The 144,179-nt window shown below is 42.6% G+C and overlaps 1 protein-coding gene across 2 annotated transcripts; it reads left to right on the forward strand.

Moving 5' to 3' along the window:
• Positions 1-3,542: 3,542 nt before the first annotated feature.
• MBOAT1 (membrane bound O-acyltransferase domain containing 1) lies at positions 3,543-61,908 on the forward strand. Of its 2 annotated transcripts, none has more exons than XM_063159852.1 (13): positions 3,543-3,637; positions 27,176-27,321; positions 27,845-27,922; positions 32,181-32,276; positions 42,613-42,668; positions 45,263-45,317; positions 48,000-48,183; positions 49,802-49,994; positions 52,683-52,786; positions 55,524-55,588; positions 56,916-57,048; positions 58,193-58,344; positions 60,075-61,908. In XM_063159852.1, the coding sequence occupies exons 1-13, from the start codon at positions 3,548-3,550 to the stop codon at positions 60,205-60,207; spliced, it is 1,485 nt and encodes a 494-aa protein (XP_063015922.1). In that variant the 5' UTR covers positions 3,543-3,547; the 3' UTR covers positions 60,208-61,908. The 2 variants fall into 2 exon arrangements, with proteins under 2 accessions (XP_063015922.1, XP_063015933.1); XM_063159863.1 differs by lacking the exon at positions 3,543-3,637 and adding an exon at positions 24,735-24,876.
• Positions 61,909-144,179: the final 82,271 nt, after the last annotated feature.

Consider the following 144,179-nt stretch of genomic DNA (forward strand, 5'->3'; position numbering starts at 1 on the left):
ACTAGAATTTAGTGTAAGATTTTAAAGTACTCTTATTAATGGCTGTGAGTCTTTTAAGCATGGAAGACGCACAGAAAACCATGGTATAATGGGAAAACTATAGTCATTGTACAGAAGTTATACATCACAAATCTATTAGTGTCCTCTAAACACCAAGAGTGATCCTGTCAACAAAGTATATTTGTATTTCCAGATACAAGAAAGGGGTAAGGTTTCACACCCAAAAACTTTAAACAATCACAGAATCACAGGAAATACTTCCTCTGGGCTTACTAGCTGTTTAAAAGAAAATAAATAAAGGATGAGAATAAATTGGAAGTTAATACAAATAAATCTGTCCCGTTGAACACTCTAAGGTTTTGGAAAGGGAGATAAGATGACCAAGTTAGCAAGGATATGAAGTAGTTCAGCATATTCAGAGCTTTGTTATTGAGCTGAAACAGATTTAACAATGTTGTATGTGGTGCAATTTTTAATAGTGTTAGCATTTAATACTGGTAAATGTAAGCAGGAAAGAGCAAATCTTGACTACACATACACATTAGGCTGTAAATTACCTACTACCTCTGAGAAAATAGACTTTGAAGTCACTGGGGATGATATCAGAGGTTCTTGGTAAAGGAATGTAGAACAACATAGTTCATTGCCACAAAACTTCAGTCTCCTCCTTTCAAAGAAAACAGAATAGGGTGAAAAGGAAGGACAAAGATACTAATAACTTCCATGTAGTAGGAGATTAACTGGAGTCCTCGGTGAGGACAAGAGGCAGCTCGGGGTATATGAAGTTATGACAAGCATGGGGGAGGTGATTAAGCAATGATTACTTGTTTATTTCTCAGAGCACAAGAGCAAGACAGCCCTCAATGAAATTACAAGGCAGCTGCTTTAAAGCAAACCAAGGGAAGTACTTTTTCATGCAGCACATAATTAAACAGCAGAACCCACGGGATCCTGTGGAGGTCAAAAAGATAAGCTAATTCAAAATATATTAGAAATGTAAGCTAGGCCTATGGGTGGCTATTAAACATGATATCCACGATGAAATTTCCATCTTGGAAGTCCTGATGGCGACAGTACAAGGTAAAAGGATTGCTCTGTTCCATTGTATCTGTAGCCAGCTCTGCTCAGTTCCCTTCACCGAGCTTCTTGTGCTAACCCACTTCAGAGCTGCCATCTCCTTCCTCCTTGTGCTCTTGTGCCTGACTTTCTCCATCTGTCTTTCCCTCCTTCCAGCTGTTTTCTGGATCAGCTGTTTCCACCACCGCACAAAGCCCAGATGGCTGAGCCCTGAGCACAGAGAGACACGCAGCTCCTGTGCCTGGAGCTGGGGGATATCCCGTCCTGCTCCTCTAGTGGCAGAAATAGGTGGAGTCCAGTCACACACAGGAAATGTGAAGGGAAGAAGAATGCCTATGGCCTTCAGAAATATTATGTGCTGAGCCCTGAGTATCCACATGGATTGTCTGTGGCTTTCCTCCCAGAACTCTGGCTGCTGATGGCTCTTGGGCAGTTTCACAAACACAGTGAAAGGCATTTCCTTGATTCAAAAAAAACCTACCATGTCTAAACTTGAAGTCACCCTCCCAGAGGTACTAGATTTCCACAGTGCAAAAAAAGCTTTGATATTATCAGTACTGTGTGTGTCATAAATCACTTTTATTCTGTTCCCAAAAGCAGATCAATGTTTTTAGCCAAGGCTCAACAAGCAGCCTGCTTGCAGCAGACACAGCCCATGGAAAGTTCCATCCAGAGAGTTTCAGGCTGGCAAATTTTAAACTGGAAAGAGCAACTTATAATGGAAAACGTTAAGAACTCTCATGCACGGCTATCCAGTTCTTCCAAACCTCTTACTTTTTCCACATGAAGTATGTGTGTGCATGTGTATATTTTCACATGCATTCAAAGTGGCACCACTAAAATGCTACTAAGAGAATGTTACTTCTGTAAATCTCCTTCCCCACCGAACAGCCTTTGCTTGGGTTTTCCCTTGCACAGCACAAGCAGGGCATTTCAGCACGGCACAATACCATTTTAAGCCACTGCCACAGTTTCAGCTACCACAGTTGGCAATTGCTTGGAGAAAAGAAAACGACCGGCCTATTGAAGAGTGTGTAACCGAGCCCACAAGGACCCTTTGGGATATTCCAGGTTGTGAGCGCGCCAGCAGCTGTGAGCCGAGCAGAGAGCTCGCAGAGCTGACCGAGCTCTCCTTGCAACACAACCCCACATTGTCCAGGCAGGCGTAAGAACACTCCTCCTGCAGATAAGACGAGCTTTCTTGAATTTTCCAAATTCTCTCCACTTCCTTATGAGCTGCACAGTTCCCAGTTGATTTTAGGCCACTTTTTCCATTTTACTACAAGGCTTCAAGAATTCTGAGCTGGGTTCAGCAAAGCACCAGTGTTCACATAGCATAGGAAGATAGAGCTCCCTTCTCATGAGGTTATTACTAGATTTAGGTATATTTTCTTGTGAAATTATAGCAAATTTCAGCTACAACCAATAATATTTTCCATTCACTAATATTATAAGAAGATTAAACTATTAATATACGCATGGATTGTGTGTGCAGTGTGTGTGTGAGCACACAGCAAATGCCTGCAGTTTCAGCACTCACACACATCTGTAAATTGATGGATACAAAGGTGCATACATAGAATATTCTACAGAGAGCTGGTGGCTCCAGTGTCTATTGCCATGTCTGCAGCACTTCTTTTAATCAAAACTTGGATTGAAGGCTGTCAGTGACCTAGAACAAAACCTCCTTGAGTGCATCCCATTCAGTCATTTTGACTGCAACTACTTAGTAAACACACCCTTCCTGAAGACACTTCACTTGGTGTTTACATTTATGTTGTTTTAATGTACATTTGGGGTAATCGACCAAAACACCCAAGCAATAACCTTCTCCCTATATCTTTTTTAACGGCCGTATTTTGCTTGCGATGTAAACTCATCGCTTAAAGCTTACTGCTCATTTTTTTCCATTTTTTTTCTTTCCCTCGCGAAGGGCCTCTGTATAAATAAATAAATAAATAAATAAATAAATAGATAAATAAATAAATAAATAAATAAAAAAAAATAAATAAATAAATAAATAAATAAGTTTGTTTGTTTGTTTGTTTGTTTATTCCTAGGACTGTTTTGGCTGTGACACCCCAAAGATCGGGGGGGAAGCTGCGAGTTCTGCCGGGTGCCGGAGAAGCAAGCTTGTGCTTTCGGCAGGAGCCTGGGGCCGGGACACCCCGTTCACGGCTCTCCTTGCGCGCCCGGCCGCACCGAGCCGGGACTCTGCACAGGGACACCGGGACACCGCACCGGGGCACCGCGCCCGCCCTGGGGCGGCGGCCGGCGGCAGATGCGGCCCCGGGCGCGGCGAGCGCTCCCCGCTGCCCGCCCCGGAGCCCGCCCCGCCCCGCCCCGGCCGTCGGCGGCGGCCCCGCCCCGCGGAGGGCCCCGGGCGGGCGGGCGCGGAGCGGCGGGAGCGGCGGGAGCGGGAGCGCGCAGGTGGCGGCGGGGCCGTGCGGCCGCCCGGGGGGGATGCGGCATGGCCGAGGCGCCCGGAGCCCCGCACCGCACCACCGGCTCCACCCTGCTGCACCCGCTGAGCGCGCTGCTGGGCATCCCGCTGGACCAGGTGAGGAGCGGGAATGCCGCGGGCCCGGCGGCATCCTCGGCCGGCAGGGAGGGACGGCGGGTCCGTGGCTGTCGCGCCGTGCCCGCCCGAGGGCCTCGCAGCAGCGGTAGGAAGGAGCGGCGTTGGGCGGGCGTCGGGCTGCTGTCACCGGGGAAGCGTTTCGTTTTTCCCGGCAATGCCTGGCGCTTCTCCTGCTCTCGCACGAAGTCGCTGCTGGATGCTGCTGGATGCTGTCAGTCACGGTGCTGGCTGACTGGGGCAGAGTTTGGAGTGCTTCGGGAGCTCGGGTGCTGGTCCAGCCCTGGGAACCGCGTGGGGAGATGCGGGGTGCCCTGTAGGGAATCCTTACGTTCCAGCACTGCTTTCGTGGCTACGGGACTGTAGAAGGGAAGCTGAAAGCCGCTTCCAGCCTAGTCCAAGTGCCTGATGGAATCGCGAAGTGCATATATGGAGATAGGCAGAGCACACAGACACACAAGTGGTCTTCTGGGAGGGCAAGTTTGCATTAAATCCTTCACAGCATCATAAATTTTAGGCTGTGGTGGTGCTTTCTAATTTTTAATAGTCTCCTAGTTAACTTTATCCTTAACAGGCAGAAAAACGTTGCTCTCCCCTACCCCCTGCCTTTTATTGTCCCTGTGCCTGCATGCACCTGCTGCCTTCCTGCATTCTTTCAGCGACAAGGAAGTTCAGTCTGGAAGTTTGTGCTGGCCCGAAAAAGACTCCACCAAGCTACTAGGAAGCTGACCTGTGCTCTAAGAAACCAGGGCAGCAGAGGTGTGCTTGGTAAAATATCAACAGAAGATTGAGATTTATTTGCTTTCTTCTGTTTGCAGAGTGAGTGGTGCTATGTGTCATTTTTTACTACTGTTTGTTTCTAAAGCTGAGTAAGGAATATGTCATTTTGTAGATTAAACTCCTTCATCTAACCATGCCAGTTTTCCCTTTTTTGTCAGAAAACAGGTTTTGATGCAAGAAGAGAGATATGTTGCTCAACACTAAAACAGTCAAACAATAAAGGCCTGTAATTATCTGTGAGCCATTAGATTAGGAGAAGGCACATGAATAGTGATAGCTTTTATTTCGAGGTATTCCATGCCATGATTGATGCATACAGGAGCACCAAAGAAGCCAGGAGCAGCAAACATTTACTGTTCCAGCTTGTTTGTGGTGCCACAGTGTTCGTACAGAGTTAGGCTGACTCAGTTCCCAAACAATGAAGTCTTGACAGGCTGCAGTTTTTTCTTTCTAAGCTTTGAAAATCTTGCCCTTCCATTCAGCTGAGGTGACACAAAGATGGTGTTGTCTGTGGAGAAGATTCTTCTCATGCTCTTCTGGGCCTGAGGACGCCTCACTGCGTCTGGTTATGTGCTGTGTTTGTCCCTGGGCTCTGGTCTCATGGGTGCTGGTGCTGGGCACTTCTGTGTTGGCTGGTTTGTGTCTGAAGCCCACAGCAGAAAGCAGGGACCACTGCTCTGGGCTCAGCAGTGTGCCTGGGCTATGTGAGTGTGCCTGGGTGTGTAAGTGTGGCACAGGGCTGTGTCAGTGTGCCTGGGCTGTGTCAGTGTGTGTGCAGATGTCCCTGAGCTGTGTCAGTGTGCCTGGGCTGTGTGACAGTGTGTGCAGGTGTGAGAGTGCCTGGGCTGTGTCAGTGTGTGTGTGCAGGTGTGCCTGGGCTGTGTCAGTGTGTGTGCAGGTGTGAGTGTGCCTGGGCTGTGTCAGTGTGTGTGCAGGTGTGAGTGTGCCTGGGCTGTGTCAGTGTGTGTGCAGGTGTGGCTGCTGTCCCTGCCATGATCCTGCTGCCTCAGGTGGCACAGGGCAGTGATGGATCAGGAGGAACCCCCCTTTTCTGGTCTTCATCACAGAACTGCAGCATAGCTGCACTGAAATAGAACTTTCCTCACCTGAAAATCCCCCTCTTTTATTGTCCCTGTGAGATTACGCCATCAATACTTTTGAAAATTTCCTCCACTCCTCCTGCCCCGCTGCAGTATGCTGCTCCATGCCAAGCATCAGGGACTTCTGCTGTCCTGGGACAGGATATACCCACATTGTGGGTATGTGTGGGAGCACTGTGCCACCACTGTTCCCTCAAATCACATGAGTCTCAACTCTGACCTGCAGTGCTAAGGCCCTCAGAAGCAAAATACAATCTTTTTTACATGACTCTTCTGCCAGGTAGATTGCTTCCCTTCCTCACAAGAATGAGAGAGTGTATTGCTGAGGAGGGGAGAAGTTTGGTTACTTGCTCCTCTGCACAGAATGGAGCTCTGTATATGAAAGACAACTTTGCCAGATCTGAATCCATGTGGAGCAGGGGCTGGTTTTACAGGAGCCCCTTGGTGCAGTGCTGGTGGGCTCTCTGTGCCTTCTGCTCAGTGCCCAAGCAGGGGAGGCATCTCTGCTTTGCCACTCTGTGTCTGCATCCTTGTGCTTAGCCTGTTGGAGGGTGACAGCCCCAATCTCCCTCTGCTCCCTGCAGCTGGCAGCTCCCTGTAGCTGGCCCTGAACCTTCAAAAATGCCAGGATGTGCCTGGACAGCAAGAGGTAGAGGTGGAGTTTAGACCCTCCAGATCACTGTGATATGTGAAAGCCATATGTTTCTGTGTTAAATGGACAGAGGACTTGTCCCTTCTTTTATACAGATGATTTTCCATGAAAACTGTGCTATGAGAGAGATTTCACTCTATGTAAAAGACCAGAAAAAGTGTTGAGCTGAAGGTCTGAGAAATGAAGGTTGTAATGGTTATCCTTTCATGGCTGGGGCAGAAAAGCTGTGGGAATGGTACTTGGAAAATGTTTTGTCATCTCAGAGGCAGCTGTTGTGTCACTCAATATGGGAAGCATGGATGACTGTGAAAATGTTGTTTTCCACATTGGTGGTTTTCTTAGGCAAAAAATTGAGACTTGGTTTTAAAAGCAGCCCAGAATTACAAAGGATGGAGCTCCTCTCTGCACTGTGTACCTGGCAGACTGCTCACATTTTGTTTAGGAGACAGCACTGCACAAGGACATAAAGGTGCTTTCTGCTTTAGATGCTGAAACAATCCTGATGTGTCAGCATGTATTTGCACATCTCTTCAATGGATGATTGATCTTTGAATTTAGCATTGAAATATTATTTTTAAAGAAGTGCTATATGTGGTAACAAGATTAATGATCTTGAAAGAGGATGAAAAGCCTCTCTGTGTTCAATTAATTCTCATATCTCAGGAAAGCAGACTTTGAAGTTTAGCTGATTTGTGTTCTAAAAATACCTGTCTAGGTCAATGATATACCTTCAGCAGCATTTGCAAAAGAATTTTGGGGTGCATTATTTTCCATAGCATGTATTCCCCAAATCATTGATGCTGGAATATCATCCCTCCCATTTCCTTATACAATGACTTTTGGCAAAGTATATACTTTTTTGTTATACATGCCCAAAATCCCCAATTTCAGAATATAGTCCTATACCAAAAGTCAGTGAGATATGGGAAGTTAAACATTAAACTTTTAATACTGAAATTTATGTAAACAGAGTGTGTGCATGTAAAAATACTGTGAAGAAATAAATATACTGTTTCAAGCCACATTTAAAGTAAATTTAATGGCATTGTTTATTCATATGTAGTTTTACCGTGCCTTCCTAAGCTCTAGGTATCTTTAGAAGTAGTTCAGGCTCAGAGGGTTAAGACACATAATTAAAAAGTTTCGCTTCCCAAGGTTATTTTGTAGTACCCTTCATTTGCAGGTTATTATTGCTTTAGAAGTAGCAACCCTAGTGCAAATGATCAACTGCTGTATAACAAACCTTACATTTAAACAGGTCTTGTTACCCTGACCTGTTGTCAGACAGTACCAAGGCTGTTAACTTTGACAGAAATAAGTTCAGAGGAAATTCCCTCAAAAAAAACTGTATGAGCATCTTCTCATGTTTATATCAGAGGAATTTTAATTTTGGTGTTTTCATTGATGAGGCTAGCCATGTTTCCCCAAAGAGGAAAAATAAAAAAGTCCACTTGAACTTAATTTTGGCTTTGTCTGCTGGTGGGAATGAAAAATTTTTCATTTTAATTCTTTCATTGTAGGTCATTTGCATATTTATATTTTGGCAGCAGTTTAAATAAAAAAAAACTAACTGTGGAGGGATTCTGGGACATGTCTGAATCTTGGGATAGTTGGAGTATGAAAAACGTCTTCACCATTCCTTAAGTTTGAAAAACTCTCTGCACAAAGCATGCTGGTAAACTGGTTTAAAAAGGAGAAAGAAGAAAAAAAGTATATATATATATTTTAACTTTTACAAAAATCAGGGATGGTTTTATTAACCTTTTTTTTTTTTTTTTCCTTTTCTGTCTGGATTTAGTTTTACTTCTCTGCTTTCTGATTAACTAGTCAGAAGATCTGTTAGCCCCAAGCCTCTTGGCATGACTTTTCTTATCCAGTTTTTGGGCAGTGTAAAGTCAAATAAAAAACTGACTTTCCAGGAACTTAACAGACTTTAGTCTGTGAACTTTGAGGATCCTTTAATGGCTGTCAATAGAGACATCAGAAAATGTAATGCTGAGGAAAGAAAGGTAATTTGTTACAGACCAACGCGAGATAACTGAAGATGGAAGTTCATTAAAGATTTAAGTGGGATTAGCATCAGGTTTTTAACTGAAAAAAGCTGCTCTGAAGCTCTGGAAAAAACTGTCATGGTTGGTATGAACTATGCTGCATTGCGATTTCCTAATGTTATCATTTTACAGTTCAAAATTCTACATTTCCATTTTGAATTGCAGCAGTATTTGTTACATTAAATCCCTCCCTGCCTAACACATTCAACTGCAAAAAAAAAAAAAAAAAAAAAAAAAACCAAACAAAAACAAAACAAAAAAACCCCCCAAAAAACCATGTAAATCTTAGTTATTTGAGGAGCAAAAAGAAAAAATGAAATTTGAATTCAACACATTAATAGAAAAATATTACTTGCATTGCCAAAACCAACTTTAATTTTGAGCCTTTCTGACTTTTGAATACTTAGGTTTTATAAAACTGTTTTCCTTAAAAGAAATCATTAGCTTCGTATTATAATGCCATGAAGGAGAAGGCATGATGTAAAAAACAGAGGAAGAAACTTGCTGATTCTCATTTGGGTCCCCAGTTAAACAAGTGCTTGTGAACAGGGCAGTTCATAGTGCATTTGCAGTAAATCCAGTCTCTTGTTTCAGTCCCTTGTGCAAGGTCCAGGAGTCTGTATTCTCCTGGGACAGAGGTGTGATGCTTTCTTCCAAAGTTTAATGCCGTCTCCAAAGCATTTTTTTTCTGTTCAGGTCAACCATCACTAACAATTGCAATAAATACATATTCTCTGCTTTGGAAATGTGTGCTGCCTTTTCCAACATGTTCTCGCTGTGTTTGGCACTGTAGTCTTGAACCTTGTGGCTGATGTCTTGATACTACGAGTGTAAATATTTCCATATCCCTCATGCCTTGAAAACAAAGCCTGTCCTATTAAGTTTTTTAATTTGGCAAGGGACAAAAGTGCAACTGGAATCAGCTGCTTACAATTTTCCCCTTTTTAAGCACTTTCCTTCTCATCTGTGTTAAACACGATCTGGAAAAATAAACGTTGGAGGGCTGCATGAAGCTCCCTGAAACCTTCCCTTCGCATTAATCACGCCAGCGCTGATTTAGTGGAGCTCTCCAGCTATTTTGGGAAAATCTCAAGTAGTGATGAAGACTCTTGGGCTCCAGCCTAGGGGAGCACAGAGCTGGCTCTGTGTTTTCGAGGGAGCCCCTGATGCCTAGGGATTGGCTGTGCATTTGCCAGCCTGGCATGGTGTTTAATCCTCTGGCTGCTCCTTGGCTCCTGTTCCAGTTCCCAAGGACGGGCAGCGCTGGAGGCGGCCTTGCCAAACTGCAAAGTGCTGCTGCTGGGCCCTGGGCAGGGCAGGCTGCAGCACTGGGCTCGGCATTGCTGCAGGAATCCAACCTTTTCTACTTGTCCAAAATCAAGGAACAGGTAACATGATTTTTAAAACGTGTCAGTGGGCCATATTTTGCTTTGGAGTGAAAAAAAAATCCCCTCTCTGTGTTTCTCAGTAGTTACAGTTAACCTTGAGGGTACCAAACCTCATCTCCTGGATGCTTGGATAGTCTAGTGAGGGTCATTAAGGAGATCTTCCAGAAACTCAGGCCTGCTCTTAAAAGTACAGCCTGATGCAAAAGTTTCTACAGTTAGTTCATTAATAGTGGTGAGAGTGTTTATGTTAATATACAGCTCGGACCAGGAGTGTGCTTTGGGAAGGAATCCCTTTGCTGTCCTCACTGGGCACACTTTGGACACAGAGTGTCCCTGGAGCACCTACACAGGGTTCCTTTTGGGAATGTGAGGCCAGAGGGTGCTGCCCAGGGACCTGCAGTGTCTCAGCTGCTGAGGGGCACACAGCCCTCGGGTCCAGCTCCTCTGACCTCAGGCCCTGCAGACCCTCTGACCTCAGGCCCTGCAGACCATGAGTCACATGGAGAAGGCACCTCGCCCTCAGCTGCTTTGCTCTTCAGAGCTGTTTTTGCTCCACCTCAGCACGTGCAGAGATGGACAAGGTGGAATTGTCTGACCTTCATCCGGTGGTTCCTTCAGCGAGGAGCACTGGTCAGGCTTGTTTGGTCACTGCTGAATGGGTGGAATCCAGCCCGTCCTGCACAGGGCTCGGCCAGGGCAGCCTCTGCCAACAGAGAGAGAGCAGCCCCTGGAGAGAAACAGCCCAGGGAAAGCCTTTGGGTGGTCCTTTCCCAAGTTTGTATCATCTCCCTTCTTATGACCTTGATTGGGAATGTTTATCTTCACCAGTCCTTTTTCCCCCACCCCGGCTTAAAGCATTTTACACAGCTTTTGCAAAATCACAGGTGAGCACAGATGCACAGCCAAAAGCACACATTCTGACATAAATAGGTTTTTTTGAAGGTTTTTGGATGGGGTCTACTTACAGTATGTTGTACCCTTAATGGATTTGGGTGGAAATATTATTTCTCTTGTGTTTTTGGCTTCCCTCACGATAAGAAAATTCCAGGCTTTAAAAGACCAATCTTAATAGTGTGAGGAGAAAAACCCTTGTAAACATATTTTTGAATAAAATATGTTGAATCATTTACAAATTTCCAAAGAATTTGTTCTCAATCATTCCTCTGAATGTTAGTAAAATACCCAAATAGAAGACCATTTTAAAAACCCAAATCCTAGGTATTAACTAGACAGTTTTCCAGCCAGGAATTATTTTTATTTTCTACTTTAACAGGAAATGGTACTCATTGTTCTGAAATTTTTTTATAAAGTTAATCAATCAGTCTGTAGCATAAGTGTTGCCATGCTATCTGGTCTGAGGCAAAACAAATACTAAACTTAAGACCAATCCTTCATTTCTCTATTTATGGTTGCTTTGTCCTTGTAAGATTTGGTGCTTACCAGGTGACAGACTGGCTGGATAATGGGAGTTTTGCCTGTGCCCTCATGTCACACCCTGCAATGTAGTGGGTGGGAAGCTGTCTCAAAGCATGTGAGCTGCCTGCCTAGAGGACTTCAGCAAAAAGCAAATAGACCTGAGTGTGTCTGCTGCTGCTAAATCCCAGACAAAGAGCTGGCAACCCGATGGAATAGCAAGTTTTAAATTTTTGATCAGCGAGAGATTATATTATGTGGTCTTCAAGTTCAGTGAGTGTGTCGGGTTGGGGACATCTGGGATGGAAAAGGGAGGCAAGAAAATTCTCTTTTAAATAATTTATTTGGATTACATGCAGAATACTAGAAAAACTAAATAACCATTTCAGGCCAAGAAACAGACTTCAAAGGCTGACTGTCATGAACTGGGTGAGTGTTTGCTGCTTCCATAGGCCCTGGTCTTGTGACAAAGCAATTTCTTCATTTGTGGTTTCTTGCTCAAGTGCAATTTGGCCCTGGTATGCAGATAGGGCAGGAATGGGGAAGGCAAAATGACAAGGCAAAACCTAAAACAGTTGAGGACCCCCTGCTTTCAGTATTTCTTAAATAACTCCTGTGCTTATTTTCATGCTCATGTATTGGTTTTAAGTAAAACCTCTTATTTTTAAAGGATCACTGAGTAGAAAAGTTTTAATTTTTAACTCTTACATCTGGCTCAGATGATATTATAAACTGGTGAAAGTAGGTTGTTTTTTTTTCCCTTTTACCAGTGTGAGGTAGTGTTAAAGAGAGTACAGCAGTGGCTGTTCATCTCATGTGCACACACACAGAGGGCAGATTCAAATCCCTGGCTCCTAGGCTTTGCACTAAGTATTTATACCAGCAAATTCCAGCTGATGGATCACTAATTTATCTGTTTTAGAGAGAGTTTTATAATTACTCTGCTCACCCACAAGTGGAGTTTAAGTAGTCTGACATTTACACTTCTCATGTGTCAGGGTTTCTCAGGATATTTTGCCAACTATGCTGTGTTGAAATTGGAAACAAAGTGTAGACAAATGGAGACAGTGACTGAGAAGTTAAAGTTCATTTTTTAAAAATTAAATTCAGTTTTTGATGGCAGCATTAGGCATCTACAGTGAGTTGCAGGCACTGTTAGGACCCACAGTTGTCTTTGCCTCAGTGTGTATGTTTGTGTTTATGCTAATTCTCTAGAGGCAAAAAATTGTGGTCTGTAGTTGCCACAGCAACAATAACACTGCACTCAGAGTATGGGTGGGTTTCCCCTACTTTGTACAAGAATGCTGAAAGTGTAGGCATATTGCTGTGAGACACTGTGAAACATGATAGACTCTTGAGAGAGAAAACACTTGTTTGGTTTTGGTTCAGAGAATATGATTTTAATTTTGTGTTATCTTTATTGCCACTTCTCTGATAGGGTGTTATTTCCCAATTTGCAAACCTAACATTGCAGAGAGAAAAATGGACTCAGCTGTTTGGAAAAAGAAAGTTTCAGAGGTGTTCTGCTGATGCTAATCAGTAAATAAGATGAGGATTAGAACAAAGAATGCTCAGGGCAGAGTGACATAACTATATTTCTGTTCCATTGTGGTCAGTTTTGTCAATGAGAAGATGACTGTAGCTGTTCTTTGCCATGAACCAGGATGAAAACTGGAACTAGATAAAAGAGAAAAAAATACAGGGTAAGCTTATTTTCTTAAACCTGCTAAAGCAAAGTGAAGGGACAGAGAGGTTTGCTTTAGAAATGTGACTTTTAAGAGGGATCATGGTGGAAGTGTTTTGAGCGGCATGAAAGAAATGGATCTAGGCCTTAGAGTAATAGAATATGTTGAAAGATCATTTAGCTTCAACCCTTATGCCAGGGAACTTCCACTAGGCCATGTTACTCAGAGCCCCAGGTGGCCTTGAACACCTCCAGGGACGGGGAGCTCACAACCTTTCTGGTCAAACAAAGAAAGGACGTACTCCTTTCTGTCTCCCAGTGTTTCTTCATGTTGAGAGAGACATGTGGTAGGCTGCAGATTCAACAGTGATTAAAATTGGGGTGTTTTTCATGTGGTCCAGACCTGGCTGTGAAACCCTTTCAACAGGAGGCTGCGAAGGCCAAGAACTTGGCTAGGGCCAGAGTGGACTTTGATGTTTACATGACTGATATGAATTTGTAGGGTAAGCTTAAAAGAAAAAGCTTTTGGAGGAACCTGTTCTTTTGCTGGCTCCTCTCAGGGCTTGTTCCCCCTCCAGGCACTGGTTTCTGTCAGCCCTGCCTCTGGTGTTGCTGATGCCTTTGGGATCCCAAACCACTGCTGACAGTCCAAACATGGCTACTTCCATTATGGATGGCTGGCTCTGCTAGAGTCATCATCCCCTCCCAGACCTTGACTCATGCTGGATTTATTCCTTGAGTTTCTTCACATGGTGATAATATAGCAGGAAGCAGCAGATCTCTGCAGGGAAGATTAGCCAACACCCAGGAGAGGTCACTTCTCTCACATCCCACTTTCAGGCAGCCCCAGCTGCAGCTGTCCTTCTGTTTATTAGTTTATATAAAAAGTAACTGGCTCCTTATATGTTTTGAAATGTATTCCCCTGTTGGGTTATCCTCTTACTTTTCTGTTCTGATTTTTAACTGCTGGGGGATTTTTGTCCTTAGGCTGAGCACTTCCCCTCTGTTCAGTTCATGCTGCATATCTTTAATGCTGTATTTGATAGTTTCGTGATCTGCATATATTCTTTGAATAGATTATGCCAGCAGGTGTCTGGTGAAGTCTGCCTTCATCCTTTGATAGGGTTCTGACATCCTGATCTGTAGTCTGTTATCTCTCTGTTTATCAGTCATACATTTTTATGTGCACCATTACCTCAGTCACCTAGGGGCCTCAGTCTTGTTTATTTTTTTGCCTAGATGGAGTTGAGTTAGTGTTTAAATGATTGTCAGGAGAAAAGAGATTCTGTATCTGCCTTCTCTCTTTCCTTTTCCTTTGGCACTTCAGTGTTTGAGCATAGTCCCTATTAAAGATGAGATACTTGCCCAGTTTTAGAAGACCCTAAATGGCAAGTGTGCCTGTTTGCTGTGTCTAGGATTGTGTTTTTGCAATGGCTTGGAGAATTTCTGTCTATGAGACGAGGGCCTCATTTATTTGCTGACAGGTGAAACTAGTGGCTTGTGGCCTGGAGAAGCTTCAGGTGGTCTTTGGGGACCCAAAGGGGTCTCTGGTCACCTCCAGCTCCTGGATCTCCTCTCCCTCATCCCATATAAACTCCGTGCTGCTCATTGCTCCCAGCACCAGAGAAACTGAAACCCTCCCCACATCCGAATCTGCACCTTAGTGCTACAGCAGCAGTGGGAAGAACACCATGTGCATTTTGAGATAATGAAGTTTGCTAAAAATCAGACCTGAAATGCTTTCTCAATGTGCCTCTGAGATACCCAGATGTTAGGGGTATAAAACCTTGTGATAGAGAAGTGGAAATACATTTTGTAAGCCAGCTGGGCACATCGTGCAATGTCCTAGTTCCTTCACAGCATGTTTTTTTAGGCTTTATGTGTAAAGCACTTGCTTGAAAGGGAAATTATAATTGTTTATGCAACTTAAAGGATTGTTGAATTTCTTTTCCCTGGCTATGTTCAAATTCTTATGGTATTTTGAGAAGAGTTCACTTGGAGTTTTTGGAATTTTGTTGTTGTACTTTGTTTCTTGGATAATAAGTTGCCTGTCACTGCACAGTAGCATCATCACTGCAATAATTTTAAAATGTAAGGACATTCTTCTCTTTTTTCCCTAACTCTTGAAGAGGAAAAAGTGAGACTTATTCCTGTTGCCTAAGAAAAGCAAGTTAAGTTTCTGCTATTGCTGACTCATAAGCATGGCAAGAATACAAAAATACCACGGTTAGGTAAAGGTGAGTGAGTTTTTTCCTCCTCATATCGCAGTTATCTTTGGAAAATATCAATGTTATAAACCAAAGCTCTGCTGCACTGCATGCAAATAGAACTACAGCGCTCCAGTGGGGGGATATGTAAAGAAGGCTTTAATGAGGCCAGGAAATTAAATATTTTTTTCTCAAATATAGTATAATGCAAATAAAATTAATTTATAGCAAAAGCCAAATGTCTCTTTTTTGTTTGTTTGTTTGCATTTCTTTATTCACCAACTGATGCTTGATCATGCTGTGTGTTTTCCTGTTAGTTTTTGTTTTGATTTGGTTGCTAAGTTTGAAAACTAGGAAATGTGGGGTTTTTTTGGTTATCATTATTTGTTTGTTTCATTTGAGGGGGCAACCCCTCAAATTCCTTCAGAGCATGCCTTTTTTGAAAGGTACTGATGATTTCCAAATATGTTAGTTTAGTGGTGGTTGAGATGCTTGACTTGTGCCAAGTCCTGAGCTCTTGTCATCTCCAAGTAACTTGTTTTCAGTAGTGTCTGAAGCTGAGTGCCTAAAATTAGACATGCTCCTAAGTTCAGCTTTCAGAGACACTTGCTGTAGATGTAAGGTGCTTGTAACAGGCACAATTAAACAGCTGGGGTTATGTTCTTGTCTTTTTGCATGGTTCACCATCCAAAATAAATGGCCATGGAGCAAGAAGCATGCTGCAAATTCTGAGCAGAAATAAGGAAGGAGGAAAAAAGCCACAACAGGATATTGTCACTGTGCACATTTCGTTGGTGTCTTCTTGTCCTGCCATGGTTCTGAAGGGATTAAAAATATATCTGCAGCCCACATAAATGAAGGCTAGACAAACACGTCATATATTGAAAAAAAGGGCAATAATTTTACTTTTAAACTGTAGAACCATAGGAAGGACCAGTATTTTGTGGTTGTGAAAGTGAATATCTAGAGCTGCCAGTTAACAGAGGCTTGCAGATTCCACATGGTCACTGTAATAGCAAAGGAATTAAAGGAAGATAATTGTGTTTGAATTAGTAAAAAAAAGAAAAAAAAGCAGCACATACAAAGTTCTTTGGAAATAGGCTAAAAATGAAGAAAATAGCTGTCTAGAAAATCTGCTGGCCAGCAGAATCAAGTGCCTTGGGGGAAATGTGTGACTCGGCAAGCTGCTGGAAAATATAGTTTTCATTGTTTTTGGAAGCAAAAAGAGTGAGTTTTACTATCTCTTATGTTTGCAAATATAATTGTCTAAGTATAAACTGAGTTTCCCAATTAAATGTTCTGACTAAGGTTAACTGCCAAAAAATGTGATTGTGCATGTATTTCCTGCCCTTGTGCCATGCTTCTTTTTTACCCCATGTGAAAAACCTCTCTAAAGTGCATCAGGTTGAGGTGACTGAAAATTAATTCTAAAGGAAAAAAAAAATCTCTGCAGATTCACTGCACATTTTCCCTGGCCCTCCCTGCTGGTTTCCCAAAAGTTTTGTGTGTCCTCTTCTGCCCGTGGAAGGTAGCTGGGAATACTTTCTGTACCTCTTCCACCAAATTCTGTTGGCTGCATTGCTGGAGAGGGTATGGTCTCCCTTTATTTTGCTAGGTTGGAGCATAAGACAGCAACATAGATCTTCACCTTTCCGTGTTGATGTACCCCAATATTGTGCTTGTGTGCTTGTCTGAAGCATTTGCTTTGCTCTTCACTCCCTCTGTAAGGGCTGTTCCTGTGCATTTCTGAGACAGAAAACTGCTTAGGCAAGGAAGAGGACATGAAGAAGTGAGGTTGTAGCACCTGCTTGGGGAAGCAGGAAACGGAATGTGTTTGACTACACCCATTGTGTGGGAGCATTGTTACCCCAAAACTCTTCCACACATATCTAGCACTAGATATGCTAGTTTGCTTTTCTCCTCGCTGGCCCATTTTGTAATTTTTGGGTTTTTTTGGCTCATTTGGTTTTAGGTTTGTGTTTTGTTTTGTTTTGTTTTACCCCAGTTCTGTTTCAGGGACTTGAAATTAGTGTAGAATACCAACTTCTGGAATACAAAACCTTTTTTATGGTGTCTTCAAGTGTTAAACCAAAAATTGAAGCATGAGAAGCTATGGGTCATTTTTGAAAACTTCATTTCTTACAACTAAATGTAGTCCAGTTTCACAGTCCAGGGATTTCTTTTTGCTTCTGGTAAAGTGAGTGTGTGTAGTATAAATACTGTTTATAAATCTGCACTGTACATTTCTGCATCTAAACTTACTAAACTTAAAGTACTTTTACAGTAGAAGTACCTGTTTTAGAGTTATGCTTCAGAATTTGATGAATTCCAACCTAGAATTGCCTTTTTTCCTCATTGGAATGAAAAGAAATTTAGATGGACAAGCTCTGCTATCGAGATGAGTGTAAGGACAGATAAAATCTATCCTTTTCTCTAGCAAAGTCCATGCATAAACTTTTTAAGCACATCCTAATAGGCTAATTTTACAGCGCCCTTGTTTTAAGTTCCAATGAACATGACTTGGTATTTAAAGACAGGATGTTCCAGATTTTCTGTGTTTAAGGGCCTAATAAAGGGTTACATAATACCATTGCAATGTCTGAAAAGTTTAGTCTTTGATCAAGCCACTAATTCCAAGGATAATGTGCTTAAATTTAGCACAGTGCTGACAGTTTCTACAGTGGGGAAAAAAACCAACTTTCTTTTGGCATAAAATAACCTGTCAAGTTGGCACTTTTTTCCCCTTACTGATATTTGTTTCTTTCTGTTGTGTGCACTTACTGGGACATCACTGGGCGAATGAGAACAAAACTGCTCTGTTTGTATTGGTTTGTTTTTTTAAAGACCACTGACATTTTTCTATAGAAAAGGAACTGAAAATAGAATTGCACAGACATTGCAGCAGCAAGAATGGGGCAAGTTATTTTAGATGTGCCAGTTCCAATTCTACTGACGGATTGCACTTTAAGCGTACTGTTTTATTTTTAAATTGATGAATATGTGCAGGCTCAATGCTTTTATCTGGCCTGAAAGTTAAGTGTGTTGCTGAACTGGGACTTTACAAACACTGCTATAAGGATCCTGCCATCTCTGCATTCAGGCAAGCCCCGTTGGTATTTTGGGGAAGATAATTTACATTGAAGTCACAGAAGAGTGGTTGGGTAGACAAACATTTGTCTGTATGCCTTCTTTGTGTTTTGAATAAATCAGCTGTGTCCTTATCAGTTACACAGACAAAATGAAAAGGTGCTTGGCTTACTGTGTTTTGTTCTAAGTTTTTAAAAACTAAACATTTAAATGTCATGGGAGATAAATCAGGTCTGTGTTGATGCTGTTCTTAGTGCTGCTTCTTTGAAGTTGCCTACTCAAGAATGCACATGTAGAAACTGGGCTGAAATCTCAGGATCAGTGCTTGAGGCTGGTGAGCTGAATCATGTCTAATGAGACCTGTCTTGGTCCTGCTTCCTTTCTGGTGCTGTGGTGTCCATCCCTTGTCTGTGGTGGATGAAGGGACACCGTGTTGTGGATTGGGAGCTCAGCAGTGCTCTTGAGAGGAGGTGTGGAAATACCTGTTTGGGATTTGGGGCATTCTTCACTTCTGAAAAGACTAGCTGGGGTCAGTATCTGTTACCCAAGAATTCCTCTGTGAGAAAAAGGTGGGGAAGTGGTGTGTTTAATGATTATGGAAGGATCCAAGTTCCAGATAGGTGCTGAGCCCTGCAGGTGGCTTAGAAAGAGAGGGGGGAAGCAGTGCTGTGGCGCTCCCCCCCGGGAACTTCTTAGAGTTCTAGGGACTTTCAGAGAAGGCTTTGCAGGACTCAGGTGTCTGCTTTTTTGTATCTTAGTCTCCTGTAGGTGTTTTCTATGTTTCTGTTAGTTTTCACTTAAGCATCTCTCTCCTAACTTTACATATGTTTAAGTGGGGCCTTCTGAGCATACCTGACAGAAGAGCTGGAGTGATGGAGTGATGTGGTGATAGAGGGCAGATGGTACAAGATGCCATCTTTCCTATCAAAAGTTCTTGATCCAAGGGACTCTTTTGTGAAGAAGCAAGGCTGGTAGTTCTGGTATTGGGTTTTTTTGCTTGCTAATTTTGTTGGGATTTTTTTTTTTGGTGTGCCAAACTTCTTATTTGGATAACAACACTTCAATCCTCTTTTCCTTTTCTTATTAAATTATTCTCTATACTCTTGACCTTCTAGCTGTAGTTCTGCTTTTAGACATGTCTGACACGTAATACTGTGAAATACCCCACCTGCAAAGAAGTATGCAAAATTATTCTTTTTAAGTATTTTTGGACTTAAGGTACTGTAATTAGTGTGCTGCCTCTCTGCTGAGCAGTCTGAAGAAGCAAGACAGATCTTCTAATAACCTAGAGGCATTCTGGTTTAAAAGAACCACCAGGATGACTTAAGGCTCCAGATTGTTTGATTTTCCTGCTGTTCCTATTACAGGTAGGAATTAGTGCTGACTATCTTAGATACAAGGGAATTTCATCATTTGGCATCACTTGCTGAGAGAGCAGTAATTAATGAGGTACAGGTAGTGGCAGAACGTTGCTGCACAGAAATGATCATTGCTTAAACATCTGCTCAACATACAGAGTCATTACAGCTCAATGTGAGAGCTGTTGACAATGAGCTAAAGCTGTTTTTGGATCAGGTCCACGTATTAAATTTATCAAAGATAAGAGTATGGGAGTGTGACTTAGCATTATGATGTAGATTTGACTTCTCAAGCTTACTTTTGACTTAAATGTTTTTCCTTTAAAATTTTTGATGACTCAGGGTTTAATCTTTAATTATATTTTGTGTCCTGCTAGTGATTATTCTGCTAGTGGTTTCATAGAGGTAATCCAGAAAGAACATCTGTTTTGAGTTTGCAGTCTAAATCATGGAAGGATATTTGACCCTGTAAGTAGGGAAACAGAATTTACCCAGGAAAACAGCACAACAAGCCAAAATACTGTCAGTTTTGTATATTCGACTTCACCAACTCCATTTTCTTCATGCAACTGCACAAAAAATGCCAAGGCTGTGACAACTTAGTGCTGCTTCTGAAGAGGACAATAATCTTTAATTAGTCATGCATACATGCCTTTTTTCTGTCTCTGTCTCTCCCATGACAGAAATTCTGTTTTCAAGCCTTTGCTTCTGCCCCCCAAAAATCTTCCATAGGACTCCTACAACACAAAGCCAGAGAAATAAGCTGTTTCTGTATAGTTCTGGAGATGTGACATGTCAGCAGTGGAATCAGTATTCCCCCAATGTAAGTTAATTTTTCTCCCCTCTGATCCATGCTGATTGCAGTCTGCAGTGCCTGGCTATGAACAGAAGATACAGCATCCTGCAAGTGACAGTCAGTTCTGCTTCCTTTACAAATAAAAGCCTCTTTGTGCTGGCTCCCAGTGCACTGAGCTCTGTGCAAAGCAATACCACTGTGGGCAGTAAGGGGAACTGCATGGACTGTGTTACACAAATCCTTTTCCTCCATGGAAGCCTGGGTCAGAACTCTAGCAGTGGGAAACTTGACATGGTCTCTATGGTATTGCCCTCCTTTTTGGAGGTGCTTGTCCCCTCCCTGTGTAGAGCTGAATGATCTCTGCAGAGGATATTTGTCCTTATAGTTCATAAAAATAGTCTGGAAGATCAAAATATTTTGAGAAATTTCAGCAAGTATCAGATATCTTTGAGATCTGATTAAAGACTGTTCCATCTCTCATTCTTAACACGCCCCTTCTAAATATCACACTTTTGATGTTATGAAATGCTCTAATAACAGCAGGTCTGTTTTTCAACATCAAAGTAGAAATGTCTCCTGCAAAGTGAACTTAAATATGTTGTTTGCCAGGTGTCTTTGGTTATATGTGCAAAATAATCTTTTAAACATGGAAAACAAGTTACTGCATTTCTGTAGCTCTTGCTTTATTCTTTGGAAGAAAGGCATCACCCTGGAAGACGGGCCTGATCTCTGGCAGAGTGGAATGCTTTGTAATGGCATTCCCTTTCCAAAATACTACCCAAGCACTGTTGTACTCCACAGACAGTGGTTTGACTTGAGCTGCTACTGCTGGCAGTAGTTTCTGTTAGCAAGGTTCTTTATGCTTTTCCAAATACTGAAAAGAGATGTCTGGTTGTCTGTGCTAAGTCTGTGAATAGAGGAGAAAGTCTAATTTATGATAAAAACCTTGTAGCAGTCTTCTAAAGTAGTGCTTAGAAGCTCATTAGTACATGGCAACAGAGGATCTTCACCATGAGATGTAACTTCATCTTTATACTGAACCACCATGAGAGGCCTCTGCTCTCACACTTCTGTTCAGCAAATGAAATGCAGATTTAAACCTTTATTCTCTCATTTGGCTGGTAAATCCAAGGTCTGGAATAAATTAGAGGCATCTTCTGCCATATCTCTAACCCGACTGCATCATCTGCTACATGTAGAAGTGGACATGGACCTGGATGCTGGCTGGGAATATTCTGACAGCCTAGCTGTGCTCAAACACACTTGTACCTCTCTCTGGGAATGTGTAAATGTGCAATATGCCTATTTTTTATCCACAGACTATGCCCTTGAGGACACATCAGCACCTTGTCATCAACAAGGGGCAAGTTAGCAGTGTGACTGCTTGTAGTGATTGCCAGAGTAACAGCATTAACAGGAGTTTTGCTTACAGAGGATGGTCTGATTTGGGTAATGGACTTAATTGGCATTTGGAGTTTGGAGAGAAATATGTGGTCAATTTGTTATATCCTCCTAGATTTCTGGAAAGTGAGATCAAATTTTCTGCAAGCCTAAGGGAGGAAAAATGTAATAGAGGGAAAAGAAAGTATTTTTGTGGTCATAACTGAATGCAGGATATTTCCTTCTGATACTTAACTGTAAGGAAAAGGTTAAAAGCCCTAAAATAAGAGGCTATGTGTTTGTACTTAACTATCTCTTCCTAGAGTGTGATCTAGTAACTCTCAACTGTGTATTGCCACTTTTTCAAACAGGGAGATTTGCAGATGCAAGGCTTATGGGGTGAGCAGAACTGAAACTTCCTGAAATGGGTTATCAGTAGCCTACCTTCAACTACAAGAAGCAGTGACCAAAACTCTTGGTAATGATTTGGTATAAAGGTGTATAGTCAGATTTTGTCTCCTCTCATATTTTCTGTTTCCTATCTCAAGAATTTCTAGCTAGGAAAGGCACTTTCTCTTTTCTCCTTTTCAGATTTTTGTGGGATTTTTTCTCAGTAATTTTTCAGTGTACTAAGCAACACTTTACCTCTCTCTTTGGAAATCCTCTATGGCTCCATGGCTTTCCTGTTATAGGGATTTGACAAGTTACTACTTTTGTTTGAGGTTTTTTTTCCTCCTTTCCAGCCTTCACCATGAAGCCAGTTTGCCCCCAACACAAAAAGTGATAATTGCTCCTATTCAGTGTTATCAACATCAGGCTTATGTCCTGCAAAGAGTGAAATTTTTAGATGCACCTATTTAACTCCAGGTATTTGGAACCTTTATTTTGTGATTCGCCAGCTGGCATTTGCCCTTAGAAGTGCCCACTTGCATATAGTTAATTGGATCAAATAAAATACTGAGCAAAAAACTGTATGGATTTCCTCTGAGAGTGGTTAGGAAGTTGAGGAGATGACTTGCTATGTGAAAGGCCCTGCCTGTTGATGGAGATGACTGCAAAGGTGGCTCCAAATCCCTAGGAGTTAGTGCTTCCCCTTCACACAGCACCAGTCCAGTGTTTGCCAGGTTTCATCCTGTTAAAAATGGGAGAAGATACAAAGGCTCAGGACAGATGGGACTGACCTTTTATGTGCTTTGAGGGATTGGATTACAGCACAGTCCAATAGGGGGATCTTGAAACCACCGTGTTTGGCTATTCTTGCATCAACATCATGGGTGCTTGGTGGGTTGGTTTGACCTGATTGCTAACTTTGTGTAAAACTCAGATTTGCTATCTAAACATCACTGCTGAGTTATTGCTACTACAGAATTTGAAAGAATATGGGGAGGAACTACAGTTTATTTTTTTCCTTTGTTGTTCATACCTGCTCTGGATCCATCAAGCCTTTTAAAGTTGAGACTAATAAAGAATTAAAGGATTAATTAAGCAGACAACAATAACGATCGACTCGGTTGCGCTGGAGCTGTTCCAGATTTTCTCTCTCTCCAGAAGTGCGGATATCTTGTTTCTGTATTGCAAGGCTGTCTCCAGCTGGCTGTGACTCAGACACAAGTCTTCCAGATGTCATTGCAGAATACTGTGATGAGACTGCCTTTCTGTCTTCCAGTGTTTAATCATGGAAAATGAAAGGAAGATACTGTCTTCTTTTGGCACCATATCATGTGCCCTGATTCCTAATTTTATTACTTCTTATTCTCTAGAGCATGGAAGAAAGTGACTGTAAAAAGCAAAGGTGTTTCCTTTCTGCTAGCAATCTTGAAAGCAGATGTGCAAAATTTTGGTGGCAACACCAAAGAGATGTGGCTAGCTAAAAACATGTGTCAAATGAATTGCAATGCTGTAAAAGGTTAATTGGCATATAATTTTTATTTCCATGTTGTTTTTGCCTGGACACCATTCATCAGTGTTCAGAAGCCCTGAATTTTCTGTTTATAAAGTGTTTTTAGCAACAGTGGAAATAACCAAAAGGGAATAGTATATCCTTTTCTCTTTGGAAAGGGAAAGGAAGGAAAGTGTGACTTAGTTCACTTGTGATGCAGCACAACATTTGTAAATTCTTAGGGATCTGTTTACTTGGATGCCTTAAGTATGTAGAATGAAGGATAAAACTAATGTCAAATGGAATGCAGTAAAGTCACTGTCAGATGAACTGTCAGCCTTTGTGTGAATGCATGTGAACACTGCATGTGTTTAAAATGGTACCTAGAAATAACTAAGTAGAGGAGGTTATATGAAAAGCTGTTGCATCCCTCTATTCCCTTGTGTAGTACTGGTGAACTATGAATAGCACACTCTGAAGGTACATATCTATAAGTAACCTGAACAGAAAGAGAGATAATAATTGTTTTCATTCTTCCTCTGTAAGTTTCCCAGGCCTGAAGCTGGGGAGAATTCTCTTCAACTGAACTGAGAATCTCCACAGTGTAGAACAGAGCAAGTCTGGTCCATTGCAAGATTATTGCTTGCTGAGTGCATTGGGCCTGTGATGTTTGGCTGCTGTGCAGGAACAACCCTTAGAAACCAAAAACTCATTGAAACATGAGGGTGATGTTTTGGCCTGGTACAAGGCTTTGCACTGACCCTTGCAGAAAGAGCACGGAGTCTCGGTTAATTGTCTTGGTTCATTTGCACAACAAAATGCAGGTGTGACAGTGGCATGGTTGGTAGCGCAGGTAACACATACTCAAAGGCCAAGGCAAGCAGGAGCACGTGTATGTGAGGGTGCTGAGCTGCTTGTGATTAAGTCTCTGCCACATTATCTGCTGCTGCTGCCACTGTCATTCCCTGCCTTAGCTGTTTAAATAATGCTACAAGTGTGTCTGCTCTGGGTTCTTGCACTTTCCTTATGCTGTGTGTGTGTGAGCCTCTGAGATCCCAGCATCCTTAACATCTCAAACTGGGCTTACAAGGGCTGAGTGAAAGTAAAAAGCAAATGCCTGCTTATCATGATGGCTTTTCCTGGTGTAAAGTTTCTGTGAGTGGTGCTGCACAGAGGGAGTATTGTCTTTCAAACAACCAACCACATCAGTTTCTGTGAGTCTTTGCACTTTCCTTCTTTACTCCAGATCAGAGAAGCTCTGCATGCCACAGAGTTGAGCTGCACTGGATGTGCCAGTGTGACCCCAAGCTGGAGCAGGATGGGGGGATTAAGGTTCACTGAATTGTTACTGATGAGTTGGCACCCATCAGTCTTCTCCCTCTGAGGGAGAATCATGACACTTTCTACCCTCTTTGGAATATACTTTGCTGTCATCTGCTTTGGGTGGTGAATATTTAGTCACCATTTAGACAAGACTTGGGTAAAAATAATTTTAAACTTCACATCAGCTCTTTTGGATTACATCTTTTTAATCTGAAGGCTCTTCCACTTGCTTGGAAAGGATGCAATCAGAGCAGCCCTGTAGGGGCTTCAGCATTTTCTGCTGCACCCCTGTCTGTGGAAGGGTGGGAGCAAGGTTAGCATTTTGAATGTAACTCTATGGCAACAGACAAGTTCAGGATTTCTACTACAGCATCTGGATTTTGTGAGACCTGTGCAATTTGTTCTTTTGTTCTTTTTGTTCTCCGGACCTTGCACTAAAAATGAAAAGTACTTGCTTTGGTTATAATTCTGTGATACTGTTTATTATAAATGCTGCTTGCTTGCATGAGCAAGAAATAAATTGATATTGTCTCTGCTCCAAACAACTAGAATTCAACATACCTAAATATTTAAATTATTGCATTATTCTATTGCATGCCTGCCTGCATCACTGAAATAGAGCAACTGCACCAATGGAGCCAACAAACCTTTAATGGAAGCATTTTCATGAACAGCCAACACCACATTGGACGTGGTCCACCAGAATAAAAGCACTTTGGGGCTATAGTATCTTGTTAAACACATTGTAAATGTTTTTGACAAGAAGCCTGGCAGAATCCAACCAGCCCTGGACAGCCAGCATGTCAGAGCATTTCCGAGTGAGATGTATTATCCTGTCCTGGACTGATAGCTTCGGATAATCCTCTAATCCAAGTGATTGCTTAAATGTTGCAGCCTGCTTAGTTTTGCTTGGTCTGGAATGACTTGCTGCTGAAGAGCTCAGGGTGAATTAAAAAAAACCCCAAAAGATTAAAAAGAAGAAGAAAAAAAAAAGAACTGTGACACTGTGACTGAATAAATGAATTTACCTCCAGCCGTCCAGGGTCCAGGCTGGACTTAAGGATGTTGTATCCCAGTGGTGTATTTGCTCTGTTAGAGACAGCTCCTGGCTCTGTTTTGACTGTGACTTTGATCTGTTTTTCCTCTGACTTCTGGGATTTTTGCTGAGGGCATCAAAGAGAAGGTGACTTGAAGAAGGCAGCGTGATGTCAGTTTTGCTCGGGAGGACACTGAGGCTTTTGCTTGTCCTTGTGTCTGACAAGAGCAGCCTCTACTCCTGTCCTGTTTGCCCTCTGCATGTCTTGTGCTCCCGCTGCCATCCATGCCTCCTTGCAGCGAGGCCAGACTGATTTTCACATGCAGTAATCAAAGAACATTTGAGAAGCATATTCCTTTAGGTGTTTGCTGGATGGCAGAGCAAAGTTGTTTGCACTCAAACCACAAAACAATGGGGAATTGGAAGGCCTGTGTGGAAGATGCTGTGGAATGGAGGAATTCAGCTAGGGCGGCTGCCCTGTTCTCACTGCTAGTGAGCAGTGTCACATCAGCATTGTTGCTTTTGCCCTTGTGTTGGGGTGGGGGACAGTCAGGTGCTGGGGTAATATTTCAGTCCCAGACTGCTTCCTGGCCCTTGCCCCTCGCCAAGAGGATTGAGAAAGGGAGTGATGTGCCCTGCACCTGGGCCAGGCTGGCAGCAGAGCGGAGCCTTGCTCCGAGGAGAGCGAGAACCACCAGAGCCCAGCTGTACCCTGGGGCAGCTGGAGCCTGACCTTCCTCATCTGCTTCAGGCTGTGTGCCTGTTGTATTCAAATTGTTGTTATCATATTTCTAGAGTCCCATACCTTCTGGGTGGTTTTCTCACAGCAGTGCTGTTCCTGCTTCTTCATCAGGGCTCCTCCAAGGCTCTCCCTGACCCACCAGCCCACCCCCTTTTATCCCAGTTATCTTCATTAGCCACAGCTGCCACCCAATGAAGGACATCACAGCTGCAGCCCATTTAGAACAACTAGGATCGGGGCAAGGCCACTTATACAATACAGATATTTTACTAGGACTCCTACTATATTTCCCCCTTTTCTTTTTACTTACAGATATTCAAGTACTGTACAGATATTCAAGTACAATACATACATTTCCCCATGACTCAAAGGCCATGTACAACACCCACAGCTCCTTGCTCAAAGGCCATGTTTCTCACAGCTCTTGGCTGTCACATGTGCCTGTTTAATCCCTTCTGTCACTGGCCGAGGAAAGTTACCACATGAGTTCACAAGTGAGAATGCTGAGAAGGGAAAGATTCCTAGCTCTGATGATGTCCCCCCCTTTTCTTACCTCTGCTCTTAATTGTTCTGAGAACAGAGAGAATCCTCCCTCTCCTCCTCCAAGAATCAAAACAGTTTTTTGTTTTGCCTGTCTCTTACAGATCAATTTTGTGGCCTGTCAACTGTTTGCACTTTTGGCTGCGTTTTGGTTTCGTATTTACTTGAGTCCCAGTCATGCCAGCTCTGCTGTTCGCCACGCATTTGCCACCCTCTTTGGAATATACTTTGCTGTTTTCTGCTTTGGATGGTGAGTATTCAGTCACCATTTAGACAAGACTTGGGTAAAAATAATTTTAAACTTCACATCAGCTTTTTTGGATTACATCTTTTTAATCTGAAGGCTCTTAATGCTACCTTAAAAAAATATCCTAACCAACATAACCATTCCAAACCCTCAAAGTAAAGTGACTCATAAAAGTATTTTTAAGTGAAGTATTTAATTTAATTTGTGATGTTTGTTCTGGAAGTTAAGGACACACCAGTCTGCTGTGAAGATACCTCTTCTGGAAAAGATGTATCCAACTTGAATGTGCACTTTGAGCCAGGCTACTCTTTCAGTTAAACATAAGGATAATATCTTTTTAATAAGTATCAGTCCGTGTTGGATAGTCAGGCTATAAAGATGCCCTATGGTAATCCAGGTTCACTGGTAGCCTGATATGACATCACATCAATGTCATTTGCATGGAAAAAATATTCTCTTGCTCTGAACTGCCAGCACTTCCAGGTAAAATACAAATTATCTAAATACTCATTTTTTTGTCTTCAAGGTATTCCATTCATCTTTTTGTCCTGGTGATGATGAACTATGGCATTATGAACATGGCGAGTATTCCCAACATCCACAGGTGAGCTGATGTGGCTGCAAGTCTACAGCTGCCCCTCTGATAACTTCTCTGCTTTCAGGGAGAATCATGAGGAGTTTTTAGAACCACTTTTCTTCTTTCCTTCCCTTCTTGTCTTTCCCAGTTACTTGCAGAAGCTTTGTTCATGGAGTTACAGAAGCAGCTGTAATCTCAGTTTGTGGGTTTTTGGGTTGATGTATTGCATTTTCCTATGAAATTGCTGGCCTCAAAATTTGACTTTTGCAAGCATAATAATTTATGGACAAACCTTTGATTTTTTAAACATAATGAAGTCATGTTCTCCTTGGTCTTGTATTCTTCCAGATTGCAATTTATAATCCTTTTTAATGTGTTTTCCCCATTGCTGTTTGGCCTTTAGATATTTTCCACTTATTCTTGAGTTAGGTTGTTCAAGTAAGGTCACTGAGGCAGCTTAGCTTAGTGATCCACAAAATGAGGTCTTGCTTTTGGTACTGGGCTTTGTGAAAAAGTAGAAAATACCAGAACTGTTATTGCTTAAAGCAGAAGCTTATGGTTTGGGTGTGTGACAGGTGTTTTCTGTCTCTGCACTGTCTGGCTGTCTCTGCAGCTGCTCCTGAATGCTCAGAATCCACATAAATCTGGGCTGGGGAATGGAAACCCTTTCTACACTTGCCTTCAAGGCCAGGGCTGTCTGAGAATCTGATGGTCTGATAATCCTCTCATCCTCCTTTTTTTCCTGAAGAGACCCCTCTCTAATATCTAAATGGGAACCCTACTTATGATTTTTCTAATATTATTCGGAAATGTGAACTATAAAAAGCAATTCTGTCTACAGCAGTTACTTGCATTTTGCACCAGCAAGATAGGGCATTAATGAGGTATTTTTTTCTACCCTCTCACACAGTGTAAAGCCCAGAAGTCTAGAGATAATTAATAATGTCATAAAAAAAAAGGCAATTGGACAATGTTTGTTAAAGAAATGCCATCCAGAGAGCAAAATAAAAAGGTGTTACAAACTTGTATTATGGTTTCGTGGTCATTGTCCCTGCCTGTCATTGGGGGAAATGCAGGAGTTAGTGGCTGTAGATCAGAAGAACCAAGTGTACAAAGGAATCATCCACTAGTTATTTACATCTTCCCAGACAAGGTGGAGTGGTGATAAGGAAAAGGACACAGCTTCCATGGGAAACCCCTTGGAAACAAAACAGCTTTATACTGAAACACAGATCAAGCCAGTTCATATAACGTCACTCGCTGCTGCAAGACAGTCAAGTGTTGATTTGAGTCAATGTGAAACGTCCATCCAACATACTGAAAAACCTCAGGAGTTCTGAGGGAGGACTGGGTTAGGACTTTTCTGTTGTGGTCTACTAGCCATAGCAGTGTAATTCAAAGTGCACCCACATTGTTAATTTTGGCAAAGTAACAACATATTCAAACCAGCTGAGAGTAAGCTTGAACAAGGGCACTTGAAGGTCTGGACCTGTTCATACATGGAAACAGATCCCTCAGAGTGGGGCTTCAAGACTTGGCTCTTTATTCTTCCCATAAAAACACAGTGGAAGAGAACAAATTAAATCAACTGCATAATTTAACTTTCATTCTCTTTTCCATGGTTATTTTTTGCTAGTTTGCTCTCTGGTGAAGCTGCTAGCCTTCAAGGCCTATAAATGGATGAATTAATCCAGCATCAGAAATGCTCCCAGCTGCAGCAGCAGCTCAGTGCATCTCTCCCTGCTTGCCCCCTGTTTCAGTCTAAGTGCTTTGCACCTCAGCATGGGGGCTTATTTTAGATCCTTCATCTTGTCTCTCGCTGTTACATGTCTGACTTGCCTTTGGATGGATGCTTGCCATTCTCCCTTGATGAGAGGGGAACCCAAGGACCTTGCTGAGGCAGGACTGGATGCCTGACCCAGATAAAATACCATAAATTCTACTCTGAATCTCCTAAAGAACCTGTCATATCCCTTCAGTCTGCCTTTCATCCAGCTGTTTGCTGTGGGCCACATGACCTGCAGGTTGCCTTGTGATCCATCACTGTCACTCACGCTGCAGCTTATTAGCCCCCAGGGAGGAAAAACTCATTTCTTTTAAAACCAGCCATAATTTGACAAAGGCCTGGCTCTTTTTCAGTTGTCTGCGGTCTCCTCTTGTCTGATTTCACCTTTAGTTCTCCCCTGTGGTGGGTGCCATGAGTCTGTGGAGGATACTTCTTGGCAATGTGTGCTGACCAGCCCCCGAGGCTCAGCCCTACCAGGCACGCAGGATGTGCCATCTCCTTCTGCAGTCTGTTGGTCTTTGCCTCTTCTGCCCTGCATGGATACCACAGAACAATAACCTCAGCTATGGAGGACACCAGCAGACCTGGTCGTGGCCTGTCCCTGTGGTGCCAGCCTTTCATTCCGGTGTCCCATCTCTCTATTGCATGGTGTAATTTGCTTTATGTGTCAGTCTGTCTCCAAGCATCCATCCAGTTCCTTCCTCCCCAGAATCCTCTTCCTGGCTCATGTAAATACAGGCAGCAGTTACTTATATGAAAGGCTGCATCTGCCCATGCAGACACTGCAATATTTTCAGTCTTCAGACTGTTCAGCTATTAAGGTAGAACCATGCTACTGCCCTGCCCAACAGAAGTGTGCTACCATCTTGAAACACAGAATGAATTTATCACATCCTACCTAAGGAATGCTTCTGAAGTGATCATCTGCTGTTATCATATTGTTGTTATATTTCTAGAGTCCCACACCTCCTGGGTGGTTTTCTCACAAGCAGCTCTTCACAGCTGTGTTGTTCCTGCTTCTTCATCAGGGCTCCTCCAAGACTCTCCCTGACTGGCCAACTCACTCCCTTTTATCCCAGTTATCTTCATCAGCCACAGCTGCCACCCAATTAAGGACATCACAGCTGCAGCCCATTTAGAACAACCGGGACCTACCAGGGCAAGGCCTATATACAGATATTCAAGTACTATATTTCCCCTTTTCCTTTTACTTACAGATATTCAAGTACAATACAGATACTTTACTAGGACTCAAAGGCCACCTCTACTACATTTCCCCCTCTTCATTTACTTACAGGAACAGATTTTAGATATCCTACAATACATATCTTTCACTGTGACTCAAAGGCTACTTATATTTCCCCAACTCAATATATATACTTTACTTATGATTCAAAGGACACATTACCATACATGCATTTCCCCATGACTCAAAGGCCACATACCACACACACAGCTCCTTGCTCAAAGGCCATATTCTCACAGCTCTTGGCTATCACAGCTCCTCAAGTCAAAGGCTATGCTCTCCTACAGCTCTTGGCTGTCTTATCCACAGCTCCTGACTCAAAGGCCATGCTTCTTCATAGCTCTTGGCTGTCCTATCTTCCACAGCTCTCAGCTGCATGTCTCTATCACGTTGGGGTCACCACTGGTTGTTATCATGTGGCTGTTATCATATTTCTAGAGTCCCATACCTCCTGGGTGGTTTTCTCACAAGCAGCTCTTCACAGCAGTGTTACTCTTGCTTCTACATCAGGGCTCCTCCAAGGTTCTCCCTGACCCACCAGCCCACCCCCTTTTATCCCAGTTATCTTCATTAGCCACAGCTGCCACCCAATGAAGGACATCACAGCTACAGCCCATTTAGAACAACCGCGACCTACCGGGGCAAGGCCTATATACAGATATTCAAGTGCTGTAATCTTCTAGGTCCTTTCCAGACTATCTGATTCTATGATTTTTCTGGAAGATGGTGTGCTTCAGTATGGAGAGCTGAAAAGATTGAGCTATGTGCCATCATCTGCCTTTATATGAAATTATGAGAGAGAGAATGCCTTAAGCTTGAAATATTTCAGTCTTTGCTAGGTCTGAGGAAGAGTTGTAAATAAAGAACGTTTACAGACCAAAATGCAGTGGATAACTTCAGTGAATGACATACAGTATCATCTGGTTTCAAATACTTAAGTTGGACCAGAAATTTCAAAATAATATGTGAAGATGGGAACTTTGAAAATTCAATTTTGCAACTTGAATTGATCCTATTTCTTCTTCCATTTTTTCTCTACGCCCTGAATGAGGAGACACCTCTGTAAGGTTTCAGCTGAGTACACAAAACCATCAGCCCCCTTTGAGAATTTCTCCCAGGTCTTGTAGCATAGCTCCAGACTTTTTAACAATCTGATTTGAAAAAATCGAAACAAGCTCAACCCAATTTGAGTGATTCTAGTTCTTGTTGGTACTTGTGTTGGTAACTGTGTGTTCTGTGTGTTCTGTTTTTAGGTACTCCTTTGTCGTAGCCATGGGATATCTCACACTGTGCCACATAAGCCGAATATACATTTTTCATTATGGCATTCTCACTACAGACTTTTCCGGGTGAGTGACTCTGCAAACTCGTTCCCTTGTCAATGAGTATTAGTTGATTTCAATAATTGTAAGAATAATTTTTATCTTATCTGTGGAGCACCTGCAATTTTGTTTCCCTTAAGCTTTTTCTGAGGCTTTTGTTGTGTTCTTTGGGGTTTTGCTGGGGTTTGTTTTGTTTTGTTTTGGGTTTTTTGTTTGTTGCTTTGGGTTTTGGTTTTGTTTTTTAAAAAAGGAATAAGCACTGTATGATTTTTGCACTGATTCATTGTTTCTGCACTGTATGATTTTTGCACTGATTCATTGTTTCTGCTGTTCTCTTGCTGGAAGGTGTACAGCTGGGAAGGTAGAGCTTAGTTAGCTAGCTAGGTTTCCCTGCAGAGCATCCTGGGAGGGCAGGTTGGGCAGTCTCTCCCTGGAGCTGTAGGAGTGACTTGTGTGGATGATGGTGGTCTGCCCTGAGGGGGTGGGTGGGCTGCTCTCCTTCCAGCTTCCTAGGCACAGCTGTCAGCTCTGTGTCTCCTCTCCCCCCATTCTGATTTACCTTGAAGCCCCAGCTGGGGAGGTGTTTCCCAGCCCAGGCTCTCCAGGGTGTGAGGGCAGGATTTGGGCAGGGGTGAGATGCTGGAGGAGCTGGGGAGTAACCCAGGCACAGAGACAAGAGATCAGCTCAGGTTGTCAGCACTGGTTCTCTCATGGAGCCAGCTTGTGGCTGCTGCTTAAACAGCACAACTTTTTGCATGCTGTGATATGCGTGAAACGGTTTTCATACACACTGTGGTCTCTGATTTCACTCAGAGAAGCAGTGGAGGATGCTTTGCAAAGATAAAGACAGCTAACCAACCCTGTGTGCTTTGTTTGTGGGAGGAAGGTGTGCTTTTGTGTGATTTGAAACCAGCGTGCTAATCTGTATTCCACTTGTTTAATTGAATGTCTGAAGGCACAGTAATTAGTAACATACCAGGAAAAATTTCTGTAAACTTGCACAGAAACTTTTACATGACTCTTCCAAGTCTCTTTCATCTTGCAGGCACAGAGTAGGAGAATGAAGGTTTTTGCTGTCCTTGTGCGTGTGTCTCTCTCTTTGAGGTGATGGGTTTCAGCATTTAATTAAACTTCAGGTGGCAGAGGGGATGTTTCTCTCAAACTCCTGAGGTTTTTTTACTAAGGAGACTTCAGTAATGGGAACTTATATGTTTAAAGAAATTTAGTTCTGTAATTTTTTCTGCAGTTCTTTAAATACACAAAAGCATATCCTCAAAGAGCATGACACACCAAGAAGGCTATAAATGGGATTGGAATGCTATAGTTCAGTGTGTGTAAGAGACAGAGAGATAAATGTGAGAGATCATGCTTTTCTGAATGCTGTGCTCAGAAATGCACTGTCAGGCATATTAGCTCTCTCTCTCTCTGAATACATTTAATAAAGAGCCAGCTGAGACTGGGGGTGAAACAAGAGGAATGGTGGTTGTTTGTTATGGATTAGGTAATGTTCTCTGCTCCCTTAATGGAAAAGTAACTACTCTTATTTAATGATGAGCTTGGGGATAATAATGGTACTGGAAAAATAATGCTTGAACTTCCTCTGTTATTTGATTTTAACTTGGTGTTCAAGATACACACCAATTCCTAAACTTCAGTCAGAAGTAAAACCTACCAAGTAGTAAACAAGTGGAAAATGTACTATGGATATGAATTGCACCTTCATGGTATATTTTAAAAGCTAAGAATAAATAAAAATACTGTAGTGGTATCAATAAAAACTTGCAATCCAAAGTGTTGAAACCCAGATCACCCTCATAAATCTATCTTAAAACCTGTTTTCTTCAGCTGTCAATATGTGCCCATTGAAGTTTTTGCACATACCTGAAGAGATGTGATGATCCAGAGAGGCAAAATATACTCCCTGGACACAGTTTTACCATGTATGAGCAGCAACTGAGCCTCTTCTTGCTCGTTCTCCCATATTTGATGGTTCCTCATCTGTTGCATGTGGCAATAGGGAATCATTAGGACAGGGTGTGGCTGGGAGGATGGCACTGAAGTTCTCCCTCAGCGTTTCAGAAATGAGTGAGACAGAGCCATGGAGCTGTGCCCATCTCCCTCTGGCCTCCCACAGTTTTGGGTGAGTGTGGTTGGGGATATATATTGAGAAGGCAAGACACTGGACTTGGGGGAATCTTTAAGGTGCAACAAAAGCCCATCAGCTGCTGGCTTGCATTTTGAGGTTTCAATACCCCATGAGTCTGGTGATATCTGGTTGCAAGGAGGAAGTTTTAATCCACATCAAATAGGCACGTAACCAGTTCTATTGCCATCAGCAATAGAAGTGTCCCTGAAGTGACAAGCCAGATGATCATGGAGTGTTTCCCAGTAGCAGTGCTGAAAGCCAGCATTCCTCATTTGCTCCCTTGGCCTGTCTTGTGCACTTAATAACTTGCATGCATAACCCTTTTGAAGTGTGCTTGCAAATACATTTTTGGGGTGTTTTAACTATTGGTTGTGCTATTTGTTTGGAGCCCTTCCATTTTGAGAACAGAGCTTATAAAATGCAGGTAGAGATGGAGAGAACAAAGTAACTTCTGAGTCATATCTTAAGCAAACTGGAAAATGAAAGATCAAGCTATGGCATATCACTTCCAGGTTACAGAATAAGAAATAAGGGACTTCTTACCTGCTGGTGACTAGTGAATTCTTAACTCCTGCAAAGGGAAGGTCACTGAGTCTCACTGTCAAAACTGTATTCAACCTGCTTGCAGCTATTTCTTGATTTAGGAGTTTTTCATGTATTGTGTATTGCATAGTACTTAAGGAAAAACTATTTTTGTTTTAAGAGTTTACTTAAGGAAAAACTGTTTGTTTTTCTTTAAACTACTGCCAGGTTTTAAGGAAAACAATTTCCAGCTTGCTGCACTTCCATTTTAATTACTTTTAAAAATATGTATATATGTTATCAAATTTCTTTCAGTTATAGTATTTCTCAAATAAGTGATGATGTAATTTAGGAATTTTCTCTTTAGCACTTCCTCAAAAATCCTATTTGTTTTGAATGCTAATTATACAATAACTGAATCCTGCGCTTCCTCCTTAATTCAAATCAATCTTTGAGAGAAACATGCGTGTTTTATTTTACTTGGTTTGCCATGACATTTGTACATTGTACCTGGAAAAACTAAATCCTAACTCTTTCTCTCTCTTATTTCTTCTTCTTTATGCTAAGAGGATTATGCTGGTAAGTTGCCTGCCTATATAACTTTATAAAAACTGTAATAATATCATACAGTTTGTGTTTTTGCCCTTTGTATCACAGGCTCAGCTTGAGTATAGCAATATGATAGCTTTAAGGAAAACTAATTTAAAATAATGAATCTTGATTCTGATTTTTTGCAAGTAGTAATAGAGTTTCAGTGTAGCAACCTTCATGACCAAATACCATATGCACACGATCATCCAGATAAAATTCAGAAGGTATGGAACTTGTGTCTGTTTCAATCCTTTGCTTGATTAGGGTCATAGAGCTTTTTAGCTTCCTCTTTGAATTCTTCAAGTGTCTGAGCAAAATTCCCTAATATTGCAGGTTATTCAGTGAAATGTCAGAGAATGATTGTGCATATGGGAGTTTCTTTCACATATGAGTAGTGGCTGAGAGATCTGGGGTTGTTTAGACTGGAGAACAGGAGGGGCCTTATCAGTCTTTATAACTGCTTGAAAGGAGGTTGTAGCACGGCAGGGGTAAGTTGCTTCTTCCATATAACAAGAGACAGGACAAGAGGAGATGGCCTCAGGTTATGTCAGGAGAGGTTTGGACTGGATTTTAGGAAGAGTTTCTTCATGGAAAGCGTTTCCAAGCATTGGAACAAGCTGCTCAGGGAAGTGGTGGAGTCATCATCCCTGAAGTGTTCAAAAAAGATGCAGTTATGGCACCTGGGGACATAGTTTAGTGGGGAAGATGGCAGTGCTGGGTTAACAGTTGGACTCAATGATCCTAGAGGTCTTTTCTAGACTTAATGATTCTATGATTCTTGCTGCCATTCCTTATGGAAGAGAAATTCAGTTTGTGAAGATCCCCACAACACACAGTGGCACTGTTTTCAATCTTCTGTTGGTCTTAGAGAGACCCTAGCTGAAGTACCTGGGAGACTTGAGCAGTTTTCCTCCCCACGTGTCAAATCTGTAGCTCTTACACAAGTGCTTTGCTGGACATCACTCCCCAGACACCACCTTTGTGTTCACCCTCTCCCAAAGGCAGAGCAGCAGCGGCATTCTCAGCAAACCCCCTAGAAAGGGATGATTGTTAAGAGAGCCCTCAAAAAGCCATATATATAAGCAGATGCTTCAGTAACAAGTGTCACTTCAGGCAGTGAATTTTTGCTGGGTGGTTAGCGCTTTGTTGCTGGCTTTTCCTCTCTCAGTGGCTTCTTGTTTCAACCACAAAAGGAAGGAATAAAAGCACAGCAGCCGTTTTTCACAAAGGAAATACATTTGCTGATGAAAGCAAAGATAGATGTTACCATGTGAAAACACAGAGCAGAAATATTGTCTGGTCCTGCAATTTCAGCTGGTTATTTTTATTTTCTTGTCTTCTAAATGTATGACATGCAGTACATCGCTCAGTGTCTGTTCCTGCAGCGCTGGGGAACCTTGGTGTGCAGCTGGTCCCCAGAGGCAGTGCAGCGGTGCAGGGTGAGTAAGGCAGGGTCAGTCTGTTTTCCATGCCTGCTTTGCTGCTTGGCTGCCTGGCTGGGTGCTTGTGCACTGAAACAGCCCTGAGGTCACTTACCACTGGAGTCACAGGAGCCCTGCAAGAGCTGCTCTGTGGGAACTAGGCAGAATTCAAGCAGGCAATCACTACTAGAGAGCTCCACACATCTAGTATATGCCTGGACACTTCTCCAGAAGTAAACACTCTTTTAAGTGAAATGCTTCTACCATGAAGCCTTAAGAAATACTGCTTGGGAGCTCTCACACGCAGACACACACAGAGGCAGTGCATCACATGAAGGAAATTGTAAGTTGCTTTGGAGGTGGCAAGTGTGTTTAGTGAAGTGGTTTTCCTCTGATGTACTTCAGTACCTCTTCCTTTTACTGTTGAAAGCAAAAGTAGGAGCTCACTGCCAGCTTGGCCATCCCCTTGTCAGCAATGGTTACTGTCACAGCAGGGTGTGACTGTGTGAACTGCTTGTCATGGCTTCAGAGCTGCAGAGGTAACCCTGAAATACATGTTTGCTGTTCTGGACTCTTGTCTGCTATGAGCCTTTTGACTCCACCTCCTCTCTTAGTGAAATCAGGTCAGTGGAAACTATTTCTAGCAAGCGTGTGCCAGACTTCTCCACGGGATTACCTAAGGTCAAGCAGACTGTGCTTGGAAAACGTCTTTTCTCTCGTAAGCATTGAAACTTGCTCCGTGCAGAAGCCAGCCTGTGATGCAGTGAGGACCCCCACAGTGGCCTACAAACAAAACATCTGTACTTCCACTGGCCTGTGCTTCTGGCAAATTTATTGTCTTGGGGCAAGCTGGATTTAAAAATTATATTCACTGATATGTTTTCATTTGGAAGGTTTATTTAGGGGAGTAAACCCCTCTGTTGAGCATTCTCTGTAAACAGTTCCATCTTAGTCTTGTTATTTTTCAAGGCATCTAATGTGAGGTAAACAAAACCCCAAAGCCGTCTTCACCTTATGTTAGATGCCTTGAAAAATAAAATTGTCCCTGCGTCAATTTCTTGATTTCTTTTTTTTAAATTAAAAGTTGACCACTATGGTTTGTGTGTAGGAGGTACTGCACAGCTACAACCTAAGATTAAACTCATAGCCAATACATAAAACATGGGAAGGGAGGGGAAATCACACCACACATAAATCAGATTCAGTGTTTCTGTGGTAGTTTGTAACTGTAGTGCTTAATAGGACAGGTGGAGAGGGTATGGAATCACCGCTCAGCGTGTGGCTGCAAAGCAATCAGTAGGTGTTCAAATGTGATGGATTGCAAGTTGCTTAGGCTTCTAAATGTGTTTTATTTCAAATGCTTCCTTCCTAGGGATAAGTCTTTGTGCTTCATCTGCAAGTGCAAGTGTAGTAGGCAGATTTTCTTTTTGAATTCAACCTAATTGCTCCTCTCCAAAAACCTGTGCATCATAAAATTTGGGAGTAAGAAAAGACATTGGGAGTTTTATAGTTTTGTTAACTTCCCTTCTTATTTTTAGCACTACTGGCTTTTTCCAGTAGAGTCTAAGGGTTGAAATAGTACCATGTTGGAAACAGTTGACTATATGTGATATGGTGCTGTATTTAATGTATTAACTTCTGTTAATATAAACATGTATATAAACTCAATGTTTTATTGCTGTTTTAAGTTACAGCTTGCCTGAGAGGCTGAATAGAAATGGCAATTCGATACTCTGGTATTTCAAAGTTTTAATAATGAAAACTCACATGTTTAGGAATTTATGATTCTTCCCTCCCCACTCCCTGCCCTTAAGAGAGAGTTCCAATAATGTCATTATTTTGTTGTGCTCTGCCTTTTGCTGCAGCATAGACATGGGCCCCCTGAGATCAAGTAAGAGGGGAATGGTGGGCAGGAGGACAGGAGGGAGAAAGATGTTCCTTGTTCGCCTGGAACATTGCTTACCTTTTGTGTGAAGTGCTGGCTGGTACCTGACACTATCTCGTGAAAGATTTAGTGTGTGTCATCTCATTGCCACTCTACAGCAGTTTTCCACCTTCCTGAATAGGGTAAAAAAGAGATCACAGAATCATTTAGATTGAAAAAGACCTCTGAGATTGTCAAATCCAACTTATGACCACTACCATATCAACTAGACCTAGTGCCACATCCAGTCCTTCTTTAAACACCTCCAGCAACAGTGACTCCAACACCTCCTTGGGAAGTCCATTCCAATGTCTAATCACTCTTTCTGTAAAAAATTTCCTTGGATGTCTAACCTAAACCTCACCTAACCTGGTGCAGCTCAAGAGAAGAGACCGACTTCCACCTGGCTACACCCTCAGGCAGTGTAGAGAGTGATAAGGTCCCCTCAAGGCTCTTTTCACCAGACTTAACAATCCCAGCTCCCCCAGTCACACATCATTGGACTTGTGCTTCAGACCCTTCCACAGCTCCATTGCCCTTCTCTGGACATGCTGCAGCCCCTCAGTGTCCTCTGAATTGCACAGGATTGGAGGTGCGGCCTCACCAGTGCTGAGTACATGGGGACAATCCCTGCCCTGCTCCTGCTGGCCATGCTATTGCTGACACAGGCCAGGATGCCATGGGGCTTCTTGGCCACCTGGGCACTGCTGGCTCTTGTTCAGCTGGCTGCTGAGCAGCACCCCCCAGGTCCTTTTCTGCTGGGCCACTTTCCAGCCACTCTGGAAAATGCGTATGTCATGTAATATGATGATGTCAGGAGGGAGAACAGGAGGTGTCTAATGATGCCTCCTTCCCACTCACCCTGGCAGACATGTCACTTTTGTTATCCCTTGTCTCCTCTGGAGCTGGGAGATTTGAGGGAGAAAGACTGTCCATCTTTTCTGATGAAAGTACAGGAAAGGCTGACTTGTTCTGTTGGCTTACAATGTGCCATCAATGAGGCAATGACTTCCTAATATAGATGAGGAGAGCCTCTCTCCTCTGTGTTTATATGCAGTATGACTTCAGTGCAGGCTTTACTCCTGCTGCCCTCGGATTGTTTGCATTTTGGCTCTCTCTGGTTTACCATGGGGGCCTTGTCTAAGACAAGTGTCTAAATTTAGACACTTGAAGTCATACGGTTTTGGCTCAGAGCCCGAGGTTTAAAATTACCCACTTCAATGTTGGCGTGAAGTCCTTGCCATAAGAAACATATGCAACAAATTGAAGCAATTTGAAACGAGTGGTAATGTTCCCCCATAAAGCTAAAATGGTCAAACACTTTAAAAAAAAAAATTGTGTTTATTGCAGTAAAACTGCTTCATTCAGTGACAGCCTCTGTGTCTCTTAAGGATTAAAAAAATCTGCCTTTTCATATGCTTAAAGGATTAGGATTTATGTATCTTTGAAAGCAAAGCTAAATTTTGTCTGGGAAAATCTACTTTGAGAAACAGGATGTTGAAGAAAATGGTAAAAACAGCTTATAAATCACTTTTCTTGAAAGCTTAATTGGAATAAAGTTTAGAATGACTGTTTACAATATTGCTGGAAGGTGAAAATCATTGTTGAATTTGTCCATTCCTTAGCTACTATCAGTAGTCTAGGTGACCCAAGAAAAGCTGCTTACAAACTCCTCCATTACAATTGTATTCAAGTTCTGTGTATATTTAAGCCTATTCTGAATTTTTTGTGCAAACTTTTTTTCATTAGCAGTTCAAGTAGGTACTTCTGAAATGATAAAAGCAGTTTCTGATTAAGTAATTGGCTGATATCGCATGTTCTGGTTTTGGGTAGAAAATGCAATTTACCCACACAGAATTACTTGTGGACTCTTGGAAAAGATCAACCATATTAAGTGTTAAAAAAAAGACCACTTAAAATGAAAGAGTGTCTTTTGCCAATATTTGTGTGTTTACCATGCTCAATCTATGAATTATCTTGAGAATCTGTTTGATTTATATTAGTGGGATAATCAGGTTGTAAACAGTTTATCTTAGCCATTGGGTTTACATTTGATTGTAACCAGTAGGTTGATTTAAATTAAGGATGGTCCAGAATCTCTTGAAAATGTCTGTAGAACATAATATTTGACTGTTATTTTAGACAGAGACTTCACAGAATGTAAGTTCCACTTTTTTTGTTTTACCTTGAGAAATCTGTGAGACAAACGCAGTTCTTGAATTAAAAAAAAAAAAAACAACCAAAAAACAAAAAACCCTCAACTTTTTTCTTTAATTGTGTTCCAGAAAATATATTACAGTAGTTAAAATGAACTGCTGTAATGTTTGGCACAATCATCTATGTCTCTTTAAAAAGTTTCATATACTGGTCAAACTGTGTAAATAGTTAAATAAATGTGTACAAACTCAAGTTTTCATTTCCAGGTTGAAGACATCATTTGTGTTCAAACAGAAACCTCCATCTGGTTAAAGTTGTTAATTTATTCTCAAATGGAGAAACAACCCATTGTATTAATCCTCAGTGAAGACAGATGTCTTTTGTGGGACTGGTTTTACATACATTCATCACAACCAGGGCTTTTAAAGTAGTGGTGTGTCCTCATCACCCATTCCCATCTTGTGGCTATTGTGGTTGTGAGAGATCTGGGCACCCTGTGCTGCTGTCTCCCGTGGCAGGGAGATGGGGAGCAGCAGTGTGAGGGGGTGCTCATCCCTTGCTTTGCCTGCCATGGGTCCTTCCAGATTGCAGATGTTCAGTGCCAGGTTTTGTGTTTAGGGTGCCACCATTGATGGAGGAACTGGTCAGTTGTCTCCATGGTTTTCCTCCCATCTTTCCTCTTACCTTCCTCCAAATACACTTGTCCGTGTCCTTTATCCTTGTGGGAACCAACTCCTGATGCCACCAAGCTGAGTTTAGTCTTTTTCCCCGTTCCTTAGCTGCAGCAGCTCACATCTGCCTTCAGTGCAAGAAGCTCTGTAAAGCTGGCTATGGGAAGTATGAGTGGCCCTACTTGGAGTAGTGGCTATTTCTATGTGGCATGTTTAGCTGGCACCAGAGCTGCTGGGTGGCTGCAAGCCTGGCTCAGGTACAAGCAGCTCCTTTTTCCAGGGGCTCCAGATCCCACATGCCCATACACTCCCAGTTGGATGGTGTAGCTTCTACAGGCTGTTCACAACACAGATGCATGGTCAATAACCAAGTGGGAAACTGCTGTGCTGACAGCTATTCTGGTATTTGCACACAGTCCTAATTGATAGAGCTATTCATGTGGGGAAATAGGCATCTGTATCTGCAGAGTCAACATTTTTTTAGGGCACTGAGGAGACAGACAATAGGAGAGTAACAAACAGTAAGAAGAGCCAGAGTTGGGTTACAGCAGCACTGCTCTATTCTACTTGCATTGTATGGGGCTTCAGTTTGGTCTTTGCCTGAAAAGAAGCTCAGTGGGCTGCAGAAGCTGGTGCTTCCTGGTGGTGTGATTTCTTCTGAACTACAATTTGCATTGCTGCATGATAGGGAGATATAAAATAAGGCTTTGTGTGCACTTAGCAATTAAAAATTCCAGTGCAAGTTACTGTGGGGTTGTTTTGAACCCAGGCAATTGTCTTATGCCTGAGTGCCTCCTTCAGCTTTAATTGGATGTTTTCCACTTGTTGCTAATACAGTTATGCCTTTTAAAGGCATAAAGACATTCAGTGAGAAAATTGGGAATAATTTGTATTACAAGACATGTAACTGTTGTTTCTGTCTTTGTTATAGTCCGCTGATGATAATTACACAGAAGATCACAACACTTGCATGCCAGCTACATGATGGTAAGAAAAGGAATCTCTGTCCTGAAGACAGCCTTTATATACCAGTGAATTCTATGGTTGATTTATGGAGTGAATGAATGCAGTGCAGTAAATTGTTCCAAGTGAAGAAGAAAAATGCCTTATGGAGGAAAAATTAGAAACTTGAAGTTTTGATCAGTTTCTAGGATCAAACTGTCTTTGCAATATCAGAGACAACTGTTTTCCCCTTTGGATATTCTACTTCCTTGGGGCCTAATTTGGATTTTAGCTAGTGCCAATATCTCCTGTTTAGATGCTACAGTGCATCTCCATTAAGTTCTCTGAAGCTGTTACAGATTCTCAGAAGTCAAGAGCTGATAATACATACACTCAGTCATTAATGTTAATTTAGCAAAAAATACGCTGGCACTGATATATACAGTGGTAATATACTCCATGAGTTGTGAGAGATAGAATTCAGTAGCTTTTCCCCAGTGCAGAGAGAAGCACAGTTGCAAGCAAAATAACATTGTCTTCAGTCTTGTGCTGTGCTGTGACAAAGAGCACTATTATTTCCCAGTAAAACGCCTGTGTCTACTACAGTGCAAAGGCTAAAAATGCCACTTGTCATCAGTAGCATTATTGCTTGTGCCTACTGATGTTGCAATGTGAATTTCTGATGGTCTGAGGCCCACTGCCTTACCAGTTATGGGTTGTGACAGTGTTCACAGGGGTCTTAGGGTGAGGGAAGAGACGAGGATCTGACTCCATGTTTCAGAAGGCTTGATTTATTATTTTATGATATATATTATATTAAAACTATATTAAAAGACTAGAAGAAAGGATTTCATCAGAAGGCTAGCTAAGAATAGCAAAAGAAGGAATGATAACAAAAGCTTCTGTCTCAGAGAGAGAGTCCAAGCCAGCTGACTGTGATTGGCCATTAATTAGAAACAACCAACATGGGCCAATCACAGATCCACCTGCTGCATTCCACAGCAGCAGATAATCATTATTTACATTTTCTTCCCGAGACCTTTCAACTTCTCAGGAGGAAAAATCCTAAGGAAAGGATTTTTCATAAAAGATGTCTGTGACAGTGGGTGACTGAATAAGTGCCTTGCTATAGAGTTGTTGCGAACAAGGATTTAGGTGATGGCACACGGGGGTCTGACATTGTTTGCAAGCCAGGTTTGCACAAGTGAATCTAATGCTTTTATCTGGGTATAATAGATACAGCTGGAAGCTTGGCTGATTGACCATGTTGTGTGCATTCATGTTGCTGAGGCTTATCTGCTTCTGGAAGTTGAGTCAGCTCAGGTATTGCTGCAGTTCCACAGCAATGTGCAGCCAAGGTGCACAGCTAGGATGTTGCAGGTAAACGACCAGACAGAAAGGAAAAAGACAGCAGCAGAGGCAGAAGCATTCTAAACAGACCAGAATTCCTAGAGATTAATGATGGTGGAAAAGGCTCATTACATTGCAAACATCCATATATGGAGCAGTTGATCAAATGAAGGCAGCTTGCAGTTCAAGCATCAGTGGCAAATTTGTATTTGTAAAAATTTAACACAGCTGTCCGTAAATGGAAACAGACAAGCAAAATACCCAGTCCTTTAAGTAATTAGGTGCTAATTGTTTCTCTGAAATTCAGGCCCTCCCAGTATTTACAAACTGAAACAGTGGAGAGAGAATGGAAATGAGCAGCTTATCAGCAGCCGTTTTAGGATGTGGGTCCTGTGTCTCTATTGGCAATTATGGCTAGTATGTTTAGAACAGTAGTGTCAATTGGTGCCAAGCCCCGGATCTGCTGGGGCTGTGCACACGGAGCTGTGCACATGCTGCACACCAAGTGCTGAGACTCATCCCGTGTAGTTCTGCTGAAGCCAGTGGGATTCCTTGCAGTATGTGCAGCTAAAGCTCTAGGCTGAAGGGTTTGAGGTATGTGCTATAAACAGTATTTGTTTACCACTGGCCATGACTCAAGATTTTTCCATCGTTTTCCTGGGACATTGAGTCTGTGTTACCTCTGGCCCCAAAGGTCTTGTGCACTCAACAGGAGGTCACCCTTCCAGTCTGGACCTGGACAATTCCAGATTATTGCTGATGTGGATGTTTAGGCTTGCTCCAGCAGCAGGCATCTCGGCTGCTCATTCACACCAGTGGAGCTTCTGTTCCCTGAGTGCCTGTTTGCCTTCCCCTGCCCACTCCTCCTGCTGTGAAATGCTCCATTTCTCACCAAGGAGCCAGCGGGAGGCTCGTGCTTAAATGAGCCAGCAGCTTCTGGCAACAGAGGTTTTTCTAGCCCAGCGCAGTTTGTAGAGGCTGTTGGGGGTCGCAGCCAGTTGGTGGCATTGCCACTTCCATTGTGTGTGTGGGAGTGCTACGGCTGCTCTTCCTGACAGTGTAGCCAGGGTGAGAAAGGGGGAATGAGTTAGAGAACTGGGTAGAGAGGTACAGTAGAACTTGACATAGAAGTTAGGGATTGAGATGTATTAAAACCATCTGTGACAAAAAAAAAAAAAAAAATTGAAATTATGGCCTTAGAAATTTATTTTGGGGTGCAAGCATAAGGCTTTGGGAATAGCTTTTACTGTCTGTCTTTTGGAAAGATCTAATGTGTCTTTTCTTTCCAGGCATAGGGCGACAAGCTGAGGAACTCACTGCTGAGCAAAATCGGCTTGCTGTAAAGTAAGGATGTAATTATCTGAGTGATTTGTGTCAATTTATGCCAAAGAAGTTGACTGTTTAGGTTGTTTGTTATTTGTTATTTTGTTTGGGTTTCTTTTTTTTTTTTTTTTCCATTACAGTGTCAGGGACAACATAGTGGCCCAGCCATGGAAATGTTTCCTGCTACTTTCCAGTCCATGAGATACCAAAAGTCCTACATGCTTTTTCTATTTGCTTGAGAAATTTTTTCTTTGTAATGCTGCTGTCATTACCCTCCTTAAAACAAACATACCTTCTCTCTTATATTCCTTTTTTCTTCTGTTCAGGACCTCTGCCTTTATCATCTGTGCTGGTCAGTAAAGCACTGAAGTACTTGGCAATGTCTCATAAATATACTTAAATATATATTCCATGTGCAACAGAACAAGTATTTGCTGTATTAACTCTTCTAAATTCAGGCTAAGACTATACTATACAGACTTGTTGGCTGTTATCTTCATCTGATCTGTGATGTGCTATTTTTCCAAGTAATTACTCCTCCCCTGTGAACAATCCACTGCATAGTAAAAATCCATTTTGGTTTGAGTCTGACAAATCAAGTGCCGCTTTTCTTTGCCATAGTTTCTGAATGCTGGATTTTATTTTTTTTGGTCCCTCTCCATAATGTTAATACTCCTAGGTCTCTGCATTATGTAACTTCTCATTTTTCATATGGAGAGAGCACTTCTTTGAGCACCCTTTTTTTCCTAGTTTGTCTCTCAATTGAAATGCTACATGGAGTTGAATTTGTAAGTGGTTTGTTGTTGTTGGTTTTTTTTTTTTTTTTTTAATGAAGAATTAATGTTACAGAATTACTCTTAGAACCATAACTACTTTTCACCATGATATGCTTGTTATGGCTAAGGAAATTATTTCCTTAATTTCCAAGGTAGAAGATTCAGCCATCAGAAAATCTGCCTATGTACTTCAGAAAGTAAGGGAGTCATTTCTTGAAAAGCAAAACTCTTGTAGGTAGTTGTGACCCCATAGTGTCTATTTTTAAAGCTCACAGCATAATTTCTAATTGCACTTGGCCCTTAATTCTAGTCAAATTCTCACTAAACAGGCTTTGTTTTTTTTTCTTGTACAGTAGATGAGTTCATAATAGAAAAGAAGATGCCAATAGTTAGTGTCAGTGGCAGACAAGTCATAACTGAAGAGTTTTAAATCCCCTTTGGTAATACAGCCTTTTGTCCTCCCTCCTGTCCTTGGTCTGTTTTTGTTTCTCACTCATCCTCTGTACATTCCTTTGTGCATTGCTCATGTCTCCCCACCCACCCATGTGCAGAACCCAAGTTGAGACGAATGACTTTATTTTTAATCTTACTGTAGGGCTAGGAAGCCCACACCATGGACCTGTTTTTGCAGGACAGAAAGATGACTCTTACCCCAGTTGTTTGCTCCATCTTTCTGTGAAATGCTTTCACCAGAGAACATACCATTCAGGCACTAACATCTACAATAACCAGTAGGGTGAATGCAGAAAATCCTTGCTAATCTAACTGTTTATTCAAACTAATTCCACTTCAGAATAGAAGTAGGCAACAGAAAATGTTTAACTGTTGCTTAGTTTTTCAGCTAGAAATTTATTTTAGTCTTAAAGAATTTTAAGTGTGTTTTGGTTATGCGTGTCCATCTGTGTCTTGGGCAGGAGAGCCCTCAAGCACTGTGCCCAAGTTTGTGTTCTCATCTGAGGCCTCCATGTTTACTTGAACGGTAACAATTAAGACATTTGTGGAGAGCACTCACTCTAATGCAGTGCAGAACACAGTGCACAGTTTGGATGTTGGCATTTTCTGCCACATAAAAACCCCAAGCCTAACAACTTACAAATTACACTGCTGCTGAGAGGCCTTTGCATTGTAATGATCTGTAGCAAAGGTTGTGGATCTTCTTAATTATACATCAAATGCACAGCACCAGAAGGAACTTGTGGGGTATGCACTTGCAAAATGGAAAAAAATTACTATGACTTTCATCTTCAGCCATCTTTCAATACATATGTTTCCTCCCCCCCCCTTTACTTCCTTTTCCTGTTCATGATGCAATACAGGCAATTACTTCCTTTATTTGAACAGTAGGAGAGAGTGCTTATTCATTCTCTTCCTGTATGTCTCACGTGACACTTCCCATTTTTGAAAGGCTGAACTGAAGGGAGGGTGAGAGCTCCTCCCAGGACTGAGAGCCCTGGTTTCAGAGACTCCCTGCCCTGTGGTTTGTACAACAAGGCAGTATGGTCCCTGACATCCTGGACAGATGTCCAAAACCAATAACCAGCTTCTCACTCCTGGTACTGCTGATCTGTCCAAAATGGACAAATTTATTTCTGTTTTTTAGCTAAGAAGTTTCTAAGATTACAACTTTTCAAATCACTAGCATTAGCTCACCTGTAGTTTAAACACTTTGATGTTACCTTTGCTCTGACTGCCATCTACCAGACATCACCAGAATATGACAGGCTGTGTTTTATCTTCCCCAGAACAGATCTAGAGAGCTTTCAGTTGGGGGAAAATGGGTAGGAGGGTGAGGACTGAGGCAGACAGTGCAACAAAAAATGTTGGTGAAAGCCTTTGATATGCTTTACCTTGTTTTGTTTTTGTCTTTTTTTTTTTTTTTTTTTTTTTTTTTTAATTTGTTCTGTTGTGTGTGGCTGTTTTTTCACAGGTCAAGACCTTCTTTACTGGAGTATTTAAGTTATCTCCTCAATTTTATGAGCATCATAGCAGGGCCTTGCAGCAATTACAAGGACTATATCGCCTTCATTGAAGGCAGGCATGTGCACATGAAACTGTTAGAAGTGAACTGGAAGCAGAAGGGTTATGACAGACTTCCTGATCCTTCTCCAACTGTAAGTTTTAAAATGACAAAGATTGATTGCAGGGGGCAGGAAAGTACAGCTTTGTACACCATTCTCATAATTAAAAGCTAAGAAGAAAAACCAGTTTTGGGTTATCTTGCCAGTAAAGGTTACAGTGAGTTTTTTCTGCCAGTGGCTGCTGTTTTTATCACAAGGTCAGGGGTGAAGGGGCTGGCAAATTTGCCAAATGGGTTTGGCATGCAAAAAGGGTCAGCTGTTAATGGGTGTCCTTTGTGCAGCAATGGGAATGGGCTGCAGGTTCTGACAGTGACAAGTTGCAGTTCAGCTCCAGATAGAAGAGGAAATGTCAGAAAAACAAAAAAAAAAAAAGTCAAATCTCCCCCACAGTGCAGGAGATGTTAGAAGTACATGAATCACTGCTAATCAGAAACTGTAGTCTGGCAAGGTGCGTTGCAAGAGTACACTTTACACACTTTAAGATGACTCAAGAGGTGATTTTTTCACATAGTTTTAACACTAATCTAGTTTTATATTTTTTAATATTGCTTAAAATGTTCTTGGAAAATAGCCTTTCTGTAAAGCAGTATAGTTTAGCATGAGGTTCAGATTTCTCTCTCTTATCTTAAGGTGACACTGAAAGTGTAACTTTGTGAATGTGTGCAAAATGTCTCCTCTGAAGTTGAGCATGTACTTTTGTGTAATGAATCCTGTTGCACACAGTTGTCTTTCTACTGACCCTAGTGGTGCTAGTTCTGATTTACATTACTTTTACTGAGGTCAGAAGAAGGCCTATATTGTGGAGGATGCAAATCAGGAGAGAGTATTAAAATCTGCATAAAAAATAATTTCACATTACTTTATTGCAGAATTTGGAGAATAAATAAAAATAGATCAAAAGTCAAAAGGTAAAAAAATATACGGTAGTTTTAATACTACATTTCATTTTTATTAGCCTTTTGAGAACGAGTCAATTTTCACATGGTATCCAAGTGCCAGATTACTTTTTAATTATAGCTGGATCAAGAAGGGTTTACCCATGGTGTGTATTTGCAAACAAGCTTTGAAGTACTGCAGTGATTGTCAATAATGGTGTGTAGGAAGCTAGGGAACTGGAATAGAAAACGTGTGGCAGAGCACATACCCTGTATCGTGGGTACAATGTGCTGAAACAACACAATGCTTTTTGGACAAGTGATTTTTTAGCAAGACTTCTGGGCGGTAGCTGTGTAGTACCTACTGTTGCACAGAATATCAGTGATTTTTGCTTTCAGGAGGAATCCAGTCTTTAGTTCCAGGAGGGGACAGTACATTTAGAGAAGATTTCTGCTTTCCACTGTAGGGCTTGGTTTGCTTTCTTTCCCATTTTAGAATCTTTGCACACTGGTGTAGAGTCTGTCATGAAGTTCCTCACTGATTTTGACTTGTGATTGTCCTACCTATCTACAGGTAGTTCAGTAAACCAAATTAAACTAGAGCTGTGACTCTGGCCTTCTCTTGGTCACCTCTTCTAAATTAATTAGTATCAACTTTGTCACTGGTAACTTTAATGGTTCTTGAAGCCCATTGTTTTTGTATGTCATGAGCACTGCCTTGTTCTTCCCCTTAAGCAAATGTTTCTAATGCATATTTCATTGTATGTGTTTTTTAGGGAGCAGTGATGTACAAGCTGTGTATCACACTAGTATCTCTCATTTTATTCTTGACGCTTACCAAGAACTTTCCTATGGCATATATTATTGATAACGAATTTCTTGATAAAACTCCCTTCTTGTCAAGACTTGGTTACTTGTATGTTGTAACACAGGCAGCAAAACCAAAGTATTACTTTGCATGGACGTTGGGTAAGTCTGGCTATATTATGTACTTCTGTGTGCAGCAAATAAGTTCCTAAATGGGGGAGGAGGTCTGAAAGCTGGGATGGGGGGGAAATAAAATTGTCCCTAGACCAGTAGTTCATGTGGGAGATGTGTTCCTTTAGGCAGTGGGCCCTGTGCTTGTTGAGGGGCCGATGCTAGCTTTGCCTCTAAAGCACTGTGGGGTCCTGTATACACCTTGGGTTTGAGCAGTCCAGAGAAAAGACTGGAGAACTGTGGGGAGCAAAGGAAGTGTTGGGAAGGATCAAAATGTCTGCAAGGAAAAGGGAGAGGAAAAGTAACTGAAGAGGGAAGCAAATTTTTTTACAAGCCAGTCAGACTGGTGGTCAAAATAATATTTTTGCATTTTACCTTCATCTTTTACAAGTCATGTTTCACCGTCTCTGTGTGAGGAGTGAAATCCTTCAGGCCAAGCTGAAAATCTCCTGGATTTTTTTGCTGGTATTACAAGACATTGTGTGTAGGGCAGATCCTGGAAGTCCAGCAAGGAATGCACATACCTTGAGGCTGAGCAGGGTGACACTGAGCTGGAAATAGCCAGGGAGATTCATTGCAAGGCTGTGATTAAACTGCTGGGAATAAAACTGTCAGATTCAGGGAAGGCAGCCAGGACTTGTGTGGGATGGGAAAGGCTTTGAGATAAAGAATGGCTTGCTCACAAACTTACTTTTGTGGCATCCAATGTTAAATTGTTGCATCCATTTTTTCTGGCATTATAGTTAACTGGAAGGCCATTATTAAAGAGATAAACTGAACTTGCATTTGTGACAAGAGCAGGCTGCAGAGGCTCAAGAAACGTCTTACAAATGAGGCAGTTAGCAGAAAAGTATGCATTGCATAGTGGAGGGTGAGGCCTCATCTATTCACATCCCAAATCCAGGCGGCAGAACAGCAGGCACTTTATCCTTTTTTTATCCTTTCCCAGTTTTGCTCCCGGTGGCATGGCCCAGGGCATTACAAAAACCCTGCTGAAACGGGCCGAGAAACGCTTCCTGCCCTCAGGACAGGACAGGCACGCCATTGTGTGGGAGGGAGCTGCACCGCCCAGATCCATGGCAAGGAAGGGCTTCTCGCTGGATAGTTCTGGGAACACGGCTGAAAACCAAACACCCAGCTGTCACTAAACCACTTTGGGTCCCAGTGCCTCCAAGCAAGGAGCTGTGAAAGCCATGCACAGCCTGAGCTGTTCCAGACTGCAGGAAACGAAGCTCTGCGGAGCTTGAGGGGATTCGTGCTCCTGAGCAGCTTGAGGGCGCACAGTTGTGACTTTCCTGCGCCTCATCCCCGTGCTCTGCAGACAGCAGCCCGGGAAGCAAATGGCCAAGGGGGATACTATACAATTATTGCTCATTCCATGATTCCTGCTTTATTGTTTTTGGCCGAGAAACACTAATTATTGGGTCCCTGCTACCCTTGGAGCAAGGAGGAGCAAATCCAGGAGTGCACTGTTCTGGGTTATGTGCAGCTCCAGTCTCTGAGATTGGGCAGGATCCTCTGGGCCAGCTTCAGGCAGGGTTGTTGTTTATTGTTTGAGTGTTTTTTAAACAGGGAGAAAATTAAAAACATGGAGAGCTTTCTTTTCATCAATAAAATCCCTCTCATTTAAGAAAGTGGAAAACAAAACAGGAAGTTTCAGGTTAGAGAAGGTTGCTTGTTTATTTATTTATTGTTACTGTTGTTGCTTATAATTAGGTTTCCTCCCTAGTTTTGTGCACTAGGGCTTCTCCATGAGCTTGTGCCTGTACTCACAGCATTTACAAAGTAAAATCTTGGGGAAGAAATGCTGACCTTTTTAAAGAATAACCAGGCTTGTATTTTGTAAATGACCTGGAAGGAAAAGCCTAACCTGTATTTGCGCTTCCCTTTTTGTTCCAATGATCCTCAGTGTTGGCTGCAACACTAGTGATCTGGAGACAATCATGAATTCTCCCTTCTGTTTTCTTAGTACCCCAAGTAGGTATTTCTAGCAGGGGCACATTGAAATCAGAATCTTGAGACCCCGTGATGAGGTGACTCCCAGGCACTCTGAGAGAGGAGGTGGTTGACAAGAATGCATCAGTGTGTAATGCCTGCTCTTATCCAAGATTTACTTGCTTTAAGGTAGCTACATGTGTAACTGAAGTTACTCAATATTTGGTTCATAGAGATGTTGAGGCACTTTGAGGCACTCGGCAAGAGGATTAGCAAAAGGCTTTGTCTATAGAATTCTGAATGACAGTCTTAATTAACATAGCCATGTTGGAACTCTTAATGGAAATAATAAGCATGTCTTTGAGATATTAAGTTTTTTTTGAATTCTGGAAAATGCTGTGACATCCAGGTGCCCTTTTGAGAAAATTGCTCATTCAGTTTATGGTAATATCTGTCTCAGATGAATAATAAAGCCCAAATAATAGGAAAAGTGATTTATATTAGTTGGTTTTTTATTATTTTATTTCTTCTGCACAAGCAGTAGCAAGTCTTTCCTCTTGAGGAAATTACTCTCGTGTAGCCTTATAGTAATGCCCTTTTGCAAAGAAGCAGCTTCTCCTAGGAAGAGAGGTTGCTAAATCCTACAAAGCTGTCTTGAATGCTTGTTTAGTGCCATACTGACTTGTATGAAAACATGTCTCTTCCAGCAGTCTGATTTTGACCTGTTTTGCTTTGACATTGCAGCAGATGCAGTCAACAATGCAGCTGGTTATGGATTCAGTGGAGTTGATGAGAAAGGCACTTTCCGCTGGGACCTGTTGTCCAATTTGAATATCTGGAACATTGAGGTGAGATAAAGGAGTGGCTGCATTGGCATAATTATACAGAAATGGGCATGGTAATGGGTAAGGGCTTTACTGAAAGGAAATCTATGCTACCAGGCTGCTCCTCTTTGGCACAAAGAGGTTTTGTATTTTATCTGTTGGACAGATAAAATGCATCTGTCTCACAGGCTACCTCATGCTCTGTATTCAGGTTGTATTTCTAAATAGTTTTGTGAGGGCTAAAAATAATGATATCAGATATTTAATAAAGGAGCAGTCAATTACTGTAGATTGAGGCTGAGCTCAGTGGGTCAGTAAATTGTTCACAGCTATGATTCTTCACCATCTGTGGTGTGTTCTGTTTATTTACTTCTAACAATCTTTCACTTTTGTAGCCCAGTTGAGATGAGTGGTGGTAGTGAAAGAGGCTGCCACAAGTTGCACAGACACGTGCAAGGGTTGAACTGCCTCTGGTACAGGGAGAAAAGCAAGGGTAGGAGACATAACAGGTACCAACCAAGCAAACTGAGTGGGAGCTGACAGGGGCACACAGAGCTTAGGTGGGTGCTGGTCTGGAACACCATGCTGGGAGCCACACTCTTGATCAAAACAGCTCTTACTCCTTCCTTGTGACTGCTGCATACTTCTAAGGTCCATTAGCCTTTTGAAAACTACTTGTGTTTGTGTCTCTAATGCAAAAGATGGCCCTGTGTCTCTAATGCAAAAGATATAATTTGTTTGCCCTGAAGAATATTTTGTGAGTGCCAGTGAGATGTGGAAATATTTATGTGTCTGTGACTGCTTTCTAAAGGCTTCTTTTATGGAAAGAGGAGAAGCCTCCCCCTGTAATTCTCTAGTTGTGATTTTAAAAGTAATCACAGATAAAAATAAGTTGATTGCTTTATTGCAATCTGTGACTAAGTGAATGTACTGTAATAGCTCTTCTCAAAAATGAAATAACCCCTGTAATTCTTCCTTGAAGATGCCAAAATTGGAAGTCTATGCAATCCCTGTTTTTCAACATTCTTTCTCTTTTTCTTTTTTAACCATGATTAATCCTCAGTGTAGTCCTTGATGAGTACAGGATACACAGCCCAGAAATGCTTTACACTTCTTGATGACAGCAACACCCTAGATAACACTCTGAGATCTTGATTCTATATCTTATTCAGTTTTGGGGCAGGAGATGTTTCTTTGATGGGCTGAGACAGCTTCTGTTTGAAGCAGGAAAGTAAAATGCAGCCAGTACTCTTCAGTCAAGCCAAATGAAGGAGCCTTTGCTCCTCTCTACCCACCTCTCAAAGCTTACTTCCTTTATAGGTCACATGGGCAAGAGATCAGAAATTGTTTCCAAGAGCATAAAATAGGGTGTTGTCTGATTTTTTCATGTTTGCAATGAGAAAAAGAGAGGCTACAGAGACCATGGCTTTGGCTAAGCCTTGAACCATCACTTTATGTGCCAACAGCAATGCTGGCAGTTGAAGTGTGATTGTACAGTCTATACAGATACAGTCTATATATTCAGCAGGTATAGCCACCTGCATGTGTAAAATTACCTCAGAGCTGGCAACTTGAGTGCTAAATATGACTGTCTGATCTGTAGAGAAGATAAGCACATGGAAGGGGTTGTGTGGGCCTTAAAACTTGACAGGGGCTAAGCCAACGTGGGGGACTTGAAAGCCTTGGCAGTGTGCTTGTTTTGACAGCCAGCAACTACTTCCTCTCTTGGTAATGTAACAGGGGAACTTAAAGGAGGCCAAAAGAGAGTGACAATATTAGTTGGAAGAGAAACTGTGTTTTTCTTGGCTTCTTGTGGTGCAGTAATGCAATTAAAATGTGGCAGTGCTGCATTGGGAATTGTTAATCATTTTAACTCTTTAAATGCAGAGGATGAAATGCTAGCTTTAGGGATTCTGCATGGAAGTGCAAAGATATCTGCACATCCCCCTTGGAAGCCCTTGCCCTTAATCCATTTTTTCAGTCATTTTTTCCATCCCTTCCCTTCAGCTGATATGGCATAATATTGTGGTGTCACTGAATCATGTTCCCACTTGGCCAGGGTGTCCTTGGATGTTTCTGCCAGCAGGCAAGGGACCAAGGAGGAGTTGGGAGGGGAAGTTGATCAGCAGTAGGGGAACTGATGCTGAACAATAGAGTCCAGCAGTCCCCTAAAGCTGGGGGAGCTCAGAGGAGGAGGTGTTGGTGGTACTCTCAGGATACTGGAGTCCACTCTGGTTTCTCAAGCTTACCAGTGGGCCAAGAATTGGCTTCTAAATTTAGTCCTAACTTTTTTGCCCATGTTTTTCAGTCTTCCCCCTTCCTTCTCTAAATAGTAATAATAATAATAATTTTTTTTTAATAACACTTTGTTTTAGTACCACTGTAGGGAAGTCCAGATTACATAATTGGTGGCAAGATATCTCCTCCAGAAATAAAGCTGTTTATGAACTGAAACGAAGGCCAAGCATATAAAACAAGAAAACTTCTCAGATTGTCCATTATTTAAAAAGTAACCAAACACTGTATTTAATTATATGAGACAAAGTGAGATTTTAGAGCAAGTGCCAAGTGTTAGCAGTGAGTAATCAGCCTATTTAATGTCCCTCCCAAGTCATATTAGTATAATGATGGATTGTGGCACAGTCATCATAAAAGTTAGCTGCTAGAATTAATATTTTCTATGTACCTCCCTGCTAATTTAAATTGCAAGTAGTATTTTACAGGCTTCATTGCTAAAATTTCATGTGAATTTCTTTTTTAGACTGCAACAAGTTTTAAAATGTACATTGAAAACTGGAACATTCAGACAGCTGCCTGGCTGAAACGGTAAGAGTAATGAAACAGTTATGTGCTTGTGAGATCCAAAAGCTCTCCATGGCATGGAAAAATGCTACTTGGTAGCTCTCCTAAATGTAAAGCTTCTTGTTCTTCCTTTGTTTCCTGTGTCTGTAATAGTTGGTGCAATACAAGGGTATTTGGTGCTGTAAAGTTTCATTGCTGCAAGTGTAAAATGTTCCTATTTTATATATGAGCAGCAAAGTCATAAACAAACTCTTCAAAATTTCCATAATAGAAAGCAATAGCATTTTGTGGTTTCCCTCCATTAACTTTCCTGTACTGTTTTGCTTTGCTATGTTATGTTCCCCACACTGAGGTGAGTCTTGCTGTGTCACTGGGATCCAGAAATTCAGTGAGAAATAAGATCAAAATCTTCAGAGCCCCAGTGTAGTCTGGTTTGGAGTTACCCTAAGATGCTTGCCAGGCAGTCCTTGTTTAGGATATGGGGAAGATACTTATAGCACTGAGAGGATCTGGTTTTAACCTTTGACTGTTAAGGCACATATTATAAATAGTAGCATAAGTCCAAATTTTGTAGATTGGACTGTGTCTCATTACTCATTTCACTTTGTGGTGTGATTAAAGCTCAGCATACAGTTGACATAGTGTCTGAAATGCAGACACAGATTTATTGTAGTTATTGTAACTACATCTATACATCTTAAAAGTCAATATCTACTATTTTTCATTATTCAAATGGTTCCTGGTAAAAAAATTATTATCTTGACTTGTTTCTGTGGAGCACAGCGTTTGATTTAAACTTCAGATAGCCAAATAGACTGGGTGTTGTTTTCTTGAACTGTTATCCTTGCATCTCGGGAGTAAGATTTTTGCTGCTAAAGTTAGCTGGAATCCCCTGTTTTGCAATAGTTTATGGCACTCCCTGTTGTTCCCAGCATCTGCCAGATAACTGTGCCTAAAAATACCTCTCTTCACTAGAGTGAAGGGTGGGGTCACATCTATTTGTCTTTCAACTTGCTCTTGATCTGTCATCACAGTTTGGAAGGGTAACGTATGATTCCAGATAGAGATGTAAAGGTGAACAAAGTCTTGCCTGCCCTTTATTCCATTATTTATTTGAATGCTTTGAGCACCAGAAATATTTGTACTGGCACTCTTTGGGAACTCATTTGCATATAAGCATGCTTCCTCATTCCATCTAAACCTCCATTTAAATGGAGAGTGTCTCATGCCCTAGTCTGTGGCTAAACCAAGATAAGACAGCTAAGAAAACAAAGTGAGACCTTAGAAACAGAAGGATTTCGAGCACAGTGGCCACTGTTCAACCTCTTCTGTTTTGTTTTCATTTTTGCAGTGTCTGCTATGACAGAGCTCCCTGGTACCCCACGGCTTTAACATTTATCCTGTCGGCCCTGTGGCATGGTATCTACCCTGGATATTATTTTACGTTTCTCACTGGAATCCTTATCACACTCGCAGCCAGAGCAGTATGTACCTTTCATTGTTCTCTTCTAAGGCTAGACACTATCCAGCTGTCAGCTGCACCCTCACATGGTCAAGCAGTTTCTCCCTGCTGTGAGCCCTCTTTCATGCCTTTGCAGGCTTGATGCTCACTGAAACTCTGTTCTGTATTGATGCTAATTGCAAAGTACCCAGCAGTTATAACCAGCACCAATTCTGGACATGATGCACTGCTGTCCCTGACTGTCAGAGGAAATGTTGCTTCAGGATGTATAGTTAGGGGTGCCACCAGCTATGTCCATGCAGTCAAATCAGCTTGGGATTCATGGTCCTGTGGGATTCCAGACTTCTGCTGGGTCATGTTGCCTGTATGCTGGCTTGTAATTAACTCTGGGCCCAGTCTTGCACAAGAAGCTGCTGTGGGTTGAGGATTAGCTGAAACTTGAACACTTTGTGTGGATGCAATTGATGCAGTAAAATGGTCTGGGTGTTTATGGGCCTCATTTTGTATACAGTCACCAAAGACAGAACAGGGTTCATGTCTCACTGTTGTTAAATTTATCACTGTTGATCTTTCAGGCTGAACCAGACACTTGTGCAGGGCTGGGAAGCACCACTGTTGTCTTTTGTAGATGACTATGGATAAATAACCAGGTTAATCTGAAAGGAGAATTAAACTAGTGACCGGTATTAACCACTATTGCTAGAGCAGGTTGCTTTGCCTCTCACTTGTGAAGATTTCACAGATGTTAAACTAACTTAAAATCTATAGGGAATGGCACACACTTGTAGGTATAAGCACTTACTTGTTCATTTAAAGTAACTTTGATTTACTGTTGATAACCAGTAAGAAGTGAAAGTCAGGAGGGAGGAACAGCTTCCCTCCCAAAAAATATTGTGCCATACATCCAGAATGAGAGAGTCTACACCTGTGGTTTTGACAGAGCAAACTGGGGGCCACTTCTCTGTTTGCCACTGGCTGACTGCGAGATCTTGAAAATGCCAGTCCGTACATGTCTGTATTCCTGCTCCCAGTGCTTTGTAACTGATGAATAAACCTGCCTGTGATACTAATGCTGATGGTAAACAGTCATGCACTGCTGTGTGTCTGTGTGGCTTTGCCCAAGAAATGTTTATATGATTTTCTGCTTACTTTTCCCTGACCTGCAGATAAGGAACAACTGCAGACATTACTTCCTCTCGCCAGTGCCTCTGAAGATAGCCTACGACGTGGTTACCTGGGCGGTCACTCAGCTGGCTGTGTGCTACACGGTCGCACCATTCGTCATGCTGGCTGTGGAGCCCACCATAAAGTTCTACAAGTGAGTCCCCTGCCCTTGACTTTACTCTCCAGGGTGCAACACACTTGCTTTAAATAACCCAAACCATGCTGAAAGGCAGTTAGCATTCCATCAAATTTGAAAGAAGCCCAGACAGGATGCTTGCTAAAGTAGAAGAGGTGACTTTTGCACTCCTGTAACGTAATGAGATTATAACAATGCCAAGGCAGAGCACTTTGGTTGTTCTTCTCATTCTGTGTCCTTACATGACATTTCATATACTGGGTTTCCATTTCCAAAACAGCTGGGCTTCAACCACTAGCAGTAGCCAAGGCTGAAGAGGTTAAGAATAATGTGAGTTGGCAGTAGGAAGGAGGCGCTGAGCAAAGACCAGGCTTCCAGCTGCTCAATGCGTATAAGGGGAGGTGTGATGGAGCAGCAGGAGATGTGGAGGGCTCCTGGCAGAGCATTGCTCCTTGAAATCAGTGTGCTTTTCATTACAAAAGTATGCTTCTCTTATTACAAAGGGAGTACTTCCCTAGATTCCTTAAAAATAAGAAAACACTGGTGTTGCAGAGCACATTGAATGTGCTCTAATAAAACCAAGTTGAAATAGAAAAAATGAGAAAATAAGTAGAAAAGGGAAACAGGACTACATGGCGTTACTCTTCTTTCATTTTACTGTCAATATAGAGTAACAGCTTTTGGTTCAGAAGAAAGTCAATTCCCTCCACCAACATAAAAGACACAAAGCTGGTAGTCAAGATAGCTGCTGTCTGTTTGCAGGAGGCTGAATTTCAACATTTTCTATTCCTGTTTCTTGAAACATTTGATTTCAACACAGAAAACTTATGATGGAGTAAAAATTTCTCCAGATCTTTCTTAGCTTCATTTCTTAATAATTTTGCCGTGGTGACTTTTGCCCTGGTTAACTTTGAACATAGTTAACATTTGAACTTAGAGACTTGTAAGCAAGAAAATGTTATGCTTTTGGATTATGGCATGAATTTTTGGAGCACTTCACAAGCAGTGGTCTTAAGCACCTTACAAGGATATTAAAAACTATGGTAAGAAGCATAGATGAGACCACAGAAATGTGCATTGCTATGTTTAACAGCTGGACCATACTGGTCCCAGTCACCATCTTCCCCAAGCTTCCAGAACCTCATCTATTTGATTTAAGTATTTTTTATTTCTCTTTGAACTTGTGTATACTGAATTATTTGAAATAAAATATTTGATGTTTAGAAACATACCAAATACAGATATCTCTGAGCAGTTACCTTCAAAAATGCAAGCCTTCTGTAAACGTCATTACCTGACCTTCTTTGGTTAAAAGTTGAGTGTTTTGATTTATTTCAGATCTCAGCACTTTGGTTGAATTTATTTCTTTCTGTCACTTTTTAAAATTCTTCTTGAACCATGAGTGATATTTCTTCACAACTTGGCCTTGTAAATTCTAATATTAGAAGAGAGATGGGCTGAATAAGTCTGGGGTTGAATTAGATGGGTTTATGTGAGCTGTCAGACTTTGGATTCTAGGGTTTGCTGATGGTTGCCTTGCCCTATTATCGTCCACAGCAGCATTTTCATCCATGCCAGCAGACATCATATTCCAAGACTTGTGAAATTCAAGGGTATATTTTTGTGCTTTCTAGGTCAGGTTCATACATCCTGCATTCATTCCTTAGCACTAAATTCTGCATATTGGGACTGCAGAATTCCTGTTTTTCCCAACAAAAATATAATATTCTTTCTGCTTTTGTTCCCAGGTCTGTGTATTTTCACATGCACATTCTAAGCATCCTGGTGTTGCTCCTGTTACCAGCCAGACCTCAAACCCACTCTGTAAGAAGGGCTCAGAATCAGGCCATGCTGAACTCTATTAAAAACAAAGACAAATGATGCCTCCAAAGAAAACTGCCAGCATTGGGAAATCAATCTGTTGAATTGTAAACAAAAAAAAAAGGAAGAAAAACGGGTGGCAGGAGGATCAAAGTACAAGACAAGTGGCATTTCTCTTGGCTATCTTAAATTCTTACTGGAGAGGGCAGAGAAGAGCCTGAATGACTGTAATTCAAATTATTCCAGATAATGGAGATTTTACAGGCAACGTTTACAGGCTCATGGGGCATTCAATTTTTATAGTAAATATTTTTATGAAGTGTTTTTATATATTTAAACTTTTTCACAGAGAGGCATTTTTTCTCTTTTACAGAAATACACAACTATTAATCAACAAATGATCTTGTGATTAGAGAGAGGGACAGAAAGCAGCTAGCAAATCTTAGACCAGCTGCCTGATAGCCTGGTGCTGTGGGCAGCTGTCAGGGGAAACTTTTCATCTCTTAGTTGTGGAGAGAGATGGTGCAAGTAGAATAGCACAGGCATGGGGTTGCTCAAGGTGCTGGCACTAACTCGTGCCCCAGCAGGGGAAGGGGGAGCGGGGCTTTCCCTGGAAAACCGCAGAGCAGGGACTGCAGCCTGAGCTGGGCAGCAAAGGTACTTCACATCCTTCACTGTGACACCTGCTGGTGATGAGGGCAAGACAAGTCCCTTGGGATTCGGTGTCTGGGAGCAGTGATAACTGGCTAAGCCAAAATTTAAAGCCAAGTAAAAGAAAAACAAAAGACAAAAGGGGGAACTCAAATCTAGAGTAAAAGAAGGGACATACAGCCTGTGGTCTGTAGAGTTGTGCTTCTCTAATGACGCAGCTGGTGCTCATTGCTACATCAGCCTTACTTTGTAGTCTTAGTGATGCAGCACTTCCTTTTTGGTATCAAAATGCATGAGGAGCCATATAGGGTTAGTGTTTTAAAACCTGCAGTTATGGGTTAAATCTGAAAAAGCTTTCTAGTGGATCAGACTGTTGTACTCAAAACCATCCCATCTTAAGGAGGGGTTACATTCCAGCAGATAACACTAATAGGAAACCTGAACAGTAATTATCACTGTCATAATAAATCATTCTCTACAAAATACTGTGATCACCACAAGAGTCAAGACTGAGTCCTTGTGTGATCTTGACATCTGACTTAACTGTTGATGCAAGTTTCTCTGCTTGTAAAGTCCTTGACTTACAGGGATGTTTTGAGGCTTGATTCCTAAGCGCTTGTTGTGCATCGAGATAACCTGCTGCAAAATGCTGTGTCAGGCTTTTTTATAATTTTTTTTCTTAAATCCACTTAACCCAGTAAAATAGACTGGTACCACACATCAAAACCAACTGAAGCTTTTTTTTTTAATGTTTTCCAGGAATGTTTTTATCAGGACTTTGTAGAAGCAGTTCCTTTGTTAATGTATTGGTATTACTTTATCGACATTTAACTAATGTGTGATTGAGGAAAAAACCCGCTGTTTACTGCATTCTGATTTTTGTGTCAGATTAGAGTTTTGCAGAATCTTCATGTTTTGAGAAGAAACAAATCAATGAAACCAACACAGTTCCAAAAAAAGTGATTTTTTTTTTCATTGATGGGAATTTTTTGTCCTGTGACCACATTATGATTTAGAACATAGTTCATGGAAGAGTTTATTTGCTAATTTATTTTAAAGGGCAAGATGGGATTAAAAGATTGATCTGAATAAACAATTTGCTTTGTGTCACTGCCTGGCATTATTGATCACTAATGTCTAATGTGAAAAATGGGTGAGTGGGTGGGTGAAATCACACTTCTGAGGGGAGATGTTCAGGTCTGCTGGATTTTACAGCAGCTGAGCTTTCCGTCCTGCTCCTGCTGAAACAGAGACAAGGTGACCCCTGTCTGTTTTCATGGCAGCTTTGCCCTTAACTTGGCTGGTCTTTTTTTGTCATGGTGTGTGTGTTCTCCTTGTGGCACCAGCCTCAGTTGCATTTTGGGCATCTAATGCTTCCCTTGAGGTCTGATTGTGCCATTCCTATATCCTGTGGGAGGGAACCAGGGCACATCCCCAGAAAGGGATGGGGAGTTGGGTGCTGCCTGGAATCCTGTGGGCTGAAGCCAGTCTGCAATTGCCTCTCAGAAAAAAAAAAAAAAGCAGCAGTGTGAGCTCTGCCAGAGCCAGCAAAATTCACATAAACGCTGGGCTTTGGCAAAAGTGAGGAAGGCAAATGTCCCAGCGGGTTGGCCTTAGCACCTGCTTTGGAAAAAGAGTGCTGTCAAAGGGGTTTGGGGGTCTGCACCTGCTGCTCTGTGCCTGAGATCTCCTGCATGGCTTGTGCCCTGTTCTGCAGCTTCCTGAGCTGTGCACATTCAAGAGAAGCCAGGTATGACCAGAGGGGTTTCTCTTCTAGTGTTTCCCCAGGTGAAACTTGCTTATATGTAATGCCATTGACTTATGTTGTAGTTTCAGCTCCTACAATGTGATGAGTTAGTCTGGGCTAGTGAGAGAACTGTTACTCTCCTGTCATGTTGCCTTCTCAGTCTGAACCTGTCCCTGAAAACAGGTGCCCTGGGAATCAAAGAGAGCCACTCATAGAGATTTAATGTCATATGTTACATGAGCCAAAATTGAAACTGGCTTTTTGAAACATGGCATTTGCAGGGAAACTTGGTGGTTGAATTAGTCTTAAAGCTGGGTGGAAAAGAAGAAAATTACCTAAAATCTTTGCTGTAATATGTTACTATGGACTAGGCAGCAAACCTAGCCAAATGTGGCAGTCCTGCAAAGCTAACACAGAGTGGATATAAGTGGCTGTAAAAAACTCCTTTGAAAAAAAAAGGCTGTTAGCTTTGAGGTTACCTTGATCAATCTGTTGTGTTGAGCCTTCCTCTCCTTTTCTTCTTCTCAGGGGGATGATATTTTGTTTTATAGAAAGACTGCAAACAGATGCTACTCTTTAGAGGAAATTCATGCTAGCAATGTGCATCTACTTTGCACAGGAGTATGTAATTCAAAGAGCCAAAGTAGAGATTTAGGTTAGAAAAAGATGATGTCAGGAACTTGAATTCTGGTAATTCTAATTCTAGTGTAATTTGAGAGTGTGTTTCAGTGATCAAAATACATGGTGGTGATTACCAACATGTTATTAGTTTCTGATCTCTCTCTGGGTTCTTATTGCTGCAAAAAACTCAAGAGCATCTAGAGAGAATCTGAAGAGAGCAACAATTTTGATGGCTTTCAAGAAAGAAATACAGGACTATCACACAGAAATGAGAAAGGTAGATTGTACTGGATAGACAAAGGCTGAGTTTAAATATGACAATACCAAAAAGACACCACCACCATTACCCCCTTGGATTGAAGGCATATTCTAGCTGCTGTTTTTCAGCATATTTTGATTTTTCTAAACTAGAAGTTGAGATGCACTTGGAAGAGAAAACTGAATAAAGAATAAAGCTTCATTTCAACTTAACTATGGGTCTGGTATTTAAAGAAGCAAGTGTTCAGCAATTTCTTCAGTGAACTGAGTGCACAATTTATATTTTTACTGTCCTGTAAGCTGTCCCCCGTCCTAGGTACATTACTGCATGTCCTCTTGGAGCTTGCCAAGCAATGGAGGCAGCACAGAAGTGGGATACAAGGTGGGCAGATATTTTTTTCTCCCTGTTTGGCTGCTCTGTTTTGTATGCAAACATTGCACATAGCTGGGATTTTTGTATCACTTAAAATGAAGTAGGTGGGTGAGAAAGCTGTAGATTTTTACTCTGTTGGTAGATGTTTGCATAAAGCTGCAAACTTACCTCTCTACACATGTAAAAGCAGGCCCAGCAATCCTGATTTGGATTTTGTGGAAATACAAGTTGAAATCCCAACGTCCAAGGAAGTTTAGGGGCAAAATTCCTATCAGTGAGGTTAGTGACTCATGTTTAAACCCTTTGTCTTCTTATCCCTGAACTGAGGACTTCAGAAAAATTATCTACTGGCTGCAGAATAAATAAAAACTTGTCTTTAATGTATAAGGGTAGAATCCCCATAGTCCACCTGCTGTGGACAGAGGGAGAGCATGTGTGTCTCCTCATCCTTGCCCAAGAAGAAGAGCCATGCATGGCTGCATATGGAAATATCAGCTCTCCTTTGAGGTGCCGTTCTCTTTGCTGATGTCACAGAGCCGATGCAGTTCAGCTCTCAGGGGCTGGAGGCGTTGCACAGCGATACAGAATGGGAAGCCTTGCCTGACATCTCAGCATGAGCGCGAGTGCTCAGTGTGCGCTGTAAAATCGCCTCCTTTTGTGCGCCATCCGCCTGCTGCTCCCTTTCTTCCCGCAGATGACAGCAATGATATGCATGAAGGGTTTGCGTTTGTGCTGCCCAGACGTGAAGTGGCAGCGCGTTTACTCGCATCCATTTACGAGTGGTGCCCTCTGTGGGCGAGCACTCGAGCGATTCTCCTCCTGTGCCGAGCGGGGGACGCTGCAAAGGCAAAGGTTTGGCAGCAGCCCAGACGCCCATAGTGCCAGGCAGCTGGTGGGTTTCAGGTCTGGGGTAACACAGGTGGGCTGCACAGGAGAATGGGAGAAATGGAAGACCTTAGATAAATTGGGGGAAACTCCTATTATTACAGGAGGAAATGCTGCTTTCCTATAAGAAATGATGTTTTTATGCCTTAAGAACTTGTGGCACACTTTCATTCTCCTCACTCAAATATGGTCTTTAGAAGGGGCGCACAGGATGAGGGTATATCAGTTCTGAGAAGTGCCCTGACAATGCCCTTGGGACCCAATTTATTGTCCATCCATAGAAGAGCTCTGAAAGTGAGACCCCAGGCTTGCCTGAAGGCTGTTCTGCTGCAGCATGGCTCCCTGTGCACCCAGATGAGGGGCTGTGCAGCTGGCCTCTGAAGCCCTGGCATCAATGGCAGGCAGCTGATCCAGGAGCATGCCATGCTCACAGTCAGTTTTCCTGATCCTTCTCTCAGATGGTGTACAGGTAAATACTGTGCCTACCAATACTTAGAAAAGTGTGGAACACATTGAGGCCAAGCCAGTCATGGTGGAACAGGACGAAGAGAAATGCTGCCCCAGCCCAGACATGCTATGCAACCCTTGTCTTGTCCAGGGATGGAAACCCCTCTTCATCAGAAACATCTTCAGACAGTGACATTGCCACTGCTCTGAGACAAATGGGTTTCCTATTTGTTCATACTTATGCTTGCCTTGATGCCTTCTGTATTAGTGCACTTTAGTTTTTCTGCTTTAATTTTTAATTTGTGTTTGAGAAAGATGGTATTTTGTGGCCATTTTGGATCTGATCAGGCTGATACACCACTAAGGGAAACCTTAAAAGAAGTGAGTAACATGAGTATTGGAAGAGATAATGTGAACACGTTCCAATTGATTTACATGTCTGTTACTCTGATATATTTTGGGGTTTTTTCCCCCCCCAAGTACCCTTAAATGACACCTTCCAGAGTGGAATAGATGGTGCATTTTCCCTGGGAGATGTCTTGGGAACGAGCTTAGACAAAAACCATCCATTTCTGACACCCAGAGGGCCCCTGGCTGGCCTGGTGAGTGGCTGCCCAGGACACTTTGAGGTAGTGGGGGGGTGCCATGTACTTCCTCCTTATCTCCACTCTGGGAACACGTGTGTGATCCACAGCATGCGTGAGAGAGAATTGCAGCTGCAGCCCTCAGCGTGTAAATCAGGGTGCAGGGCCCTCAGGTGTGTGAAATAAGGGGCAATCCTCAAACAAATAATTGCATAGGTGGGGACTGGAGGCTTAGAGAGATTCTGACAATTGACTGTGAGCAGGCAGCTCATGCCACAAGAAGAAGAAAAGGCAAGTTTTCTCAGTGCCAGCCTATGGCTTCATGTGGCTCCTGCCAGGGATGGCGGCAAGGTTTGTCTGCTGTTTTGGAGGGCTCCATGTTGGACCCAGGACCCGCAGGGCTGAACACAACCCCCATGGAAATGACTGTCTGCCACAGCATAGCTGAAGGACCTGGGTGGCACTGAGGGAAGGACTGCAGCCCCATGAGCTGGTCTGCTTTCGGGGCATGTGTCTGTGCCTGGACATTTCGGCTCCTGGCCTAGACTCTCCCATATTCCTCCCACTCCAATGAAATCAAGACATGCTCTTGAAATATGAAATGTCATCAAGAATCTTTAGTGTCTTTATATTTGCCTTCTGATCTTGGCGCCTTTGAAGCCTGTGCATCCAAGCTGTTCCCAGCTGCCAAGGCCAGAGAGGCATTTGGAAAGCGCAGCTGTCAATAAGACCATTTCCACGCTGCGCCCAGTCCCCCGGTGTGTTCTGCAAATGATGTAAAGCCACGATGATGTGCGCGGGAGCTCTCCTCTCTCCTTCCTGCCCAGAGTTTCAGCTGGCAGGAGTGGCAGTGGCAGAAGTGCCCAGAGGATGGGAAGTGGCATTACTGGCGGCTTTCAGAGAGCTGGCTTCTGCGGAGCGGGTTTGTTTGCAGCCAGCGCGTGGTCCCCGCGGCACGATATGGGCCTTCCTCAATTAGACTTCTTGACTGATGGCCAGTTTAATGAGCCCATGTACAGAGGGTCATTCAACATGGCAATTATACCTATAAATCTATTTGCATCAGGGCTCGAATAACCTTTTGCGCACAGTTCTCCATGAAATGACTGTCTGATTAATTAACATTAATTTATCCACTGTGTGTAACCAGATGCAGTCTGTATGAAAGCCTCTGCTCTGATGTGCAGGGCACTGTGTGAACTGGGAGGATTTGAGGATGGAATTGCTCTGATGTTGTTTAAAGACTCTCTTTTAGATTTTTTTCCCCCCTTCTTTCTTCATCTCTCCCTCTCTCTCTGGTCCCAGTTGATTAACATTCCAGGGCAGCATCATATAACAGGGGGCAAAATTCAATTAATTGAATATGAAATATTTATAACCCTACTCTATGTGTCTATCAGAGAAGGGTCCTTAATAGATCTTCTCATTAGCATGGACTGGTGACTCACTTCTCTGCTTTCACAGTCATTTGGAATTAAAATCCAATTAATCTAATGTCCCTGTGAATATTATTAAACTATTTGAAAAACTGCATAGAAGAGATATGAGGCAGGGGGTGAGGGGCTAAGAGAAGAAGAGGGAATATGTCTTGAGCTCATGAAGATTCATTTCTTCTCTGTTAAACACGTAGTCTGGAAAGACTAATTCCCTGTTTTCTGGAAAGTGGATAGCTAATTCTTAATATCAAAAGCCTGAGAATAGAAAAATATCTCGCTTTCTACAAGCAGAACTGTGTCGTCTTTGAGCAGGCAAAAATACATCCTTACATCCTCCTGCCTTTCAGGTTGCTCCACTTCTTGGGTGCCTGAAGCAATGGACAGATTTACACAAGGTATTCAGATACCAGGAGGTAACCGTGGGGCTCGTGCCCAGCTCTTCAGCAGTGCTCAGCTGTGGGGCTGGCTCTGTGGCCAGAGACCCCAGTCGCCTGCCCTGAGGACAGGAGGGCACTGTGTGTCCTTCCTGACCCTTGGAGAGAATTTTCCTTCCTATGGCATGGGGAGTGTGAGGAGAGGCAGGGTGATACCATTCCAGCATGGAGTGAAAACAGTCAGTGCACGTAGAGCCCCGGGCTGGGAGGGACTCCTGGACTGCCTCATACGGATGTAGCCTAGAGGACTATTTAATTGTTAAATATCTCTCTCTCTTCAGTGGCTAGGGCACTGACCTGAAACTCAGTGAGGAGGGATGTTAACTGTGAATTTCACATGCAAACCTTGAGCAGGAGGCAAGTTTCTAAATTGAATATTCCCCTAATGGGAATGACTTGAGGACAAAATCCTTTAATGGCTCAAAGGAATTCAGAGACTGCTGCAAGAAAGTGCATGTCAGGAGATAAATATTTCTGAGCTGGAAGAATATTCTGGATATCCAGATTAAAAAAAAATATTCCTTCTCTGTTTTAAAAACAACAAAATAAAGGATCTAGCCACAAAGTTTGTTCTGGTTTTGTTTGCTTGCTTTTGGTTTAGGGGAAAGGGGCCTATTCCTTTGAACATTACCCCCTCCTTTTTTTTCCCCTTCTGTTAGAAGCTTAGTCCAAACATTATCACAGAACATATATACACATTAGGATACAACTAATATACATCTGACATATTCATGTCTTTATGAAGTCTTATAAAGCCAGAGTGTAGAGAGACCAAACATACTTCCCCCGTCACAGAGATACAAATCATGCAAATGTCCTCTGCTCTGGACTTGATGTAGCAAATAAAAATTGGTGAATATATGAGTCTTTAATTTACTCAGGGGAAGTTATACCTCACATGCCCCTTTGCCCATTGTTGTAAACCTACATGCCACCTAGGTATGTTTAAATTTCTCAATGTACTAGTAGTGAAAATCTCACAAGCAGTTTGATTTGCTGCTCATCTGCACCAAGGACCTGAAGACAGACCTGGCAGAAACATATTCCCATCCACAGTAAACCTGAGCAAGACACCTCTTAATTCAAGCCAAAGCTTTTCAGAGAGCAGGAACCAAGAACTTAAATCTTAACCCTCTTCACTCTGGAGAAACCATAGCACCTGAAGTGTGGTGGCACCTCACAGGACAAACCTCAAACGCCCTGAGAGTGCAGTGTTGGTCTGCTGAAAGCTGGTGCTACAGCCAAAAGCTGCTGGTTGGCCTTGGTGACATTACATACCTGCTTTGTATGCCTGTCTTTCAATCCTCGTTCATTTATTGCTGCTGACTCGCTATGATGGATATACAGAAGTGACTGAATCTGAACTACAGGCTTAAAATGTTATTATCCAAGGCTCTAATTTGGTTTGCTTTTGATATTAGAAGAGACTGATAATGGCAAAACTCTGGAGCACAATCAAATTAAGAGAAGGAACAAGTTTTTCTTTTCTATAACTCTGCTTTTTCTGCAGCTTGTCAGTGGATGTTGTACCCAGTTTATTCTTATTGTCTCTACCATCCTAGCCAGAGATAAATGTGGTAGCTCTTCTCAGTGATTTCCCTTTCCCTTTGTCTGTTGTTTATGGTCTCTGTCCTAGCTTAGGCTCCAAGCCCCAGTGGTCAGGGACAAATGGTGTTGATTGCCCCTTTCCCTGGGAGCTTTGCAGCAGGAAAATAAAGAGAAAGGCAACAGAAAGTGCACTTGTTCTGTGCTGTGAAGATTGCACTCCCGCTTTGTGCTGGTATAAAATGACTGCTGCTGATGAAGGGCAGTGGAAAATCAAATCTCTGGGTCTTTTTTCTCAATCTTTTGTGGCTCCCCTGCACACTTCAGGCGCTGTATTAATGATTATAATTTCTTCCACATTGCCACTTTGTCTGTGAGCTTCCTTTGAGCAGTGTTTCCTGTTTTGTGCTCTCTTCCAGCAGGCTCCAGCTTTTCTGGAAGTGGCTGCCTGAGCTCTTTCCCAGAGCGAGGGTATGCCAGCCAGTGCATCAATCCACTTTTGTTTTCATTATGCCAGCTTCCTGCAAAGTTTTCAAATTAATTTTACTGCCTTCCTCAATTTTAAGGCCTATAAAAAGAACTTGGTTCTGCTTACCTTGGTGAACTGGGACCTGTTCAGGAATCTGGAGGATGCTTTTGCCTTGGTGCCGGGGGTGGCTGTTTCCCCTGCCTGCATCCAGTGGGTTCCTGGCACTACCAGTCAGAAAACATCCGGACCCCTCCTCAGCTTCCATCCTGGGTCAGAGGACAGAGCTAAGTCTGGGATGTCACAGCCCTGTCCCACGCTGTGCTGGGTCAGGCAATCCCAGCAGGGCAGTCCTGAGCCTCACACCCGTCTCCATGCTCAACTGGCTCATTCCAGAAAGCCCAGCTGAAGCTGATGGGTAGCAGTGAGGCCGAGGTGACATTTGATTTTCCTATGCAAAGTTCAAAAAATTTAAAATTAATAAAAGCTTAGGTTTGTGTTCTGTGCAAGTCGAAAGGGTGCAGTTCATGGTGGACTTGTTTACTCACATTAGCTTTAAACTATGTGGCTCTGTGGCAACACAGAGCTTGGCATGGGCTCAGAGTTGGCAGAGGTGAGGGGGGATGAGGACACCCTTATACCTGTGACAGCTGCATGAGTTGCACAGGGCTCTGTGACTTGTGGATGCTTGTGGGTCTGTGGACAGCGACCAAGACCTCCATGAGAAAATAGCAAACCTGATGCTAGCCTTACATTTGTGATTTAGACATCTTCACCACCATGTCTTCACCACCAGGCCTACAGATCAGAAAAATAAAAGCTCACCCTGGGGCAGGATGCCTGACTACACTGGCTAACACTTATTCTGCCCTTCTCTCAGCTCTTTGCAAAGTGTTTTTGAAACAGCGCCCCTTTCTGATGAAAGAAAGGATGTGTGTAAAGAAAGGATGTGGTAAAACAGTCTGGAAAACATTTGGTTTGCTTGCAAGGGGTTGGTAAGTCTGTGATTCCTTCTCTCTTTCTACGACCCATCTCTAAGATTTAGGGGTCAAAGCAGACTGTAGAGAAATAACCATGCTGTGCCCCTGGGATCACAGATCTATGCCACTGGAGAGTGGTTGAGAGCTGCAATAGATCACGATGAAGCCAAACAAGATTAAGCCACTTTGCACCAGCAGGAGGTCACAGAAGCAGCACAACTGAGGCGGGGGGAACCTCTGGAGTCAGATTTTCCAGGCCCACTTGTTGCTGCATGGGGCTGACACAGGGACAGGGGTCGGGTGAAAGGGCAAAATATTGACGGATGAGTCCCACAGCATTCTTTCTGTGTCTGGTTGTCTCTTGTTCCCACCAGTAAGAGACCCTGCCACTGAAGTTGGTGGAGTGGCACTGCCAGAGTGTTGTGTGAAAGGGACCAGAAGAGAGACTCGTGGCTTTCCCCTATTCTCAAAAACCTTTTGGGTGTTTTAAATAGTAGCACAGGAAGAAACTGCTAAAACCTTTCTATTCACAACAAAGAAAGCAAAAAACCTGCCAGTTTTTCAACTGGCTGAAGCTGCATGGTCTCGACTCAGACATTACCTGGTTTCCCCAGTCAGATGGCGAAAGGAGCTCTCTGCCAGTGCCCACCTGCCCAGCTGGTGCTCCAGATAAGGCTGAGGCCTGGGTGGCTGAGAGACAGCCTACTTATTGTGCTTTTTTCCTTCCCAGCATCAAGCTGCAAATGGAAATACCTTTTCAGCCCTGGTGTTATTGCCTGTGTGGATGGCACCTTTAGCGTGTGCTATTCATTGCTGTAATAGCTGCACCTGTGTATAGCCGGCGCGCTGGCGCTGCGGCAGCTGCGGGCCCTAATTGCAAAACATTATTTTCTGTTTCCTGTTGTTGTTGTTGCCATGAAGGTCCATTCATAATGACTGCAGACCTCTCTCTTTCTGCAGGATTCCCTGTTAGACCAATTCCTCCATGCTGGAGTTCTTCAAAGAGCACTGTCTCACATGGGCTCGTGCCTGGCAGCCTCCACGTGTGTGTCCAGCAGATGGGATGCTTGCTGTGGGTGCTGCGTGGTCGGCTGAGGGGCCAGGCTGAGCCCCTCACCACCACTCTGGGCAGCGGGTTAGCACAGAGGCTCTGAGATGATTAATTCATTTGTTCCTGGAATATTCTGCCCCTGGGTGCCTGTGTTACTGTGAATCAATTTAGTACTTTCGGGCCCGGATTAATGCAAGTGCCGATGGAGCATGCACAGGAGGAAGGAGGGGGGTGGAGTGGGGGAGGCAGGGGGATACCCAGGACACAGCTAGCAACTCTCAAAAATGAAAAATACGGAGATGGAGTGTTTCAAGAACAAAATTTGTTCATTTGTTTTTCAGTCCTCTCAGCTATCACGCTAAATTCAGTTCACTGAGAGGCAACGAGCTAGTCAGTGTTTCAGGTTGTGCCTTATAAATCAAGGCTGTAGTAAGGAATTTGAAATGTATATTGAGGCTGGCTGTTCTCTTACCTCCTGCTGTAATGAATTCATGTCTGCAGACAACAGACACAATTATTATGGAAATTGCACACACACACACACACATACACACACACACACACAAACACTCAGAGGAAAACGGGTTTTTTCAGAGCTCTTGCTTTAGTGCTCCTAGTCCAGGCCTCCTGTGCCTGACTGGGCTGTCACAGCTGGTGGCAGCAGGGTTTTGCCCACCTTGTCACAGAGTGCTGGAGGACATCACCCACAGCCTGCCCTGAGCAGCGGGCTGTGCTTCAGGGGTACCACTGCTCCCAGCCCGCTGCCCTCCGGCAGATGCACCACGCTGTCTGTATGTATTTAGGTTAAAAAATGGCTCAGCAGAAGTGGGGGGAAATGACCATGTGTCCATCCATTGGTCGCTCTGAGGGAGCTGACCATAATTAAGTTAGTAAACTCAAGTGCTGCTAAGTGTTCAGACGTGATATTGTGGGGAAGGGAATGGGGCTGACGCGATGAAAAGCTGGCCCTTCCTGGACTCCATTTTGAAAGTTGGAACGTGACTTTTCAAGGCTGGAAAGGGACTTTTTACAAAAGCATGCAGTGATAGCACACGGGGCAACGGCTTTAAAGGAGCAAAGTAGGTCTAGATGAGCTGTTACACAGCCATTCTTGCCTGTGAGAGCGGCGCTGCAGGGGCACGGGCTGCCCAGAGAGGCTGCGGGCGCCCGTCCCGGGCAGGGCCCCAGGGCAGGCCGGGCTGCGGGCGGGGCGGGCCCGCAGTGCCCGCAGTGCCCGGCAGGGGGCAGTGCTCCCCCAAGAATTCCGAGCTGGCGCTGCGAGCCCAGCGCTGTCTGCACAGGGGCGGCTGCGAAGCCAAAGGAAAGCGAGGGCCTGGGCTCCTTTCCTCTTTCTTTCCTGCCTCTTTTTTCTTCTTCCTTTTTTCTTTTTCCCCCCCTTTTTCTCTTTTTTTTCTTTTTTCTTTTTTCCCATTTTTCCTTTTTTTCCCTTTTTGTTTCTTCCTTTTTTTCCTTTCCCCCTCCTTTTTTCCTTTTCTCTTTTTCTCTTTTTTTCTTTCCCCTTTTTCTTATCTTTTCCCCTTTTCCCCTTTTTTCTTTTATTTTTTCTTTTACTTTTTCTTTTTCCTTCCTTTTTTTCTTTTTTTTGTATTTTTTTTTTCTCCAAAAGTAAACGTAGAAGTGTTCAGCTCTCCACTGCGTTTAAAATAAATCCTGAATGTTTCCTTTCTGCGCCTAAAAGCAGTCAGACCCTCAGCTCGCTAGCAGGTCAGGGATGAGAAAGTATTCCCAGTACTGCCAGCTGCTAATGCTGATGTGTTTTGTATCAGTGAAATGGCTAAAATCCTGCAGCTTGAGCATAAATGGATTTAGCTTTCCTTCACCTGAGGCAAATGCATTGCTTTCTCTTTCAGCCCCAAAGACAATTTATAGAGGCTTTTGTACAACCTAGGGTTGTGTTTTGTTTGGTTTTCCCTTCCTTTTGCATGTGTTCTTTTTCATATTTAATTTCAAAGAATCACAGAATTTTTGGGGTTGGAAGGGACCTTAAAGATCATCTTGTTCCAGCCCCCGTGCTGTGGACAGGGACACCTTCCACCAGACCAGGTTGCTTGGAGCTCCATCCAACCTGGCCTTGAGCACTTCCAGGGATGGGGCATCCACCTGTTCCTGTACCTCACCATGCTCTGAGCAAATAATTTTTTTCTGACATCTAACATAAGTCTCTCCCCATTTAATTTAAAACTGTTCTCCCTTTTCCTATCACTCCTTGCCCTTTATTTCCACATCATGATGTACTCTTCCTTGCTCACTTTGTGTTTGTGCCCCAAATATTAAAATAAGGGCAGGAGTACAGTGCAGGCATTTCAATAACGCAGGGAAAAAAATAAACCTCACAAGAAAAATTGTCCAGATAATGATATATCTGAGTGCTGCAAACAAATCCTCCTTGAATGTCACAGCTTCATGAGAGTCGCTGTAGTAGAAGCTAGGAATCATCAGTGTGTGGAAGGAATTTTCCTTAGGGTGGTTTACATGGGAGTTTCCTTAATTCAAACTTCTTTTGCACTGCACACATACATGAAGGCTGTTCTGGAAGTGCAAGTGAGGTACAGAAGGGATGGTGGCATGGTGTGAAGGGTGCTCTGCAATGTTATGTGTGTTCCAGGCTGCCTGTGTTTCTGACCTGAAAATGCTAGCAAGAAGCATTTGCAAATGTTTGTTTTTCTTTCAGGTCCCTTGAAAGTGGCACCCAAAGTCCATTCTAGCCATATTCCTGAGGAGGCTGAGGGCTCATGGCCAGCTAATCTCTCTGTAGGGCACTGCTTTTCCATCTCCTGGGAATTCCGTGGGTGTGGCAGCTGCAGCTGGGTGGGCAGTCCCAGGAAGGAAAGGAAAACCCTCTGTACACAAAGCCAGCACAGCAGCAGGGGCAGCTCCCCTCATGCACTGCTCCCCTCTGGAAGCACCTCACACCTTGCATGCGGGATTTTCATTTGGTCCACCCCTCGGGATGCTTAGACACTTAGCTTTGAGCCTGGCAGGGCTGGTGTTAGCTGAAGTCTCAGACACGAGACCAAGGCCACAAATTGCTTCCAAAGAGGCTGGTGAGTGACCATTACTGACTGTAAGTAGCTTGCCAGGCTGAAACTGTAACATTGCACACAGACAATGAATGGTAGGTTTCCACACAGCCTTGTTCATCCCTATGCCCCTTGGCTTTTTCCTGGCTTGCCTGCTCTGAAAGAAATCATTTTACAAAACAACAGGACAATGCTGATAAATCTTTCCTGTGGTGGGAAAGATTTCCCAAAAATCCAAAACCATATGGATTTCAAAACCATACTGAGCCTTTGACTGTTCTCACCGTGCTGCTCACCTTTTTCTGTGTGCTGGATAATTCAGTTGGGGGAAGTAGAAAGAGAGAATCCTACATCCCTATTAAAAAAATATTAATTCCTAGTTAAAACATTAATTTCAAGGCAGAGCAAAGCAATGGGTGTAAGATGGCTTTACCAGTGAGTTGTATGACTGCAGCTTTTTTGTGCCTCGATTTCAGAGAGGAAATCCTAAAAGATGGATAAGGTGTGCAGGGTTTGATCATGATACAGCAGTCCTTGCCTCCACTTCTCTGGCTAAAACCAGCTGAGGGCTGCATGGATGGCTGTTACCATCTGTCAGTTGTGAAATGATTTGATGGTTTTGAGTTGTGTTTCTATGGGAAGAGTTTCTATTTAACAAGAAAATACCAGTGAAAAAGGCGCTTTTGCTAATAGTTAGAGGGGCCAGAGATTGAATAGATGATGGAAACTGCATTTCTTTCTCATCTTGCTCTTGTCAACACTGTGTGAAAAATAGAGCAGGCCTCAATTCAGGAAAACAGCTTCGTCAAATTTTGAACTTAAGTTATTTTCATTGTGCAGGGACCAGAACAGACTTTTTTTTTTAATTTCTTGTGAAATAGGCCATAGTAGCCTTTAGTGAAATTTGTTAGCAGAATAACTCTTGAGATATTTCATTTACTGAAAGCAGTCTTTCTTTTTCAGAGAGCAAAACCACTCAGCAGTAACTTCAGTGCTAATTTTGTTAAAATGATGGCAAATTTTTGCCAAAAGGAGGGAAAATCCTGAAAAATGTCCTTTTTTTTCAACTAAAATGTATTCAATGTGAAATTCTCCATTGTTCCTGGGTGAAAAATGTGTCCTAGCCATTATTCATTGATCATTCAAAGCCAGATTTGGGGTTTTTTTTATTTGCAATAATTAGTAGCAACACTGGAAATCAGATCTTTAGTTGAGGTTCATTTGAACTCCCTTCGGTTGCCCATCTTTGAATATTTTAACAGATTTTGAAGTGTTTAAACCTTTTTTTCCTCTCACTTTTATTTTTTTTTTTCATTAGATCCACGCCAGCAGACTTGAGGGAGGACTAGGACCCTGTTGTGAGCCGTGTTGCACAAGAGTGTAGCAAGAGACAGTTGCTTCCCCAAAGAGTTTTATAAACAGCGCAATGAAGGCAGATGACATTTGGGAGTGGGAGCAGGCAAATGGAGACAGAGGAATTTGTCCAAGGTCAAGGCTGGGATGAAATCCAGATTTCCAGTGTCCTTGTCCAGGTCCTGAGTCATGAGTGTCTCAGGCTTTTCCACCCTGACCCCTTCTTCAGTATTTTGCAGTTGGGTGCACTTTTCCACCAGCCTTCTCTACCATTTGGCAACATCTTTTGGGGAGCCACAACCTGCATGGTCAGACCTGAGAGGAGAGGTCAGATGTCAGCAGAGATGGCTCAGCTGAGCCCTGAGATCCAAGCCTATGGCCAGGAATTGCTGGAAAGGCCATGTGCTTTGAGGGGATAGAGGAGAATCCCACAGCAGGTAGTTATGAGATGGCTCACCCCTGGGAAACTTTCCTTTGAACTGCTGTCAATTAAAGGGTGACTTATGGCCTCGAGCACTAGTTGATTTTTTTCTTAATATTTACTATTTAAATTCTAGATGTTCTTGTTATCCAGACTTGTTTGTGCTTGGTCTGCCTAATTTAAGCTAAACCAGCTCCTCAGGGCAGAGTTCTGGTCTTCTTGTGTTTGTTAATTGCCATGTGCCCCCTAAAATCATGCAGATTGTAACAAATAAAATAGCAATGCTGGGTCCTTCTGGTTTTAGCCAGTCATTCCCAAAGCCAATCTTTCCTTCTCTTTTTGGTGCTGGTTAGGTATACCTATATGTACAGGTATCCTTGTGTTGAAATCATCTTTGTTCCAGATTTTAAAACAAAAGAAAATTGTATTTAAATGAACAAAATCGCATCCAAGGAGAGGAGGACCATATTTGGGATGTCTGTATCTTTGTTCCTGTGACCTTTTTGGTTTGGGCACCTGGTTCACCAAAAATTCCTCAGCAGTGAAATTCAGTATCAAGAGTGAGACCTTCAGGCAGGATAGATCCACCTGCTTCCCTGAAGGAGAGGGGAATTGAGGGCATGGCACCTTTGAAGCTGCTCCAGGGGCACCTGCCAGACAAGACTCATTTTGGGATGGCTTGTGGGGTGGAATGAGTTCCTTAGGAAAGAGCTCCAGGGAAGCCACAGCCGTCCTCTTGCCTGCTCCTGGCGCAGCAGCCAGACTGGGTGAAACCAGAGTGTGGTGGGAGAGGTGGATAACGCAGCTCCTCCCTAGATGAGGCAAAGATGTAGCTTTTGTGGGGTCTTCTCAAAGCTGCAGTTTTGGATGATTTGGATACAACCTACCCTGGAGCATGTGCTGAGCAGGTGTGTGTGCCGAAAGGGAAATCAGCTGCCACTGCTTTGGAAAGGGAAGGGATACCACCTCACCTGTGACACTTGGCTTGTGAAGGGTTTGGCACTTTTATCATAACCCTGTGGATCATACACCTCCACCACAATATTGTGAATGGCTTCCCCCACAGAGCACAGAAAAAGAAAAGAGGTTTTTCAGGGCAAAATGAGTTTGTCTGATGTTGTAGCTGGAGTTTATGTTTCACTGTGCTTGTCAAAATGTCACTAACCCAAATGTGAAGCAGTCGAGGAAACCACATTACACCTACACAAATGTGGTGGCGTAAAAAATCAAACCTGCCCCCCAACTCCAACCCTCCGTGGTCCAGCCTCAGAAAAATGAAGATAAACAAAATCTCATGGGAATTCTGGTCCAACTCCTGTCTCCAGCTCTGGCTTAGATTGAAGATGACTCATTTGCTGTGACATGGTGGTGAAAATGAAAGTCTGGATTGGTCTTCTAGCATGCAAAAACCACACTGTGCATGCTGTTGTCCTGCACACTGAAGTGGGATTGTTTTAACAAGTGGATTGCTAGAGCTCTTGTCCATCTTCCTGCACCCCCTTCCCTCTCCTCCAGCCCCAGAGACCAAGCTGGGAGAAGTCAGGCAGGGACCTCTCACTCCAATGCACCCCAGCCTGCACCTTCAGAGAGAAGCAAACATGCTGCCTGCCTGCTTGGGAGCAGTGCTCAGATGCAAGCCTCCACCACAGATGGCTGAGACTGAGTTTTCAGTTCACTGGGTCTGTTATTTCTACCCTGTTTGAACCAGAAATATGTTTGTTTAAATATTTTCTCTGAAATTTCACTTTTGGAAATTTGCCTTGTAGCATTTCAGAAGTAGATCACTTGGTCATTTATTTAATTTGGAAGCTAATTATTACAATTTTATGGTGTTCATTGATGTCAGTTATCAGAGCTATCCTGATAAGAAATACAAATAGTACAACCCCCAAAATAAACCACCTAAAAACATTTTGACATTAGATTTTCAAATATCATTTCAAAACTCTAAATTCTGACTTCAAAATGCCAATGTGTTCTGGATTGAAAGCACCTAACTGATTTTGATTTCACTCCAGTGTCTTTTTAATGAGATTTTTATTGAGATCATTGCTAAAGAGACTAAATTGGGTAAAGGCTTCAGTTTTGCATTAGAATTTCACTCTTAAATTCTGTTGCCACTACCCTGCACCTGCAGCAGAGACATTTATACAAGGTAAATGTTTCCATTGAGCCTGGATGAGAGGCTTTTGCCTGGCTCTTAGAGAAATGTTAAATGAAACATCCTGTTAAGAGTTTGATTTAATGACACAGTAAATTTATCTTAATGTATCTTTATTTTCTCAGACCTATCTGGACTCCAGCTCTTTTCATTAGGGGTAAATACTCAGAAACTAAGTCACTGCCTACTTACATGTCATACCTGACCGAGACAAGCCAAGAGGGATTTATGATGTCAGTATTAAATATGAGATGAAATATTAACATGTAAATATGGTGATGGAGCTTACCAAGAGAAAGCTTCTGCTGTATTTCTGTGTAGCTTTCATTGCTCCTTTTGAGAGGAGGGAGCTGAAGGAGGGATCACAAGAAGACAAGGTTAGGAGATAGGGCAGCAAGGCTCCAGGTTTAATGTTGGGGGCCATTTTAATTTCTGATGGTGGTGAGTTCCACACCACATAAATCACGGGTCTGTGGGAGAGTGGCCACGTGCTGCTGTCAGGAGGAGATGGATGAGATGGATGGCTGCTGAGAGGGAGAGGTGGGCTCCCAGGTGAGCCTGGCAGGGCACACACAGCCTCAGCAGGCACTGAAACCTCTCTGGCTGCATCCAGGACTCTGCATCCCACCAACAGGATGGGGGGGAAGGTTTGTTCCCAGAGACCTGCTTTGCTGAGCAGACGTGTTGCTCTATTTTGCATCACTGCATGTTCGGTTTTTTTCTTCTTTTTTTCTTCTTTTCTTCTTTTTTTCTTTCTTTCTTTTCCTTTTCCTTTTTTTTTTTTCTCTTTATTTCTTTTTTTTCTTTTTTCCCCTTTTTCTTATTTTTTTCTTCTTTCTTTCCTTTTTTATTTTTGGCATTTTTGGTTTTTTTTTTTTGTTGGTCGGGTTTTTTGTTTGTTTGTTTGTTTGTTTGGGTTTTTTTGTGTAAAAAAAGGAAGCATCGAAACCTTGCCCACCTCACTCACCCTGGGGACAAACAGTAATCATGGGCAGGTGAAAAGCACTTTGTTTTGTACCTGCTGTTTCTTATCTCACAGTGCTCAACCCAGTCCCCAGGGCGCCAGGACTGACCCCAACAGCTGAGTGGGCATTGCCAGGCAGAGGAAGACAGCTGAAACCAAAGAAGCCACTCCCACAGGTGGCTGCTATTGCCAATGTCCTGTCAGGACACACATGGGAACAACACAAAGCTGCTCACAACCCATTCCTCCAGAGACCCAGCACTCCTCCTGCCAGCCTGGCATCCAGAGGCCCTTCTCCTGACTGGACCAAGAGCTGGGGTTAAGCCACAAGGTGGCTGAGGCTTGCTGCTGGCCTGCACAGTTCACAGAGAGTGCTGCTGCTGGCTCCCTGCATGAGGCTCCTCATCGCAGGACAGCAGCAGGGTGGCAGGGCTGTACTGCATCTCATCCTTGCTTGTCCCCTCCTGTCTCTGCACTCCTTGCCCTGTGCTGAGCAGGATAGCAGAGTGAAGATAATGATCCTCATTTGTATCAGTTAAGGTCTCAGCCCACTCTGGAATTTACTTCATTAGGACTGTAGGCTGAATTTATTTTCATTTCTCCTACTCTAATGCCTTGCTGCAGTGTAACTGGAGCATCTCTTTTTACTGTACTGAAGTACCAGACTTGTCTCTTCTCATTTCTTTTAACCTTCTTCAGGTCTTGCTTCCGCCACTTCCCAACTTCTCTTTCTTCCAGTTTCCTCTCTCTGTGAGCTATTTACCCACCTCTTTCTTCATCCAGCCTCTGACGCTGGGCATCATCTGGATTCATCGTCTGGATTCATCCTCTGCTAGCAATGGAAAGGCAGCAGGCAGGGATGCCTGACACACTTGGTACTCCCCTGGGCTGTGGGTGAAACCCAATCTCACTGCAGGGGACAGGTTCATATCCCTTCTCCCCCAGCTGCAGTGGATCAGAAGATGTACTTAAGGTAAGAGGCTGAGGCAGGACAGAAAGCTCCTGCTGCCTCTAGGGCAGGAAAAAAAGAGCGGGAGAGACAAGAGTTAAAATTTAAGGAGGGAAGCAGATGGGACATGGGGAGTGGAGATCAGGGCCCATTGCACAGAGGGGTACCTGTGCATGGTGCAGTGCAGCTGTGCATGGTGCAGAGCAGCTGTGCATGGTGCAATGCAGCTGTGCATATCCTACCCGGACCTGGTCAAAAGCCATTCTTCCTGCCTAGCCGTGCTCTCCCTCCAGCCCGGAGCTGGGATGGGACTGGTCGTTGAGAAGCTGCCCAGTCTGCAAGGAGGCTGGGTCCTCCTCCCATTGCCCCCTACTCTCATTTGTGCCTTTGGCGGAGGAAAAGCAAGACAAAGGAAACTTTTGAAGTGGCCTTCTATGGGTCCCTGCCTCTCAGCACTTTGGTCCCGTGCTCCCTCTGCTGGGAAAAGTAAAGAGATGAAAATCAACACAAAATGGGCAGAATTGGCTTGGAAAGTGCTAACATGACACTTTCCATTCTGTCAGAGGCCTGTATAGCTGTAGTTACACCCACTGACTCCTGGTGGACACACACAGAAATTTGTTTGTTTGCTGTTCCCATGGGGTTTTCTGTGAAAAGAGATGTATGGCCTCCTTTCATGACAGCCTGGCTTTACTACAGCTGGTCTGGTCCCTGTGTTTGACCCTAGCATGGGACTCTTTCCAAATCCTCACCCTGCACTTGGTGTGCTGAGGACTGGTGGCTCAGCACACCCATCACTTCTTGCTCTTTCACCTGGTGTAAGACCCTTAAAAGCTCCCTAGGGGCAGAGAAGTCCTTCATTGTGGGTTCCCTTTTCCAGTAGCACTGGTGCTGCGTTATAACACCAGAAATAACTGTTTTCAACAAGGGAAATGGCAAGGTTTAGCTGTGTGTGCTTGTGTGTTGCAAAAGCCTTCATCCTGCATGTGTGCTGTCAATGGATGAGGAGAAAGTGTGTGCCAAGCTCTTCATTTGTTTTGGAGGTGGTGGCAGCACGTTTGCTTCTATAGAAAGCTTCACAGACTTTTTTTTCCCCATCAATGGGCAGTCCCTAACTGCATTTATTCATTCCATTGAAACAAATGAGTCTGTGGCTGGATCTGGCTGCATGGCCTTCAAGGGAATTTATTCTGTATCTTTCGTGTTAGTGATATCTGTGAAAAACAGGAAACTGTTTTCCCATCTCATTCACATAATAGATAAGATGAGAAATTAGCTGCTGGATGAGCATCCCGGGGGCTGTTTATTTTGTCACAATAACTAAGGCTCTGCTGTCTCCTGTTCACGCACACGTGTACCAAGGCGCGCACACACACACACACACACATGCACACTCACACTCCTGCTGTCTCTCCCTCAGGGTCATTTTCTCACTTGAGAGTGGCTCTGCCTCATTGTGACAAACCTCCTGATTTGTAGAGATTTCCCTCCCTCAATTTCTCTTCTCTCTTGCTTTCTCCCAGAGCTGGTGGATGTGGGGTGCCTGGCCCCCACAGCTGGCTGTGTGCACCCCTAAGGGTAAGGGAGGAAGGTTTGGGTGAGCAGTGGATTTTCACCAGCGCAGCTTGGTACATGAACCCTCCTGCTGGCTGCTCCTCCTCCTTCCACATGGGCCAGGCACACGGCAGGAGGCCCCAGGTGCTGCTGTGTGATCCCCAGAGCCTGACCCCCTTGGATGAACTCCACAGCCTGACAGCAATGATTTCTTCCCCAGCCCCAGGAGTACCACACTGTCCTTCCTCCCTCTGCAGATGGTGACCAGTGCCATGTCCAGGTACCGGGTAACCCACTGGTGACAGGCAGCACCCACTTTCCTTAGAAATTTCCTTCTCCCACCACCTCACATTTTGCCCTCTTTCAGACAGTAAAATGAAGTAAAAAATGGGTTGAATTTGTTATGTCCAAGAGATGCAGTTAGTCCTTGGGATGAAACAAAAGTATTCCCAGGAGGATGCTGGAGAAGGAAAGGGTGCTTTGCTCTCCCTGCATTTGCCTTCCTGCAGACCTGGGCTGGGGGAAAGCTCACAGTCTTGGAGCAAATTTGAAAAAAGGAAAGTGTAGTCAAAGCAGAGGTTGGGTTTTTTTGTTTTGTTTTGTTTAATGTTTAGAAAACTAAAGAAAAGGAAATCAATTATGAGGCCTACCTGAATTTTATTTCCTCACCAAAAACCAAATTACTCAGCAAACTTATCGCTTGCTATTGCAGGCCTTGGTATTAAAGAAAACAATCAGGCCAGCAGGATTAATCTCTGACAGCTGCCTTATCTTTAACTTGCACCTTTGTTATTTTCTGATGAGCTTCTCTTTTTTTGCTGCCACGTTGTACCATACCTCACTGGTTCCTTTCATTTTATCATCAGGCAGGAGCGGAGGACCTTTCAGTTTATTAAAAAACCTTTATTTGTGAAGAACAAAGAGAGGGGAAAAAAGGCAAACAATGAGGTCAGACAATCTCCTTCTTGCCAGGAGTCACTCACCTGTTATTTAGAGTGTTATCAGTTCGAGGAGACTTGCATCATTGAAAATCAGTCCCTGACAGCACGCCCGGTAAATGCACACACACATGGACGTGCACACACACAAAAGACCCTCACGATTGACTCATACCAACCTCCAGACAAGGTCCTCTCCTGCCAAAGCTATAATATTTCCAGGGGGGGAAGTCCATTCTTGCTCTGGCTCGAGGGTGGCAGTCAGGGTTTTGGTGCAGGAGTACGGCTTTGGCAAGCCCAGCTGTACCAGCTGCCTGCATCACAAGCAGTGTCCTCTGCCCCCAAGAAAGCCTCCTGCCCTAACCTGCTTTGTGCTCTCCTGACAGGGCCTTGGCACACAGCGGGACTTCTGGATTTTCGAACAACAGCATTCCCTTCTGCAGTGCCTCTCCAATTCTGCTTTGCTAGAGAGGGTGATTCAGCCAGCACCCAAAGTGACTTTGTCAGGTAGCTGTTGTTTCTCAGCTGCAGTCCTCAGTGTTGTGCAGGTGCCAATCCCCTCAGTGCAGGAAATGCCTCCTGCCTTTGTCCTGCTGGTGGGTACCGCTGTGGAAGTTTTCACAGAAGCCTGTATGGGTGAGATGTACTCTGATTGCAAAATGTAGAGCTGGTTTCCTGTTCTTCATGTAACAAGTCCAGCTTGCAGTGGTGTTTTGCTTCCTTTCATCCCACTGAATTCTGGACTTGGAGGATGTGAACTTATGATTGAGTGAATTTGAGTTAGAGACATCACACTGCTTTCCCTAGGATGGAGAGCTGCACATATGAAAACAGAGTTAAAAACCCCAGACTTTTCTTCTTGGAGTTCAAAGAGAAAACCAACTTTGAAGCTAACTTTAAGGAAGAACCTGTTGAAAATGTTGAGATTATTGGCAACTAACTTGTGACATTTGGCAATGGAGTTAGTGCAACTGAGAAAATGTTCAGCATTTAAAGAGAGCTAACAAGAGAATCAAACAACACACCCCAACCAACCCCAAAATAATAATAAAATGGTGTTCCTCAACTCCCAGTAAAACTGAAAAGGCCTGGAACACAAGAGGTGAAGCCCCAGATACAAACCTTTACCCTGCTCTGTGGGAGTGGTTACAGACACAGCCTGTACACAATGACAGAAGACATGATGATCCAGCAGGATGAACACTTTACTGGCAGAAGTTTAAATTGGTCTCCTGTAGGTCACACTGCCAAGAATGGTGCATGGCACTCTTGTCCTTTGCCTCTCCTCTGAACCAGAGGGGGAAGCAGATGGTGTAAACCTGTTTCTCCCAGAACTATGCCAATCCTCATCACAGGAAAAAAGACCAAACCTTCTGCTGCCTGTTTGAGGGAAGTCTCAGTCCTTTTTATACCACTGGAGACTCCCTCAACAATGCTTTTGTAAGGTAAAGAAAGCGCAGCTCCAAAGAGCTGACGTACCCTGCTCTTTCCTGGTTACATGCTTTGGGGCCCTGTGTTTCTCTCCTTTCCTGGGTCTCAGAGTGATTTCTGCACTGTGTTTTGTCCATGGTTTTGTCCTGTAAGCTCTAGGCAAGAAGCTCTGCCGCACCTGGCTACAGAAATTGAAACACTACAACTACCATTGCATACCCAAAAGCAATCATTAATTATAGCTGGTTTATTAAATAAAAATATACAGAGGTGTCTAGCTAAAAGGGTGTTTATAAAATGATTAGAGGTATTTCCAGACTGTGGAGTTACACAAAGAAATGCTTTGAGAGATCATTAGCTGTTTACCTGTGCGTGTCTCTATGCATGTATGTGCAAGTGCCTTTCAACAGAATCAGCTCTATCATCAGGCATTTTCAGCAATCTGCCTCTCTTCTTTCCAGAAGTTTTAATTTCTGCCCTGTAAGAATTATTTAGTGTGACTGCTTAGTTCTAATCTGCGATGTTCGAATCCAGCTGAAAAGAGCCTGAGAAAAAGGGCAGAGATGGTTACACAAAGGGGAGACTAAAATCTGAGGAAAAGGAGAAAATAGTTCTTTGACAAAGGGTTAGGGATCTCTTTTGATGTGTTCTGTTTTTGTACCCCAGGCTTTATTAGTGCTTCTTTCTTTCTTTCTTTCTTTCTTTCTTTCTTTCTTTCTTTCTTTCTTTCTTTCTTTCTTTCTTTCTTTCTTTCTTTCTTTCTTTCTTTCTTTCTTTCTTTCTTTCTTTCTTTCTTTCTTTCTTTCTTTCTTTCTTTCTTTCTTTCTTTCTTTCTTTCTTTCTTTCTTTTCCTTCCTTCCTTCCTTCCTTCCTTCCTTCCTTCCTTCCTTCCTTCCTTCCTTCCTTCCTTCCTTCCTTCCTTCCTTCCTTCCTTCCTTCCTTCCTTCCTTCCTTCCTTCCTTCCTTCCTTCCTTCCTTCCTTCCTTCCTTCCTTCCTTCCTTCCTTCCTTCCTTCCTTCCTTCCTTCCTTCCTTCCTTCCTTCCTTCCTTCCTTCCTTCCTTCCTTCCTTCCTTCCTTCCTTCCTTCCTTCCTTCCTTCCTTCCTTCCTTCCTTCCTTCCTTCCTTCCTTCCTTCCTTCCTTCCTTCCTTCCTTTCTCTTCTTTCTTTTTCCTCTCAGTATCTCTGTCCTTTTCTCTCTAGACCAATACCAATCACATATTGTAGGAAGCTCTCAATATGAGCTTGAGGGACACATCACATGAGACCTCAAGGATCCCCTTGCAAGGAACTTATCAGTAGCATCCCATAACTTGAGCTAAGGGAGGTAGCCTGTTTAACTCCCTTTTGTTTGGCCATATCTACTTAATCATTTCTGGAAATACAGTGTTCTTGTCTTTCCTTCCCTGGCTCTCCAGTAAACAGCCCTGGCCTGAAACAATTGCAATTATTTATTTGATTTCATTTATGCTCTGCACATTCTTAGATTTTGTTAGCTGCAGTTAAAATAAAAACAAATCAAACCTCATACTCCCTACTGAATTATACTGCCATGACAACAATGAAAGTAAAAGTGTCCTCATCAAAGCCTCCCCTTCCCAGCCCACCGCAATATTTTAAACTAAAGCTTAACAAAAGAGACAAGTTTTGCAATGTGCCCTGAAGGTTTGCCACACAAGAAAGCAAATTCAAGAGTGTGGGCCTTCTTCTGCTGAGAAATAAAACCCAAAGCCATTTCCAAATGTTCCAAGGACTTCCAGTTCAAAGGCACCAACTTATCTCCATGGTGGACCTAGTGTTCGTGGCCAGATGCAGTTTCTGTGGGACGAGCAGGTTCAAATCACAAGGAGATTCAGAAACTAAGGCCCGAATTGCACCTGGAAATGAACTGAAAATTGGCGCAGCCTGTGTGCCATCTGCGCTCTATGGTTTGTGTCTGAAATGTGGATATGTAAGCAGGCAGCTGCATACTGCAATTAGCTGAAGTTTCTGAGTGGTCCTCAGACGTAGAGCTGAGCAGACCACATGGCAGCGATCCAGTCTGGAGATGAGAAAAGCACACACAATGGTGACACAGTCCAACAGGACAAGAGGTTGAAATCTCCTCACCAAGCAGATAGGAGAAGGGGAAATAAACACTCGTAGCTCCTGCTGCCACTGGAACATTCAAAAGCATCTGGAAATCCAGGAGGCCTTCTCCAGCCGGGCAACAAAGGGCAAGGCATCCCTCCATCCAGATGGCGAGCACCACTTTTGCCATCTCCCCCAATTATTTCCTGCCACCATTATCGTTTTGATTTCATGTGCAGTCAGCTCTTGTCTTCCAAAACCTGGATTTAGATTGAGCCTGAGAAAGCCAAATGTCTGCAAAACCTGAAGTCCCATGAAATAGGAGTCACAGTTGCTGAACAACATGAGCATTTTCCTGGCATTGTTTTCCAGCACTGTGATGGTCCCTTTGTGAGCACCACAAACCATCTGTGAAAAAAAAAACACCAATGAAATAACCCTCTAATAACATCAAAATACATGTATTATTTTATTCACATGGCAGAACCTCTTGACCATAAACTAGGTGGGCGCAGTCTATAAGTGCTGTGAAGTTTTCTGTTTGGGGATACTCTGTCTAGAGTTTGTCTCAAAGGTGGTAGTCTCCTTGCTGCAGTGAATAAAACCTATTTGAGGCCTGCTGAGGCTACCACACCCAGGATTCACTTTTAGCCATAGTTATAGGAGTGAGGAAGACTGCAGCAACATTTCCAAAGGAATTTTTGGAGGAAAATAGTGGCTCAAAGGGGGAAGTTGAGTTTGGAGCTTTACTGTTGTCCAAGAATTGTACTGAGAGCCCAAGTATATTGCACTATGAGAGACTGATATATGGAAGGGATGCCAAACAGATGGATTACATTACAAGGTGACAACTGTATCATCAGGAACCCAGTGCATCCAATCTGCCCTGCCTTGCTCAGATTTTAGGCTGGTGTAACTCTTTTAAAGTGACTTCTCCCTGCTGAGGCACCCTGGAGCAGTGCATTGTCCTGGAGCTGTGTGATGGTGCAGCCAGTCTTGCTTCTTGAGGGACAGAGAGCAATTGTGCTGCTGGGGTGAATAAATAAAATCCCTGCACCTCAGAGTTTTGACAACTGTGCAATCTGGAAGCTACTCGTCACTAAAAGGAGTTTCATCAATGAAACAATAAACACATGGAAGCTCAGAAAACCCAGGAAGCAAACTCCAGTTTTTGGAGAATGATTGCATGTCATGAACAGTAATATAGAAACCCACCTTATTATATCACCTGGATGTGAAAGGTTTGGTGTAAAGTTAGATTTGTTCATTGTCTTAACTGAAATGGAGACAATGCTCCTTTGTGTTCAGGAAGCACTGAATACCCAGCCCACTGTGGGATGCCCTGCTTGATTTTGTTCTGACACACCCAACATCCTGAGGACTGGCAGCTAATTTCAAATTGGACGGCTTTGATTGTTACTGGTGTGTGAGACAGAATGGCAGCACAGGCTGAGGCTGTTGCTGACAGTTAAAATAATGATCTTTTTTACTAGAGAACTGTGCACGTCTTGAGTCACTGAGAGAAAATGGCTTGCAGAGAGATCCAGAAGGCAGCTTTTATACTCCTTTTTATAATACAATGGCAGGGGAGACTCACACTTGAGATTTCTGCTCACTTAATACCAGTTTTGATTTTGTCCAGCTTTGACTTTGTTCCTTGCACAAACTGCACCTTGGTTAAGGCCTGCTAGTTTGCATTTATCCCTAGGAGAATACTGATGTGATTTGTCAGTGTAATTTTCTGCATAATGAATTTGGTAGCCTTGATTTTAAAGTTTTCTTTTTGAGCTCTGTGACCTTGTGAAACTCTGGGAGCATGCTGTTTACCAGGCCACCCACCTACCCAGATATCCCAAGCTTTCTATGCCTCTTTTTGTGGCCAGTCAGTCTTGAGGGATCTCTCCCACCTACTTGTTTTCCCATGCTGCCTTGAAATCAGTTACATACCTTAGTTTTCAAGGCCTGGTTCCCCAGATAGATCATCACTGATTCACCACCATCTCCTGTGCACTCATGAAATATCTGCTTCCACCTCCAGTCAGGCAATTTTCTGGTGTCTATTACCCGTTTGTTAAATTTTCAAACAACGGCCTCTGTGTTTTCTTCCCTGTTGCATTGTTAAAGCTTAAAACAAGAGCCTCTCTGTTTCCTTTCCTACTGCATTTTGAGCTCAAGATGCATCCCCTGCAGCCAAATCCAAACTTGCCTTATTATTGCTGTCCAACCCGCCTTCAAACTGTTCTTCCTAATGGTATCTATAAAAGACTGAACAACTGCTCGTGGGTGTGCTGGAGTGACTGCCTGCCCAGCTGACTATTATTTTCCAGTTATTCCCTCATATTTCCTTCCTGTCTGCATTTGTCTGACATCTTCTTTCTCCCATTAAGCCTCATTTCTTTGTATTTTAGACCATTTTTCTTGCGTTCTGCTGATACAGCACATGCTGCAGTAGGAGCCTTGCCTGTGGCTAGGGATCTTGGGCTTGGTGATGGCTTACATCAGGTGGAGATGTGCTGCTGGGAGACAGGAGCATCCCTGTGCTGCCTCTGCTAGCTCTGGTTAGTGTGGGACACAAGTTCCTCAATCCCCTGGCACAGCTGTGCAGCGTCGTGGCACCCTCTGTGGAGTCCAGCCCTGGGAATTTGGGACATAGAGGGAGAGGGAGAGGGAGAGGGAGAGGGAGAAGAGAAGAGAAGAGAAGAGAAGAGAAGAGAAGAGAAGAGAAGAGAAGAGAAGAGAAGAGAAGAGAAGAGAAGAGAAGAGAAGAGAAGAGAAGAGAAGAGAAGAGAAGAGAAGAGAAGAGGAGAGACATTATTTAGACCTATTGGCCAAACACGTTTAAAAAATTTTACTGTATTTTTTCCACCTCAGTGGAATAGAGAAATTCTGTGAAAATATTTTAAAGATAAGTACTAGTTAAGTAGCTCCCAAATAATCATATTTTTATTTGAGCTTTATATTTCTCTTAAGTTAAATCCATTAGTAGATTAGGTTTTGCCAGCTCTATTCATGGCTATTTGATCTTTGAATCCTTTCAAGAAAATCAATGTGTGGCTTTCCAGCTAATTAGCATCGCGTTAATAAAATGTATAAGGCCGAACCTCTCACTTCATCTTACAAGGTCTGTGGGGAGGATCAGCAAGTCCCGGGGCGCCCGGGCAGGGCGGCATCCTGGTGTGGGTGCAGCATCCCAGTGTGGGTGCAGCATCCCAGTGTGGGTGCAGCATCCCGGGGGTGAGTGCAGCATCCCGGGGGTGGGTGCAGCATCCCGGGGGTGGGTACAGCATCCCGGTGTGGGTGCAGCATCCCGGGATTGGGTACAGCATCCCGGGATTGGGTACAGCATCCCGGGAGTGGGTGTAGCATCCCGGGGATGGGTGCAGCATCCAGGGGATGGGTGCATCATCCAGGGCGGGCAGGCACGGCCGTCCCTCCCCGATTTTCCGCCCCCCTCCCGCTTTCTTCTGCAAATCAAAGCAGCCATCTGCTGTGACAAGTGTTCCCATTCACCTTTTCCCTCTTATCTGCTCCCTCGCAGGGAAGTGCTCTGGAGGCTGACAGCCCGGTCTCCCTGCTGAGGCTGCATTTCTGCAGCCATCGCCCCCCGCCCCCTCCGGCTGCGCTCCCTCACCGGCGGGGGCTCCGGGAGAGAGCCGGGGCTGCGGACCTGCGGGCGAGGAGGGGCTGTGGAGGTGCTTCCTATGCCCGAGGTACCGCGCCGCTCCGCATCCCTCAGCATCCATCAGCAGTGGTCTGGATGCATTGACTCCCTCATTGTATTTATTGCTCCCGTTTTTGAAGGAGATGTTGGTGGGGAACACAATGAATAGTCAGACAGACCACTTTTCTCATTTCCCCTTTGGCTTCTTTCCCTCAAACTTGAGCAGCTTGCCAGTGTTTTTCGTTTGTGGAGAGAAAATAATTCGTGTGATTGAGAAGCGTAAGGTAAAAATGTGTAACAGGCCCCGATAAATCACGGCAATAATGGCAATGCAGCAGATCTCAGAAATGCTGGGGGTAAATATTTTTTTCCTTTTCCACCCAGTCAGCTGACACATCTGTGGTTGCATAGGTGTCAACAGAGAGAGAATTATTTCCCTGCATGAAGGAAACCTGAGAAGGATAAAAAAAAATAATGATCGAGGAAAGGATAAGAAGCTCCTGTGAGTACTTTATTTTTCCCTGCCGTAAGGGGGAAAAAACCCCTTTGTTTTGTTCTCTTGTCTGGATGTGACATTTTACACCGCTTCCCTTCTGTTCTTTCTTTTCCAGTTCTGAAGGCTGTGGCTGTCTCACACAAGTATTCCTGCGGCACGCTGCTAGCCCACTGAGGGCTGCCAGTGTGGGCCAGCAGCAGCTCCATCCCCAGGGCCTCCCCCTTGCAGTCCCACAGCCTTTTCAGGAGGGCATGGAGTGCTTTCTCAGGGCTGATGCTGATTGCCTGAGAGTTGGTGATGCTTCATTGTAGAGTAAATTCCACAGTCTCAGCTTTTCACAGCCTTTGGTCCAAACCACTCTGTCCTGGTGTCTCCCGGCACAGCTGCACAATAAAACCTTTCCCTTCATTTGAGCCATTGGAGGGTGAAAGAACTTCTCAAGTTCAGTGAGAGTTAAGAGCAAAATAATGTCATTAGAGTTCCTGGTAACTGATAGAACAACATCACTAGATGTTACTGGAGTGAAACTGAGAGTGAGTGGTAAGCCTGCCTCAGCCACTGCTAAATTTGACCTGAGACTGGCTCCAGGTTTTGTAGCCTTTTGACCCTCATTCCATGGGAATGTGCTGCTTAATGCTCTTCTCTTGCAGGCTGTTACTTAAAGTTTTCATTAATTAGTTAACAATATTTGAGCTAATACAAAACCCCTTAGGTTTCAGAGCTCCTGAAGAGTCTGAGGAACTTTGGAGTAACTTGATAAAGTCAGGTAGGTTGATAGGTCAAACCCAATTCTAATTAGTGAAAAAAGGTGAAGGACATCCATGGAAATAATTGGAATAAATCACAGAAGCTAGTAGAGTATCCAGCAAAAAGAAAAAGAAGTAATGTGTCTTGGAACTCTGTGGAACTTAAAAAATCAACTCCCCTTTGTAAATCACTCTTCAGCCAATAGAAGGAAAGTTAGTCCATCTTACAAAACTTTTCAGTTCATCAAATAATAAAGAAATTTTAAAAAATCTTGATATGCAAGATGAAAGTATTTGCAGAGTGAAAGGCTGGAAGTTGTGTATAGAAGCTGTGAGAGACATGGAAAGATGACCTTGGAGAAAGAAGGGTAAATGCAAGAAATGTAGAGTAGACCAGAGGTTTGCGAGGTTCTCACAGAGGTGTGCGACCCTGAGGTTGTAAAAAGAGGAAGGAGAGCTGCACCCTGCCAGTGGCATAAAACCTGACACTCCATGGCATAGCTCACACACCCACTGTACACCTTCAGAAGATATTTTTGAAGTAGGTAAGTTATTTCATGACTCCTTACTACAAATAGATTTGCCTTATCACTGGGACTGCTCATACTGGTTGCTCACGGAGGTCTTGTACTTGTCTCCACTGTTCACCTGTACTGGGATAAAATGACATTTCTCGGTGCCAGATCTGCAAGGACTTTCAGTGGAAATATTAATTTAAAAAGGTTCCTAGTATTCTGTCATGTAAATGTCCTTGAAAATTGTCTTAAGGACTTCTGTCCATATTCTCGGTGCTTTCTCCCAGTGCACTGTATTCATGTGGACACTGCCATGCGTCCTTGTCTGAATGAGTCAGGAAGTTTCTATGGGACGACTCTGGTCTGGATCCAAGATGTGCTTTTAAAGAAAATAACCTTTTCACCATAAAATAAAAATAAAAATAATTAAAAAAAAAAAAAGTGTGTTTGGCTAGTATAGTGTCAAAGTGCTGAGCAGTACATTTTCTGAGCATGAAACATATTGACAAAAATTCCCTGTCTCACTAGATGGGATTATGATAAAGTGCTGTGGCTTCATCACTATTACTGCCATGACGGGTTTTTGCTTGTTGGTTTCTTTAGGTTAACATTTGTAATGTTGCTAAAAAGCAATTCTCTCCTTGTTCCTGATTCAGCTGTTCTCCTTGTCCGTGGTGGACTAAAGAAAAGTAAAAGCATGCAGGATGGGAATGTGGTCAGCTCTGACTGGCATGGATGGGACAGAGGGCAAAGCCTGAGAATGTCTCTGCTGTTGTGCTGTGGTGTGTGTGCGTGTCCTGCAAGGCTTTGGGGGCATCACCAGTGTTGCAGAGCTTTGGCCTTTGATTTTTCCCATGTGACAGATGCAGACTCCTTTTCAGCTTGGCTTGCTCTCACACTCACAGTGGCGATGCCTCGGTCATGGCTCGGGTGGTCTAGCACATCGGGAGTGATGAGGTGACGTGGGAAGGTCTGACCCAGCCCTATGGCTAGAGCAGAGGGAGCTGCTACATGTCTGTGAGGAGGGAAGGCATTTATGTCATCCTTCAGGAAGCTTCTTTACCTTGAACTGACTGGCAAAGGTTAGACTGAACTTTCTGTGCTGATTAATAAAGCCTCTGTGGATGGGGTCCAAGCCAAACCTGTGAACAGTCTCTATCTCTGAATTTCAGTTTGTTACAGCATTTACATTAAGTTGTAGATAATGTGCTCATATAGCATTAATCTAATACTCTGAATTATGAAGCCGTTGCAGTTGAATTAATGTCTATTTACAATCAAGTCTTATTTACCCCTTACGTTCAACTTCCTGAAAGAAACTCTCTTCTACCTATAATTTGCATATCTGCTTTTTAACAAATCTGGTAGAACTGTTAGGTGGAAAGTATGAAGTAGATTAGTGAAGGTATTTCACAGGCTTGGGCATGTAAAATGAGCTGCAGCATATATTTTACAATGGCTTCCTCCATTTTTAAACTGTGTTTCGAAGTTGTCGTGTTTTGGAAGCATGAGCTGCAAGAAAGATGCAGATTGCAGAGGATACACGCTGTTCACTTTGAATTTAAATCAGTTAGACATGCAGTAGCTCACCTCGTGAGTTTAGGGGGAAGTCAGCTCAAGGCTGGAAGATGAATTTGGCACATATTTACAAAGGCAAAACTGCAGGACCCACCAGCCAAGCATTTTATTAGAAAGACAAGTTAAATTTTGCTGGGTCATCCTAAAATAAGGTAGCCCTGAAGTCAGAAGCATGCATAATCCTAATACTAAATGTAGTGGGGTAAATATATTTAAAAATAATTAAATAACTTTGCATGATGGAAAACCCTAAATTATGTAGATTTGATTTTTTTTTTATTTCACCAAGTGGTTTTTCTGCTAATGAACTGTGAGAGTGAAGTTTGAATATTACAGTATTTGTCAACAAATATGTTTTCCAGTCTGTTTTGTTTATCAGCTAATTATTTGATTCAGATTGCCAGTAAGGTAGAATTATGAGACAGCAAGTGTGGTACAATTTCATTTTTCAGTGATCTTCTATGAGTCCCTTTAAATCTTCAGGGTGACTACCTCAAAATACCTCAAAATTTTCAAAAAAGCTGTTTGTTATATTTACTAACTGCAGGAGAAAAAATTGTAGCTTGGCAGGTTAGTTTTGTGATGATATATATTCTTAATATCCAGATAAATTTCTAATCCTACTGAATTCCTTTTTTGCCTTCAGTCATATCATTGTTGACATTTAGGTCCTGAAGTTACTTGCATTTAGTATAGAAATAAATAAACCCTTTTATCAGTTTTCAATTGAATGCTTTTCATTTTTTAATCTCTTGTTCTTTCATTATGAGAAACAGCAGATAACTCAAAAGTAGATTTTTTTTTTACTGTCACATGAAGAAGTCCATTTTTGTTACTTGTCTAAACTAGAAGTCCTATTCTTTTCAATCTCTCTTCCTATCGAAATTTTTCTCATATCTCTGATAACATGGCCCTGAATTACATAATGATGAACTGAAAGAGGCTGTTTCCTGTGGTGCAGATAGCTCTGATGAGTGTGTCTGCCAATACCATTGACGATCAATCGTCAGTTTGTACCGAGCACGTGGGACTCGGGGTTAATGGATGGAGTAGAAAGTCTTCCTGGTAGGAAAATGCCAGGAGGGATTTGCCAATCTAATTTTGGAGCGGATGGTAAGAGGCACTGTTGAAGGGGCCTTGTTCCAAATTCTTTCAAAGAAGTAATTGTTGAACGCTTTCTCAATAAATCATCTCTTGTTTCTGATAAACTCACCAGTGTTTGTTCTGCCTCTCCTTTTCCTGATGGGAGGATCAGGCTAAGCAGAACCAGCATCATCTGAGCCTTTTGCCTTTCTTAACCTGAGTGGCTGTTGCATGCAGGGAGCCCCCTGTGGGAGCGGCGCTGGCCAGGCTGTTTGATGGAGCTGCACAGGGTCACATTGACTCTGCTGAGTCCCTGGGGAGGGGGGCTCCATTGCAGAAGGGAGCCACTTTCTGTTCTCTGCTTTCCAAGAGAACAGAAACCTGGTGGTTATGGTGTTAGCACAAGCTCCATGGTGGGCTATAGTTATCCTAAGCCCTTCCCTGGGAACAATTACACCTTTGGTGGGCCTTGCTTCTGTTTCCACTCCTGTTATTTTCTGAACCACATCAGTCTCAAGCCAGCTCCTAGCTGAGGAACTTCCAGGTGTTTCCTTCGGCACCACCTCCATGTTTCTCCCTCAGCCTATGATGGTGGCCTGGTGTCCCTTCAACCCCCTTCCCTTTTCTAGGTGCTTTCCTCACAGTAGTTTCCTTTCCCTATCACTCACAATTCCCTCTGGTATCTTTTTCTCCACTGAGTCCCAGAGCAGGTCCTTATTTTGGATTGTAACAGGAACATTCAGATGTGAAGAAATCATGCAGTGTAAATAGTCTGGGAGCTGCTTCCCAGGAGTGTTTAGATGTTGTCTGGGCATTGTGGAGAGCCAATAAGCTTGGTTTTTTGTTGCTTTGCCTGTCCAAAAACCTAACTTTGTGAAATTCTGTGTCCAAATTATGAATATTCACTTCTTCAAAAACACTTCCTTCTCCTGAAGTAGGTGAGAAAATAGCTCCTGTGGCTGTTTACTATTTACAGAAATGTCAAAAGTAGTCTTGACTAAAATGTAAACATTGGCAGAGACAGTTCTACAGTGGACATTTGATTGAGATGGACATTAGATTTAACTTCCAAACACTTTGGTGTTCATTCATAACTTCAGATCTGGGAATGTTTAATTTGTATGTGTTTGCCTGGGAGATGAGGAGTTTCCTCTGTGTTAAACTGACTTCAGGCTGAGTGTGGTTGTTGATTTGTGTCATAACAAAAATAAAATCCCATTATCCAGATACCATTTCTCAAACTTTGATCTGACATGAGTAAAACAGTGATACTGAATTAATTTAATGTCATGGCTTCTGACTCTTATATTGTATGTGTGAAGAAATGTCCATAGGGTATTTTTTCCTATGGACAAAAATGAATTTGTGGTTTCTATATTTCACTCCAGGTTTATTGCCTTAAATACAGCACACAGAGAAGCATAAAGGCCAGAGAAGAAACATAAAAATGTCGATATCAACCTCTGTATGACCCTGCTAAAAGTAGCTACAGGAGTGACCCTTCAATGCATCCTCTCAGGCTTCAGAGTTCTGAGCAAATATTCCTATAAGGATCACTAGAAAGAGGAGTAACTGTGTAGAAAATATGTGTGTGTCTCTGTGTATGTGATAGAGGCAGTCAGGGCAAGTTTCTTAAAATTAGTATTTAAAATCTTCTGTAATTTGCAGCAAATCAAAACATGTTATTGTGTGAATAATATGTAAAGAGAGAGTATTATAAATGCATGCTACATTTCTGTATCTGCATACCCAAGGAAAGAAAATTTTATTCAATCCCATAATTTTTGTCATCCGATTGCTGCAAAAAAAATCTCACTTCTTTTGCATCTGTCACTATAGTATCTAAAATATGAATATATATTCAGGGAGCAATATCTTGGTAGACTGCAGAGAGGTTTCTGCTCCTCCCCAGCTAAAATGGGAGGAAAAAAAGTCCTCTTTTGCTATAGAATCTTTCCATTTTTATTTTACTGAGAACTCCTTTAATGTTTTGTTTTCTGTTGGTTTTATTTCTTCTTTTACCTCCACTTGTTTTTCCAGTAAAGAATAAAACAGAGTTGTGGGGTAAAGCAAAAGAAAGCAGGGAAAGAAGAAGGATTTACTCATCCTTAATTTTGACATAAAGCTTCAGAGAAAAGAGTGAATGAATGAAAAAGTTTGTCCCAGAGCTGTCAAAGTAAAACATTACTGGAAGCTGTTACAATTTTTGAGGAATTTGAATCGTCACCATTTGCAAGGGGGCAATCAGCTGCATTCACTTAGCAATGCAGTGAACTGAGGTTTCTGTTTCCTGACTGCTGATGCTGAATTACTGGAACTGTTTGACTGCTTTCTGAAATCCTCCATTCTTAAGGCACAACATATTTTGGGATCCAAACTGTAGTCTTGATTTCTGTAGATTAGATTTATTTGAAATACCCTGGTGGAACTCATTGCTTTGGGACAGAGGTCTCATCTGATCCCTGCTTTTAACATGCCCATTCCTAAATTGAGAAACCCATTGTTCTGCCTCAAACCATTAAGGACACAGATTAAACTGTCCAAAACCAAAGCACTTAATGGGGAGTAGCCTTCAAAACATGTATACATGTGTTTGTGCTTGGGAAACGCCTATATTTTGTGCCACCCAAATCTTTATTATTTTTAAAGGGGTGAGAATTTCTGAAAGCAAAGCATGAAGGGGATGCGAGGTGGCACTGCTTACTGACATCTTTGCAAAAGTACACGACTCAGAAATTTCAGTGTCCTCAGTGTCACCAATGCATGGATTGCTGCAGGCAGATGTGTATGCATGCAAGGGAATTTAAAATGTTTGGTTACGTATATTTAGGTGCGTGTGATTTTATAGGTAGGACACATTTGTTTTTCACAACTAAAATCTATTAAAATGCAATGTGCCTTTTGCTGGACACAATGGGGAATATTAAACAGAATAAAAGTTTTAAGGTACCGCAACTGCTTAATGTGCAAAACCAGCAGACAAACTTTTTTATGCTTCCCCTTGTCCTGTGACATTTAAAATATCCTGCTCACAGCCATCCTTACCTTGCCTAATTCTGGCTTTATATCTGACACAAAACACTTCCATCCTGAGGTGGGTCCTTGACAGTCTTTAATATGACAAAATGATTTGGGCTTCCTGTCATTCAGCTTAAATCACTTTTCTACCCACGCATAAAAAAAGCTCCAGCACAATCCTTGATGGCCTCAAGAAAAACATGTCTGGTCCCAGCCTAACCCTCAGCTGCATGGCACTGCATTGTCATCATAATTGGATGTGATAGATTTTCACTCTGCTTTACTAAAATTTTGTTTGTAATTGAGTAAATGTGCCACTTGCAGTTGAAAATAAATTAGCCCAGAGCAACAGCAGCTTGACTGTTTTTTAAAACTCTGTGTGTGGGCTTTTAAAATACACACACACACACACACACACACACACACACACACAAACACAAACACAAACACAAATATAAATATAAATATAAATATAAATATAAATATAAATATAAATATAAATATAAATATAAATATAAATATAAATATAAATATAAATATAAATATAAATATATAAAATAGAACAGGTGGAGTGTGTAGCTAGGATTAGAAAAATATCCCTTTCATTGTTAAATGGCGTCCTGAACTCCATTTTCTCTATGTGTGTTGTACATTTTCCCCCTCAGAGAGGGTGAAAACATAAAAGCAATACAGCAGACTGCAGCGTGGGGGAGGGTTTTTTCCTTCCTCAACACTTTCTACTTTTGTCAAGCCACCTGAGAAGTTGATATGAGAAGGGCATTTTAGAATAAAGACATTACTCTGACAGCAAATACAAATGAAATAAAATTGGCCTAAGGCTTTGATGCCAGAACCTGAATGGAGAGCTGAGACTCAGCAATGCACTAGTTTAATACACCAGAGAAATAGAACTAGAATAATTTGCAATGCAGGATGATGAAAGAAGAAAATATAACAAACCCGGAGATTAAAATAGAGTTTCCAGCCTGTGTATATTCACATTTTGCACTCAAGTTGACCCATAAACATTGCAAGAGAAGCAAATATGCACTTTTCTCTTCTTTTGGAACAAAGCTCTTTGATATGTGGAGATGCCATGTCAGGATCTCGACCTTGACACTCCCGAGGAAAGGATCTGAAGGTCTCAGTTTTGGATGAAGTCTTCTTCATGGACATCTCCCGACTCTAGAAGTAGCCACTGCCAGCCACATTAAGCCAGGTTGCTCTGGTCACTGAGCAGACAAATGGGCTTTGTGGTGGAAGAGAAGGGATCCTTGAGAGAAAGAAAGCACTCATAGGGCACCTTGTGCGTGTGGTTGATGCCCCTTTTCCCTGTACATGTGTACACATATGCCCAGCTCTCTCATGTTCCAATTGCTTTCCTAAGTGTAAAAACTCTAAAGTTAAGGACTTTTTTGGGTTTCGTGCTTGCACAACATTTATAACCAGAAGCGATCCTATGTGTTGCCACAATGCAAAAAGAAAAAATAATAGCTAGAGGCTCAAGGGCTGAATTGTTTCACATTAACATAGGGGTCTGTTTATTTTCATATCCTCCAGAAGACCTCGTTTATTGGTCTCTAATGTTTCTCAGGTTCGTATGACCCGAATATTAATTGTTTGACTTTTTTTGCAATAGGCATTTTGGCAAGTACTGAATTAATTTTTTGGTATTAAGTCAGCTGTAGAAAAAAATAAATAAATTGCTGAAGTATCAGAGCCAATTATGGGCACTGGTTCATGTGCTGGATTCTGCATTTCTCTTTTAGATATTTAAATTATTTCAATGCACAGGCCCAGTCATTCCAAGTCTTTGGTTGTATTTAAAGCAATTGAAAATCTCTTTTCAACACAAAAGTCAAATAATCTTATAGTCCCTTTAACAAATACTGATGGTTACCTTAAGATTGTGTCAGGATGTAAGTTTTAACATAAAATTCAACTTGCTGGTAAAGAAGTGTTAAGGTTACACAGGAAAATTGACATAAAGTACAAGAAATAACAACAACTACTCTTTTTCCAAAAAGCCGCAAACCATGGTTCAAAGACTACGCTATCCTCATCTCCTGGTGTAAGTTACTTCACTTCCTTCAGATGTGGAGCTTGATTGAAACAGAGAGTAATTTTCAGCAAATAAATATAAATTATACAGAATTATACAGGTTTTTCCTAGAGGGAGAATTTGCTATCATACAAACTACCCTTAGGAAGGAAACTAACAATTCCAATAAACCAGTCATTAATTTACATCTAAGTCATAAGTCTGAGTCCTCCAAGCCATTAATTTTGGGTGGGAAGGGCAAGAGTACTGCTCTTGTCTGATTCTGTCTATGGAGTAAGAAGATAGTGCTGCTATCTCTTTCATCAGGAATTTATGTACATTAGAAAAGCAATAACTTTTTCACAAGTATACCAACTATCACAAGTAAACAGCTTCTTCAAGCCTGATGGCAAAACCCCCAGCATGCCGAAGCCGCAGCGCACTTGTTTATTATCATTCAGAGTTTAACCTGTTTTTACACTGTCTGATTTCCTGCTTTTCACGCAGATATAAAAAATCTGGGCTAGGGTGTAAAGGAAGGCAAAGCTTATAAGCAAGAGCTGGCCAGCTGGTGATAGAGGTTATTAACTGAGGACAAAGCAGACATTTACAACAGCGGCACAGAAAAGGGAGAATTAAACAGAGATCTTTAGCAATGTTTTCCTCCTTCAGAAATATAATTTTGTCTACAGCCCTTCAAATTCTTGGGGAAAAGAAAGAAAAAAAAGTAATATGAATGTTTAGGCCTCCCCTAGGCACTTTCCATGCTCTAGATATCCCGACTGTAGCAGAGTATCCTAGCTCATCACTGAACAATGTCTCAAATATGCCCTTCCCCTCACTGGCTGGAGGGACTAATTTATGAAGAGAGATTAAAAGAATTAAATATAGATAGCTTCACTAAGTGAAGACTACAGTGGGACAAAAGAATAGCCTACAAATACATGGAGGGGGTTAATTCCTGAGGGAGGTGAATTATTTAGGACAATAGGAGTGGGTTTAACTAAGAGTAATGGGATGAAATTAAGAATAGGAAAAATTAGGCTGAATATATAAAAGGATCCTTCTTGACAGCTAGATCAATTTGGCCATGGACAACTGTCCCTTGGGAAGTGATGAAAGACCCATCATTTGGTATATTTTGAGGCAGGCTTTGACAAAACAGCATTTAATGCACTATGGAAAACCACTTGCAGGGAAATACCTGAGAGGATAGGTGTTGTTGGTCTCCTCCATCTTTCTGTAAAAAATTTAATCAAGTCAACCCTGCAACTGAGCATAGCAGCTTTGTCATCACCACACTTGGGCCACGTGGATCTACACTGCTGCATGAGAGCCACACCACCACCATGTCCTTGCCCAGATGGAGCCTGGTAAATCCTGCAAGATTTTCTCTTGGCCTGCGTTCATTTGGCAGATAAAGATGCAAACGGTGGCCACCTCCATCACAGGGCTCCTTCTGTACTCTCAGATGCCAAATTATTCTTTCCCTCCTGTTTAATCTTCACCACCCCATGGAGGTGCTGCAGCAATTTCTTCATTTTTAAATCCTCCAGTGCAGACGGCTTCATGTTGGGAGCCCCCCAAAACTGCAAGTGTTCGAAAGGCCTCCCTCTCTTTCCAATGTGTTCCAGGAAGACAGTGCTTGTAGCCACGACCAGAGAGAGCAGTAAGAACTGCAGCATAATAATTTTGTTACCTTTGAGTTTTGTTAGACATAAAAAGGTGGTGATGGCTTCATCTTACATCTAGGAGGAGGAAATTGGTTCCTATAGCTACCTGCAAGATTCTCTACCCTATCTTGCACTTGGGCATTAGAAGGATTTGCAGTACAGTAGAGTTTTTACGTAAGTTTATTTTAACTAAAACTGCATTTAATAGAGATTTGGAGTCTATAATTTTTAAAGAAGTGGTGCAGAGAACTAAATTCTACATGTCTTTGCTGTTTATTCAGGCCCTCAAAACAGGAATAACTTGTCATGATAAAAAGGTGTGGCTTTCCAGATGCATCTGACTTCCATCATAATGAGGAGCTCCATTTTGACACCTTAAAATCCTTAAACCTTCTTAGTTGAGACACAGAATGTTTCCCTATTACATGGAATGTTTCCATATTATTCCCTACAAATCTCTCTCTCATCCAAAGTCTCGCTATGACCCTGTCAACTCCTGATGACTGTGCCACCACCCTGAGGGATAAATACCCCAGGGAAAGGCAGCTTTGAGAAGGAGCAGTCTCACACAAAATGAATTCAGAAACTCTAGTTTGTCATTTTGCCCTTCTTTTGCAGGGAAAAAATACCCACCATCAACAAAAAAACCCACGCTAGTGATTTCTTTTGACTTAAACTGGGCATTCAAAAAGCTGTTTTTATTAATGAATCATATTAAGCCATCAGTGAAAGGCTCCCTGACTCTGTTTAAATAACAGGCTATGATTCCTCCCTCCCGCACCCCCCTTCCCTTTGGCTCCACTGCTATTAATTGAGGAGTTTCTTTGTTTCTTTTCTAATGAAGCTAACAGAACACATCTGTCAGGTGCTTGTATTCTTCACCCGTCTATAGTATGTAATAGCCCAGCTGGAGGCTATAATGCTACACAATACCCCTGGCCGTTACAGCAACTATTTATTCCTGGGCTTTTCCTCAGATAGGGATTTGAAAAAAGTCTGAAATTTGGGCCTAATTGCTATTTACACAGCGATAGACACCTGTTCTAGCTGAGACACTGGCTCATGAATCCCACACCTGAGACCTTAGGGAAAGGGAAGGGGAAAATTTCAAGCAGCTGCCAGTCCGGTTCAGAAACAGAGAGCTTTTCTACGAGATATGTATGTACAGTACATAAATCCGTGCCTGCCTATTGCCATAGCTACTGTTTCACGGCCAAATGTTCATTTAAAGGCTTAACATATGCTGGATGTGTGGACACATGTACACAACCGGGAGGAAAGAGTTTTCTGCCTTTGCTTCCACGTTTTTTTATTGGACTCTCCCAAATTCTTGGTGCCAGGATTTATTTCTCCAAAGATCTGTGGCTGCGGGTTGCTGCCAGCCACTGAACTTCCACTCCTGCCTCATGTTGTGCAGCACAATTGCTCCATTTTCCCCTTGTTTGTGCAAAGGATCCCGCTCTTCCTCTTTGTTTCTGTTCAGGGAGCCCGTGTGCTCCTCAGGAGCAGCAGTCCACGGTGGAGACTTTTTTCTCCCAAGGCTGCTAGCAGTGAAGGGGCAGTGTGAAGCCATACATGAATCTAAGTTTGCAGCCTCTCCAATGCAGTTATGAGTGAAAATCTATTAAAATGCATCTAGATCACAAAAATCCCCATTTATTACCTCAGATGAGCATCAAAGACACAGAGCTGAAGAAAAGGTTTCTTTCCTTCTCTCTCTCCTCTCCTGGCCATTGTCATTTCTCCCCCACTATATGTTTCTGTCATTCTGCCCCCATTTCATGTTTCTGTTTTGTGCCAAACAGCCCCATTCAGTGCTGGACAGAAATAAAATGTTATTGCCCTTCTACCTTATCAGATAACAATGTCCTCTGCTGCTGCCAGGGAGAGGAGCTGGTGTGCCTGCTTTTTAGGGAACTTTTCCCTCCAGTCAGGGGGGCCCTCTGAGACTTTCAGTCAAGACCTCTCTTTTGTGAAAAGACTTTTAATTCAGGCTGTTTCTTCAATCCAGCAATGCCCTGTCATCCCAAGCCCACCTTCATAACACTTTTGTTTGGGGGGGAGGGAAGAAGCATGAGAAGGGGTTGAATAATTAACTGGAAAAATTGGTCCTTATGTAATGCAAAAGACTTCTGAGAGCTGCTGAACATCAAATGCAAGAAGGGAAGGTGAGGAATAGGAAGGTTAATAAACGGATTTAAAAAAAAAAGTGAGAAAAGCTCACACGAGGGATGAAATGAGAGTACTGAGCCAAGTGGAATATTCCAGAGGCTTTTAAAAACACGTATATCAGAAAGAGAAAGATGAGTCAAGGAGCCAGCAGTGCTTTTAGGATGGGGTGGGGCACCCAGATTTGTGAGAGATGAGGGGGATACTGCTAATATTAATTATTTGCTGCAGGGCTCACAAAAGCAGTTCAGTAGCTGAGAACAAAACCAGAAATTCATTTCCCAGAGGAGAAAGAAAGAAGTAGTGAGTGATCCCAGGGTCATTCCAGGACAGGTGATAATGAAATTAAGAGTTAATGAAGATGAAGAAGACACTAGAGCCAGATGAGCCTCCATCCCAAGATTATGAAGCCGATGCTGATAATAAATGCTCCCTGCACATGAAGGGGAACCTTAAAGGTAGATGGAAGCCATGTCTGCATCTGATTTAACAGGAGCTCTGGGATAATAATAGATATTAACCTCTTTCTTCTAAAGACTGAAGTTTTAGTGGCTGAGTACCTAGGAGCACAGATTCACCCTGATAATATTGTTAATGCACCTTCTCTGTCTATGGAATAGACTCCAGATTAAAGGGTAATACAGGATGGATCAGATATCATTTCTTTGCTGTTTGGCCCTTTATGGCACTGGGACAACTTTCTGATGAAACCAAATCCTTGATCTCTGGTAGAAGCGAAACTAAATATACACAAATGTATATGTATTTACATTCCTCACTGACAAAGCTGTACATGACTGTGAATATAAACCAGAGGAAATAAGATGAAAGGACACAACAATATCTCTTTCAGAGACAATAAAGTGATGAAAAAGTGAAGAGGAGAGAGCTCTGATCCACCGCTGGCTTGTGCCAGGGTGATTTAGGGGGATTTTTCTTCCAGCTGTGGCCTTGCCAGTAGGTAAGGATGTAGTGACTGAGCCTACACTGTGGCGCAGTGATTTTGACTGCCTGATATAATTTTATGTTTAACAAAAGGGCAGCTTTGGGGATGTGCTGTCTGCTCTGCTGCTTGCATAGTCCCTCAGAAACATATGTGTGGTTCCTTAACATCCACAAATACAAGACCTTGGGTCTGTGATCCTTGCTGCACAGCACTCCTGCTGATTCACATCCCATGTCTAGCAGAGCACACAACTTTTCGTCATTTTTAAGTGCCACGACAGGATGTTAGTACCCTACCAGTCTCATCCATGTTTAACCAGTGTGATGTTTTTGCTGCTTTGTTCTGGACTTGTGATTTTGTCCTCAGTACCAGATGCATCCACTGCTTCTCTCTATTTTTGCCTACATACACTTTATTTCACCTGGTTTCATATACAAAGTTTTTCTTAAATTTTTGATCTTCACACCATTGTATGTGTTGCAGATCAAATCATGGTCTTATTTCTTTCTGTTGCTACAGATGTCTTCACTTGAGCTACAACAAGCTGATCATCAGGGCAATCCCTTGAAACACGTTTCTATTGTGAAGGTTTTGTAGGACAGAGTCTAATTTATTTTAAATTTTCTTTTTTTTTGTAATCAAGTAAAATGCGTTTCGATTGAGAATGAAAACATTATGCTTTTGAGTAGATGGTAGTTATCCTCTCATGAATCAGCTTTTTGTACGATACTTCCTCAAAACTGTTTTGTTGTCTAGGTAAATAATGGTCAGTGGTTTTCCTCTCACTGATTTTGGGTATTACTTCTGAGTGATTTCTCTCAGCTTTTTTGGCCACGATTTCTTTATTAAAGGTATGTCTATACTGCTGGTTGGACAAAACCCCCAAATTGACTATTGCATTACTTCAGCTCTGTGTGGTTGATATTTCCTTATTTGGAATTCAAATTTACAGCTGTAAAAAGTTTTTTTCCAATCATTAGTTGCACATCTGAGTTTAGCAGTCTCTGATGTTCACCTTGCTTTTCTCTGTTATTTCTTTTACCAAAATGACTATATCAGGAAAACATAGTTGTCAGGATGCCATTTCTTGCTCTATTAAATTTGTCTTATGCAAAGATCAGGGTGGGCTTCACTGGCCTCAGTAAATGTAAAGAACTTCTTAGGCAAGCAGTGGATGTTTGCAGCCTGTGTGATGCCATCATTTCTTTGGTTTGGCTCATTATCAATGGGTTGAAGTTCTAGATATAAGGGAAATAAGGCATTTCAAAAGTTATTGGATTATGAAAGCTCTTAGTTTCTATTTGTCAGCAGTCAGAATAATCAGCAGTAGTGGTTTGTCTCCATCTCTGTCTGGTTCTCAGATTTCTGTCTAAACTTGGCTAAATGTGAATGGCAGGTTACTTTCAACCTTTCCACCATATTCTTTTTAATGACAAAGTGTAAAAAGAGTCAGTTGGTCATTCCAAAGTTTAAAAGTTAAGAGAAACGCTTTGCAATACTTAATCAAGATTTAAATCTCAGCCAGTTCTGATCATTCTTCCAATATTATCTTGCTGCCTTTGTTGAAAAACATATGACCTTTGAGAAATCCTGTTTATTTTTGGCAGCACTGCACCCTACATTACAAACACAAGATCAAACACAGTTTGAGAGGGAGAGGGAGAATTTAATACTGTACGCTTTGATCTTCCTCTGTGAAATATTCTCTAGACCAACATTTATGCCTGCTACAGTCTGAAATGCAGGCTATACATACACATCCAACAGTATATATATGTGCGCCTAAACCAAAAGCACATGCATCTTAGAAACAGGTCTCCTGAAGTCAGTGAGGCTGTTCCCAGATAAAAGCATTGCACAAGGTATGCAAATGTTTCAGATTTTAGGACTTTTAAACCCAGCTCTAGAAATCAAATTAAAAAATAGGTGGGAAGAGGGCAATGAGGACTTCTTTGGACTATGAACTCTTTGGAGCCAGGGTCTCAGCACACTCTGTGTTTGCACACTGCCTTGCACAATGGAATTTTTTTTCGTGGCTGATTCTTAGACACAGCAGTAATGAAAATGAGCAACACTGACAAGATGTTTTAGTGGGGCTCTTGGGGTCAGTCCTTCCCACATGTGAACACCTGGCCATACAGACCATCACCTTCTTACCAGGAGCTGCAAACCTTCTTGTGGCCAAGACAGTAATTTCTTATAGACAAAATTAATATTGTGAGAGTATTTACTGTACTTTAAGCTGCCTTTTAATCCTATTTAGCAGGTGGAAACAAGAAAGAGGTTTAGCAGTATGTGAACCATCTGTTCTCAGTGGAGTACCAAGAGGCTGGAGCAACTAAGTTGAGCTATCAGAGACACTCCCAGATGTTGTCAAACAGCATCCATTTGACCAATTATATGGAATAATAATGCAATCCAGATGTGATGGAGCTGCATCTGCATTCTAAGGGCAAGAAACTTGCCTATACATGATATAGATATTACACAGAGGCTTGGCACAGTCCAGCAGTTTATTTTACATCCAGTGTTTAACCTCTTTTCCCCCCAAGGTACAAATGTCAATATTGGATTTTCTCTGGTTGAATGAATGTGTCACAGAGCAGATTAACCACTGGCAGTGAAAAAGGACTTCCCCTTGCCAAAACTAAATTTCTCACAAATGGATCAAAACAGTCTGAGGTACAGAAAAGAAGCAAGACAGGAAGTCTTGCCAAATTTAATCATGATGGTGCATTAAACTGAACTTAAGACCTCGGTGTATGTACTTTATATAGAAGCTCCTGCTTTCAGCTGGCAGGATGCAGAGGCTTGTGCGTACCCACATGTCTGTGTGTGCTAATACATGTTCACCTGGGCATGGGGTGGCAGGGCAGTAGCTAATCAGGCAGATGAAGCTAATGCTCATCACAGCAGAATTACTCAAGAGCTCACTACTCTCTGGGCTGTCTCCATTTTCACAGCATAGACTGAATTTCCCCCCTCACTCTCTGGGTAATGCTGCTGTTCCACCTCTTCACGTTGTGCTTTGCTAATTTCAGAGCAGTGTTCAAAGCACATGGGTGGGGAAGGACCTGGTCCTTGTGAGCCAGGCTGGGTGGAATGTTTGCTGCTGAGGGAGCACAGGCTGCCTCTCCATGCTGGGTACAGCTGCTAACACTCTTGGATGTCTGAGTGTCTGAAAAAATATGTCTCTTTCCCCTCTCCCTAAACCTGAATGTCATCTGTTATTCCAGCATAAGGAACCTCTGCTTTTGCTTACATGCTAACACAGGTTGTGTGGCTAGTTGACGTGTTGGAAAGAATGCCAATGACAGGTTGGAAAGATGCCATCCAGAGGGACAGGCTTGAGAGGTGGGCCTGTGTGAACTTCGTGAAGCTCAAAAAAGCCAAGTTCAAGGTCCTACACCTGGTTTGGGGAAATTCCAAGCACAAATACAGGCTGAGGGATGAATGGATAGAGAGCAGCCCTCTGGAGAAGGAATTGGGGGTGTTTGTGGATGAAAAGCTGGATATGACCTAGCCATAAGCGCTTGCAGCCCAGAAAGCCAACTTCATTCTGTGTGGCCAGCAAGATAAGGGAGACAATTCCCTCCCTCTACTCCACTCTCTTGAGACCCCACTCTGGGGTCGCAGCATAAGAGGAACATGAACCTCTGAAGCCAGTCCAGAAGAGGACCACAATGATGATCAGAGGAGGTTTGGAGGACTTCCCACAAAGGCAGGCTGAGAGAGCTGGGACCGTTCTACCTGGAGAAGAGAAGGATCCTGGAAGACATTACAGCAACTTCCAGTACCTGGCGGGCCTGCAGGAGAGTAGGAGAGCAGCTTTTCACAAGGGCAGGCAGTGACAGGACAAGGGGAAATGTCTTTAAACTGACAGAGGGTGGGTTTAGATTAGGTATTAGGGAACAATTCTTTATTGTGACAGTTGCAAGGTTGCCCAAAGTTGTGGATGTCCCATCCCTGGAAGTGTTCAAGGCTAGACTGGATGAATCTTCAAACAGCCAGGTCTAGTGGATGGCACCCCTGCCCATGGCAAAAGGTTGAAACTAGATTATCTTCTAACCCAAACCATTCTATATCTATGGCTGGTTTTTCAAGTTAGCTGAGCTCACCTTGGATTCAGTTCTTGCTAGAAAACTTAATTGATCTCGTTATTTATTATTATTGCAATTTTTCTGCTCTCTGCAATGCTCAATGGCAATAACTTTATATGTTCTTCTGGTTCACTGATTCTTTTTTTTTCCTTGGTATCATTTCAGAGGCCTTTATCAGTTTTCCACTTCTGTGGTTTTTAAGTTTTACATGTTTATTGCCTTGTTAATTATCATAAAAAGGGTAGGAGATGAAAGAAAGGGAAGAAAAAAAGGATACACGCTTCTGTTATTAATAAATAATGGATGCAGTAATGTCCCAATTGTTCACAACCAAGTACTAGCATCCACAACAGTGAATTGCAATGCAATGTGTTGTTGAAGTGTGGTGACTGCAAGGATCAAATCACAGATCTGTTTTCTGTTTCCTTTGACTTTACATGACTGTTCACTGGGAGATAATTGCAAACACAGGCATCTAGTAGGCTATGGAAAAGGGGAAATCAAAGAGCTGTGAGTCTGTTTTGTCTATGCTGCTGGAGTACACATGTAAGGTCAGAAGTGGTGTTGCTCAATGTTAAAAAACATTAAAACAATATATACTTTAAAATTAGCAGTTATATGTAATTCAGACTAGAAGAATTTTTAAAGCTGGCTAAGGCTTTCTTGTTTCTGGAAAGTGGGGTACCTTCAGTAAAGTGGGAGAAGGTCAGTATGGAAAGATTACTCCATCCAGGTGATTGAAATGACTTTTAACTTGAAGAAGACTCTGGACCAATAACATCAGGGTTGTTACTGGCATCAATACATATTTAAATCAGGATGGGAACTATGTAATGGCTAATATATGTTTTTTTAAGACTACCTTGGTATCTTTCAGTGGCAAGATTTCAATGAGATGGCTAAAAGTACCTGTAGTGTCAAGGCGAGCAACTATAAAATGCTTGACTTCGAGCTGGATCCAATTTGTTTGGTTCAGGACTGCACAGAAGCCCAAGGTGGGTAATCTGGACAGGCAGTGGAGTAGGACATGTAGGAACTTGCCCCAAATCTTTCTGCATCCAGACCGTGTCTTGGGTGAAATTGTCTTGCCTTAACTGAAACACATATGTTGATCCAAAATCAGTAGGTCAGGAATGAATTTGATCAAGTTTTTGTTTTTAAATAACCTAAAAGCAACTGCATAGGTGGTACAATGGAGTGAAATATTAGTATGCATAATAGTTTATTATGACATTTTTATGACAGTCAGAGCCAAACAGCCTGACAGATCCAATAATTTCATGGAGAATCAGTATCTAAATGATCCTAAAATGATCTAGGGAGGACATCTCTGCCACTGAAGGCACAGAAGATAGTTGGCAGCAGCAGTCTGATCCAGGTAGTGTGCAGCAAAGTCAAAAGTTGTGAGCAGCCTAGAACTCTTCCTTTGGATACTGAGAAGTGCAGGGGAAAATGTCAGAACAATGCCCTTTCCATTTAGGTTGATTTTTTCAGTTCCATGTCTATGTCAGGCTGACAGCAAGCAGACAGCTGTGTTACCTAAGGATTGTCTGGATAGTGTCTGTTCCTCAGGAGTGCTGATTTATGAGGTTTTGCCAAAGTACTGAATATAGCATAAGCAGGAAATATCCTGAAAGGTAGAAGTGCTGCGTTTGTTAGGGAATGCAAAAGAAATTGTCAACATAAAGAAGAGGACGATGTGGCCAATAGTTAGGAGCTGCTCCAGGAGCAGGTGAGTCAGGACAGGGAAGTCATCTCATGCAAGACAAGAGGAAACTCAAAGCAAGAAACCTGGAATAAACCAAGAAACTTGGCCCTGGAAGAGCAGCCAAGCTGACTGCCTCCACTGGATGCGTCTAGTCCAAACACCTGGTGCAATATTGCAGGATGTGACAGGTTCTCAGGTCCCCCTGCCTTGGGGGAGAACTTGAGCAAAGGGCACTGTAGCCCCGTGCAGACTCAAGCACTTGGTTTCCTCCTCACAAGGGTGCAGGAGGAGAGGATCTGTGTTGGAGTAGGGTGAAACGAGATCCAGCCCTCTCTGGTGTTGTCTAAATTAGCTGAGGTTTGATCTTGAGATATAGCATGACATTTAGTTCTTTTGTGGCTGCTTGCAGGTTTGCAATTGAATGTTTGACCCTGAATGAACAATGCATGAGGGAGGTTTTTTGCCTCCAGTTTTATCCATCATGTTGCTTTGCAATAAACATGTCTGGTGTAATCTCTTGCCGAAAAGTGAGGTATGGTTTGAGGGGAGGAATCAGTACAAAAGGCAGTTCTTGTGCCTGTCATCCAGCATGAGCTGTACAGGTCCCAAAAGCAGAGATGCCAGTCTGCCTGCCAAGCCAAAATAGAGCCAGGGAGCTGCTCATCGATGTCTTTGACCTCCTGCATGGTTCTTGCACAAAGGGTTTGGTCCAGGTCCTACAAGCTCTGAGTGCTGTTCCTCAGAAGAGCTGCAATGCTCAGGTGTGGCATTCACATGCCTTCTGAACAGAGAGAAGCTGTGAGACAAGCAGAGTAGAAGGAATAACAATTCTTATCTCTCTTGCTGTGTCTGTGTTGTGCTAAAGTAGAATGCAATATGCAAACTGTTTATCCAAAGTGAGGATGTTTTGTTCCCTTGGCCTGTCAGGGCCAAGAAGTGTGTGTGTGTTGGACTGTCACGGGACAGTCCCAAGAGAATGAGAGACGAGTGCAGTGTGAGCAGTTGTGAGCAAGAGTGAGTGCATGGCAGATTCAGTTTAGATAAAATGTACATAGTATAATTTAATAAAGTGATTAGCCTTCTGATATCAATGGAGTCAGATGCATCATTCTCTCCCTCATCAACGTTGGAGTCACCTTTGATTTACAATACTCAGGGGTTTGCTGTGCTTGGTCTGTGAGGAGAGCCCTTCCCTCTCCCAGTGCCATCAGCGCTGCTTTTCCTTCAGCACTCCATTTGCATACGAAAAAATTCATACCGATAACTTAAAAAGTCAACATCAATGACTGGAGTCAGAGCAATAAAAGTGAAGTGCATGGCTGCTGCCAGCTTCTTTCTCGCTCCTTGGTGTTCTGGCTCCAACATTCAAGCGATAGATTTAAATATAAAACAGATCATTAACGGCTGGCTCAACAGCTGCTAATATTATTTTCCTTGCATTGTCTGTGCGTCTTTGTTTATCTCAGTGTGCTACTTTGTTTTTCCCCTCTTATAATAAGGATCATTCCTTTATTTTAAAGCGCCACATCAATTTTCAATTGCTTGGGCTCTTGGAGCCTCCCACGCTTTGCCCACATGCTTGCACCGCACGAAGAGGTGGAGAAACAAAGCGAATGCGAAGCGTGGGATGATTGTTGCTTCAAAAAACAGTAATTAAGAATCTGTTAGAAAAATAACAACTGAGTTTAATAAGAGCTTAACTTAGCTGCGTGAGCTGGACAGAGAGAGACTCCTGGGCTGTCTCACAGAAACCAAGCAGCTTGACTCCTCGGGAGTCTTTCAAGTGACATCGAAGTGGATTCATGGAACTCCAGTAAGAGGCATTGTTCTTGTTTCTATTGGAGAGATGACTTGCCTTTCTCTTTAAAATGAAATTATAATAACCAGCACTGTGACTAAAAGTCAAATAAAAAAGTGAGAACTTTAGTAAAAAATCTACCCTTATACTAAGATAACTGACTTATATTCACAAAGTCATGCTAATTCTCAGTTAAGTCCCAAAGCCTCTTGTTATTATCCACATCTCTCTACCTCCCTACCATGGTGTAGATGATGCAATATGCAAAATCACCAGCTGTTCATACTTTCATAAAGTACTTAAGCTGAGTGAATTGAGGATGGAGTGTACTTTTTTACCTTGAAATTCATCTATATTTCTTTTGCCCCCACTCTCTCAACTTCATACCTCTTAAAGTTCATAACATTTATCCTGATGAAAAAGAGCTGAAGAGAGAAATTAGATCCGTAAATACCTACTGAACATAACTTTCTGGGGAGCAGATGGACCTGTAATATGTTATCGTATGACTCCTGCTGTCTTCTGCTTAGAGCTGTTCAACAGGATCTCACTCCTTACTTGCCTGAGACAAGTAAAGGAGCCCTTCAAGTGGTCTTTCCATTTTTTTTTTCCTCATAGGCAGAAGTAAAAAGCCCCTGTCCTCTTCCTAGACATCCTACCTCAAGAGATCTTTCACTGCATGAGAGGGTTTCTGGTTGTCTTGGGGAGTTCCTGAAAGAGCACAGAATCTCTACCACTTCTAAGATGCTTTAAGTTCAGTAAATCCAAGCTCAGTACTTTATTGATGGTCCTGGGGCTAGGAAGCATTGCATCTCCCTTTGTGCCACTCACCTGGGCCTGAGACAACAGTTTTGAGCTGCGGGCATGCTTGCTCCCCCTATCTTGGAGACAAATGCCAGAAAATGACTGTAAAGGATGGTCAAATTCCCCTTCTGTACCATCTGTGTCTTCAAATGTCTCCTATGCCTCTTTTAATCTTTGGTGCTTGCTGAGATGTTGCTGGTACTGGTAGCAATTATTGTTCATTTGCCTTAGGAGAAGTCTCCCACCAGTATAATAAAGACATGGACTGTTTAGTGTCACCCAGAGAACTCTGGACAGTCCTTCTCTATGGCAACACATTGCCATTGTTTTTTAGGGCCCTTAAATTTGAGAGAGGTGACAGTAGTACGTTAATGGTGACTCCATAAGTAAGAAACAAAACTGCTCTGCCTTGGCATGACTAGTTCCTTTATGCTGCCTCTGTCATGCTGAAATTTTATCTGGGAATGTCACATTTCCAAGAGGCTTGATCAATAAAATGCTGCTGCAAGTGTAATAATGGCAGGTAGCAAGTTTAAGGCAGAGAGAAGTGCAAGTTATATTATCCAGTGTCTGGGGATGGTTGGGCTGGAGGAGAAATGGATTACTTGCAAAATCCACCACTGGAGTGACAAAATATGGAGCTGTTTTTGGTGTTCTTTGATTTAAGGAGATCTTGCAAGACCCTCCTTGCTGGTAACTTAAATATGACCTCGTTACAGTGAAATGTTAGGCCAGATAATAGCTGCAGTAGTTCAGCAATGATAACTCAGTAGTCTGAAAATTTCCTTTGGGTATCTCACACAAAACACTTCAAAAGCTGAGGCACGTCATTCTCAGTATTAAGCAATAATTTGAAATTCTGCAGATCCAGATGCTGACTTCCCACTGAATTCATTGTAAATCACATGCATTTGTACTGTCTGAGTCTGGGCAAAGAGCTCTCACCCGAGGAAAAAAGTTATGCTCAAGTCTGCATAAACAAACCCACACACCAAGCTCGTTTCATGAGGCAAAAGTGCTCTTCTAAACACAGGTGGGGAGATCAGACTGTTGACTTCCCTACATGGAGAGCAAAAGGGCTGTGCTTCATTGTTGTGGAAAACCAGAATGTCTCCACTACAGTCCTTCAAACATCATCCATCTGGTTGGTGTTCCGCGGTTTGCATTCATACAAAGAGCGGTTTTGGGTCGGGTCACAGTTTCTTCACTAGCAACTTACAAAGTGCTTGGCATGCATTTGGAAAACTCATGGAACTGGAAGAAGTTCATCTCTCCCATAAAGGGAGTATTGCAGGAGGATCATCAGAAATCAGGTGGATCTCAAGCTGTTGGAGCCCATCAGCAGCCTGAGCAGACTCCATGGAATAGCCTAAACTAAGATTTCCCATCTGCTCTAGGCCTGGATGCTGCTTCACTGCATGACAAAACTGAGGACATGACACGACTTTGCTTCTCTGCTTCTACAGAGATTCTCTCATGTTTTAAATAAACTTTTGACTTCTGTCCAAATGCAGTATCTGGGAGGAAAAGGAAAACTCAAACTGCTTGCAAACACATGAAATAGGTGATAAATAGATGCAGTCTGCATGATATTATGTGGAAATTGAGCTTGCATAAATCATAACTTTTCAGTCTTTCATTAAACTAGTGGGACTGAGTTTTGGCATACATTTTTTAAAGACTAATAGTAATTTAGCTATGATGAGGAATAGATCACCCACACCAAATTTGTTTTGGTTCACCACAGTCCAACTTCTTATGTGTAACTTGTTGATGATTTTTCAGAAACCAACCTGAAACACTACCTGAACACCTGAAAAAAAGCATCTGCTTCCAAAACATCTGAAAAACTTCAGCAAATAATTGAGAGCTACGGGACAAAGAGTTTCAAAGGCCTTAATTCTTCCCACTGTTTTGAACTGAGGTTGTATGTCCTGGATTTCTCCCATCTGTGGGTCTTGCTAAGAGAACTCCCATGGATCAGGTGCTTGCTGGTCAAGCTCTCACAGCTTTCCATAAAAACACCTTTTGTTATTGTAGAAAAGAATTTTAGGGAAAATTACTGATTTATGAGAAGAAAATTTCTTTACTGTAGCTACCAGCCACGTATATGGAGAAAGTGAAACAAAAAACCCCATGGAGGTTTCCTGAAAATTTGAGCCTGTTGTAACCACACATTTTTGCAGGGAAGCTGACACTTGCTCTGAGCTCTGACTGTTCTCGTACACACTTTTTCTCATCTGGGCAGATTCTCTGAGGTTTGGCACTGTACTGGTGTAGCCACATGTTTCCTGGCTGGTTTGGAGTGTGGTCAAATCAAGCTTGAGTCTGCCTGCAAAACGCTGTGTAGACATAGCTTTTGATGTGTTCCTGAGCCAGATGTAGCACTTTCCAGAATAAGGAATGTGGAATAGCAAGTTTCATGACATCTGGTGGTGCAAATGATACCCCAGATTGAACACTGATTCATATCCAAAATTTCAATCTCATTTTGTGAGCTGCACATATTTAGAGTCTGTATCTCCAATGCTTGAGTGTTTTCCTCACAGTTTGCCTTTGCCTGTTCAAAATATATTGTGCCTTGCATGGATATGCATTAAAACAGTTGATTTTCAGGTAGAAATAATTGCTTCTAACATCTGGAAATAATGAGAAAAATGAAGAATCACAGAGAAGCTGATATTCTTGTGTTAAATGTCTTGTAAACAAAACAAAGAAGTAGCAGCATATGCAATAGGGCTGTTTATTGTCCCCAAGTTATGAAATGTTTTCTTGACTGAGCAACATCTCTGCCAAATGTCTCATGAAGAGCTTTGTTGTGACATAAGTTGAAGGCAAGGAAAATCCATATTGTTACAGGCATTTTGATCTGTCATGGACTGCGCCTGCAGAGTGACTGGACTGTGTTCTCTGCAGTGAAGTACACATGTCAACGCCCACAAGCTAATGCAGACTGGGGAAGAAGCAAGATAATAAAGCTGTGAAAACTTTTGGGAAAGAAGCTGAGCAGGGAGCATCTGTACGTGATATCTCTGGGACTTGTGGGCGCTCAGCAGCTCCAAAAAAGCAGACTGCTGATGGTGGTTCTTAATATATTGACTTAGTTGCTGAGCTGGAGGCAGAAAAACAGAAGTTCTGGGGGGACCTGGCAGTCTGTGCTTGTTTGTCCTCCTTGAATGTGTGGCAGAAGACATCTAAGCACATGCTACTCATGTAAGAGAGCTTGGAGGGATAAACAGAAGCATGAAAAGGTTGCTGAAACCTCCAAAGTAATTTTTCTCTTCTCAAAAAATTGTGCATTAGTTAATTTACTTCGAGCAGGATGTCGTGTAGTATGGTGTGAACCTGACATGAAAAGCATGTGGAGCCAGCCAGGAGGAGTTAGTTTTGCTATATTGTATGATCCTGAAAAGCCATGATCATCCTGATGTAGAAGTAGTGCCTCTGCAGACCCTGTTGGGATAGGTACCCAGGAAAATCCTGGGAATAGACCAGATGTAGTCTCTTGTCCTAAAAGTGCTGTGTCATGTGAGCTCCAATACCTCTCATCCTGCTGATTAAGTGTGAGAGAACAAAGAGTACCCCATCACCCCTCCCAAACTCAACAGCTGCTACTTGGAAGAGGCTTTTTTCCCCCATAATTGGTATTAGATGATGATGATGCCACAGGCTTTGAAATATTGGAAGCCAGCACTGATCACGCTTACAGATAGCTGAACAATGCAGTGCAATGTAAACTAGGCAAACAAATCCATCTGGGTTGCCAGAGAAGGCAGAGAAAAGCTCTAATCTTCTAGAAGCAGCTGTTGGCCAAGCTGACATTGAAAGGCATTATTTTTAAAATGAAAGCTTCTGTGCGGGTGATGAAAGCTGCTGCATTTCTTGCTTTGGACTGGAAGTGCTTGTTGGTAGCCCAGACAGAGATCAAAATTATTGAATGCTGCAGAGCAAGAGTGATAAGCAGGACCCTCTTCAGTGAGTAATGGATTCCTGTCCACTCTGAGACAGGATGATAGGTTTTGACAGGAATATCTCCTTACTGGGGCAGGTAATGGTGCACCTGAGCTGGCTGAGAGGCTGTGCTATATATCCTGCCTCGGATGCTCACCAGACTGAATCAGGCAAGAGGCTGATTTCCCCACCTAATTCCTCCTGGAGAAGTCCCAAATGGGGAAGTTCCATGGGGGAGTTTAGAGCCAGACTTTTTAGCCCTTTACATATCCTAGGATGGGTCTCATAAGGATGGTTGGGTGAGCAAAACTTTCCTTGGGTAGCTACAGCCTGTGGCAGAAAAGAAATAATGTCAGGAGTTTGGATGTGCCATTCATGTGATCCAAACCACATCAGTCAAAGCAGCTTTATTTCAGGACAAGTGAGACAAACATAGGGGTTTTGCCAATATAATCTTATAAAGGTAGAGGAAAAAGACCCTAAAGCCTAAAATTACATGCTTGTACTGGCAAGTGTCTTTAGAAAACTAATCTTAGTACCCGAAAAAAATTCAGGTTAAAAAAAAAAATTAAAAAGATAGAATGATTTAATTTATGAGGACAGCATTGTTAGCATCAACAAATTGTGAGTTTTCATCCAGGGTGAGAGGATATAGTTCAAATGTAGAGGAGCAAAGGAGATCTCCCGTTCATACAGTGCTCTCAGGATGTTAGTGGTAGCTTACCAGTGGCAGCAGCAGTGGGTGAAATAGTTGTAATTTGTATTGGTTTTAACAGTCTGTGATGCCTGAGGGATGCTACAAAGATGCATATTTTTCTTTTGTGCGCTGTGACTGACAGAGAAATAAAAGCCACCCCTACCAGGATAAGTAGCATCATTATCCATGCTGCAGACAGGGACACTGGGCCACAGAGGGGTTTTCTCAGAGCTGTGGAGTCATGGCAGGGCTGTCAGGCGCTGGTAGAGGCCAGGACCCAGGGCTCCTTCACAGGGAAGAGACAGGCACTGGAGGATGTGCCACGGTCTGTAGTGAGCAGTTAGCAGTTCCCCTGGTACCTGGCAAACAGTGAAGGAGCAATCTTGACTTAAGGCTGCTTGGCTTGAAGGCTGGAGGGAGGAGAATAATATCCAGGGTTAGTACTAAGCCCCCTCTCTGAAAGCAAGTTTTCCTTTGGGCATTGGTGCTGGTGGTTGCTTGGCAGAGCAAACATGGGAGCGGAGGAGCAAGCAAAGCGTCTCATTTTCCTTTTTGCCAGAGAGTTGAAAGAATCTGACAGTGAGACTTGTTTAGCTGCAAAGCCATATAGACCATATTGTCTAAATACATTTTGTTTTCCTGTTAAACTCCATTTATAAGACTGACAAGAAGACTAATAAAATCTACTAAGAACAAGGATGGTAATTTAGCACTCAGAGAGTGAGAGAGGCGCTTTATCTGAGGCGCCTATGCTGCACTCATGTCTTCAAGCCATGCCTGAAGCACAGATATTTCTTCTGATGAGCTATGAGCGGGCACAGAAGGGTTCTTTTAATAACATTTTTTCTTCTGGACAACACCTACTGCCTGTGTTCTGAGGCTTTTCATGTGAAGTTGTTGCCAGGCAGCTTTACAGAGAGAAGTCAAAAGGCTCAGTAGGTACCGTAGTGTACGGTGAGATGAAAACTGAAGCACCCCAGCCTCAAAGGTTACTTTTGGAAGAGTTCTCTCCTCAGTTTGCACTGGTTTGGGTGGCTTCAATCACAGCCCTGTCACTCAAATTTGAGATATCTTGTTTATAAAACTGCGTCCACCATCAGGCATGCACAGGTCTCATCTGTCTATCATCTGCCTGGCAATGGCCACTTGATGCACTGCACAGTCAGATGCAACCTAAAATAGGGTTGAAACTTCAACCAAAATTTCGACATCTTTGTTCTTTCATATTTGCTTTGGTCTTTTATTTTTCCAGCACATTTTTTGAGGAAGAAAACAGATGCATTTTTAATGAACATTTAAAAAACTAATTCAATATTCTTATTTAAACATGTCAGCGTGAATAGCAAAAAGCAAGGGGAAAAAAAGCAAAGAAATGGCAACTCAAATCCCAAATACAGTTTTGTGGAATGACTCAGACTTCAGATTTATGTAGTTGTATTTTGGTGTCCAGAATTTTCCCTGAGATCTGCCTTTATCTTAATAGTTCCTGCCCAGCACTGCTGTGTGAGGTGAGCTTGTGTGTGGTTAAACAGCTGCTGTACTCCGACCAGAGGTGGAAGCATTTCCATGATGGTCTGAAAAGAACTAGTGTACAGCATTTGTACAGCTCTTTGGGGATCTTTCTGGATGAAAGGCGCTATTATACGGGTAAGATCATTATCATTATCATGAAAAACCTTCTCAAGGAAGCAATTCCACCTTCTGCTTCTGACACCTCATTTCTCTGTTGTCTCAGGAGCCTCTTTTGTATCTCCTAGGAGTGTCAGTTCACATCTTAATCTCTTTGTATGTAATCTCATTACAGATAATCCCATTTGCTAGAGATGTCAGTACTTCTCCACCATGTGAGGAAGGATTTCCACACCGCTCATTTTGTAACTGAACCCAGCTACATTCACTGTACAAAACAGGCTGGCTGTACCTGGAATCTCTGTCAGGTTAGGTCAGCTGTGGGCAGGGGATGGATGGAAGGAAGGAAGGAAGGAAGGAAGGAAGGAAGGAAGGAAGGAAGGAAGGAAGGAAGGAAGGAAGGAAGGAAGGAAGGAAGGAAGGAAGGAAGGAAGGAAGGAAGGAAGGAAGGAAGGAAGGAAGGAAGGAAGGAAGGAAGGAAGGAAGGAAGGAAGGAAGGAAGGAAGGAAGGAAGGAGTGGCGGAAGGAAGACCTTTTTGCTAATAACATCCAATTTTTTTTTCTCCATCGCATTGTTTATGTGAGAGAGAAATTACTCCTTAAAAAGATCCAAGTTTATAAAACAATGATGATGAAATAAGTTTGAAAATTACTTTCACCACCACCCATCTTCAGTCAGGTAGAGGAAGATACATTGTGAGCTTTCCCCACTTTGATCCCTTATCTTTTAGTAACTCCTGTCAATTAAGGAGGGTGTAGTCTACTCTCAATTCATTAAATCCACCACAATTGTCTGTTAGTGACAGGCTCTGGGGAGGCCAGGACTAAGTAAACATAAGGGATAAATTATGCAAGAAGGGCACACTTAGGAGAAAAATGAGGCCCCCTTTACATAACATGTTTATCCTTAAATTCTTAAGTAAGCTACTATCATTGACAAAAGTCCAAACCCCTATATTCTTAGAGGGAAGAGTGGGGAAAAAAAAAAAAAAGCAGTCGCTCTCCTTTGACGGTTTGAAAAAAGAAAAGATGTTTGTACCACTCACTGACTGGCTAATGAATAATCAGATTTCACAGCTTGAGTGCTGGGGTGGTAATTTGGTTGCACGCCATGCTCCAAATCCATGGAATAGTGCTTCATTAATGTGAAGACCTGTATAATCAAACAATTAGCAGTCTCTCTGCTGCTAAAGCAGCTTTTCATCAGCATATATACTTCGTTGTAAGATGAGACTCAAATTACTGGATCTGACAGCAACTAGTCTTTTACTAAATCACAGCAGTAGTAAAGTAGGGTGGACAGAACATTCATTTTTTAACCCATTTCTACATATGCAAGAGGTTCATTCTGTCTATGTCACATGCCATATAAAACTATCATCAAGAAGGTCATGACATTGTAGGTGAACTGAAATTGCACTTAAATGAGTAAATCATGGATTAGATTTTTCTTTCAAGTACCATAAATTGGCAGTGATATGTTGCTACTTCTCACTTCCCCTACTTCTCACTTTGTTTATCTTCCAGGAGGGAAGAAGAGACTTCTACCTGGGTTCCAATACCTGAATGTCACCTCTGCCCCTTCATAGTAGGGATTTTAACTGTAAAGGCAAAAGGAAGTGCCACAAGTTTCAAGTCTTTCTATATTTTGCATTTGTTAAGGCCCAAGAGCAGTTGCCCTCTGCTCTCCAGTTCATTTTCCAACATGACAGCTATGCAAGAGGAGGTGGAAAAAGTGAAGATGGGTCCAGAGTGCAGCATCAATCTTCATGTATGGATATGCGTTCTCCCGCATATTTCAGCCCAGAAAACCCTGGTGCATGAAGTCTCTTATGCCTTTTATCTCCCTGCCAGCCTGGGATGGGGTTGGCACCTTCCAGCGGACAGAAGCATCGATATGGGACTGAGCAACTGCTTGTGCACCTGCTGCCACCAGCCTGGTGGGCAATGGAGCTGGTTGTTGGAAGGATGGGACAACATATAGGATCAGAGTAAGCTAGAAAAGCATACTGAATGATAAAGTCATTTGTGTGTGGATGCTTTGTAGAGAATTCCTTTCTTTAATTACAGACAAAGTAAGGCTTAATATTATTTATTTATATACAGGCTACATGGGTTTTTTATTTCCTTTCAAACTGCCTTGATTTTTCCGGAAATGGAGTGAGTGCCAGTGGGTTTGTTTTGCTGTGTGGCCCAGCAGGTGCTAGCTGCTGAGTGCACTGGAAGCATCCAGCGAGTGTTTATGATGTTGGCAAAGACATTGCACCAGAACCTGAGCTGATGTGAGACAAGGCAGTGAAGTTTGTTTGTGTCAGCTGAGACATTGATCTGTTACATTAAAGATCTAATCAGCAACAGCTGATTTAGAGTGAAACAGTGCTGGACTGTTTTCATGAATGCAGTGTTTTATTCAATTGTTTTTTCTTTCCTGTTTTTAAAAAATAAAATCAAAGCAACAAAAGCCGTCTTGCAGGTGCTGTACCTGTTTCAGGATCCAGAAGTCTGTAGAGAAACTCATTGATAGCTGAAAGGTAGCTCAAAGTACCTATTAGTCTGCCCTGTGAGAACGAGTGCTTTCTAAATATCAGATAGGGTAGTGATGATGAGTTCAGGTTCACTCTAGGAAAGGTTTTCTCCAGTAGCAATCTCAAACCTGACCATTTCAGAAAAGATGAAAGGAAAGGTCTCATGCCTTCGGTATATGTGTCAGTCTAAGACCAGCTTGAGAAGCGTGTGCTGCAGAGGTCATCCTGTTTGTTTTATCAGAAACAGAGAGATAGAAAGTGGAAAAGGTCAAAATATCCCTCAAGCTGACTACCTGGTTTTTGAGCAAGAGCTGTGAGAGACTAACAAATAATCACTTTTAATACAGCTGACCTCCACCAGGATTTTCACCCAAGCTGTGATCTCCTTTTGACTTCGAAGACTCTGTAATCACCGAATTCAGAAAATCTGCCACAGTTCAGTGGTTATTTGTTGATCCAGGAACTGCCCTCACTGTCAGGACCACAAGTGAGCAGATGACAGGACCCACCACAGGATTCATCCCCTGCTCCTTGCCTGTATGTGCTGTCACTGACTCATGAGGGTCAAAATGGGTACAGTTTCTACAAAAATGAAATCTCAAACTAAACAAGCAGGTGGTATTTTTCTTTTTATTTTTTAATACCATGATTTTTCTTAACACCTTTCTCCAGTGCACACTAAACGTCTCTCTAGCACAGGCCATACCTCTGCCATTGTCTAAACAAAGAACTGTACCTATGAAGATTTGCATTTCAGGTGATGGGGTTGGCTGGTTTGAAAGCATTAATGCCTGGATTTAAGACAAAAAAAAAATCCAACATGTGGCTTTGAAATGCTTATGATTTTTAAAATCTTTGTAATGGTATAGCTCATGAGGTGCTGTGCATTGTCCCAGGCAGAGGAAACACAGTCTATTACTAAATACTAAATATGCTCATTAATTTTCTTAGGCATTCATTTTGCTTATAACAATTTCTATGTGTATGCAGAAGCTTATGAACACATTCATAACGCTGCTGTTGCTTTATGAAATGCTGTGACACATTTCCTCCAGAAACAGCTCTTTGTCCAATCTTTGCCTAAAAACCAATTAGGAATACTTTTTCCATCATATTCCTTTAGAAATGTCCTTGATTATTTACTTCATGGAAATAAACCAGAAAGAGCTCTAATCCACCTGGGATGAGGGTCCTTGTTCTGGGGCAGGCTGTCTTCAGCCTCCCAGGCAGAAGTGAGGTGGTGGGCTGTGTTGGCCACCCTGCACTGTGTAGCCCCCCATTCAGAGGCACTGCGCTGCAGGGGATGCCTGTCCATCACTGGTGCTGCTCACCACATTCCCAGATGTCCCACTCAGGGCAACTGGTGCTGCCAAAATTTCAAGGGTTTTCTGCAGCAGAGCCATGAGAAGAGGGTAGAGCTGTGACCACCTGCTGACAGGCTACAGTGCCATGGGCTCTGGTAGGGGTAGCATTTATCTGCAGAAGGACAGAGTGTGAAAGAGGCTCAGGAAATTCATAAGGAGGAGTAAGCCTTAACAAATGCCCTAGAGGAGCTAGGCATAAAGTCTCCTCACAGGGGTCATGTGCCTACATCTCACCAATGCTTTTATAATCTTACCCTTAAGCCACTTACTTGATCTCAGGTTCACCCTCCCTCCCTGCAAACCCCTGGAAAAGAAAAAACAAGGAAGAAAAACACACAGGCAGAAATGCAATAAAAGCAGGGAGGCAATAACTGTGTTTTCTCCTTGCCTGTGGAAATGGTGGGTGTCCCAGTACAGCAGGGGATGCAAACCCCTGCCAGGGGATCCCAGCTGCAGGAGGAGAGCAGAACCAGCACCTTGCACCTGCTGCAATGTTTTCTGCTTCAGAATGCTGTCCCTTGACACAGCAAGATACCCTGGAAGCGTGGTGCTCTGTGTAGAAGCACAGTGTGAATTTATAGTAGGATATTACATTCACACACACAGACCCTTACCATTCTCAAGCACACGTTTTTTATCATGAATTGTGTTTTTTTGTGTATGCATTCCTCAGTTGTAAAACCTCCTCTCCTTGCATGAGACCCCTGCCCCTGCCATATCCCACATTCTGCAGATGCTTCTGTGTGCTTTCAAGTACGAGTGCCTCTGCTATAAGAAAAAACAAAGGATACAGCTACATGAAACTTGGATTGGAAATAAATGAATGGAGACATGTAAAAAAATCAGTCTCAGTCTATTTTAGATTGATCACAACAAATACAACAGCTCTAAAATAATGTGGTCCAATACTCTTAGTAAATGAGTTTCATTTTTGTTTATTTCTAAATAATAACAACGTTATTTTCAGAACAAATTATTTAAACTCTGACAATTCAAAATAAATTTCCCCCTCAATATCTTTATGAAGATATTAATTTTACCCTATATTTTGAAAAACACTTTCATTTTCCTTTTCTTTTTTTCTTCTGTTTCATAAAACTTGTGTTTTAACAAATCACTGCCATGAGCTAACCCAGATCTGAATCCAGCAAATACTCTCAACATTATCCTTCTCTGTTCACATATATTTGAAGTAAATTACATCAAATTGTATTTGAAATACCAAACTGGCATTAATGGAAGCTTCTTTTGCTCCAGGCACCATTTTAAAATAGATGAGCATAAAAATGCAGTCTGCATCATTAAGTTTATATGAAACTAGTGAGAATAAAAATCACCATGTAAGTTCTAATAAGATGTGTTTTTCATTCCAGTTTAATAACCCAAGACTATATTCATCTTCCAGTATAATAAATACACTGAAAGGAATTCATTCTTTTGTGTTTTTTAACATGTTGAGGGTTTCAGAAGATGGAGTTTTCTGGGAAGCTGGGTGAAGAAAATTCTTTAATATGGCAGTGCGGAGTATTATTATCATAAATAATTAATGTGCACAGCAGAAGAAAGCCCAGCTTCATTAATAATTCTTATTTTTAGTTGGCATAAGCTAGAGGTGCTGTATCTTCTTTCATCCGATCTATGTCAATTTCCTCGATTTAAAATTACTAGATGTTAAAATTTTAAAGGTATGCTACATTTTGCCATGGATTTTTATTTGTGACTTTGCATTAATATCCTACTGTTAATTCTTACCCGCTGAGATATTTTTAGTAACAAGCAAGAAAAGAATAAAAAAAAAACACCCGGTAGCAGCCAGGCAAGGTAGAGTGGGCATCAGTGTCAGCTCCTTTCATCTTTCATTTCCCTTTGGGACCAGTTAAGATGCTTCTTTGATTAGAACCTCAGGAAATATTAAAAAGCTCTTCTGTGAATTTAAACTCATCAAACTTGTCTCTGTTTATTTTTTTGAATACTGAGATAATTCACCTCCCACATTTCAAGAACACAGGTTCCTTCCAACCCAACTGTGCTCCTCTGATCAGCAAAGTCACTTGTCAACATCGCTGAGTCTCTCTCCTGACAAATGTTAGTGCTTCATTAATGCAGTGCCGGAGCCGGAGCCGCTCCTAAATGTTCCTTATTAGCACAGATGAGGAAGTGAGATGACACTAGAGATGGCACAGAGATGGGTGCAGGTACTGCTGGATTAAAACAAAGGAGAACTATGTGACACCTGAGGGAAACAAAGCACAGAGTGGGGGGGGAAACCATTTTCTCTTGTTGCTGAATATTTGTGGGAGGGAGACTAAAACTCTCATCGTGACTGTGGAAAAGCCAATGCCACGGAGGTGTAATGTTAGCCTGCATTACACCTTTTGAACAGAACTGCAAATCTTCTCGTTAATCAGTGCAAATGTTTGAGTTGAATGAAAATGGATGGGATTCTTTTTTTTTTTACTCTCAAGCATTTCAAAAGAGAATGTTTTGGCCTTTTTTTCTTCCAAATTGTAGTGGTGGCTGTGAAAAAATTCTCATGTTTTTTTATACTTTTCTCTCCTATTTAATGGTTTATCTCCTTTTATTTTGCTTGAGACCAAAAGATGAAAAAAAGAGGTGCAGAAGAAGAAGAAGAAGAAGAAGAAGAAGAAGAAGAAGAAGAAAGAAGAGATCACAGAGAACAAGAAAGAGAACACAGAGAAGGAAAGCAATAAAAAGCAAAATGCATGAGGCTGCTCACTTGGGAAAAAGTCCATTCTAACCTCATTTATTTAGGGACAAAAAGTTTTGGCTATTGGCAATGCTCCTTGCATTTAAAGTAGCCTGGATAGTAATTTCATCTGTGTATCACAGCATCTTCAGTCAGACATTTGTGTCACAATCAATATCCTTTCAAGAATTTTCATAGCTTTTCCCTACATTAATATGTGGTTCATGTTAAGCTGGAGATGCGCTGTGGCTTTGTGTCCTGTTGGGCTCCAACAGCCAATCTGGACAAACTGGAGAAATTTGGCTCCCATCAGTGAAGGGTTGCTGCCTCTGTGTATTTGTACATAGACACACCCAAAGAATGAGTGATGTTATTGATCCCAGGTAGAAAAATTCAGAGGACGAATTTAGACATGACCTCCCATGTGTCTGTCAGAGGTGCCATGTGGCTGTCAAACATGATAAGGAACCTGAGCCCTCACAGATGAGCCAGGGAAGGGACATGGCGCACACGGACACTTAATGCCTTCCCTTTGTTAGTATCTGCGTGGAACAATACACTGGGAGACCTTGTATCCACTGGGGTGTTGCTTTTGCTAAAATTCAAGTTTTTATTTAAGGCACACAGTTAAGAGTATTTTCATTTCATTTGTGTATCTGCTACCATTAAAACGGGAAGGAGTGGCAAAACTTTGTGTTCCCAAGCCATCATACTCACTAATCAGCTAACACAAACCAATTATACAATAGGTGAAAGACATGGGCTTGCATGCTAAAATCTGCATTTTTCTGCCTTCTTTATTTCCTATCAATCCACTGTGACAATGGGTTTATTTTGCAGGAAAATATGCAAATACTTTAATCTGGTAGAAGAGTATGACAGTCTGAATGTGAGTCTCTTCATGATATGTTAACAAACACTTGTTTAAGAGGACCAGCCCTAGGAAGAAGATAAATTTCTGAGTGCAAAATCAGAATCTCTGCAGAAAAACTGCGTAGCCCTTTGAAAAAAAAGAATGGATGGGTACTGAGGATCAGTCTCTCAAAATAATAAATTTCCATCTCATCTGAAATGTGATACATTAGCAAATGAGTAGGTGAAGGAATTGCTGAACTTTTGCTGCTTTCTTTCTGCACCCACATAATGAAAAATCCCACCACTTTTTGGAAGGTCTGTTGTGTCTGTTTTGTTTTATACATTAATTATATAGCATCAACTGTTGGAGAAATAGTTCTAAAATATTCCTGCAAATGTTGAAAATGTATCTGTGGAGACTTTTAGATTTTTTTTCCCTAACATCCTAATTTCAAGAGTGATTTAAGAACTGATTGGCATTTGGCAAAAAATGAATGATAATGAACTCATTTCAATAGAGATGGACCAGATACCATGCCGGCTGTTGAAACTTTTCAAAGCTGGTTTCTCTCCAGTAAATGTGATCCTGCAGGCTCTGTCCATCTGCCTACAAGAAAAGAGACATTCGCATTCTGCAGGAAATGCTGCCGAGAAAATACCAGTGAGAATTAGCAATTTTGTGATCTCTTATCATTCTCAGCAAGGAAACTGGACGATGACAAACATCACAGCAAAATAACAGTACTGAGATACTTCACTTCCCTATTTCCCTTTTTTTCTGTGTTTCTTCCCTTTTTTTTTTTCTTTTGTCCTCTTTGCATTAGCAGGTAACAAACTTCCTTCAGTATGTTTGCCAGATAGAAAAGTAGCAGCTTGAACAAGTCTGAGCCCCTCCTCACAGCAGGGATGCTCAGGAGTGACCTGAAGCTGTTGCTTACAAGGATGGTTTGATTCTGGCCTCACCCTAATTTTTGCTGGTGCAAACTGAGTCACAGACGCCACATTAAACAGCTCAAGTGAAAAACTACACCAGCTGTTAGGCTTCTCCTGCTACATGAAATTGAAACAGCTCTGAGATTTAAGGAAAATAGCATGAATTCACCCCCACACACGACACCTGTGGGACAGGCTGTTCCTTGCCCAGTGCCCACCAGCCCACCTTGTGCCAGGCTAAGTGCTGGTGGAAGGGTGTCCAGCCAGTGCCCTCTTGCAGGTGGCAGGGCCAGCAGAGGTGCCCTAGCCCTGGGTGAAGCCCATCCCAGCCCTCAGCCCTCAGAGCAGGTCAGCTCACAATGCTCATTTCTCAGTTATTTCATTTCTTCTCCAAAGTCTGTCACAATTCTCTCTCCCCCCATCCCTCTCCCACCAAGAGATGGTTTCTGTGTCTCCCTTGGGTGTTTTCTGCTGCTGCCAAGATCCAGGTCCACATCCCTATCTCCCCCCCAGCTGCTCTTTGTGCCTTTGTTTTCGAAGGTGGCTCTCTAATGCGGTGCCTGCAGGCTCACCTTTGCACAACATCACTGCTAAATTTTTAATCAGTGCTAGTAAAACAAAGGAAATGAAGAAACTCCAGTATTTAACAAATGGTGTGTGGCTAAGCCCCAGGCCTTATCCTAGTTTACAGACATGAGCAGGGTGTCAAGCACCAATCCTACAGACCAATTAGCATCCCAGGAGACTTTGCTCTGGTGCATGGTCATGCAACTATCAGTAATGTTATATGGTGTTATGGTTGCACGTGGCCAAAACATACGAGAGAGGAAGTACTTTGCATTTCAGGCTGAATTCTCTGCTATATGAGTTGTTAATTAAAAAACTTGGCTCTGTTCTGTCCCTTTGCACAATCAGAACGATGTAAATAAGAATCTTATCCAAAAGCTTTAAAAATCAATTTGAAGAAAGGCTGGCTACAATATTTGCACAATATTTGCAGCTCAGCAGAATGAAGCAGGGAATAACTAAGTTTTCATCTTCTCAGTTTCCCACACAGCTCAGTTTCCCCCACACCTGCCCATTGCAGTGAGCAGGTTCCTGTGTCTGTGAGGCAGAAGGCTTACACCTCCCTTGGTGTGGAGTATTTGGTGCCAGTCACTGCAAGAGGCAGAAATCTGTGTGCTCAGGGTTGTGGCCTGAGAGATTAATCTGAGATAGGTCAGTGAGCCAAATTCTCTTAATTATGGACCAGGAAGGATGTTTCTGTAAGCTGAGTGACACCCCAGACCTCAGCACACCCAACCTCTGTGTGGCCCTGAGTCATGTCTTGAACAGGTGATGCTAATGGGGGATGGAATTCATAGCACAGAAGCCAGAGCCCCTCCCTTTGCTCCTAGTTAATTCCCAAGAGTACAGAAGTAAGACTCTACCTCTTCAATCTTCATAGTTTTGCCCAACTGGTTTATTATCTATGAAACTCTGATTTGTGTGGAAGATAGAGATAAGGGTGTTTAAGTCACACAGCAGCTTTTGAAATAAAGGTTGTGATGCTAAAAACACCTGTTACAACCAGAAAGCTGGGGTATAAGAGTATGATTCATTACATATATTATGGTAACCCCACAAGAACTGAGCAAAGATTTTGCCCTTTTTTTGTCTTATTCACACATGGGCATGTTAAAAAGCATCAAAGGTGTATCACGTGCCCAAAGGATTAGCTCATCTCTTACTAACACTTCCATTTCTGTGTTCCTACAGCTTAGGTGTAGAGACTTTACTTCACCATGCCTGTGAGGGGCAATTCCTGCTCAGAATGTGTGTTTAACAGAAGAAATAAATATACCACAAACCCACAAGGTTCTCACTGGATTAAAGCATCAGCCCTTGGCACAAAAGACACAGAGCTCTGCAGGAGGTGTGAAGGGTTATCCATCCCTGTCCCACCCCTGTCCTGAGACCCCAAGGGAAAGACAATGCCCTTTGTGGTGTAAATGAACAGCATCAGAAAGGTCACCAACAGTGAATGTGCTTCTGGGATGTTGACTCCCTGTGCTGAGGACTGGTTCCCTCATCTCAGGGACTGCATCACACTCAACCTCTCACCACCCAACCATCTCCCATTTCTAGCATGGGAAAAGACGTAGTCATTAATGGGGGTACAGATAGGAAGCTGCTAAGAAATATTTTAGCAATTAGGACAGGAGGAAATTTAGTATCCTTTTTTTTTTTTTTTTCCCCACAGGGAAAACCTATTTCCTCACTTCTTTTCCATCCAAGCATAAACTGGCTTTTTTTTTTGTCACTGTGAGAGTGAGCCAGAGCCATCACTGGAGACAGAGAGAGGAATTGCTATAGTGTGGATTCATTAAACTCATCTCAGTCCATCTCTTTTTTTTTGGTATTAAAGGAGTATGGAGTAACACAGGGCAGAACGAAGTGTTCTGGAAAACTGATAATCAAATGGCCTAAAGCTAATGTTTACTTTTCTGAATGTTTTACAGCAGCATTACTTGGAGATGTATTAAAAACAGGGAGCGAGAGGGAGGGAGAGAGGGAGGGAGCCTAATAATAGCCTTCCAGTTACAGAAATAGAGAAGCAGCATAGATATGATAATTGAATTTGGTTTGGATGGGCGATAATCCGCCTTTATGCTACAGCTGTAGTTCTCAGATTTGAGCCTGGCTGGTGGCAGGTGTTGGGCAGCCTCCCCGGCCACGGGAAGGCTACAGCACCATGCACTCCTGCATGCCCCCCATTCCTCTCCCTCCGTGCCCCTCTTTTCTCTCCTGAGCCTGCAGTCAGGAGGCTGAAGGGCCATGGGGTATGCATGTATGGCTGTTTTATCTCTACATTTATGGGGGTTGTCCTAAAGGTGACCTGGAGCCTCCCTTCCCCATCCAGCCAGGAAAAGTCACCAATGAATCTGAAGGGGAGATCCTCTCCTCTTCAGCAAAATCCATGCTCAGCCATTCTCTTTTTCTCTTCCACTCTAAATTATTCAGCTCCACACTTGGGGAGCTGACACTGCTAGTAAACCGAGGAGTTACATATTTTTGGTTGCACTTGGAGATTAAGTGCCACTTGAGTTATAGTGTCTAAATTCCCAAATATTTGTGTAATTTTAGATCGTGAATTCTCATTCCTGACTATGTTTAGTATCAATATTTATTCACACAGCTCTCTCTGTTAGATCCCATGGAAGAAGCTGGGTGAGGGAAGTGGGAAGGTGTCTCCAAGCTGTCTCTGCCATAGGCATGGGTCCTCGTGCTGTTCCACTTTCTGAAACAAACTCCAGCCTCTCTATGGCTCCTCAATCATGGAAAATGTGGGATGGGAGGCAGTGGATGGGATAACTGGGCTGCAGTGGGTGAATGATAAGGCCACCCTCTTTCACAAGATGACCTCAAAGATTTTGTGCCAGAGACATGGGGCTCTGCTGCTCTCAAAAAAAGCAAGAGCAGGGGAGAAGGGTAAAGAGACTGAAGAAGAAGGAAAGTCAAAACATTTTTCCTGGGTTTTGGAAGCCTCCTTGTCACCTCTGCTGCCTTCTATCCTCCTAGTATGATCCTCCAAGAAACTTTATCAGTCTCATTTGTTCTCTCGGTTTGTTTGTTCAAAAGCAAAAGAACTTCTGAAGAAAAAGCATTAATTAATTTCCTCTTTATGAGAAGATGTGAGAAGATTTTGGGTTCTGCAGGCAGTGAATTAAATTCTGGCTGCACAAGAGCTTGCATTTTTAATGTAGCTCTTTTGCAGGTCACCAAAATTGTTCCCCATTCAGTCACTCTCATCATCTGGGTCATTATGACATATAGCCGCAGCTGATGCCTGGATGCAGCTCCTGCAGTCCTCAGCTGGCACTCAAATGCCACTTCTAATGAAAACAAAAGGCATGGTGACTGCTGCAGCACCTTCTCTCCAGCTGTCTCAGAAGGCCCCTATAGCTGTGATTAAATTAGCCTTGTAATGTCACTGTGAGGTGGATAGGTAGCAGGTTCTGCAGGTGAGAAGAGAGAGGCGTGAATCTGTGTGCTCCTCCAGTTTCACAGCCAGAGAGACCAGGTGAGGAACGAGGACCTGGGCTATGGGGCTCAGCAACCCAGCCAATTCTGTGATTGATAGGGAAATTAATCCTGCTTATTCAGTTTCCAAAGAATTTTAGATGAAGGCTTGCTTGCCACACAAGACTTTTTGGTTGTGCTGCTCATGCTGCATCCCTCAGTGGGAGTTCTCACTGTCCTTAGCGCATCTGTGTTGGCTCAGCCCTCCAATTTCCTTTTTCTTTTTTTTCCCCACACAATAAAAACCTACTTACCACCCAAAGGGTGTAGTTAGACGTGGAAGGGCAAAGTTTTGGAGAGATAAATGTCAGTGCAATGCTGTTGTACTGCTCATTAATTGCTAGCAAGGCAAGAAATACTCGCTGCATGCTCAGAGCAGACACCTGTGACTATGCCACAAAGTTAGGATGGAAAATTCAAGATGTATCTAGGAGCACTTCTTCCAGTACTTGCAAAATGTCAGATTCTTTCCTGTTCAAGTTCCAGCTTTGCATTCCTGAAAAAGAACAAAAAAATAGTAATACTTTTCTCCAAAAAAAACAGTGCCTAGCAATATAAAGTCGAATCTATCCCTTTCAATCTTTGGCTTTGATGGATGTCTTTGGATTCTGAAAAGGATATAGTAGATGCCTCATTAGAATAATATTCCAGTGTCTTGACAAGCAGCATCAGATTTATATCACAGCTTTCTTTTTTATGCCAACAGATATGTAATACCAAAGGACCAAAAAAGCCATCATGCACTGTTGTGATTTTTATATACATTTCTTTATGGAAAAGTTGTTATAATCCAAGAATTCTTGCTTTTCTTTCCTGTTGGTTTTTGGCACCTTTGTCATTTAATATTCTTCCTTTTGCAGTTGTTCCCCACAGTGAATACATCCACCTTTTCCAAAAGCAGAGGAAAAAATGGTGCAAACACAGTCTCCATGCAGGCTTATTATTTGGATACCCTTCCTTTGCCACTGACTTGACCAAGTTCCCTGCGATCCCTGGACTTAGCTAACTGGTTATTTGGGAAAGAACTATGGTAGAGGTGGGAGGAGGGAGAAACATTTTAAGAACTGATGATATCCAGATTTTATTGACATGTAGATATTTCAGTTAAGTCATATCTGGATTTCCTGCCAAACCTTCCATTTCTGCGTGTCTGTCTGAAATGATGTGTCCTTGATGACCAGTGTTGGGAATCACCATGGACCACTGCAATGAGTGTTTTCACTGCTCACTCAGAAGGGCGTGTGAATCACCCAAGCAAACACCAACTTTGAAAGAGGTGAGGTGGAAATCTTGTCTCAGCTAACCTGTCCCTATTTCTTCTACTATTCCTGCATCTCTAGGCAAATTTGGAGAGACTATGAGCCACCAGAAGCGCCTGTAGGTCTATGGATCTTGCAGGCAGAGGGCAAAGCCCAAGATGTGCCCCTGCCTGGATAGATGGGCCACTGCCTCAGAAATGAGAGAACACCCCACAATCTCACCACTCTGGGTAGAAGATATCAAACAGCAGAAGGTGCCTGCTTTTCATACTGGAAGGCCATCCCTGACATCCTGTCAACTTGCAGCAGAAGCAGTAAGAAAATGTATTACAGACAAGACATAAAATGCCAGGAACAAACAGGCTCCATCCTCCATATCCCTTCTCTCCATACACACACATCCTGACCCAGGAGAAGACCTCTTACAATGTAGTTTATTGGAAGAGCCACCAAGAAAGTATTTCCAGCATTCCCACTCAAGCCTTTCCATTTGTTTTTCTCACAGAAAGAGACTGGGTTATTGGTTTTTAATCTTTATGGGAATAATTATTTTTTGAAAGGGAATCCAGTGTTCAAGTACAGAAACAAATTAAGGTCAGAGAGAAGCACCTAGCTTTATGTAAGTGTTTAGTCTCTCCTTGTGAAGTGGCTGGTTCTGCATGAATTACCATTAATAATAAAACATGTGTAAGATGGTGACATTCAGCGAGGCTGTTCTTAGTTCCCCATTAAGCTGTGCTCCCTAAAAAGGTTTCCAGGTTTATTTAAACATGCAGGAAAAAAATTAATATTAAACAGAAATAAGATGTAATAGAATTATGTCAAAACACCTGAGGGAATTTTGGATACCTTTAAGGAATGAGCTCTGAAGTGATTCATAGCTAGAGCAAGTGATAATTGAGAAGAAGGCAAAAAAAAAAAAAAAGGCGAAAAATGAGTTAATTCTTCCACAGCTATGAAATGCTGTAGTTCACAGACTTATCAGGAGTCTTGCCTCAGTATAGGCATTATTTTACTTTCTGATGCTGAAAATTAGTGTAGTGATCTTGCTAGCACTTTTGCATGCACTTAGCATAAGCACAAGAGTAGCTCCCTGGGGTTTGCCTGTGCAAGGGGAGTTAACACATAATATAAGTATTCAGAGGCTTGGATGCTATTCTACAGCTTCTGGAGATAAATGTGTGATTTAGTCTCAGGCTAAATTATGGCTCTCATTACATCATCCTTGAACATTTTAGGTTGCAGAATTGCATCAGATCTTGTGATGGGATAAAAACTTTACCCTTTGTAATTTGTGTAAGTTTTGACACAAAACAGATGCCCTGCCTAGTACCAAAAGGGCCAAAGCATAGGGCATGGAAGCTTGACTCATTTGCATCTTAATGCAGTTATAGACTTAATGTAAGATATTCCTATTTAAATTAATATTTTCCGTGTCAGTTCAGCAGTATCAGCACACTGCTAATGATCTCCATATCCATTAAGATCAGTTCAAATGCACCTCAGTGTAGCTTTCTTACCCTAAACTCCTGATGGTATTTTTTAAACTGATCTGTAGCTTATTATTTTTTATTATTCACAAATGTCACAGGCCTTTTCTCTCCATTTTGGGATTGTTCTTCTGCTATTTTAGGTCTTTTCCTTTCTTCTAATGTTGCTTTGGGAAAGCTCTGGGGACATAAAAAGCAAAATAGACAGATGCCTTCACCTACCAGATTGTTGTGAATAATAATAATCACCTCTTATATATCCCTTTTCATTTTCAAAGCACTTTGCAGCAATTAGCTAATTTGCCTTTACAACAATCTCAGAAAGGTAGAGGCATTTGCATAGCGGCTATTTATTTATTTATTTATTTGTTTATTTATTTATTTATTTATTTATTTATTTATTTTATCCCACATTAAATGGTTAGGGTTTTTTTTGTTTGGGTTTTTTTTTAAGTTTTCCTCACTTTCCTTTTCTTCCTTTGCTGGGTATTTTTGCTGCCCTTCTTTTTCTGAAAGGTAAATTTCTGAGGGATTGTTATGCCTATTAGCACTCCTAATCACTGAACCTAATTAGACTCTTATAGAAATGAAAGCACACACCAGCAACAGATGAACAATTTCCTTCCAGAGCATGAGCCGAATCTCCACGGCAGCCAGACATGGCTGGAGAGCTGCAAGCCAGACCCAACCCACACTCAAAGCTGCTGGTTCAGATACCACCAGGGAAGATCACTGTGGTACATCTATTCCTTTGAAGAGCACCGCATGGTCCAGCTTGCTGAAGGCATTGACTGACAAAACATATGAAGTAAAAAAATGAAAAAAACCTTGCTCTTTTGGGAAAAAAACAAACTGGAAATGTCCGAAAATGTGCTGTTGAAACTGCAAATCTACCATGGAACTGCACACCTGGTTTGGTCAATAGGGAAATGCAACCAAGCAGGGTCTCAGAGATTTCTACAGCTCAGTTCCCTAAAGATAAAACTCTTGAAAAGTTAGAATAGGCCAGACAATTTGATCCCTCCTGCCCCACATTTTCAATCTAGTTCATTAAGGCTGGAACCCAAAACACTACCTTGGCCCTTTGGTGGAGTGAACCTGGTGCACTCCACCCTGCTCTGGCACACAGGTTACCACAGCCTAATCTAGATGATTGCACAGGCATGGTGGAGGTGGTGGGAGTCTCCTGCAGTCCTCTCCCCAGCCCGTGCAACAGGGAGAAAGACATCCTGCTGCAGGAAGGGACTCCTGTTGGGATGACCTGGACACCCCTGTCCTAACACCAGCCCAGCAGCATAATGGCACCAGCTACTGCCACAGCCCTTGTGTCACTGCCAACCCTTTTTGCCACTCCTTCACGGCCTTTTCTTTGCCCGTTCTCGTCCCAGAATAATTCTTCTCCATAATAACTCTTATCTTTTGTGCGTCAGAATATACAATTTAAAACTTCCTTCAGAACAGGGCAAGGAATTGGTATGATTACTAACACCAGATACAGTCATTGAGGAAAATGTCTTTAACATGTCTTTTACAACTGGCAGGGCTAATGGATTTTGTAGTGACAGAACTGCAGTGAAGCTTTTACTGGCAAATCCTAACTTACATGGAAAAGAGCAAGGAAGCCCCCACTGTAATATCTTCATGAAGTGTTAATGCAACAGGGATCCCCTGTACTTTGTGATAATTGAACCATAAAATAGTTCAGCTTTATCTATAAACTCTCCAGCGCAATGCTTTGAGTGTATAACCATTTACATTATTCCCAGAAAATTAGGTCAGCTTTTCACAGAGAAAATGTCAAATTAAAAAAAAAAAAAAAAAAAGAAAAGAAAAGAAAAAAAAAGAAGAAGAAATAATGAGGGGGAAAAATAAAACAGAAGAGGCTTCCTCTAAAAGAACTTTCCACCCCAGATTGGAAAATGTCAGAGTATCTTCCCAACAGCACCAGCCCCACTCAGGAGCCAGGGAGGGAGCCGGGGCCGAGGAGCAGTGGGCAGCATCCACACTCGGCTCCTTTGAGCTGGAACACAGCTGTGTTATGGCTGTGTCATCACTGAGAGCGAATTAAAAGAAGTGGAAACATTAACTCTGTGGAATCTTTTCAGGAGCTGGTGGTGACTAAAGCAGGAGGCGCTAACAAAGGAAAGCTTTCAGGAAGCATTTGGCGTTTGAAGTGCAGCAGGGTCTTTCCATTAGGCTGCTGTGAGGGTTAAAACTAATCCTCATTGTAAGGGAAGAAGGCCCTACAATGGATGTTTGTTGTGGAGAAAGGCACCTGGAGATGTGTTGTGTTGTCAGAAGGCTTAAGCAGTTTCATTCCAAAATTTCACAGCCTATTAAAAGAACCAGAAGAGTCTGGCAGGGAACATCCCTGAGGTCCTGAGCATCTCTGCAAACCAACCAAAAACACTTGGAAGACTCTGGTGGCCCTTCCAGCAGACTCACAAACTCAACCACAGGTTTGCTCTGGCACACAGAAATGCAGATTGCACCCCTAAATGAGAGAATTCAGCTGGATGCATGGAGCATCATCCATTTTGGCCTTGAACCTCTGAGCACCTCCCCATGGGAGGGAGAAAGCAGAGTCCTGGAGGGAAAAAGCCAGGAGTGTAGGATGCCACGACATCTGGCTGCTCACCATGCTACATCCAATTTCCCAAAACACCCACAGCACACTTAAAATTTCCAAAATGTGCAGGCTGCTCTGAAAGGGAAGACCTGAGGGATGCTGAAAAGGGAAGGAATGTATTTGGAGCAACACACAGTGTGCATGACCTGTACTGGGACACTTGTTGTTCTTGGGCACTGCCAGGCTCTCTGCTCTGGAAATAGGCCTTGTAGGGTGGATAGGAAAAAGACCTTGAATACATTAGGGCTGGGCTATTAGAAGATACCTGCAAAGCTTTTGTGGACACAGGAAGGAGGAAGCTGGTACTTGTGCAGAGGTTGGCCACACACACAAGGCTGCAGAACTGATGTCTGATCCAGCCCTGCATTCCCTGGCTCTTCAGGCAGTTTTTTCCTTTGCCATTAGATTGCACTTACGATCCATTTCTGGAAGTCATTACTTCCAGGCTGCCTGTGTCTCCTTGCCCCAGTGGCACCACAAGGCAGTAGTTGCTCTACGGGATGCAACGTGCTATGGCTGGGTTGAGGCTTCCTGCCTGGCAGCCCGCGTGCTCCCATCCTCTTCCCAGAAGGTCCCTCCTGCTATTTAGCAGCTCTGACAGAGCTGGATATCGTAGCCATGGGATCACCAATGGCTTTGCTGTGCTGGAAAGGAGCTGGTGGTGGCAGAGGCATTGCATTCAGGCAGCTACACCACTATGTGTTGCTATGGGCACTGATGCAGAGGCGAAACACAGGCTAAGCCATCACTTGATTTTCTATTCAAGCAACTCTTGAGTACTAAAGGAATGGCCATCTGCCAGTGTTTGTAATAGAAGGTCAGTATACACTGACATTCAGCAAATTGGTGTTATATGCATTAGATCTGTGCTTTATGAGGTACTGCTCCATTCTGGAAATGTGAAAATTGACTGAAATCATGACTGAAATTTTACAGGTGCCAATCTGCAGCTGCAAGCCCACTGACAGTGCCCAAATACCCAGGCAAAGCAGTAAGTTCAGCTATTTAAGACAGAAAAAGCTAAAGTGTGTGTGTGCGCTGTGAAGTTGTGACCAGCAGCAAACCCAATGCTCCAGCTCACTCAGTGCTGTCCCCAGGTGGGATCCCTCCCCTGGGGCAGTGACCCCTGCTCAGCTGATTGCAAGCACTGTGTGCTGGCAGCAGGCAGACATCTCTTGAAACGGGGCTTTTATAACCTGCCCTCTGCAGGGTCCCCTCCGTCTGAGCCCGAGAGCCCCAAACTGAGTCACAGTCCCTCCTGCCTCCAGTATTTTCCCAGTGCTGTGCAGAATGCAGGAAGACAGGAAAAAGAACTTTCACCCCCTAGCAGAAATGCAAAGTCCATGGTGGACAACAAAGAGTGAAGCTTTTTTCCCAGCCTCGAGCTTTTCTCTGGGAGAGCCAGGCAAGCTGGGCTGAGGCAATGTGGTCCCAGCACAGGCAGGTGCTGTAACTGCATCCCATCATCCCTTCCCAGGCACAGCAGCATTCTGCATCTGACTCCCAGCTCCACTATGTGGAACAGCTACTTAGTGATCCGCCTCCAGTGTTATGCCCCATTAACTCAAAGTTAGGCATGATTACTGATTATCTTTCCTTATTTTATATGCATGTGCCAGGCGAGCAGTAAGAAACCGAGAGGATTTCCTGCTCGCAGCCTGAGCAGGGTTTGGGGACATGGCTCTTTCACAGGATGAAAGAGAGCTGGCATGTGGCACAGAGAATATGGTTCTTTCCCAAAAGCTGCCACAAAGAGAAGTTTGAAAGGCACTGACGTGACACGAGTCAGGAGTTATGTTCGTCTGCCTTTCTTTCTGTACACCATGATGAATTGCATATTATTTCCTTCATTAGTTTTAGGCTTCAACCACTTTGCAGTGCAGACATGAATAAAAATACTGAGCGGTTTCAGTCTGGTGACGATTTTATTCATTGGTGCTACATGTCAGATAATAGCTGTATTCCACTTCTTTGCTCTGTGAGCTTTTCAAATATTTCACAGGCTGAGTCGTTTATTATGTATCCTCGTACAAAGTCCTCTGCCTCTTCCTCTGAAAGGTAATTGTTTAAGTGGATTAGTAGCTTTCCCCGAAGATGTGTAGGGAGTGGCATAAAAGAGCAACATGGCTGTGACACTCTTTTTCTGACCTTAGGAATATACCCAGAGGGTTGCTGAGATCATAGGCTGCTCCAATTATTGTCAGGGGAAATTAATATACCATTTTATTCCAGCTAATACTCATTGGTCAGGCCAGGCAATACACTGTGGTACAGAATATTCCTCCAAAACCAGAAAAACAAACCCTAATGAAAATCTTACGTTTTTAGTAGATTTACTCTGCCAAGTCTTCTATTCTTTGGAGAAATATTTTTTGTGTGCTGTTTCATATCATTGTGACTTCATATTAATTAAGCACTCACCTTACCTTGGGTGTCTGAAAGAGGAGTACAATAGAAGAAGATGCAGCCCCTGTCTGAAAGAGCTTGCAGCTGTAATGGGGTAAATGCATTTAGCAGACAGAGTGAAAAATAAGATAGGAGCATTCAAAGGTGAGAGAAGATAAGGATTTGGGGGTTGACACACTTGAGCTTCTCTGTGTGCTGCCTGTAGTGATTCTGGTAACATTTTCATATCCTCTCTAATACATCCTCTTGCTTCAAAACAAAAGATGGACTAAAGGCTGAGGCTGCTGGTTAGTAATGAAAAGGTAAAGACCAGCTGTTCTTCCTAAATAAGATGTTTGCTCTGCAGCCATTCAGAAGGTTGTGAGTTATAAAACACATCAGGGTTTTAACCCTCCTATACCGCATTGCTGGTAAGGTGTCATGCAGTGAAGAGCTGTGTAGGTTTGAGGACCTCTGTGGTGTTTGTTGTTAGGTGCTTTGGGCTGGTTGGAAATGATGGGGCTGCAGAAGGAGCGGCTGCAGGGGAGAGGCATGTGGCAATGCCAGGGAGGAGTCAAACAAACAAAAAATGTCTGTGGAAGTTGACATTGCAGGTATTGCAATGAGTGGCATTAATACAGATTGGTAAGGATTTTGTGCATCTCAGAAAGTGTTTTATATTGATAATATTTTTAAGCTTAGAAATTTAATATAAGAGGTCATTAGTATTTATTAAAAATTGATAGGGTGTCTATTTCTTGTTGTTAATGTTGGATGTTTAATATCTGCTATTAAAATAGTGACATGTAAATGTCTTTCCATTTGGATTTTGAACATAAGGCATGTGTTCACTCTCATCTCCTTTGCTGTGTTTATTCCCAGTATCATCTAGCCCTCACCATGCACAGATGTTCCTTAACCCAGGGCCCATTCATGTTTCACCAGGATCTTCAGAGATCAGCAGATTGTATTCATTTCCTCATTTCTCTCCCCCTACCCTCATCTTCTGCTCTTCCTCCCGATTCTGTGTGTCCCTGATTGCTTTCCTGCTGTACTCCCTGATCAGTCCTCTGTCCTGCAGCTCAGACACGAGTACATCTCCCCTGTCCCTAGGTCAAAGGAAACATTTGCAAGGACCCTAATTCATATGGAGCATCTTTCTGCTTTTCCTCTCTTTGTGCAGCCATGATTTGGGGAGAAAAAAAATTGTTTGTAGGTGAAAATGTAATCTCTTTCCTCTCAGGACGAGGAGAAAGGGGGAGGAACAACTGGTTCATGGCCAATCTCAGCAGGTGCTCTTGTCCTACAGATAAAACCACAACATTTTCCAGCCAGCCATAAAGGACAGCCTGAGCATCCTGAGCATATGTACCTGCTGCAGCGAGCAAAGGGGGAGCTTTGAGTTGAACAGCTCAGTTTCCCAGACTCTTGATCAAAATCTGCACCTGGGGTGAAGCAGTAGCCCCCTCTTATCCATGCTCCTTTTTGGGATAAATGCACACAATTGCTGGTGGGGTGCCTGTCACGCTGGTCTCTTTTCAGATGTTTTCTCTGCTAATATTATCCTGGCAGTGCACCGAGCTCAGACAACCCCAGGGCCCCAGAGTCTTTCAATCCCCCATGGGGCTGCTGCCTAATGCACTGCATTTAAAAGAGGTTTCAGAGGTGAAGCAGAGCTGTGAATGTGAGCCTGTTTGCTGCAAACTGAAATGTCCCTTAGTTCCCCTGGTAGCTTGTTCCAGCAAGTGCTTGTACCTGGCGTGGCCCAGCTCTGCCAGGGGATCCACACAGAGTTTCACTTGGGTTGTCACCTTGCTGCTGTGCTGAGAGCCATTTTTTACCATGAGACCTGCTCCATTTTTGATGGTTTTGAATGCATCCCTTGGACTTTCGTGGTGCTTTTTTGAGTAGAACAGGCCATGCTGAGGTTTCTGTCACACAAGGAAAGAGACATAGCTCCCCCATACATCTCAGGGTGGATTGTGTGTTAAGTATATATTCAGATGCATGGGGCTGGTGCTCTCTCTCTTTTACTAGAATTAATTGCATTAGTAATGCCAAATTCTGAATCCAGGGGGAATTGAAATGGCATTAATACTGTGGGGGTTTCATTGTGTCCTCAGGTTTTAAGCAGAACTTCCCGTTCACAGCAATAGGGACTTTTATGGGTGGCACCATGCAGCCCATGGAAATTAATCTTGTATTCTTTTAAGTTTCTGGGCTACAAGAGGAGGATGGAGTGTCACCGCTCCTGGTTGTTTGTGACACATGATTGTGTCCCTCACACAGGCATTGGCAGGTTGAGTGGAACAGAGAGCAGGGAAACCTAGCAGCATCTGCATAGCTCACTGCTTATCGGGAATATACACTGGCAGCCATACTGTAGGGCAGCAGCAGAAAAACAAAGCAACAATCAAGGGAGCCCTTTGTGATGGATTAAAAGGGTTTAGAAATGTCTGAGCCATGCAGTTTTCAAGCACTGACACTGCCAATGACTTCTTGACTGAAAACTAGAAAATGTGCTTACTGAGTGCACAGCCTGAGTTTTGCTTGTTTTCCCAAAGCCTGCCTTTTGTTAAAGGCCTTTTATCTGAACAAAGTTTAGACACAGTCGCTTCATAAAGTGACCCTTTCCTTGAAATAAATCAGGATAATTATATTAGAGCACTGCAGCCTGTGAACCGAACCAAGGGTCTGTGTGTTTCTCTATTATTGGGGCATAATTTTTTTTTACAATCCACACTGCATCTCTCCTAGCCTCTGTGTGGCTCTCCTTTGTGTGCCCTGCACTGACTCTGCATGCTTTGGTCCCTGGCATGGGGCTGTGATGGGGAGACAGGGGACCCCAAGTAGGGACAATCACATGGGGGGCCATTAGTCTCATTACTTCTCTCTTGACTGCCCAAAAAAATCACACATTTGGCCAGTAGTGAAGGCTTAAAACCATCTTCATCATCATCCTAAATTTTTTTTCCAGTCTGAGTTTACATCACTGAAGTATCTTTAGTCTTTTAGGAGGGGAAAATAATCTGAGCAGGATGACTCACTGCTGGTACAATACAGCTCTCCTCTCCTTCCCTGAGGGGGTTGTCAATCAGGATGCTTTTCCCGCTGTCTCTCATAAATACTGGCTGACACAGCAGGGGAAAATGGGGCTGAGGGTGTGTGTTCAGGTCTTGGACCTCAACAAAACAGCTCTTGGTGGCTCTGACTCGCCCAGACTGCAGCCAGCAATGGCATCCCTGCAAACAGAGAGGTCCCTGAGCCCCAGGTCACCAAAGACCCTTCACAGGAGTCAGGACCACATTCAGAAGTCCTCTAAAGTGGCTCTAGACATTCAGATTTTGGTGTTTAATTTCAAGAGAACTACAAGTGACCCAGAGAATCTGCTGCCTGGGGTTTCCTGCAAAACCAAGGGCCAGAAATGGTTGCGGCAGTGGTGATGAATGGTCTGAATATGGTCTGTGCCCTTCAACTTGACTCAGCATTTAGTCAGGAGCTAGAGGAATGAATAGAGAAGCAGGCATTTTGTGCTTGCACTGACCCGTGCTGCTGAGCTGGTCAGCTGCTGTGCTACAGACGTATTTTTGGCTTTTTCAGGGAAGCTCTTTTGTTATCACATCAAACTCTTCACTCAGCTGGCAGAAGGCATTCTAGCAGCTGTGAGTCTGGAAGAATCCAGCTACAAGAGATGACTGCAAAGTTTGTTGGGGTTTTTTTTTGTATTTTCTTCCCATTCCTGAAAGATTTGTATGTAGTTTGTTTTTTTGTGTGTGTGTTTCATTTTAGGATTTTTTAAAACATATGTTTGATATGTGCTTCTAAAATAAGTTAATTAGGCAGCATTAATAAAAATACTCACTATAAACTGACAAAACCATTAATTCTGCCACCAGATATTCTCCTTCATACAGCATAATTTTTTTTTCAGACAGAGTGCCATTTCATCAAGCCAGAGGAGAAAAAGATACGAAAACCAATATCTGGGGCTCCAGGTGACAAAAGCAAAAATAGGTAAAGTAAATTTTCTGCTTTTAGTGCAAGTGATGCAAAATGGAGATTGTATTCTGAATAAGCTGGTTAAGCAGATCATATTCTAGTCAGTTAGGCCAGCAAAGTGCAGTCCATATAAACAGATTGCCTAAATTACTTACAATTTAAATTTCTATCAGAACCTCTATCAGGTCTTTTTGGATAATGTGGACAAAATAATGGTCCATTTCCTTGGGGGTCTAAAACACCAAGAGTGAAGAAGACATGACTTCAATTACCTCTGAGATGGGCTGAGATGGGCTTTTTAAACTTAGCACCTTGGGAGCAAAACCAAGCTGGAATGGAAAGGAATGGGTCTGTCACTATAAATTGAGGGGCAATACATTAATATTAATCCCTATATGGTTTCTACCAGGGTTTGACTTGGGACAGTTTCAAAATAAAAGAATCCTTCAGTTACATTTGTGTAAATGTTCTCTATCAACACTTAAATAAGTAGGCGTTGGTCTGCACTGATACTTGTGCACCTCAAACCAGATGCCAGCCACCCTGCATACCTTAAAGGCATACAGGAACATGTCTGACTTATGTAAACCTTTATCCCCTCTTCCCAAAATCCTTCTGACTTCTCTGGAGTTTGAAATGACTGCAGAGAAAACAAGTGTCTCTGGCCCTGCCTCAAATGCTTGGTTCTTCCAAGGATAAGCTATAAAAATGTTCAAGGCATGAATTAGTGATTCTCAATACCTTGCACCCCAGTCCCACCAAATGGCTAGGGGACTTGTGAGTCTAAGCAGAGGCATGGTCTGGAAGCTGCAATGAGCCCTTTAGCTGTAGACTTGCCCCAGAAACTTTTGTC

Source organism: Melospiza melodia, chromosome 1 (assembly GCF_035770615.1).
Source record: "Melospiza melodia melodia isolate bMelMel2 chromosome 1, bMelMel2.pri, whole genome shotgun sequence".
NCBI classification, from domain to species: Eukaryota; Metazoa; Chordata; class Aves; order Passeriformes; family Passerellidae; genus Melospiza; species Melospiza melodia.

Excerpts from the sequence above, each read along its gene's own strand:
- MBOAT1 (XM_063159852.1), top strand. The coding sequence starts at position 3,548 with ATGGCCGAGGCGCCCGGAGCCCCGCACCGCACCACCGGCTCCACCCTG. Across the intron at positions 27,322-27,844 it reads GCTGTTTTCTGCTTTGGATG|GTATTCCATTCATCTTTTTG; the intron begins GTGAGTATTCAG and ends TTTGTCTTCAAG. Across the intron at positions 45,318-47,999 it reads CAAAATCGGCTTGCTGTAAA|GTCAAGACCTTCTTTACTGG; the intron begins GTAAGGATGTAA and ends GTTTTTTCACAG.